The 121,896-nt window shown below is 47.4% G+C and overlaps 1 protein-coding gene and 1 non-coding gene across 2 annotated transcripts; both read left to right on the top strand.

Moving 5' to 3' along the window:
• Positions 1-22,649: 22,649 nt before the first annotated feature.
• Positions 22,650-106,404, top strand: LOC144119142 (cytochrome P450 2B11-like). The gene is made up of 9 exons (XM_077651841.1): positions 22,650-22,719; positions 31,312-31,561; positions 34,935-35,059; positions 55,712-55,818; positions 92,357-92,661; positions 98,308-98,417; positions 99,297-99,555; positions 103,900-104,090; positions 106,071-106,404. Exons 2-9 carry the CDS (start codon positions 31,350-31,352, stop codon positions 106,259-106,261), a joined length of 1,500 nt encoding a protein of 499 aa, XP_077507967.1. The 5' UTR covers positions 22,650-22,719; positions 31,312-31,349; the 3' UTR covers positions 106,262-106,404.
• TRNAS-GCU (transfer RNA serine (anticodon GCU)) lies at positions 84,808-84,881 on the top strand. The gene has a single exon. It is a non-coding gene; the product is annotated as a tRNA-Ser (tRNA).
• Positions 106,405-121,896: the final 15,492 nt, after the last annotated feature.

Below are 121,896 nucleotides of genomic sequence, written 5' to 3'. Positions count from 1 at the left end.
ATTGGTCTGTTCTATAGCATTCGACGACAATTGAGTCTTCTTTTTGATGCCCACTATGGAAAGAAGCACACGAAGTGGGCGCAGTCTCCATAATGGAGAATACGGTCTAGAGGCTAGCGTTAATTGGGCTGGTAAAAAGTTGCGATGGGCATCAATCATTTTCGCAAACGTTATACTTGGACGGTTAGCAGGAAGACTGGCAAGCTGGTGTGCGGGAAACCAAGAGACGTGACGAATATGCACTCTCAAGGGTTTGATTGCTACTTAGGCAGTCACCGGATTCTCCTCAGCGATGAGTACTGTTGCAGCAGTAGACGCGCATTTTGGCAGTCCTATGTACGTCCGCAAAGCTTGAGCTTGAACTCTTTGCAGGCACCGTATGTTTCTTTTCCTCAATTTCCTCAATTTTTCTAGTGCAGGGATACGTTACCGAAGGAATCCCTTGAATAATGTGCTGTACAGCTGGAGCATCGACTACACCGATGCCCCCCTCGACTACCCTCCGAGAAAGGAGAGAACGTGAACGATAGATGGCAGTCTCCTTTTAATGCACGATTCATGTGGTCTCCATGTTAGATTACGATCGATGATTACTCCAAGGAAGTGATGGCTTCTTTCGTAGGGTATTGTTGAGCCATTTGTGCAGACAAGGTAATCGGACATGGTCTTGCGTGTAAAAGCCACAAGGGAACATTTTCAGTAGAAATGTCCAGGCATTGCAGGTGAAGGTAGGCCGTAAGAATTCTTGCCGCCCTTTTAAGCTTTGCTCGAACTTGTGGTCGCCCACTCTTGATGCCCAGATACAAATATCGTCTGCACAGACTGAGACTCTCGCCGTCTGTGGTAGTACATCGACAAGGCCCACAAGCGCAAGATTAAAGAGCGTTGGTCGTTGGTCTAAGTACTCCATTCCGTGGGACCCCACGGTAAGCGATGTGTAACGATGTTGGTCCATCCTCAGTCTGCAAGAATAGTGATCGGTTGGATAGATAACTGCGTATCCAGCAGAACATGCGACCACCAAGTTCTGCAGATTTATGTTGGAACAGAGTGAGGGCGGAAAATGCAGAAATACGTAGTTGAAAATGGGATGTCCTTGCTCTGCTACGTTTCCGTTATACTAGGTCAGCACTTGCATCTAGCATACGTGAGTACGCGGGCAGCTGTCGGCCCGTCCTAACCGTATATCGCCGTGAAACGAATATGATGTGAAATCAGCAAAGTGCAAAAACCGGCGAATTTCTACGAAGAATTTAGCACATGAAACTGAAAAACAAAAATATTGCTGGAAATGTTTCTAAAATATGTAGTTTCATGTATGAAGCTGCAGCTGGCATGCTGCGTTGTCACTTTGCTTGTGACGCGATGTGCGACGAGATTTATCTAGAATGATTGCAGCCATGCCTTCAGTCTGCTCGCAATTTTCGTAGTTAATTTTGGCGTCTTCTCTCAAAAGTTCTAGACCAGCTTCAGGTTCAACACGGATGACAGAGACAATGATCCGGTTTGTCGCAGACTGCAGAGAGCGCTCGTCGTTTTCGCTCCCGACGAGTAGAAATGGCCACCAGCTCACGATAATATCAAGGCTGTCACATGTTTAAAAATAGTTCTCGCATCTTGTAATGAAAGGAATAGAACGAGACAGTGCATGTTTATTCATTTTATGCAGCAGCCAAAAGTTCATTTAACGCCGTCATTTATGAGCTTAGTTAACATCGGAGCCACAATTGCTGTCAAGTTAAATCGGCTCAAGAGTTACGGTACCCCAGGAACCACCTTGAAGCTATATATAGTTACCCTGAAAGGAGAAGGATTTGACGAGAGCGTATGAATGCATTAAACGGAGGTGACTACCGCCGTGGTTGTCTTTGAAAGAGGAAGGAGAGTATGGAAAGAAGGAAGGAATGTAGCATGATACATCTGGGGGCGCTGCTGTGAAATGCGCCGGCCAAGGCGAAGGTCATTGGTGGCGCAGATTGCCTAGTGCGGCATACTGGAGAGGAGGGATAGCTGTAAAACATGTATGATGGGAAAATTAAAAAGAGCGCGGTGGAAGTCTTCACGTTTGAAGTCGATCTCATACTTCCTATCTGAGCATATCGTAAAACATAAATACCTTAACGTCTGCTGCTCAATCCAGCTTTAGACAGCGGTAGCCGTCCTGTCAGTTTTTAATAGTGCGGAAGCACTCATACGCTCACCAACATCGATCAAGATTCTTGTCATCTTTGGTGTTGTCGTTTTGGGTCTTGTGGCAACAGCGACGCTACATTAAGTTAAGAAATTAAATAAATTAACATCCACAACCACGAGTGCAACCCGCGGCGGTGCGCAGGCCGCCGCCGAACACGCCTCTTGCTAGACTCAAGCACACTCTCGCGCTGTGCATTGCACACCGTCTTCATTGTTCTTGAGCTATGTGGCACCAGTGACAGAGAGCTGTGCGCTGCCTGCGTTGGCATGGACAACATTGTGGAAGAAACAGAGTACTAGAACAACAGGTGTTGACGTGTTGTCTTGTGTCATATAGGGTTTAATGGCGCATAAGCAACTAAGGCTATCATGCGCTAAGCACAAGGTATAAGAAACTGTTTTTGAAGATTTTTACAAAGATAAAAAAATGTCGATGTAGAAACCTTAAAAAGTTATTTCCTTCTACCTAGTATTGAGAGCCAAACAATATTAATAAATGGCTAATATTAAAAAATTCAAAAGAGGCCTGGTAACCTCATCAGCCGTCCTTGCCTGTGCAAGGACTGGAGGCCCCCAACCAATCAAATACAAAACCTGAGCCCTTTTTTCCGGAATGATAAAGTGGCTGAGGTGCATCAGGCGAAGCACTGGGTCATGTTGTACATCTTTTTAAGGACAGCAGCTTCTGTGAAAAATATAGAAACGCAGGACATATCGACAATTGCACACAAACCTAAGAGCAGTGCTGGGTGCAAAGGGATGCATTGGTTATTGAATGAAGAAAAGCACTCTTTCCTTAGCTTTTCCAGTTGTGAGCATGAAAATAAAATGTCATGAACTGTAAATCATCTCCCCATGTACAAACTGGCTTGTCTTCTTTTTTTAGCAGAAAGTTGTGCATAATTTGTGTGTGACCTATCCGGGGACGGCAGACAATGACATCATTGAAACGTTTCTGGTGCACACATAACTTCCATTCACATAGGACTGGTTTTATTAACTGCAGTTTCTTATTTATTTCGTTGTTCCAAGCGGACTGCCAATTTTTCCTTGCATTAAAATGTAGAAATTTCATGCAATCTTTATAGGGCATATTTACATTTTTAATTTGCTTGCCACAAACTTGATTAGCGCACAAATCTGCTCTTTCGTTGCCTTTAATGCCGACATGACTAGGTACCCAGCAGAGTCTCATCTTTTGTCCTTGAGCTATGGCTCTTGTAATGTTGTGTATGGGGTCTCCAAGCAGCGGAGCTAATGCATTTCCAGATTGAAAGGCTGTAAGCACACTTAGCGAGTCTGAGTAAATAGTACTGTTGACGAGGTTCTCGTTTACTATTTTTTCTATGGCTACACAGATGGCGTAGCATTCGGCAGTGAAGATGGATGCACACTGTGGAAGTCTTACTATTTTATTCCTATTCCCTTTAACACTGCGCTTCCAACGTACGCTCTTGTTTTTGACCCATCTGTATAATATGCTGTGAAGGTACTGTATTTTTCCTCGAGTGTAAGGAATTCTTGCATTATAGCTTCACCTAGAATTAGTTTTTTTCGAAACTGTGTGAGAGTGAAATCACAGATTTTAGGGAAGTTATATCATGGCGGCAGTGGTCCTCACCTTCGAGCAATGCTTGGTAATATGTCCAGTACGCCGAGGCTGTGGCACATCTCTTCAAATCGCAAGAGCAGTGGCCTGGTAGCTTGCGGTTTATTGCTAAATGGTATTCTAGATGAGCACTTTGTAGCGATGGGATAACAAACATGATTTTTCAGTGAACGGATTTCTAAAATGTACGATCATGTGAACACGGCTCTTCTGTATGTAAGTGATGGTTCATTGGTTTCAACATAAAGGCTATTAATGGGTGACGTCCTGTATGCACCAGTGGAAACACGCAAGCCGAAATTATGTGCTGGATTCGGTCGCTTAAGGTACGATGGTCTCGCTGATCCATAAACTGTACAACCATGATCTAAGATAGAGCGTACTACACAGCGATAAATTTTAACAGACATGTCCTATCGGAGCCCCAGTGTTTTCGTGAGAGTACATTTAGTACATTCAAGGATTTAGAAGCTTTCTTTTTCATGGTGTTGATGTGTAGCAGGAATGTAAGTTTTTTATCAAAAGTTGTTCCCAAAATTTGTGCTCAACTTTTACTGGTGTTATGACTTCATTCCGGTAAACGGTGGGATCAGTGTGCAATTCTCTCTTCAGCGAGAACAGAACAGCAACTGACTTTTCCGTGGAAAACTTGAAACCATTTTTATCTGCCCATGTCGTTACTTTGTTTACTGTCAGTTGCATTTGTCTCTCGCATGTTGTTATGCTTGAATATGTGCAGGCTATTTGGAGATCGTCGACGTAGACTGAATACATGATGGAATCTGGGATTATTTCATCTATGAAATTCATTTTTTAGAATAAAGAGGGTCGTGCTTAATATACACCCCTGAGGTACTCCTTTTTCCTGAATGAATTTTTTTTTTTGAAAGCGTTGAGCCTAGGCGTACGTGGAAAGACCGGTTTGAAAGGAAGTCGTTGAGGCAGTTTAACATCCCACCGCGGATACCTAGATCGCCTAGGTCGCGGAGGATCCCAAACCTCCAAGTTGTATCATATGTTTTCTCCATATCGAAGAAGACTGCGAGACAGTCCTGTTTGTGTATAAACGCTTCTCTAATTGTGTCTTCGAGACGAACAAGATGGTCTGTTGTTGAACATGCTTTTATAAAACCGCATTGATGTACGCTGAGAAGTTCGCGGGATTCAAGGACAAATGTTTGTCTTATATTTAGGACACTTTCGGAAGATTTTGCGAGACGGCATGTAAGTGCTTTTGGTCCATTCTTTTAGGGGAAGTTGGTGGTTTCCCAGGTTTCAGAAATGGCACTAAGACGGCTCATTTCCATTACTGAGGTGTTTTTCCTTCTATGAATATTTTGTTAAAGAAAGTCGGGAGTGCCTCTACGGCAGGCTGGGAAAGATGGGCAAGCATTTCATAGTGCATCTGACCGGAGTAGTTTTTTTGTTCCCTACAGGTACCTGTATTGTTTCGGGGTGTCACTGGGTTTAATTTTTTTTTTTCAGGATGAGCACGATCCGACTTGCATCAAATAGGGCTACAGTTCAATTCGTCTGATGATTTTGTGCTTACGGTTCGCACAAATAATCTCTTCTTTTTCTCCTATTTTAATAGAGCGTTTCCGAGAACAGTGGCTGCCTTAAAAAACAAGAAATTCGAATATAGGACTGAATACAGTGAGAGGCCGTCATTTTATTTTTGAGGACTAGTGTTTTTTCAAAGGAACTTGAAATATAAGTTCAGACGCGGTTTTCAGCAAAAAAACTTACTTTTCCGATAGATTTTCATTAAAATTTTTAACCTATTTAGGAAAAACATTGTAACTATTCTCGCGAAATTTGAGTGCTATATATACAGAAAAAAAATCATTTATCACCAAGATTTTTATCGCGCGACTTTTGCGAAAATACATTAGAGTATATTCAGCAGAGGGCTGGCTCATCATTCCCTACGTTTCTACAGCGATGGTACAGGTCAAAACAGGCTTAGATTTTTTCCACAAATAAAAAGTTCGTGCTTTAGGCATGCCTAGAGTGAAAAGAATGGTTTATAGAAAATACTTGTGCTTAGAATAAGGGGAAAGCAAGACTGCATTATGCTGCAGTAACGTTCTTGGAGTGCAACAAAGCAAACGCTATCAAAATACACACAGCAGTTGCAAAGAAATAGCGTATGCAAAATCAGGACAAGTGACAAAAACAATAATATGAAAAAGCATTGAAAGATGACCGCCCCATTTACTCTCAGAAATCGTTCTGCTTCGCCAGAAATCTCGCATCCGATTATCGAGGACCGAACTGTAGCATTTCATGCCTACGTGAAAGATAAGCTGTTGCAAATTAGGAGACACCAAATCACGTGTTTTTTTAATTATTATTGCGAGAGTATTAGTTGGCTCATTGTGCGAAAACTCAGCCGTCATTAGAAACCTGTGGCCGAAACGCCGTACGCAAATGACGGCGGCAACCCTCCTGAAGCAACAGGCCGCCGGCACCCACGCCGCCGCCTACCTCAAAGTGCGATTGAGGTGTTCACTGACAGAGACAGCCAGTTATGCGCCCTTGCTTTCCTCTAAACGTAGGGAATCTATAACTTGCGCTGGTTTTGAGAAAAGGAAAGGCGCATAACTGCTTCAAATTGTAGGTGGACGCCACCGCTTACTCACAGCGCGATTGAATTTTTCATTGACACAGTCATACAGAGAAACTAGAACTATATTCTATTTCACTGTAACAATGAGGCAGTAACACTTGATCTCGAATTTACACATGATAAGAATTTCTTAGGTACCCATCCCCCCCCCCCTAAATTTAATTCTGCCTTCGCCACAGTGCTGCTTAGAAAAGGATGGAGTGAAAGAAGGAAGAAAGAGGTACCGTAGTGGAGGGCTCAAGAACAATTTTGACCACCCGGGGATCTTTAACGTCCGCTGACATTGCACAGCACACGGGCGCCTTTTGTGTTTCGCCTCCATCGAAACGCAGCCGCCACGTTCGTGGTCGTACCCGGATACACCGGCTCAGTAGACGAGTGCCTCAACCACTGAGCCACCGCGGCGGGTTTTCAATTTCCTCAGATGCCAGTGCCCGAATATTCCGATAACAAACTGCGCCAATCGCTAGTTCAACATTTACAACGCATTACACAATTAAGTGCAACCTCTATAGCTAATTTAAGGATGCTGTCCGAACATTTTTTTGTGTGTGTTTAGTGTGTCGGCAATGCAGCATTTAAAGTTAAGGACTATTTTTTTGCACTGAGACACCTGTGGCCCCAAAGTCGACTGAGTAGCCGACAGGTGAAACAATTTGGAACTTAGGAAATGCAGCCTCCTTGGACAGCGGCAAGAGCCCTTCGAAAAACGAGCATTGCTGCGAGCATGGAGCGAACATTGTCTCGGGGGAAGTGGCCAAACATTTAATTGTCATATGACCGAGAGGGTAGGGGTAGGGTTTACAGATGAGGTTTAGACAGACGCGTGGGCCCTCTCCACGGGGCTAGGTTGCTGGCTTGAAGTCCGTGCTTCTTGTCGATTTCCAGAGCCCAACCCTCTACTCAGCGTTGTACCTCCGGGTCAGGGGTGAGCCGCGCAATCTCCACTGAATTTTGTCTGGCATTTGGAGGATCAAATGGGGTTGGTCCTCTGGGCACTCGAATAGGATGTGACTGAGGCTTCCTTTAGATTGCAGAGATTGTAACGGGAATTGCATTACGCCAGAATGTATATATATATATATATATATATATATATATATATATATATATATATATATATATATATATATATATATATATATATATATATATATATATATATATATATAGATTTAAGAGAAGTGGGCACTTCTACAAAGACACTTTTATTTATCAACGTTTCGACCGCGGTGCGGTCTTCTTCAGTCCTGAAGAAGACCGCACCGCGGTCGAAACGTTGATAAATAAAAGTGTCTTTGTAGAAGTGCCCACTTCTCTTAAATCTTTATCCTGCGGAGCCAACGCAACCTACGTTCGTAATATATATATATATATATATATATATATATATATATATATATATATATATATATATATATATATATACATATCAGACAAGGCAAATGAAGTGAGGGGCTCGTTTGACAAACATATTAAGGAAGCCAACAGTCACCGGAACCAAGGTGCATAGGGGAATGTTTCTACTTTTTTTTAATATCTAGTGCCAATCAATTAGTTTTTAAAGAAAATTACTTATCAAGCAGCAGAAAAAACAACCATGCCGCCGGTGGGATCCGAACCAACGACCTCCGAATATCGCGTCCGGTGCTCTTACCAACTGAGCTACGGCGACAGCTGTCCAATCTGCTGCTTTCGTGGGTATTTATGTTTTGCGTGTAAGCGAACCTTATATATATATATATATATATATATATATATATATATATATATATATATATATATATATATATATATATATATATATATATATATATATATATATATATATATATAAGGACTTTGGAATGGACCCGTATGAAATGTCCACCAGACAACCTGCTTTCCTTTGGTGTGGGATTTGTGCGGGGGTGAGTATTTCAGCCGATCATTTCGATAGTGGATGGTGATTTCATAGCAGGTTACCAGACACTCCCTCCTGAACCAGGAACCAGGAGCACCGGTCTCTGTGTGTCCGGTTGACGAAGTCTCGACCACATTCATGAGATGTTCCCTGGGTACGAGTATGTGCTGCCACCCATATGACCTGAAACCGCTATGTGGATAACTTGGTTCTTGGCAGGATGGAGACGCGTGTGGCATGAAGCCTTCTTTTAGCAAAGTTCCTGATTGGCCCCTTCGAATCACTTAGGATGTATCCTGCCCACGTGCCGGCTATCCTAGAGTGCATCCTCTCAGCTGCCGGCTTCTCACGGTCTCTCCCTGAGTACGATGTCCTTTTTCTAACACAACGTTGATCCATTTCGTTCGATAGCGCTAGCGATCATGCGCCACGCACGCTGTCACTTCGAATGAGGTCAAGAGGAAGAGACGTTGGTCGTGTGTTGAGAGTGCAGTACAGAGGAAAGCCCGCCACGCTTCGCTCGTACTATCAGGACCGCAAGAGTACGTCCTATACGGCGCCGACTGGACATTATTGAAATAATATCTGCCGATTTTTGTCAGGCGGCCCTTCCATGTACCAGCACTACCACCATTTTTGGGCCATCTTCCTTCCCTACTCGTACGGAAAAAAACGGCCTGTTCTATGATCATGAATTGCTCAGGTTCCCTCATGCGGCTTCAAGAGGGCCAAGAAAGTTTTGAGAACAGGCTTTCCTGAAATTTTTATTCATGGCTAGAACTTACAACTGACATATCAACTTCAGTGGAAGTTCGAATGGATTTAAACTCCTGGTGATAAAAGAACAACTGCAACTTCGCTTGCGCCCGATAAATTTTTTCATGTGTAGAAAGGTATAGTATATCTGTATTCACCAACTTTAGAAATCAGTGCGACAAACACACTTCTTATTTTCCACAGGTTTGGGGATACTTAACGGCGACCTCTGGAAGGCAAACAGAAGTTTTTCATTAGACAGAGGAGCTCATTGCGGTAAGTCATGGAAATAAAATTGCATTCTATCTGGTTTTTGAGAGCAGGAGTAAGGTTGTATGTATTGGAAGAAAGCGTACAATATTACTAAGACGGTTCATAGATGGTGGCACAGTTGAACCTCGTTATAATGAAGTGAAAGAGGCCCGTCGATTACTTTATTATAGCCGTAACTTAGTTATAGCCCGTTTTGCCCGAGCTTTCAATAGGAACGGTCATTCCCTCGTTATAGCCATTATTTCGTTGCACACCGTTTCATTATAATGCGGTTCGAGTTTAGTACCACGTTTTCGCTGTGCACCGTTCAGGTCCTTTCTAAGCTCCACGTATCGCTGCCTCTACCGATTAAAGTTATTCAGATGGGCAGTACGCACAGTCCCCGTGGCTGCTTTCTCAGCCTGCCATGCCGTTATTCCACATGAAAAGTCTGCTTGACTGAGTTCGCAGGTTTTGGTGATCTGCATGCGGCCATGTTGAGCGACTTCTGTTTTCCGTGGTGGCAACGCGCTTAGTATCCCTCCTTGCTGTCGCTATATGACGCGGAATACCGGTCGCTGTGGTCACAGCAGTGCTCCTGGCGGCCAGCGTTTGAAATTGCAAAACTAGCGGGTGTTATATGACAACCACAGGATTCAGCCCGTACAGCGTCTTCAGCACTATTGCCGCCCACCATTTACGGGCACACGATAGAGGTAGGATGAAGGAGACTTGATTCAAAACATGTAGCGCAGTAGCCTATACCAAGCGTACACATACCATGGGAGAATAAGAGGATGGCCGCTGTGCCTGCAGCATTGGGTAATGAAGCTCCCTGTTTGTGCCGCCGCTGATTCAGAGCCCGCTCGGGGCTTTGGTAGGGTGGGAAATGTTGCGATTAAAGTTTTGTAACGGATACCAATAGGAGGGAGCATTTGGGATCGTTTCAGAAAGCTTCGACATAATTTCGGAGTATGTCGCTCAAGTTCGCCAGAAATTTGGAGGACGCTTAAGCTTCGCCTTAACCCATATATGCCATGAAGATCTGCTGCGCAGCACTAAAAAAAAAGCGAGAACAGAGACAAGTTCACAATTTGACACAGGCACTGATTCTGAACTGGTTTTTCTTAAATGAGGCACGTAGTTATATACTGCTTTCAGAAAAGGAGGTCCGGCATTGAAAGACAGTGCGAACCGGACCTTGCCAGCTGTTCTATGTTGAGCAGGCGCTCAGACCAGATAATTCTGGAGATTGTGGAGGCTGCTGAGATATCCACGCTACATGATAGTTGTGTTAGTGCGCCTTCCGTTGTCCTGACAAATGCAGAGTTGCCTTTTTTGACGAGGTGATATGCACCATGTACCGTCCTTTTGTCGTTTTTTAAGGCAGTATAACTAGATGTATGATTTAATAATAGTCAGCATATTTGCAACGCGTTGTTGACAGATGCAACAAGAAGGTATGTGAACAAAGAAGGTGCTATTTCTTGCCCCTTATTGCAGTTGGGTACTTGGAAACGTTTTGATCCATTCTATCAACACCTCCCATGTTGGCGTTGTGTTTTTCAATGAGAAACGGCTGCTGACATCAGTTTTCCATTTTTCTTTTCAGCAATTCTTGACCTAGTGAGTCGGCTCAACTCTGTGAGCATTTGAGATAGCAGCCACAACACTGTCGTCTTTCCAGTGGCAAACAATAATCCCATTTTCTACATCGACTGTGTAATCAAAGGTTCCTCAATCGTTTCTTCTGAGATCATCACATGTTGGAAGAGTACAATTCTCAGTTCTGGCTTCGTGGGCAGTCCATGTGCACATGGCACCAACTGCTGTAAACCCCAATGCGAATTTAAAACTCGTGAAACAATTGCAAAAACTAACATGAAAAGCACAGTCAATATTGGTCATGAGCCTACTGACCAGGCCCAGCACGACGGATTCTCCCAGACAAAGCTCGCTCTTGTTAGTAGCGTTTGTGCCCATCTTTCCTCTGGAGGGTTCAACATTCAGCAGGCAGCCCTGTGGCGTGCAAACAACAGGATATATAAGCGGGCGAGTTGGTGATACATAATGCAAAAAAACAGCGCGAACAAACGGGGACTAGACAGCGCTTGTTCCTGTGTATTCTTCGTCTAGTCCCCGTTTGTTCGCGCTGTTTTTTTTTTTGCAGCGTGCAAACACTCCACATTTCAAACCAAATCTGATTGTCTCTACCTTCAAAAAATGCTTACATAAATTTTCTTCAAAACATTCAGACATGCTCTAGCTGAAGCTAAAGCATTTAGAAAGGGGCGCGTATTGAAGAAATCGATCGTTCAAAAGCTTCAAATCGGCCTCAACCTGCCGAATTTGTCATCCTAAGGAAGGTTGTCATTATCCGTAGCATGAAAATTCGTGAATGTTGCCGCCAAGAGGTTACGCTTTATAGAACTCACAACTACGTCATTGTGCCTGCATTCAGAAATTTGCCAAACCATTCGAAATCTGGTCTTAACCTCACGCTGTTTCCAGTTATCGCTTCAATTCAGAGCTTTCTTTCTTGCTACACCCTCGTCCTCACTGTCCTCTCTACGGCTATCATCCACATCGACAATTTCAGCATGGACCACGCTTCGAGGCAAGCAAGCCATGTTCGTGTCAGTTTCATCATCACTTTCTAATATTGTGACTTGGCTGAAAATTTTTTCGGGAGTACCGTCGCTACTGGAGAGGGTACGACGGCACCCGCGGTGATGTTATCTAAGGGGTCATCCAACCTTCGGGGAAGCTGCGTTTTCGGATAAACATCCGGACTATAAATTCCGTACCTAAAAATTGAAGCAATGAACCACATCAAAGTGCGAGAAAATCATTTCAGCTTGAGGTATAAATATTCTAACGTGAAAATATACTAAGACATCAGCTTCTCGGCATTCACGTCGCAGCGTTGCTCCTTATTTTCTGAGTGTCCTACATTAAGAACGGCTGGGTTTGTACCGTAGTAACTTATCACTTTCCAGAACCTTTGCAGTGAAATTCCAGGAGACATATTTTCTACCTCTTACAAGTCAACGATGCAAGTATTTGTGATAATATGCGCAGAGGAACATAGGAACTTTTTCTTGCACTCCATGACTTCTTTCCTAAAGAGCAGACGATCATCAAAAACGCGCTGCTCACTCGTGGGAAAAAAGCCAGTGCTACAGAGTCTTGCACAGAGTGAAGCAACTACCTAATGTATCTACTGTAGGGGTGGTACTAATTATACATAAAAACAGAAATTTTGTTGGGACCGAAATGAGTGTCCTGCATATGCAGTACGACACCTGACATATATGTGTTCAGTGAAAACGCAATAGCGCCTTCTCCTGCTTTATGTTTTATTACAGCGCAAGCTTTACTAGGCTATGTCGACAAGGTCGTGTCCGCAGGACGCATCCGCAGGAGTTGTGAGGAACTTAGAAGAGGTAGCGCGAAACGAATGGTTTTGATCGAAAGAGGATAATGATAGGATGCTGCACAAAAAAACATTATGTCGATAGAGTGATTAGTTGATTAAATAGAGCCAAAAAATGTCCAAAAAGTGGGCGGAGCCAGGCAACGTGTGGTGCCAAATTTCAAAAACCGAAAGTGTGGGCGGAGCCAAAGCGTGGAGCCAAAATTGATTATGAATCGTGGCGCCAAGTTTGAAAACTAAAAATGAGCAATTGATGGAACTTGACTGAGTAAGACAATTAATTGTGGTAAGTTGTAAATTTTATGAACTTACATCAGTGCTCAATCGAGTAAATATTAGAAGGGACAAGTGAAGCAAAGAAAGGCAACGATAGGAAAAAAGGGGCAAATAGAAACGAGGAGGCGTCAATGCTTTCGCATTTTTCTAATACGGGTTACAGCAGTGACCTCAAACGTTTTTTTTTCTTACTCATTTTACTCATGCACAAACACACCATACGTTTCAGCACAATACTGTCGGTTTCTCTTCCGTGCTTATTTTGCTGCATATTCATGTCATGGCCATCGCAATCGCGGCGGGCTGACAGCTGTCTGCTCTCTCAAGGATGCTAGATGCCGGTGCTGGCCTACTTTAACGACCACATAGTAGAACAAGGGTGTCCTATTTTCAGCAACTTACCCGGTGGCAGCGTCAAGATATAAGTCCACCCAAGCGTAAACTACATCAAAGTGACGGCTCCATTTTGCAGCCCTCTCTCTCTTCTAATTTTCACTTGAGTTGCAACAGCACAAATACAGCATAACCACCGAAGTTCTGCACAAATACAGCTTAACCGCCGTTCCTCGAACTCAGATAGGCGTTTCTGAATTAATTTAGAAATTCACACTGTTACCGCTGTGCATATTCACACAAAAGTATGAGAAGACGACTAAATACACCTTTGTTGGACACTTTCTATCCGTCTCCATCATTTTTTTGCTGGCATTTCTTGGAGACGCCGTCCTCCGTCATACGGCGATGGACTTGGATCCTCCTGGGCATCCGACCACACTGGCGGCTTCCTCCTCGAGTTCTTCGAGGAAGCGTTGCAGCCTTCCGACTGACCAGCACAGTAGTGAAGGCGAATTTGAGACGTACCTCAGCCGCACGACCAAAAGAAGACTATTAAAAGCCAGCTCGTCATCGAGCCAGTCCACGGTGAAGAAAAATGGCCAATCTCCGAAGCACCCAATTGTCATTCTGCCTGCACGTCGATCTGAAGACATGAGGCGGCTTGACAGCCAAGCTGTCTCTGTGCAACTTGAGGCATTTGTGCCTAAAAAAAACTAAAGACGTTCGCTTCAACTCGCGCAAAAACACCGTTACTGTTGACGTCCATCATGCGTCTGCGCTTGAATCACTTCGGGTCATTACTGAACTCGGAGGCATGTCAGTCCATACTGTGATCACGCTTGGCGAAGAAGCTTTTTCTGGCGTCATCTGCGACACCGACAAGGCTATCACGAAAGAAAACCTGCCATACTATTGAAGCTGGTAAATGAAGGCACCGTGATTCTCCGAGTTTCAAGTCTTGGCTAATCTAGCTGTGTGAAGATCGTCTCCAGAGGCGACAGCCTTCCGTCACATGTGAATGCAGGCCATCTTCATCGCGCTGTATGGTCATTTCTACCTAAGCCCCTACAATGCAAGAAATGTATTTAACTGTGCCACGTTAGCGGTGTCTGCAGCGATGCGAGTGCGTGCTCCCCGTTGCGCCGAACCTCATGACGCTAAGACATGCGCCGCACAAGTTCTAAGGTGTTCAAACTGCAACGGTTCCCATGACGCCTCATCTAGAGATTGCCCACACTGAAAGCAGATCGTGGTGTCCTAAGGCAAAAGGTCCGAGTCAACTCGACGCACGACGAAGTCGCTGCGATTATTGGAAGGGCACGTGCCCTCTAGAAAGGCTGCTGCTAATGACAGCCATGCCGATGCGCTGCTGGCGCCTCCTTCTCAACCTCCTGTTCCACCTCGTCCCTGCGTGATCCGTCCACGTTTTGCAGAGAAGTGCGGCCAGATGTCACAAGGTTCAGATTCTTGGCCAGCGGTTTCGCCATTATGTCGTCCTGAGGCACCTCAGCACAAGCTATCATTGAGCACATCGGCCTCTGCGGACGGGCTCCCAGAACAAGACCGCCAAACAAGACCGCCAGATATTTTAGGACTAAATTTCCGGAACCTGAAGGCGTTGTTTTATTAATTTGCATGTCCCTAATACACACCACACATTTCATAAACAAAACACCTTGTACAGATATTTAGCCACTGTTTCATTATGACTGCATGTCTTTATTTCCCGACCGTTCCATGAGCTTGTCGCCATACCTTTCATAAAAATGTCAAGTTATAATTTTGTTTGTCTCTGTATATTTCTGTATATTTTTTTCTGTACATTTGTTTCTGGATTGTGTTGCTTCGTCTTATCAAAAGGTCATTTTTTATCCAGTGTGAAGATAGCCCGACCCCTGTGCAATATACCTGTCGTGGCGTGCTCAATCCCAGGGCGGTGTCATCGGCCCTACTTTGTTCAATCTGGCACTCATCGGCCTACCGGAGGACCTCCCTAAACCGTACAGATATCTATGTACTCAGATGACATCTGCTTTTGGGCCTCCTCTGTAACGCGTCTCCAGGTGCATACATGACTTCAGCGGGCAGCAACGGTAATTTCTTCCCATCTCCACAAGCAAGGTCTCATCGTTTCTTAGGGATTCTGATAGACCGCAATCTATCTTGGGGCTCGTCAGTCCAGTCAATGCTAGGGGTGTACAGAGATCTATTTTTGGGATCCTTGAAGTACAGTAACCCATACTTTTAACCCCTGCACGACTACTTTGCCTGCCCTCCAGACAGTCCAGGGTCGGACCGCTCATACATGCCTGGGTCTCCCTCGGAGCGCATTAACAGTGGGAAGCACTACACTCGCCAAAGACCACCCGACTTTGACGTATATTGCCCTAGACTCATTGCGAGTGCACATACGTCATATTCGCTTCGTTTTAATACCTTAAAAACTCCAATCGGGGTTTTACATGAGAAGTGGGTTACACCTAATGGGTGAGATTACAATTTTTGAATGTGAATAGGAACACTCATAGGAAACGTCGATGGGCAGGTGAGGGCGGCAGTGGCGTGGGGAAGGTCGTTCCAGGTGATAGCTGTTCGGAGAAAAAATGAGCCTGCAAACGTAACGATTCTAGTGAGTGGTAGAGCAACATAAAATTGATGTATAGTGCGATGGGATATACGTGAAGGTGGTGCTAGGAATAGGGGATGATTAATCGAACTGTGAAATATCTTAAGGAACAGGCAAAGGCTAGCTATATGACGACGAGGGCTTAGGTTAAAACGTTCGGACTGAAGCTTTAATGCTGTTACGCTGGAAGATTAATCTTAGTGAATAAGGCTTACAGTGCCATTTTTCAAAGCTTCAAGGGCGTAGCTATAGATTAAATTTGATGCGGATACCAGATAGGAGACGCGTATTCAAGCCTAGACCGGATGAACCACGTATGGGCGAGTAGTTTCTCTACTCGGTGGATGCTATGAAACGATCGGGCGCCTACTCTGTGACTATCTTCTTTTTGGGCGAGAGTGTGCTTTCCTGGCTTCTACAGTCCGCCTCTTGGACTCTCGTTCTCTTAGAGGAACAATGATTCTGTGGCCTTGGTATATACCTTCATCCCAAAGGAAAGCAGTAAAGGAGCTCTTGAAGTTATTAAAGGACTCGGGGTTGAGTTCTCCACTATAAACTTTAAGCTTTAAGTGTGTGCCCACTGTCGCCTTTTCATAGTGGTCGATGGACATGTTAGAAACACATTTTGTTGCCGTTTTTTGTTTTCTTTTTATTATCTTTCTTCCCCTCCCCACGTATAGGGTAGACTACTGGGCATCGCCTAGTTAACCTCCTTGCCTTTCCGACCTTCCGTTTCTCTCTCGCGCGCCAACAGAGGTAACACGCAGAAGTATTTTTTTTTTCTCATATCACCACAACAAAAACTATACTATTGCTGCAGTAAATATTGCGCGTTAGACGAGCGTACCTATCAACCTTGATTCATATACAGCTTATTGTGGAAAATCTATTTCGTAGCGCCTTCACCGTTTCTGTTTTGCCTGCTGTAAAAGGGCGGGATGATCTGGCGGAAGTTTATTTCCCATTTTCTATGATTTTCTGCGGCAGACTTTTTGATATGGCAGGACTTCAACACCTAAAATTAGATGGAAAGGAAAACGTTCCACACTAGTTAATAAAGCCAGAAAGGGAGCCATAAGTTCCGCCTGAAGCTTATGACGCGATAGCGTTAGTAGGTCAATGCCCATATATGCACAATTGGTCAGTCTCTGTTTTACGTTCATAGATCCTTGGGAGTCCTCACACCAATCCTGTCGCAGTGGCGCAGCGGTAAAGCGGTGCGCCAATGCCCTGCGATGGCAGGTGCGGCCACCGGAGGGGTTTGTGAGAACCAGATTGCTCTCCGCGGGCAACGATCTCGCGGCCATTCATTTAGTTAACACCTCCCACTGCGGCCAGTTTGCTCACAGTACGGGTGCAGAATGCGACGACGTCTCTAAGGTCAGGTGACGTAAATGGACCACCTTGGTTGCTTCTCTAGGGGTTTTTCGTGGATTTTTCGCTCAGGCAACCGGCAACGATGGTGTTTTTTTGCACCAGAGAACCTTTAACGATGTTGTGGTACCATCAATAAAAGCCCACATTTTCTAATGTCAAACCGCCACAATGGCAGTTGCCATGGTAGTGTATGAAAGAAAGCAATCAAGTTTCCATGGGGTGAATTGCAGGCGCTGCACACAATTGTACGAGAAAAGAAAAGCAGATAATCACGGAAAAGGTAGTTCAACACGGTTGGGCGCACACAGGCTGAGTAACCGTGTTGAACGTCTTCCCTGGCTTCTGTTTTCTTTTCTTCTAGAGCGATGCAAAGTCTGTGTGTTACTCTAGTTTTAAACGCCTAACTAGCCCGAACACAAAATATACTTCATGTTTCCTTGCCGTCCGCAAGGAAAATGGTTAGTTCTCATTCCCGGTAGTCTTTTCTACCTCAATAACAACTGCACAACTCTCGAGTGTATTCCAAAGGGGTACAAATTGGCAGCTCACAAACAACTAAAAAATTTTCATCCTGACAGAATGAGAAAACGATCCAGGAAGGGTGGAAGCAACGTTCTATTAATATTCGTTTAACGAAATATTCTAAAGACAGGTTACCCTTTAAGAACGATCATTTGAGTGCTAACAATTTGGCAAGCTGATGTTCGCTCTTTCCTGAACGGCCATCTGAATAGCATGACCTGCGATTGCCACCCACGAAATGCCACCATTAGCGTTTCTATTCATTCGACAGCCCCGATTCCGAAATTCTTACGAATTTGTCAGCATCCTTCACCACAAAATTCTTTTAATTTGCATTAGATCAACTGTTTTTTCACTTAGCAGAGAGCACAATCCATAGACCAGGCCAGCATCATCCATAGAGTTAGATTAGGCACCGCTTTAAAGAGGCTGTGTACCTGTATGTGAGTAGACCTACGGACTATTGACACTGCTCCTGTCCTGTAAAGGTCGCGTAATAGCTGAATTTCTAACTTTTGCCGCTTTCGGGCAGCGGTTCGATAACAATTCACTCTTGGAGAACCCTCCACGACGAGAAGCACACGCAAAAATACTGATGCGGACTCTAGTAGACGGCGGCTATGGTAACCATGTCTCTTGCACGGACGCCTCCGCATATCTCCAACCCTTGTGGCGGTCTTAAAACCGGCTGCAGACATCCTCGTTTCAACCTTCCTCCGCACCCAGCGGCAACGGTACTCAGGGAATTGGCGACAGATAGGGTAAGAGAACTGGGAAACCATGACCGTGTCCGACTCACAATCAGCCTGCCGGGATTTCCGGCCTGGTTCTCTATACCCCTGTACGGTAGGCTCACCAGCGCCGAACTCACGCACAAATTCTACTAATGCACATCGTATGGAATCCTGGTCATGTTTCCTTCCACAGAAAACGAGAAAATTAATTCTTTATTGTGCTTCGCCAGGATCCCGTCGGAACATAAGGCAAACTCAGATGAGAGGACACGTTCCTGCAAAAGCCATCCCGAAATCCTTTCCTACGCTCACGTGTTAAGTTTGCATCGCGATTACCGCAACACCCCATCGTCCGTGCATAAAGGCCTGTCGAGGCAGGAAGCTACAGAATGGCAGAGGCTACCAACAGGCTCTTACACAAAGTTTTACCCTTGGCTCATATTTCGTGCCACCCAGTTTCCGGCTATTTGTCTTACCTGCAGGGAACATTGTGCATGCGCACCCACTCTTTTCTCACCCCACACGCGGTGCCTTGGAGGATCGTGTGGCAAGCACGGCTCTTTGAAAACAGAGCTTACCTCGAGTCCCCCGACTGACTTCACCCGAGACTTCGAAGACAACACTCTTCTACATTTTTCAGTGAAGCGGCCTTCTACATTCGGCGCTTGGGCGCAAATTTTGAAAGTCCTGCAGGCAACACAGTCTTGTTTTCTCGCGTTTCTTTTTCTTTTGAGACAAGCGGGGGAGATTCTGCCTAGGTTTGGTACATTCGCATCTGTCATCTACCCCGAACGTCACAGATCATGACCTGCTTTCTCCTCATTTTCCCTTCCCTTGTGCACAGTATATAGCATACCATATGATTACCCCTCAGGCATGCGTGTCCGACCTCACAGAGCCAACCTCTCTACTCACTCTACGTGTGCAGTGCCAACTAGCAGGGGCAGTATTATGCCCCCCGAACTTTGTATAAGCTGCCCACTGGGGACAACCGAGAGGCGCATCCGCTAATTGTCTTCATCGTCATCATCAGCCTGACTACACCCACTGCAGGGCAAAGACCTCTCACATGTCTCTCCAAGTCACTCTTTACTGTGCCAGCTGCGGCCACCTTATCCCAGCAAACTTCTTAATCTTATCCGCCCAACTAATTTTCTGCCGCCCCCTGCTACGCTTGCCCTCTCTTGAAAACCGCTCCGTTACGCTTAAGGACCAGCGGTTATCTTGCCTACGCATTACATGCCCGGCCCAATTGTATTTCTTCCTATTGATTTCGACTAGGATATCATTAGCCCGCGTTTTCTTTGTGACTCACTTTTTCCTCCTCTTGTCTCTCAACATTATACCTATAATTTTCTCTTGCATAGTTCGATGCGTTCTCGTTAAGTTAGGTTAAACTGTTTTGTTATCCTCCATGTTTCTTCCCAACAGGGAGAAGCACCTGCTGTATACATTTCTGTTGGCGGATATCGTTAAAATCCATTCATGATCAGAAGGAACCTGTCAAATGCACTCCCCAAGCCCCCCCCACCACCACCATTCTTATTCAAGTTACTTCGCTTTCTTGATTCGGATTTGCGCTGAATACCTGCCCTAAGTAGACGTATTTCCTTACCATATCCAGCACCTCGCTATACCAATCATAAACTAAGGTTTCTTTCCGAGACTATTGAACATTACTTTAGTTTTCTGCATAATATTTTTAGACCCATCGTTCTGTTCTGTCTGTCTAGCTCACTGATCATTCTTTGCAGTTCATCTCCTTAGTGACTTAGAAAGGCAATGTCATCAACGAATCGCATATTACTAGGGCATTTTCCAATATCTCTTATCCCCAATGTTCAGAAACTAACCCTCTGAATATCTCATGTAAACAAGAGTTAATTAGCATTAGCCAGATTGGCTCTCCCTGCCTGCAAAAGGTACTTATTTGTGTTTTATTTCTGACTTTGTGCAGGGTTATATTAGCTATGCAGCAGTTACAAAATATCCCTGTAATTTTACATAAGCCTCTTCTGCAAAGTGATTCCAAAACGCCGACATAATTATTGAGGATTCAACCAAGTCAAATGCTTTTCAGTAATCTAAGAATGCCATATATAGGGATTCGTTATAACCTGCAGATTTTTCTGTCACCGGATTCATAGTGTGGTTATTGTTCATTGAAGGGTATTCCTTACGAAAGCATGCCTGATCATTTCTTCCTACCGCCTACTTCTACTGCGCACTCCGTAATGATAGCTGTCAGATTATCGTTCATTGTATGAACATCAAGATCGTCTTCCTCACCTAAATTCGAATATCTGTTCTGCAGCGATATTCCTCTATTATTCCTTTATTCCTCTATTCAGTATTCCTCTATTTTTTCTCTTACCGCTAGCTCGTTAATAGACTTCCGCTTCACTAGTTTCTCCCGATACCTCTTGAAGTCTAGGCTAATTCGTGACTTAACCCTCCTGTGGTCGCTACAATGCACCTTTCCAGCGAGCTCCACACCCTGCACGATGCCAGGACGGGAGCGCAATATCAAGTCTATTTCATTTTTAGACTCACCATTGGGAATCATCAAAGTCCATTTCCAGTGCTCTCGTTTGCGGAAGAATGCATTCATGTTCCGCAAACGTTTTCTCGCTGCAAACTCTACTAATAACTCCTCCCTGTTATTTCTAGAGTCAACGCCATAGTCGACAACTGCCTGATCTCGAACCTTCTTCTTTCTTATTTTGGCATTGAAGTTACCCATTGGTGCCATGTAAAGAGTTTTTATTTTGCTCATTGACGATTCCACGTCTCCATAGAACCTTTCGACGATCTTGTCATCAAGGCTCGATGTAGGTGCGCAATCCTGTACCGCATTCAATTTGATCCTCTTATTAAGCCTACTTACAATAATTTTGCACTCTCGGAGATACTATATGAATCTCTGCATGTCTCTAACTATACCCTGATTGATAAGGAATGCCACATCTAGTTCACGCATGTCCGCTAATCTAAGATAGCACTGCACTTGCCAGTCTTTTAGCACTATATATGCCTCATCTGTCCTAACCTCACTAAGCTCTATGCCACCCCTTTTAATACCTGCTAGTTCTTCTAACAGCACTGCTAGACTAGCCTCACATAAGGATCTGCCGTTAAATGTATCCAGGTTCTGTTTCCATTGGCGGCCTGTCCGGAACCAGAGATTCTTAGCACCATCCGCTGCTTCATGGGTCTATCCGCCACCTTGGTCAGTTGCTCCGCTGCCGACGTGGACTCAGGGCCAAGGGTTAATTTGGCTAGTGATGTAGGAGTACTACTCCAGCGTAGCCAAATCCTGTTCTGGTGAGGAAGTGTGTTGTCATTTCTGGTCACTGAGATCTGGCTTCTCCCCGGGCCTGGTTATGCACTTCAATCGACACGTGGATAATTTTTGCTTTATTTCGATGGAGAATAGTGCGGCAAATATAGTTCCAGGTTTCTTCCAATGAGTCAATGTTAAGAGCAAAGGCCGAGTTTAATATTGACTACGCGCAGAATGCCACATTCTAGATCAAATTTATGCACGCTGTAAATTTATAATGCGCCTCTGTGTCTTCTTTCATCTGCGGTCGTCTTAGCGCTTTTTCAATAGAGCTCCCGGTGGTGGTTTCTTTATATTTCTACAGCCAACGCTTGCAGAAAGATTCATCGACATTGATCTGCGCACCCAAATACCTTTAAGTGCTTTCCTCACGCCCACCACCTGCCATCTTATATCGGCTTTTGTTATGCGAAGATCGTCACGCAAGCCTGTACGGAATATTCAGCTGCAGTACAGAGCACCACTCAAAAAGTGCTTTGGAAATAGCACTTTGCTGCAAGTGTAGCACAGCTGTCAGCGGAGTTTCAAGGTTTGCGGTGTATACTCGCTGGCTTCGCACAGCGCCAGGGAGAGCGAACAGCAAGTGGAAAAAATAGGTATTATCGAGGGCAAGTTTCCGGTTTGTTAACTCTGAAATGAAGCTAAAAAGCGCCACACAATTGAGGTGGGGTGATATCGACTGAGAGCTGCAACGTATTCATGCCCAAGCTCAGTCCTGCATCTGGTGAGTAATATTTCCCTGAAATTTTGATACTGAGACATTATTGTGCGATAATTACACTGTATTCATCTTACCCAATAGGCCACTTATATATTTCTCATATATTATGCAAGAAAACGCTCTGAACATGTCTTGTCCTGACGGGGTTTTCTTTTTCATGTTCACCGTATTAGATTAGTATGCTAACGTAAACCATTTTGCATCATTAACTAATATATTGCGCCGCTTCTCACCTGTCTTCATTAAGAGCAGAAACGAACTGCGTACTATTAAGGACATGCAAAGAATAGCGCCATCTTTCTATGTGGAAGTACCAGCAAACAGACATCATTTTGAAGGCTATTGTTCTGACCGAACGAATGCAAGCTCTACTATTATAAACGAAAGAACTCGCTGTTAGAGAAAGCACTCATAGGAATAAAGGCAGTAAAAAGTCACTGCGCCTGCTCACTCATCATACTACATAGTTAATCAATATGGTGCCGCGTTTGTCCCAGGAGTAAATGTTAGCTACGGAGGAGGAGTTTTATATTGAATATATGCAGTGAACAATGCCAGACTTTAAAGCATGAGTCTGAACTGCCACCGCTCACAGTCTTTAATACGAGTTTCATTAGCACTGAATGAATCGAAACTATTGCTCCAATAAACGCAACTGCTTGCAATCACCTAACACATTGTTGGGGAAAAAAGTTGGCGGTGGTATATCTCTTGTTAAACCTGGAGTGACGTGATAGCTACAGCTGGCCGAGTGAAACTTGCTCAGTTGAATTGCAAAGTCATTCTTTCGACGCTCCGTTTCGCTGGGCGGACCTTCTTCGTCTTCGTCCCACTTGACACGGCGCATGCGCACAGCTGAGGCAGCTCGGTTCCGCCAGCGCGCTGCGCAGCTGGCAGCAGTAGCTGCTCCGCACCACGTGGTTGGTCACGTGACCAACCACGTGTCGAATCACGTGAACAGCCACGGCGGCGTGCCGCGGGCAGCTGCTCCACACCGCGTGACCAACCACGTGATAGCGTGGCCGCGCTTCTACAGGGTGGCGCGAAGCCTCAGGGTGGCGGCGCCGCCACGCTGAAGGCTTGAAATGCTACCGCAATGTCGCTATAGCTACAAAACAGAGAAAAGTTTATCACCAGACGTGATCACGGGATCACTGTACTCTAGGTAAAAGCCTACATTTACAGATGTTTTCGAACTCCTATTGCTCGTTACTAACCTTTTAGAATTCATTACATTGAAGTTTCCACAGTTTATCGGCATTCTTTACAAGAAAGAAGGCGGTTAGGGCAAAAAGTTCGCTAGAAGCAGCTTGACCAGGCCCTAGCTCAAAACGTTGGCTGTCGGCAGCGAGCATCAATTACACAAGTGTATATCACATACCGCACAAGAAAGTAAACAAGCAAATAATAAAAGCTATAACATAAAACATATTCAAAATTAAAAAGCCGGGACCAAACGTCTCGTAACAGAACGCTGTTACATACATAAAAAGAACCACCACATGTTTTTGCAACGTTGCTTTAAATTTAGCACTGAACAACGTACACAAACGAAACATATTAGCAAGTTATAAAAACCAAGTTATAAAACAATAACGAGAGGTTTCCAAAGAAACTGGGTTAGGGAAGCCTCACAAAACGGAGAGTATGTTCAATGCAGCATCCAGTGGCAATTCATCACGCATAAGGCCTTTCTGCTCTAATTTGTTTAATAACTATGGTAATGTGTACTTCAGAGACGGGAGCCCGTAGTTGGTACGTGCGTTAGGCATATGGCATGTAAGCGCGTATTATAAGAGTATTTTTTTTTACTAATTCGCTGATCTGAAATAAATATGTAGGAATGTCGGAGTTAGGAACGTCATAAATTCCGCTGTAAAAAGGATTATTATTAAAGATAAATGCAAACACAATAAGTGTTCGTACTCATATTTTAAAATTTGAAATAGAAATTCAGGGCAATGAACCGAGGAGCATATACTCTTCCTGCAACCGCAGCCTAATTGTTCAGATTGAAATCAATAAGGAACGGGTTGGACCCACTTTTTACGGCGCTATACATCTTCTATACATTTACACAAAGTTTGGGCACGCATTTGCCTTCCTATTTGCGACTTAGCCTGCGTGGTCATCGTAATCAATGCGTGATGTACGTAATCCTTGTGTTTCTGCGTGTAACAAGAAATAAAGCGGGCACTATAACACAGTGGCATTCACTGGTTACACTTTTTCATTTGTTGTGTCATTCGAATCGCAGCTCCTTCCCTTCGATGGTCGTTTTCTTAAGCACCACCTGGAATTCATTTTTATATTTTGAAGCAAAATATTTTCTACTTTACACTCAATTATTTCATTTACTTACTTATTTACCTAAATATGAATTCTTAATGCTTCAGCATGATCATGTTCTCCCTGAAAAAATAATCCAAGCAAGAACTGTAACTGCTCATGGCTGCGCCTAAGGTATTTCAAAACTGTGTTCGGTAACTGAACCTGATGCTTGGTTAAAAAATCTTGCTAGACGCCTACACAAACAAGGAGGCAGCAGCCCCGACGTAGTGGAGGCAAAGGCTATTAGTGTGAAAGCACTATTGCGATGGATAAACCCCGAGGAATGTTTTGTTTTTGTTTATTGTATGCTTGCGGTGTTTGTGGATTTGTTCCCAGTTTAATCAATGAGGATAAATGATTCGTGAGCGGGATTTCAACCTGCGGCGGCGCGAAGAAGTCAGCATCACTGGCCAGTTCGCGAAAGCACTAGGCTTTAGCCGCATTTTTTCTTCGTTGTCGGTGGCGGCAACTGCGGACACACCTCAAGTGTCGATTGGTATGAGATCAAAATTTATGCGCTTTCATTTTCACGACATCATCCATCTCTTCAACGACCATCACAGAAAGCGGGGTTCTTGAGGATGTCAGGCAGATTACTTACATTCTCAACAAAATAAGTGCACACAGGGCGGACACCGGGGTCACAATTTCCGACTGCCATTAGAGACCGCAGATCGCATGCCAACCAAGAGGAAACATCAACTCATATGAAATCAGCTCCTTGTTAACCGCAAGAAACCTATTGCCTTTGGGTGGGAGCGGGAGGTCTTTTTTAAATGTACGTTGTAGGACGTTCCAAAAGAGTACAGCGTCTCAGAAATCGAGAAATACATGTTCGGCACTTACTGGTTTTCTGCATAGAGACAATCAGTTCCCCATCGTAGAAACACGTATCTCTCATAGCCAAGTGTTGACGGGCAACATATTAGCATGCAGGTTTAAGACAAAGGCTTTAACTCCCTCTAAGACCATGATTTTCTATACCCGTTTCTGAACATATTTACATATACATTGGTCTCCGTTGCACAGGGACGTAAACATCGATTCTGGAAAAATGACGTCTACTGTTTCTGAATTGAACTGTTTGCGGTTGACATTGGGGATGTGCTTCATTAAAAATCGCGCAGTCAGAAACCTAAAACACTAACGACTTCTCTCAAGTACCCGCTAGCAGAGTATTTTAAACACTCTTTAGAAGAAACAATTATCTTTGAAAGACCACAAGAATGCCTCAGCTGCATGAATGTTGCAAGAAATGGGTCGCGTTGGTCTCTGAGAAACCAAAATCTGGACGTTAGTTGTTTCGCAATGGCGTTAGGTAGCGCCACGCCTCCACCGCGTAAACGCGAGAAAATGTTGTCACGGCTTTTTCTGATTTCGGCCGATTTCCAAACAAACTATGTCCATTTTTTCCAGACGAACATCGCAAAATCTCGCTGAATTTTCCATACATTCGCTAGCTTGCAGAACGTAACCTGCAGGATGTACCAAAATTTGGCAAATAAGAGCACATTGCAAATGACCGCCCACGCAAAGATCGACAAATATACACCTCCTCACTATTCGCGTGCTCATGCAGTTCCCTAGTTCTCCCGTTCCAGTACAGGGCGTTATTCTGATCATGAGGCAAGGGAATCCTAATGTAAGTGCAAGCAGTACGTGAAAAAGACATTTTTGAACAGAGGCGCCGCTCCAGTCACCATGCCATAACCCAACACAATTTATCTAAATTAATGCGACAACCAACCACACCCCTAAACCTTTCGGCCTGTCTAGTAGCAATATTAACACTGTCCTCATCGACACAAAAACAACCAAGTCATCAGCGCAGCCTGAAATTTTGGTTACGCAAGGCTCTAGCTTAACACCTGCTACGTTATTACTCGCGATTATTTCGCACAAAACGGCCCCAAGTGTAACGCAAACAAAAGCGGAGAGAGGGGGAATCCCTGCCTCACTGACGGGCAGACTGGGGTGTTTTCAGTTAAGCCGTTGTTAATAATTAACCTCGAGGTACAACCGTTATAAGATAGAGACGACCTTCCAAAATAACATCTCCGACGCCTATGTGTTCAAGAACCAAGGAAAGGACATCATGGGAAACGTTATCGAATGTTTTTTTTTCAGATAGATCTGCACCATGGGCACTCAAACAATCAGCACCGCAACATTCCAGAATACTTCGCGCAACTTCGATATTCGTAACGATGCTCCTGCCCTTTGATTCCGCAAGTTTGATGGGGACCTACGATGTCGTAAATCACGGAATGCTGTCATCTCCTCATCACTTTCATAAAAGTCTTTCAATCAGTGTTTGGAAATGTCGGCCTATAGCCCAATGAGATTTAAATTTCGTGGGGCTGACATTGCACGGAATGAGCACTGTGCGCGCCCGGCCATAGGAAGGAGGCAGAGAACCAACCCAGAAAGATTGCGCGATCAAACTCTCCAAAATTGTTGCTATATCCGTTTAAAACCTTAATAATACTCTGCAGTAATTCCGTCGGCGCCAAGTGATTTGCCCCTTTTGAGATCGCCTATTACTTCCTCTTCCTCAGACGCACACAATTCCTCACACAATTGCTCTTTTTCAGTGGAGTCTTATTTTGGCAACAACTTCAAAAACCGATCGCCACCTTCACCATATCCTCCACTGCCACTTCGGAGGAGGCTAAAGAGGCCGCCATTGCCATAGCCATCACGCGCATGGAGGCCTGGTATATACTCTCAGACTCTAAAACTGCCGTACTAAATTTTGCTCACGGGGGAGTTCACGTCCCTGCATTTCGCATGCTGAGATCCCTCGCCGCACACCCGCCCCGCCACATGGGGCTCATTTTGGTGCCTGCCCGCTCCGAGAATCCTGGAAACGAGGCTGCCAACGCTTTAGCTCGAAGTTCTCTCAATCGGGTTCCAGTGGCCTCCGATCTGGGGTTCTCTCGAGAGCGCATGCATTCATTCAGTGAACTGACGCAGGCCTGCAAAGCCGAGCGTCGGCTCTACCCCCAACCCCATCCCTCCCTCCACAATTATCGCCAGACACTTTGGAGGTGGCTCCAAACACGCTCCTTACCCTGCCCTTTTATGCGCTCGCACTACCAAAGTCCCAACAAACCCCTCCTGTACCCTTTGCCACCACTCCAAAGCCACTCTCGACCATATCCTTTTCCTCTGCCCGGCGGATCCTCCCCCGCGGGGCCTGGAGCACCTTACCACTTGGGAGGCTTGGGAGAACTTAATGCGCTCCGAGGACGCGGCCAAGCAAGCCATCGCCGCAGGCCAGACTGCCAGCGTCATGGACATGAACGTTTCAGTGCAGTTGAGCCGTGCGAGGGCCCAAGAACTTGCGTGTCCTCAGCTCCCCTGTGTCAGTTAGAGTTTTCCCCACCACCTCCTCAAAACTATTTTCCTTTGGCTTCTTAATCTCAAAAATCCGCTTGTAATAACCTGTAAAGGCCTTCTTAATCAGTGCCGGTCGCTTTGGATTTGACCGTTATGTTCTGTTTGCGTTATTTCAATACGTAGTGCGATCCGCTTTTCAGTACCTGGTGTACGCTTCTTGGGCATCCCGTCCATTACTATATTCTTTGCATGCAAAGCAAGGCTGCTTTATACCGCTTGAAATCAATGGCTTCTAGCTTGCTTTTCATCAGTCTTATGTCTTCTTCATAGACACCGGGAGCTTTCGTTTCCTCATGGTGCAGTTTATTAAGCATTTTCTGAGATTATTTTTTCTGTTGTCATTCAGTGAAAGGAATCTCGCTTTATCTCGCAGTTGATGTTATTTTTACGAATTACTTCAACAATTCCCATTGCTCGCAAACGGGCTTGCACTATTCAATAGCTGACTTTCACTAAATATTCATAGCTTTGACGACAAACTGCTTGTCACCCAGTAACGCCGCGTTCAGTTTCACAACTCCCATTTGAACATTTACGTTCTGTTCTGCTCCTTGCCCAGGTCTTTAACCACCAGGCAATGATCACTAAACAGTTCACCCAGGCTATCGCCGCAGCCGAACCCGCATTGTGTAAACTACAACACACTCTCGCGCTGTGCGTAGAACATCGTCTGCATCATGATCTAATACTGCTACCAAACTAATATTCGCGCTTTCAGCTTTGTAGTGGTAGTGACAGAGAGATGTGCGCTGCATACGTTGACGTGGGCAAGGTTGTGGCAGAACCACGGCACTCGAGCCATAAGCGTTGGCAGTAACAACACGGCTGCAAGAACGCGGCACTGGAGCTTAGGCCGGAAGCGTACATTGAGTGAATTGGCACTGACACTCAAAAATTTGAAGACGCACTCAACTGGCTCCTGGGCCAGTGGAAACCTCAGTCAAGTTTTCAGGTAGGTCAGATATTTAGCGGAATCCCCCTAGGAGGAGTAGGATTCCCGTAAACAATTCCCACTTCGAGCGATTGATTAATTTGCTCTCGCCCTATCATAACCTTACCGTCTCAGTTAGGTCAGTTGGCAGAGCGACTGCTCCGGTGAAGTGGTGGTCAGGTGTTCAAGCCCCGGACCAGGACAAATTTTTCTTTAACTACGAAGTTTCTCAGAAAGCTGTTTAGCTTTCTTTTGTAGCCGCATGGCTGCGCTCGGGTGGATGTGAGTGGGTAATTACTGCCTTATTACAGGTTTTCAGGTACCTGGCGGCGGTGTCAAGCTGCAAAAAAACTGCGCTTTCGCACAGCATTTCGGGCCTAGCGACGCAAAACCGCCAGCCATTTTTATTCCTCAGTCTGGGTCACACTCAACCCAGAGATTAAGAAGCACACCAAGAAGGCTCATAACGCACATTCCCAAGCATACCATGCAGAATTCCGAACACGTATCTACAACATCCCCTAGAAGCTCCGAACAAAAAATGAGTCATTAACGCCACATAAGAAATAACCAATCATGACAACCATAGCTTGAATTTCCGAGTCGTAGGTGCCTCTTCAGGGTAAAATATCCTGCTAAAAACTATCGAAGCTTCCAAACAAATAATTTTAATTAAGAGGTAAGGACGTACTCTTAGCGTGGCAAGATGTGAACCGCTGCCAGCCTCTCGCCCACTGTACCAGCTAGCCAAATCTGGCCAGACTATATCGCAAACCGGGGTGCGTGTAGGACATGAATACGTGTAAGTCTTCCACAGCCGACGCAGAACCCGCTACAGATTGTGGGAACAGAAACAGCAAAATCTTTTTTATCGCCACCGTCATGCCTACAACTGTAGCTCAGTTACCTTACAACATTACTTCAAAAATGCATGAACTGCCGGCACAGCTTTGCACTCCAATTGATATAATGGTATGCCCGAAAACACAACCCCCCGTCTCCACTAGAGTATACTCAGGAAATATAAGAAAGCGGCCGAAAATAAAAAAAAATTACAGGGCCGTACACTGGTAATTTCCTTTGCTTTCATAAGCCGCCACGGTATGCCGTTCGCTACTGAGCCTAAGGTCGCTTTGCCGAATCCTGTGCGTGGAGGCCGGATATCGATGCACGCGAAATGCAAAAATGCCCGTGTGCTCTGCGATGCCAATGCGCTTTAAATTAGGCCAGATGGTCAGACTGAATCCGGAGCGCGGAGAGTAATTGCCTTTTCGAAATTCTAGAAAGTGATATGTATATTACTTTTAGTGGATCATATGTCTCTCAGTAATTAAGGAGCCTAATTATAGTAGTTGTAAAGTTGCATGCTCAATATAAGTTAACCAGCGTGCTAGTTAACGCGCCTGTGCTGTTTTCTGATGTACTTCACCCCTGACAATCTATGCCAAAAAAAATCGCCCTTCTTACTAAAAAGCCTACTTTTAAAAATTGCGAGAAGTCATTCTTTCTTTGTTTGCTTCTGCTAGATGTTTTTTATGGTTCCTAATGCCTTCATATTTTTACATTGTACAGATTTCACTCATGCTTGAACTTTTTCGTCCCCCCCTATGTAATGCCCTAATGGGCCCTTAGGGTACTCAAATAAATAAATAAATAAATAAATAAATAAATAAATAAATAAATAAATAAATAGGTGAAACACCCTGTATAGCAGAGGTGGAGAACTAAGACCATACAAACATTTCAATATTCGGCTCTAATGGAGCCAATTACTTAGAATGGGCATGAAAACAGTAGATTTTCTTTCTAGTCTGAAGCACAGATGGATGACGAATGGAGGAGACACCTTATTTGAATGTGAAAAGTCTCCAAGACTGCTGTTAGAGAGCATAAAAAGTCCCAAATTTTTTTGCTCTTTCATTTTTCTCCAGTCGTTCTTTAGAAAGAAGCCGCTAAAGCGTGCCCGACGATGTGGGCTCTCCTGTCCTGCCTGTGCGCCACAGCCACTGTAGTCTGGCTGGTGTTACGCTACTGGCTGCGGCATCCGTGCCCTCCCCCTGGAACGAGACTTGCACCAATGCCACCGGCCCAGTCTATCCGGGGTCATGTGGAGCTTTACCGAAAAGACTTTCACCGCAAGAAAGCTATAGAGTGGAGCGAACTCTACGGTCCCGTATTCAGGTGAGTTGCCTGAGCGTACGCAACACGATGCGCTATATTTTTTTATTTTTTTCAGCAAAGCATCCACGTGCTTTCCGTTGCTGAAGTTTGAGATAGTTGTCTTTTTTTAGAAAACAACGATCGTTTCCCGCATCGAGAAAATCGCCGCTTTTCATGACGCCCGGTATTCCAAGCGGTGCAGTCCTTGCATTAGTATAAAATATCCGGTTGCATAGTTTCGCATCGCGGAAGAAACATTGTGCATGGTTAAGCCGTCCGAGGCCGTGCACGTGTTTCATGCTTGCGAGAACTCAGAGTGCGTTGTGGCGCATTGACACAAACTCGGAAATTTGATCCTTCCGAAATAATTTTGGTTATATGATTAGGAGGTGGTGCCATTTGGCGTAAATGAGCTGTGTTTAGAAGGTTATGCATTTTGAATTATCTCATGTGTTAGTCAATACCAAACACACTTTCCAGAATGAAGGCTTAGCTGTGGACAGACTGAGAGAAAGAAAATCTATTCAAGAATGAAGGTCTGGGTGATGCCCTTCAATAGGCAGGCAGCTATGCATAGCGGCAAAAAAAATTAGACACCGGAATCGCAAAGCGGAGCAGTCAATTCTTCGTTCCGAAAAACTTTCGGACGCATAACCCAAGCAATGATAAAACTACCATGACCTACAAACCTTTGCTGAATCTTAAGTGGTTTTCAACGTTCTGGTGAAGGGAGGGCTGAATGCAAGTTTTAACCGCAAAACCAATAGGAACATGAGCGCTTCGCTAATCAATCTTATAGAAGAAGTAGGCTTGAAAAGTTATAAAAGTGCTAAAAATATAATAAGTGATAAGTGGTAAACAACAGGCCGAGGGTCATCTAACTGCGTTTTCTTTTAAATAGTAGCGGGTCAGACACGTCTTTCTGCCCTCTAACATGCAAGAATAAGTTCGCCTTCGCGCTTTATTTTCACGGAAGCTCATTGCAATAAACTCTGTGTAATCGACTCTTGTCTAATGGTACTTGTATTCTTATGTTATAGGCTCACTTCCTAGTGAGTTTCATTTACTTAGTAATTTTGTCTATTAGTTTAGCATATCGCTTGACTCCAAACTCATTGGGATATGAATTACTGCGAAACATGCAAACACTTCCATGTCCCATCTTTTACGCCAAACCGCTACCCTCCTGCATTTTGCAGGAGAAATTTATCATGCTAACTTGGTTAAGAGTTCACTGATGATTGTCAAAACGCGATGACTCCAATTCCTCAATCCCGCCCAGCCGCAAACGGGCAATTATCCAAATGTTTCGTGCCTTGATTTACAAATTTCTAGCAGTTCACAACTCGCGCCGCGTATTGCCACCGTTTTTTTCCCCGGTCACATACGACCAGACCAGTGTTGCACTGGGTTTCCTGCATAAATCACAGAGGAATAAAGCTGTACAAGGCAAAATAGGGCCTTCGACTCTTGGACATCGGGAGGTGGTGGTCGAGGCTAAGGTGGGACGGGGATGAAATAGAATTTGTTGAACTGCGCAAGGGAACAGTTAAACAATAGGCATGAGGCCATTGATGGGTAGTGGTGCCAGTGGCTGCTTCGCATTGACCTTTCTCGCGGGCGCTCTCCATCCCGGCCCTCCTAGCAAGAGCCTCGTCCGAGTCTGCAGCCGGGAAGTGGAAGTTTCTTCCTCTGCGCTTTGTCTCCGGCTTCGCTCTTGCTGCTGAGAGGTCATCGTCGCCCGCCGTTCCTTGGACTGGCTACGCCGCCGATCGGCTTCTCGCTCGGCGGCGACAAATATTGGGTTTTGCCGGTGGCGGGCCCCGCCAGCACGAGCGCGGCGAGCGAATTTTTCATTTTGCATTGTCTTTGAGCTCGGCAAAGTCCTGGAGGTATGGGCGCGCTTTCTCTATCATTTATTTTTTTTTTCTTTTCTTGGAAGAATTTAATAAAGTGGCAATAAAAAGTCATCCTAGTCGAAATCAAGGGGAAGAAGTGGTCTTGGGCAGGGCATGTGATGCGAAGGCACGATACCCGATTTTCCTCGAGGGCAACAAACTGGATTCCAAGGCAAGGGAAGTGGAGCGGGGGCGGCAGAAAGTTAGGTGTGCGGATGAGATTAAGAAGGGTTGCCGCAGCTGCCACAGGACAGGGTTAATTGGAGAGATTTTTGAGAGGCCTTTGTCCAGCAGTGGACGCGGTCATGCTGGTGCTGATGATGATGATTTTGTTTCTCCGCCAAACAGCATCAAGAATCTTGGCTGAGCTCCTTCTTATCAGGCACTTCGTTGATGAGCTGCAGTTGATGAGCTGATTGCCGCCCTTCGATTCATCGCCTCATTCTTCTCTCCTGGCACCTTTTATCTGTGACTTTCGACTGGCTTTTACGCACGCCATGGCTCGGGGTGGGCTCCGGATTACCGCTCACGGCGTTAATCGTAGCTTCTCTATAAAGGCTCAATAACCGCTTTTGTACTTAACACGCCGTCTAAAGAAGCTCTTTGAACAGACGGAACGGGGGTGTCGAGTTGGCATATACACTCCTCACTGGCACTCGATGCCTCGCCACAGCTCCCGCTTGGTCCTATGAGAGAAGCTGCATCCCAGCCGTTTTGCGTGTCACGTGACAGTCAACTCACCATGGTGACTCTCTGGACACACATTCTTTGTAAGCCTGTTCTTGTACGGCCGCAGACTGGGGAAAGCTTCTTGGTTAGCATTACCAGTTCTTTGTTGCGAAGCCCAAACCGACGACCCCGCACGCCTTGCGCCTCTCGTGACGGTCTAGTCGCTGTCTGAGCAAATTTCCGGTGAGCAGTCTGTGGCACAAAGCAACGACCGCTCGACCTGCTACCGCTACGTGGCCTGCGAGTGTTTTTCATGCAGTCGTATCGTTGGGGGCACACGTGGTCACCATGCGGTTGGGCCAAACAGCACGCCCACGGCGACATGATCCAACAGGTGCTGATTCTCTTACTTGAAACGGGTGATTCGGCCTTTTTAACTTCCCATTAATGATATCCTAACTCTCTTCTTCCTAAACTCAAAACAATGTTTGCTTGCAATATGCAGTTGTATTACGACCGCGTCGGTCTATTAGCGTTCTGAAATTGCCCATCTAGAGTGCTTTGCGTGTTAACATGCATTGCAAAGTTCAGTAGGGTTTATTTTTGTTAATCTGTTATTTTCTTTTGACCTGCTAACTTACAGACTTTTCTTTTGGCAGCGAAGTCATAGGTCGCAAGTGGTGCATGTGTCGTCCCGATTGCCTGCGTATAGCGGACATCACTGAATACAGGCAGTTAAAAGCCGTGCTTCGGCCAGCGCTGGCGCTTCAGCAACAAGCTTCTTTTGCGCCTAGAGCCTCTTATTCTACAACTCCATGTTCTTGCAGATTGAGAGTGGACTCCACCGACATACTTGTCCTTAACGACGTGGAGAGGATAAGAAAATTCGGCAGCAGAAGTGAAATTCTTCATCGGCCAGATTCCGCGCTCAGATGCAGCTATTTTTATGAGGGTGAGTACAATATCTATTCACACAACTAGGACGCCCTGAAGACCCACTAAATGTCATTACTTGCAATCCACATGCAACTTTTATTATTTCAGACTAGCTGCTAAGGGGGCTGCAATGCTAAGCACTCAATAATCAATGAGCCCCCGATATTTCAAATTTAAAGGGTGAATGTATGCCGGCGCTATTAAGCTAAGTTTTCTAGTTATTTCCGGCGGGACAGTTTTAAATGCAAGAATGGGTGTGGGTAATGACATAAGAATGCTCATGTCACTAGGAAAGCTATAACTGTAAAAAAACTCTATTTCCTCGTTTTCGGTTTTGGGGGTGCAAAAATGCATCTGTTATTTAATGTTATTCATGACTTCATGCTACTAAAACAGAAAATTTGTTATATTCCTTTTTTGTTTTCGACGCAGCACTGCACTTAGTTTTTTTCCAGTAAGAAAACGATCATAATTGCGTGAAATAACGCCAGACCTGAATTCCTCACGTCATGTTGTCCTACAGTTCGCACAAATATTATTTTCTTTTGCAATCTATCACAATAGCAGGTTTCCCTAAGAGATGCTTTACTTGAAAAAGGAGACATTGGATTACCGTGAATAATCCGAGAGTCCGCCATTTTATTCTAAGGACGAATACTTTTCTTTAACTTTTCTTTGTCATTGCTCCGGCCATGCCCTCACTCATACATCAGGACCCAGATTCTTCCAAACAGCAACCCCTCTATGATTCACTTCAACGCGCGAAGCCTAAAACAGAATTGTTAAGGTATCGTTGATCTCATCGATTGATTTAACCCTTCATTTCCATCCTTTTGTATATCTAAAACATGGCTTTCAGAATCAGACGGCATCTTAATCGGCTTTGCTTCCTATTAATTAGAATAATGTCCCCCTTTCTCGAGTACTCATGGTGGCTCCGCTATCGCCTTTCCTTGAACATTAACAATTAAGAATCAAGGAGCATAGAAATTGACCAGCGTCTGGCCGTTCATAATCATCAACATTGTGCAGGAGACTCAATTTATCGCTCTCCATCCTCATCAGTTTCCGATTTTCTGCGGAGCCTGCAAGTTATCCTTAATAAGCTTTCATTTGAAAATATATCTGTCCTCCGGGTTGGCGACATGAACTTCAACTTCCTAGGTATTAGCAATAACATAAGCATTTCATACAGCGATTGTCTTACTGGTTTTGGTTTTGAATCACTAATCCACACTTCGACTAGATGCCCTACTGAAGAAGCATGTTCCCTTCTAGATCATGCGTTGTCTAACATTTCGCCTTCCCCTGTCTACGGTGCAATTAATACGGACATTTCTGATTACTTCGTCACATTTGTGTCGTTTAGCGCTCCGTTAGCAACATCTCAATCAATCATTCAATCAATCTATATCACCTCTATAGTTGATAAATAAAAATCTGTTTGCGCGATCAGTAGCACTGACTGGGCTATAATCACTTCACCACAGCATCCAGACACCACACTTAAACATTTTTGTACGCTTTTTTAGTCGGCTGCATCTACACGAACATCACAACTGAAATATGGGAAGCACTACGAATCTCCGTTTAATTAGTGGTTGACAAATTGTTTTCTAACAAGCATGCGCAACAAGGAAAATCTCAATAAAATCTAACCGCCCGCCCCTTATTGCTGCCTAAGCATAGCGCTACAAAAACACTTCAACAGTTTAAATCCTTTACTAAAAAAGGCGAAGAAAACATACAATGAACGGGAAATTTCTAAACAAGCAAATAATCACAATAGTCACGATGGCAACTTCAGAGTAATTTTCCTAACACCTAATCGGCACCTTATTCTCTAAATAAATTGATTTGAATGGCATGACCCGTGTTTTACCAACTGATATCGCGAATACCTGCAGCGGCTTTTTCTTTCTAGCTGATAAAAATCAACACCTCTTGTCGTATTTGTTGTTGTTAGCCTATCAAAGGATGACCCTTACCGACACTGGGGGATCGGTCAGGAATCGGGTGTCTATTCACCTGTACTCAGTTAATAATAAAGAAAAGCACGCGGGAACGCAACTCCGGTGGACTCACCTCTTGTCGGTGTACAGTATGCCAAGTGCAGATCAATTTGTTTTCTTTATCCCGTCACACCTCACGAGAATTTAACAATCGCGAATCTTAACTATACTGGCGCCGGGCTCGATAATATTTCCATTAACTGCCTAAACTGATGCCTTATTTTGCAGCCGATATAACTTGCAATATTGCTAATGTGATCTTTCGAACAAGCGCGTTCCCTAAATATTTAGAAGAAGCAAAAGTTATTGCGATATTTAAAAAAGGGCAAAGCTATGCTCCTTCCAACTACTGGCCAATCTCAACTGTGTATTCCTTCAGTTAAAGTTATTGAGCAACTAATGGTCTATCGCCTTTATAGCTAGTTAAGTAAATTTTATTTACTCAATCCTCAGTTCGGTGAGCGCACTGGCAGTTGTACCTGTCTGGCACTGATTAGTTTAACCAGTTACATTGAACAGTCCTTTGATGCTGGTAAACATGTTGGTTCCGTAGATTTAGATTCCAGCAAAGCATTTGACATCATTATTGAATCATTCAATCTTATTTTACAAACTGGAATAGTACGGCATATATCTGGTGATAAACTTGCGCGACCGAAACCAATGTGTGTACGTATCAGGTGCTTTTTCTTAGGCTAAAACCATTAACCAAGGAGTGCCACAGGGGACTGTCCTTGGACACGCATTTCTTCTTTCATTCATTCATTCATTCATTCATTCATTTTGCATTTATTTCAGTCATGTACAATGGCTGAGGAGAAAGGAAAAAAAAGCCGCGCACGCGGCTTGACAAAGCTCCCATCTCCCACAGGGTGTTTCACCCAAGACTTGGAACATTTTTTGAAATTAGGATTTTTGACTTAGAAGAGCACTTTTCTCGGCATTGTCAGTGGTGCTGTGCATCAGAATACAACTAAGATGGGGTACCAGTCTGGCTAACTGATATTGAATGATCAATTGTTTATCTATTATTTGTCATAAGCGTGTATCCCACTGTAAGCAATGTGCATATCAGTTTTAGAATTTCGAAAATGTGGTTGCCGTTACCGCTGCGGCCCGACAAATTTTGGCTATTTCGACGAGTTAGGTACTCTGGAGAGGTTGCTTTGCCTGCAAGCTCTAAAGCGCTTGTATTTTAGAGAGATTTGGCCATAATTTCCTGAGCCACACCGCCGAGGGTAAGTGGTTTTTCACATTCTAAAAACTGATATCGATATCACTTACTGTGGACTACACGCCTCTGAATATCTTAAGGATCATAACAGTAATAGTTAAAAAGTTAACTAGTCAATATTAGTAACCGGCCAGTTAGGACACCGTGCCATATATTCTGATGTACTACATCGCTGACAGTGCTAAGCAGAAAATAGCGCTCTTAAAACTCGAATGCCTATTTTTGATAAATGTGTAAATTCTTAGGGGAAACACCCTATATTAATGACATATGAGTTCACCTTAATCGAACACAGTGTTTTATACCCTGATGACAGCACCATATCTATTTATGACATATATTGACATCCTCACTTCTACATCGAATAATGGCAAAAAAATTGTGCCTAAGTGGTGTCAGGATAATTAACCCGATTAAAACCGAGTTTATGTTGTTCTGAAGTAGTCACCAATCGCTTTGTTGCGTCCCTAATTTAAGGTGAAAGCCTTTCTTGGCTTATGACTGGCGTGGATGGAAGGTGTAGGAAGAGGGTGTCGGCAAGTGTCCGCACAAGTTGTCAATCGTTTGTTGTATGGTAATGGAAGTAAAATGTAAAGTTGATACACAAGATATATGTAATAATAGTAGTGATCGTTAATATTTAGTTGAAATAGAGATAGTGATAACGATAGCTAGTGATAGTGACAGTGCTAGAGATACTAGTAGTGATGGTAGTAATAGTGAGCGATAATGATAGCTGCTGATAGTGGTAGTGCTATAGATATATAGTGATAGTGATGGTAGTGATAGTGATAGTGATGGCTACTGATAGTGATAGTGCTAGAGATTTATCGTGGAAGTGATGTTAGCGATAGTGATAGTTGGTGATGGCGATGATAATGATAGTGATGCTGATAGCGGTTGTGATGACAGTGATGTTGACGACAGCGGTAGTAATAGTCGGTGATAGTGATGATGATGATGATAGTAGAGATGTTAGTGGTAATGATAGTAATGACGTTGATAGGGATAGCAAAAAAGGTCGTGGGTTCGAGTTGCGTGAAGGTCGTGGGTTCTAGTCACTCATAAGCAGATGTGTAATTCTGTAATTCTTATTTTAAGGCTACTACGAATTAATTCCTTCTATGTGCACTAGTTTCATCGACCCTAAACTTCTCTACACTGTCCTCCCTCATTAAAGCTCGTCCATATATTCCTCAAGACATTGCTATTACTGTATTTTGCCGTTGTTCATAGTCACAACTATTATGGTATTATTCCTTGGGGCAATACATACCCAACTCAAACTTAATCTGTGCGAAATATTCGAACCCAAACCATCCGCATTTCCCCCAATGCATATTGTTTCAAAAATAGTAGTTCATTACTTCAAGACAGTCGAACATTACCAGTTCAATACCTCCTTCAGGATGCCTTATGCTTTATTCCTTTAAAATTAGTTAATTGCCTTTATTATATGTTCACTGACCCCCCTGAAATTTAATAAAAGTGACTGCTGTCGGTTTCCTAGCCAGAACAATTTTCTACTCTCGCATGTTCACTATAATAACGCTGAAATGACATCATCATTTGAAGCCATTTCATTTTGGAATTCCTTGTCATCCTCTTTAAAAATCAGAACCGCATTCGACACCCCTGCATCGTTATAAACGCGCGCTAAAGGATGTTTGATCGAGATATAATGGTGATTCATATTTTTATTTCTTAATGCATGTTTTTATATATTTTTAGTTTGTATTATACTGCTACTTCATAATTATGTTGCTTCCTTTTGTAATTACTCGTTGTATGCGCCCTGTTGTGACTTTATATTCCCTGCACATGTTTAACCAAGGGTCGCCATGCAGTCTGTTACTTTGAGGCCCTCGTCCGCTTAAAGTCACTCCGGTATCAATTTTTCTGTAAAAAATAATGTTTTACTTGATTTCAAAGGTGCTTCATATTTAAGGGGCACAGCAGCTTGAGCACGAATGTTTTGATTTCTTTATCAAATTGCACCACAATTTTAAAATACTCAAAAAATAGCGTTATATCTTTCTTTTCTTTGGTGAAAGGCTGATTCATCAATCGCTGCGTTCTTACTGGTATTGTAGAGGCCTAGACAAGGTTAGATCTTTTTTCCGGCAGAAAAAAAAAATCTGTCGATTTCTTTCCGATACAGCTGCCGTAAACGTCTCTAGACTGAGAAGAAAATTTTAAACAAATAAAAATAAACCAAAAATCTAAAATCCAAATATTCCTGATGTGCAGTATGGTTCCAGGAGGACGAGGAGGAAGAGGAAAGTCTAGTCAAATCCGCAGATGGCATATGCAGGGCTATCAGTCATACCTATTGAGAAAGGATAATGACACACCAAGTCAAAGGCGACACAGATAAGTTGCTTCTTGTCGTGGTAGGCCGGATGGAAGCCGGAGCTTCAGGTCTGGGTCCAGGGATTTTAAACGCGAATTCTAAAATTGGCCTGAATTCCACGCGGCAAGCGCGATGTCCCGCGCCAGTGGTCTAAGCTTACCCGCTGCGTCGGGTCTCGAAATGGGAATGGACACACAGTCGCCCTCATGGTGAGCAGTTCGCGTGGCCTCGTCTGCGGGGTTGTTGCCTGCTATGCCGTTGTGTCCTGGCAGTCATTGGTAAATAATATCGTGCCCTTTATTGGTGGCGGTGTGGTGGACCTCTCGAATTGCCACGGCCAGCTTTTCATGGGACCCATGACGAAGAGATGTTTGTAAGGATTGGAGGGCTGCCTTTGAATCAGAGAAAACAGACACTGCCGGGGTGTTTCTTCACTGGTAAGCTCACTGGCGACACGAATAGCAGTGAGCTCTGCACCAGTCGATGAAGTCCGGTGTGACGCTTTCACTTTCTTAGCTATGTTCCTTACGGGGATGACCACGGAGGCCGAGGAACTGGAAGCGGTCACTGAGCCATCGGTGTATACGTGCCGTCGGTATCCTTGCTTCTGATGCCAATATTCAGGATTGGTCTGTATTAATGCTGTTGGCGATAAATCAGCCATAAATCAGCCTTCTTTTTGATGCGTGGTATGGAAAGAAGCACACTAGGTTGGTGCAGACTCCATAATCGAGAAGATGGTCTAGAGGGTGGTGTAAGTTGGGCTGATAAAAAGTTGTAATGGACACCAATAAGTTTCGCAAACGATGTGCGCCGCCGGTTTGCAGAAACACTGCCAAGATTGTGTGTAGGAGTCCGAGAGAGGTGACTATTATGCGCTGTCGATGCTTTGATTGTTACCTAGGCAGTCACTGGATTATACTGGGTGATGAGTACTGTTGCGACTGTAGACGCGCATTTTGGCAGTCCTAGGCATGTCCGGAGAGCTTGAGCCTGAACACCTTGTAGACACTGTATGTTCGTTTGCCTGAAGTTTCCTAGTGCACGGGAACGGTACCGAAGGAATCCCATGAATAATGCTGTGTACAGCTGAAGCAACGAACTGCACTGAATCTCCCCACGACTTCCCTCAGAGAAAGTAGAGAACGTGAACAATCGATGTCAGTCGACTTTTCATGTACGAGATTTGTGGCGTCCATGTTAGATTACGATCGATCATTACTACAATACTACAACTAGGCGATATCTTCTTTCGTAGGGTAATCTTGAGCTATTTATACATGCAGGTACTCAGACATGCCCCTGCGTGTAAAGGCAAAAAGAGAGCATTTTTCAATACAAATCTCCAGGCCTTGTAGGCGGAGGTTGGCCGTAAGAATGCTTGCCTCCTTTTGAAACCTTGCTCGAAGTTGTGGTCGCGTAACTCCGGATGCCAAGATACAAATGTCGACCGCATAGACTGAGAGTTGCGCCAATTGTGGTGTGGTATTACGCCGATAAGGCCGACAAGCGCAAGATTTGAAAGTGTTGGGTTAAGTACTCCACCCTAAGGAACCCCACGTGAAGTGAAGTGTGAAGACGTTCGTCCCTCCTCAGCCTGCATAAATGGTGATCTGTTGGATAAATATTTGCATACCCAGCTGAACATGCGACCACCAAGTTTTGCAGATTCCAGAGAGCCCAAAATAGCCTGATGAGCGACGTTATCGTACGTCCCGTTAGCATCCAGAAACAACGCCGCGGTGATGCGCTTCAGATGCCTCTGATGCTGAACTGAAGACACTAGGTCAATCGCGCTGTCAATAGACGAATGTCCACGCCGAAACACGGAAATCAATCCCGGGCATATTTGGTTGCGCTCCAGGTAACACTCAATTCGCTTAAGTACCATCCTTTCCTTGAAATTTCCCACGCAACCAGCCAATGCAAGTAGACAGTACGATGCGAGGTCAAGCGGTGAATTTCCGGGTCTAAGGACTGGATCCAGACGACTTGATTTACAGGCGTCCGTAGCTGTACCCGCACACCATGATGAGTTGAAGAGGTCTGATTGAGCACATCGAGCCTCCTGACCAGGGTTTGCAAGTGGAGAGTATATTACTCCATCGGACACCAGCGACGAAGACCGTGTGAAACCAGCCATGGCGGCATCTAGTTCTTCCGAGAGAAAAAAGGTCCATTTGCGAATCTCTAGATCTAGGCACTTCATCGCATTCCAACACACGCCAAATGCGGTGGTGAGGCTTTCGAGGATCCTAAAATTCACCAAATGCTTTCCAACGGTTAGCCTGCAAGATTTGAATTCTGCGCTGGATTTTCTTCTGCGTGCGCCGTGCATCCCTTAAGTCGAGCAGTGACTTGGCGCCTCTGTATCGACTCTGCTCTTCGTAGAAGAGATCTGAGGCACTGCAGCTTCACATTGAAGTGTTTGAAGAATGTCATTAGTGTGAAGAAGCATCTTGCGTTTTCCATACCCTTCTTGATGCGTTCTTCAATACCTGTTGTAATGTCTTCTTTGCGGGCGTCTTCCATAAGGGTTTAAACATAGAGCAGTCTATGCGTTGCAAACGTTTGGCAAATCTGCATCCAGAGAGACCAGGGACGATAATATATGTGGGATGTGATCACTTCCATCCATTTCTACATCGGCAAACCATCGGATGCGTCTCGCAAGCCCCCGAGACACAAACGCCAAGACTAGACAGCAGCTGTAAGACAGCCCGCGAATGGACGTTGGAGAACCATAAATAAGGTATTGTAGGTCGCGGTCAGAGACGAAACAGACAAGACTTCGTCTCCTCGAATTCATCCGAATGCGTACCCACATGTCGTGATGGCGCATAAAAGTCTCCAGTGACGATCCAAGGCCCAGGTGTTACAGCTATCAAGTCGGTCAGTCTGTCGGCGACAAACCATGTTGTTGGAGGTAAGTACGTGCCCAAAAGCGTAAACGTCATGGTGCTCCTTTTCACCGTGAGACAGACGTGCTGGTTATGGTTTTGGGGGGAACAGTATGGCGCACGTAAGCAAGCTCGCTTCGAATGTAGACGACGACCTCACTATTTCCCCTGTGCGTTCAGGATGCAAACACTTCATAGCCAAAAATTAGGATGGAATTTTGTAGATTGGGCTCACAAACCACAACGATTGGGAATCTGTATATAAAGGTTTGGTTTAAATGCTTTAACGTGACAGAGCGACTCAGGCTAAGAGAGACGCTGTATTGAAGGCCTCCGCAAATTTCGACCACCGGGGGTTATTTAACGTGCAGTCCCATCGCACAGTACACGGGCCTCTTGAATTTCACCTCCATCGAAATTCGACCGCCGCGGCCGGGATCGAACCCGCGTCTTTCGGGTCAGCCGCCGAGCACCACCATGTATCCGCGAATGTGCGAAATGCGGGAATTGAGTCGACGGGAATTCCACTGGAAAATGGATGCTTCTATGACTTGGTATTGGAATGGTAATGCTAGGAGAGCCATTGTGTCTGCTACTGTAACGCTGCAAGGACTGAATTTAGCGCGTCCAGTACCTGCAAGCCATTCCGTGCTGGTGACGAGTGGAGGCTAGACAGCATCAGAAGCACGGCGTTCATAAGAAACCTGAAGATGGCGATCACCTGCACCACCTCACCTAGGGCTGGATCTCTGCCTTGGGCTTGCTCAGCTGTAGGCCTAGGACAGTGGGGTCATGACGTCTGCTCAGTTGATGGGCTCGTGCGCGGCTGCGGCAGTGGTGGCCATGTCACCTCTGAAGCACTCGTTCCGGCTTCACCAATCACCGGGCTCGTGCGTGGCTATGGCAGTGCTGGGCATGTCACCTCTGAAGCACTCATTGGCTTGACCAGTCACCGGGCTTACATTACTCGGTGGAGGTTCGAAGGTGCAGTGGATTCGAGGGCGGAGAGGCTGACAAGCTCGCCCGGTAGCGAGGAGCGGGACAGGGCATAAGCCTCTGAGCCTTGCGGCCCGACGTATATACGACACGTATGTTATACTCTTGGAGACGGAGAGCCCATCGAGCCAGGCGACCGGAGGGATCTTTGAGCGAAGAAAGCCAACATAGGGCATAGTGGTCGGCGACCACGTCAGACGTACGGCCATAGAGATAGGGTCGAAACTTTCCAGGGGCGAGACAATGGCCAAGCACTCTTTTTCCGTCACGGAGTAGTTGGATTCAGCTTTTGTGAGGGTGCGGCTGGCGTAAGCAACCACATATTCCTCGAATCCAGACTTGCGTTGTACGGGCACAGCCCCGAGGCAATGCCACTGGCGTCCGTGTATACTTCGGTTGGGGCTTTCCGGTAGAAGTGACGCAAGATAGAAGACTGCGCAAGGTATTCTAGGCGTCGTCGCAGGCAGGCGACCAACTCGAGAAATCCACTTTGCTGCCGAGAAGCTAAGTTAAAGGGGCAACAATGACCGCTAAGTAGCGAATAAAAAGCCGAAAATAGGAACAGAGGCCTAGGAAGCTGCGCAGTTCCTTAATGCAAGTAGGTTTTGACAACGCGGTCACAGCACGTAGTTTGGTGGTGTAGGGGCGGACGCCTTCTTTTGACGTAACGTGGCCTAAAATTGTCAGTTCACGAGCAGCAAATCGACTTTTTTTATGTTCAACTGAAGGCCGGCGTCTGTAAGGCAGGCCAAGACGTGCTTCAGCTAGGACAGATGAGTCGCAAAGTCGGGCGAAAAGATCACGATGTCGTCGAGATAGCAGAGGCACGAGTTCCATTCCAGGCCGCGCAGAACGGCGTCCATCATGTGTTCGAAAGTAACCGGAGCATTACAGTGGACAAAACGCATGAAGGTAAATTCATACAGGCCATCAGGGGTCACAAATGTGCTTTTAGGGCCATCGCCGGCTGCCATGGGGACCTGCCAGTACCCAAAGCGTAAATCGGGAGAATAGAAGAGTTCCGCTCTTTGAAGGCAGTCCAGAGCATCATCAATGGAGGAAGTAGGGTAAACATCCTTTTGCGTGATCTTATTCAGGCGCCGGTAATCAACGCAGAAACGAATAGAGCCACCTTCTTCGTGAGTACTCTGGGTGAGGCCCAAGGACCGTGTGAGGCCTGAATCACGCCGCTGTGAAGCATGGTGTAAACTGATTCTTGTATAACTTGGCGGTCACTGGCGGAGACGCGATATAGGCGCTGGCGGAGAGGGGCGTGGTCACCGGTGTCGATGTGGTGGGCTACAGTCGAAGTGCGGGTCAAAGCGGATCAAAGAGCCTCGCGACTGCTATTGCAAAAGAAGAAAGTCATCGACATAGAAGTCATCTCTCTTGTTCTTGTTCATTTGCGGCCGGAAGACTCTTTACACCTCCTGGCAACCTCGAGTTTAGGTTCTTTAATTGCTGTTCTGCAAGCCTTAATTTTACCCTTGAACTACCTTAACTTGAGTCATTGCAGTTTTTAGATATTCGTTTGTTTTTCAATGATTCTGGGCATGTATGCTGGGCGTATGCGCCGCGTACTGAGAAAGAAGTCTGTGCTTCCTTTTTGACTCAGCCGATTCAAAGCTAGTAAAAAGAGGGATAGCTATGTCATGCCTAAGTGCAGCAGTCTTGAAACCGTGTCATCACAAGACAAACGAAAGATTGAGCACCCAAGTCATGCATCTAGAAAATTCCGGATGCCCTTTTGCGTGATTGGCGCCGTGGCGGAAACGGTGATAAAAAAAAAGATAAAGAGACCCTCGCAAAGACGCACAGAAGAGGAAAAGAAAAGCTTCATTGTCATGCCATACGTGCATCGTGTGTCCCATAATCTCAAGAGAATTGCAGCAAAATGTGAAGTCGATGTCGCTTTTAAGGCGCCGTCCAGACTATAGAAGCTTTGTCGCATGGTGACCGGCGAGAGCCAAAAGAATTCTGGGGGCAGTAAGAATCGTGCAGAGAGTTTTGTTCCGTGCAACGAAGGTGTTGTTTATAGTATCCCCCTGAGCTGCGGTCAAGTCTACACCGGTAAGACGGGCTGTCTAAACGACCGATTAAGTGAGCATAACAATTCACAAGGTAACTGTTACGGCTCAAAAGGACTGCAAATGCCCCCCTCTGCTCACAAACGCTTCGATATTTGGTCGGCACGAAAGAAGGCTCGAACGTGAGCTGTTTGAAGCGGCAAAGATTGCTCACAGTGACAGATGCATTACCACGCACTCAGTACTTGTGGCCCAGAAAGAGCGGCGTTTTCTGATATGTTAAGAATCAGTTATCTGTTTATTGTCTCCACCCTTGCTACTACTCTTGCCCTTTAAGTTTATTTTCACCGTTCTTACGAATGAGTTTTTGCGCATGCGTGACGGCTCCCGTGAGGTACTGCGTACTTCAATAAACCTGTCGAAAGTTGGCGCTTGTCCCGTCCACTTCTCCGCTCTGTCCTTGTGTATTCGCGCTACCAACACTCCATCATGACCTACCAACAGTCCCAAATTGCTACTATTTTGAACTTTTCGCTGTTGGCGCAGTTCTCGCCTCAGGAACTGAGGCATCTAGCTTTCCTCTTGCGAAAGATTGGGGAGCCGACGCATGGGAGAGTAGGAGCGGCGACGAGGTGAAGGTGAGCGCCGGGTGGTGAAGGTAGTGCGATCAGCTGAAAGAGCGCGACTCTGTGGAGGGTCAGCTGGTGGTGAGTATTCGCTGGGGGGGAGGTCAGTAACCGGCAACTTGGGCGATTGGCACACGACGACGGCAAAGCCGGGCCTTATGACCAGGCAATCCGCAAGTGTAACAAATATACCGACTGTCACTAGTACGTCACGGATTCTCAGATTGTCAAAGCGGTCGGAAAACCGTCAGAGCGTGAGGCAGTTGAGGCAGAGACGCTTGAGGTGGAGCGTAGGTTGGGCGCTAGTTAGGCGGCCGCGGCCCTGCGACGGCAGCATCGTAGGTCAGGGAAGCAGCGACAGGTCCGGGTGGCTGTGCTGGTGCGAGCAAGGGACCAGCGGAAGGGCCTCAGCCACTTGTTCGCTGATGGCAGTGCCAAGGTTGGGCGCCAGGAACGAAGGTTGCACGGAGTGGGGTGGCAGAAGCGATAGTTGATGTGAAACTTCCTCACGCATGAAATCTTTGATGTGTGCCAATAGTTGTGAATGGTCGGCCGCAGCCGACAGGCCGGCAAGTGACTCTACAGGAGCTGCGTGCTGGCGAGTGATTAGCCTCTGCTTGCGCAGCTAGCCGTTGCTCTGGCTGAGACTGACGACTTCGGACAGGTGCGGAGATCTCGCGACCGCAGCATCTGAAAGACGTCATCCTCGATGCCTTTCAGAATATGCTGGATCTTGTCAGCCTCGGACATCTGGGCGTTGACGCGCGAGCACAGGTTTATCACATCTTCAATGTAGCTTGTTAACGTCTCACACGACCGCTGAGAGCGCTCGCCTATGCAGTGTTCGGCGCGCAGCTTACGCACACCAGAACGTCCAAGCACTTCGGTGAGGTTCGCCTTGAAAGCAGTCCACCTGGAGAAGTCTGCTTCGTGGTTGCGAAATCGCAGGTTGACAACACCGATCCAATAAAAGATGACGGTGTTCAGCTTGGTAGTATCGTCCCAATTGTTATATGTGCTCCCCCACTCGTATGATGTGAGCCAGTCTTCAGCGTCATGATCGTCAGTACCGCGGACAGGGCGAGGTCCCGCTGCCCGAGGGTACGGTACGGGGATCGACAGCCCGCACCTACACCAATGGTACCGGCGGCTTAGGTCAGCGCTCAGATGGTGGCGAAACCATGGCGGCGTCAGAGTCTGTGGTCTGTCCAGGTCAGCAGGCTCTGGCTCTTAGCGATGGCAGTGCGGCTAGGATATTGCCCTTCTTTTTCTTCACAGCTTCAACACCACCCGTTCTTTCTTAAGGCTGGAACAAACTTTTGAAGAAACGTCATGAGGGTCACGGCAGATCGCGCACTTCAAGACAATAGCGCGGCAGATGTCAGCGCTATGTGGCACAGAGCAGCGCGGGCACGCTATGTTGTTGTAGCGACTCGCGCGGCTTGCAGTGGCGAAATGCCAAAAAGACGAAGTGTCCCCAGCACGCGCTGGATAGAATGCTCGTGACCTTGGCCAGTGCCGGACGCTGCCGCCTCCGCTCCGTTGCTGTCTTCTCTCCGGTAGCCCTTCAATAAATATGGCCCCGGTCACCTTCCTGGGCGACCTCCCCATTGTGGTGACCCGTCGACCCGCAGATTCTTCCTCACCTGCGTTCCTGGATGGCGGGCTGGCAGGACCCAGCCTTCTACCCGTCGCTGCCGGCGTTCCGGCCTCAAGGCGTCGGCGGGTGTTTCGTTCAGTTCGAGGCTGCGCTGTACCTGAACGGCATCACCATTCAGGCGTTCAAACACGCAGTCCTCTGCGATATCCTCCGGCCCAACCTGCTACGGCGACTCGCCTACCCTGTCTTGAGCTGCCCGCCATATGATCAGATCCGCGCGGCCGCCTTGGCGGACTTTTGCGTTTGCTGCGTCTCGCTGCGGCTCTACGACGCTGCAGAACCGCTTTGGCCGCCGCAAGCAGCTTGCTCAACACCAGCTTTGCCGCACGTCCTGCTCCCACAACTGCCTTCTCAGCTTCTTTGAATGCGCCTCTTTGCGCTTCTTGATTTCTGCCTGCGACTACGTCTGCACAGTCCCCACCACACCGCCCTTCACTGACGTCGCCACTGCTTCCTGACGACACGGCACGCTCTGCAGCAACATGCGTGTCGCTGCTTTCGGCATCCCCGTCAGCCCAGTTGCAGCAGCCAGCATGTCAAGAGGCCTCTGCAGCAACGTCAATGCCGCGACCAGCTGATGCTAAAGAGCTCTCGGCAAAACACAAGCCTGCTCGCCACACGCCCAGCCCGTCAAAAGGTCCACAATGCAGTGGAGATTACACGAAGCTGGATGAGATGGTCAAACCGTTGACAGCAGTACCATGTACAGTGATTGTCAACCGCGCTACATTGCCTGAAATGGACCCTGAACCGGTGTCAGCGCCCGTCCTCCAGCCAAACCGGGCCTCTTATGTGGGTTCTTGCTCCTCAGCGGTGTTCGAATCTTCAAAGACGCCTGACACTACTGGCTCGGACGCCCACAAACGCAACTTCGACGGCCGCCCACCGCACACAACCTCTCGTCCACAGGTGATTCCGGTTACACCCACGCGATAGCTGCATCAACCGCCGTCTAGCAAGATGCCTAGGCTGTCTAGGCCCTTGGAGGGGCCCCCCATTGCTGTCACGGTATCGGGGCCGCTTCCGATTGCCCGTACCTCACCGGCGTCTTCCTTTATGCACGGCTCGGCGCCAGTGGTAATAGCGCCACTCCTGCGGCCGTCCGTCACGCTCAAGCCAGTCACTCCAATACTGGCTGTGAACGTGTCTCAGCAGCAAACTGTAGTCTACCACAGCCATTTCTCTGTCTATAATCTCTCTGCGCCTACCATAGCCGCCCCTGTTAATGCAGGGCAGCTCAGCCCGGCATCAGTTGCGCTAAACTCGCGGTCCGCAACCCACCTAGCACTATGTGCTGCGCCCCCCCTCATGCGCCGCTTATCAGCTGCTGCACCTGAACTGCCGGCACTGGGTCCACTTCGCAGGCTTCACCTGCCACTCAGCGTCCCTCGACGGTCCCCGAACCCTCGACCGCAGCGCTACAGCCAGAGTCGCTCGCCTGAGCCTCGCCTACCTCGGACGGCATCCACGACTCTTGACACTTACCGACTGATCTTCTGGGCGGGGGGGGGCTTTTAGCGATGCACGCGGCTTGCAGTGGCGAAATTCCAAAAAGGACGAGGAATCCCCAGCGCGTGCTGGATAGAACGCTCGGGACCTTGGCTAGGGCCGGACGCTGACGCCACCGCTCCGCTGCTGTCTCCTCCCCGGCAGCCCTCCAATAAATGTGGTCGCGGTCGCGTTCCTGGGCGACCTCCACAATGTTATTACAAACTCCGCTGACATGCCCAGTTTTCATGCACTTTCGAAACTGAAGTGGTTTCGGTACCAATGGGCAAACTGTATGTCGAAGTTTTCCAACCTTCACAAGCGATGGGATACAGGCGCTCTTAAAAGTGAGCTTGACGCACCTTGGCTCACCGAGGCGCTGAACCTTGGTTATTTCAATGGTGTTCGTCGCTGGGTTTATGAGTATCAGCAAGTCGGAGTCAGAGATGGTCGCGTCGACGTCGCAAATGATGCCAGCGGTTGTGCCATTGTTTTCAAGAACAAGAGAGCAGACCGGGATGTCTCCGATCTTCTTGATAGTGGCTAGACTCGCCAAGGCGCTCAGCTTCGTTACATCGATGCAATGAGCTTCCTTCGGATATTGATCCTGACGTCCATGATCACTCCCTGGGACGCGAGCCTCGAGGAACACTGACGTAGCTTGCCTGTTCACCAGGTTGAAATTGTCGGCGGGCGTTCCAGGCGCAAACAAGGCCGTATGTGCCGATGCACCACTCGTCGTTATGACGGTTTATGCAGTTGATGAGGACGAGTCTTCAGTCTTACACATTCTCCTCTTGGCTTTCTTGCCCATCACCAGGATGAACCCGCCGTCCGCCGAGGAGACTTTACGTGTAGCTGTGCACAGCATGGTGGCCTGGCTACTTGCCTCATTCGATTAGAAGAAGGGCTTCCTCGGGGCGGCTCCCGTCGACCCACCGGGTTCCAGAGGAGGCTTGACGTCCTCCACGGGCATCTCCGCCACGGAAAGGGACCGTTTCCTTTGTGATTATGCGAAAAAACTTCAGAGGAAGAGAGATAGCGTCGTGGTCTGAACGAATTCGTCTTCCTCCCTCGTATTGTATTAGGAGTTCAACAAAACCAAGATAGTCAGAATAAACGGAATAGTCGAATATAAGTCAACTACACAAAGTGAGCAACAAGAGTGAAAAACAATGTTGAGAAAAAGCTTTCAGAGTTGCCTGCTATATTTACTTCAGAAAGCACCATGGTTGTAGTCCTTGCCTCCATTTTTAATGCCGTGTTTCTTGGCTACCTCTTTCTGCGCAAAGTGTGGGTTTTAGCTAAGCTGGTTGTAGTCGGCTTTTGCATGCTATAACCAGTGCTTGCTACAAAAATTCGTCTGCACATCGAGGGAGTAAAAGGAGCAAGTCATATTCTGCTCTGGCACTGCCAGCAGACGTGTATCGCCATTTTTGGCCGTTGGCGGCTGTCGCATCCGACTGCGGTAACAGTAGGCTCTTTCTACTCCATTTTAAAGGATCGTCGGTTCATGTTCGCAAAGTAGACGCCACTTCGCAGGCTCCCTCGAGGAACGAGCCGGTTAATGGGGGCAACCGCGGAGAGAAAAAGAGAGAGAGAGATTTTATTCTCAAGAAGATGGTGCTCTTCTTGGGTTACTTCAGCCGCTCCAGGTGGCCAGCAGTTAAAGTCTGTCGGTGACCTCCTGCGCTCTTGCCGTGGCCCGGGATGGAACGTCCGGCTGCGGGCTGGCGAGAACAGCTTCCCATTTTCACGCGCTGGAGATGTGATTAGATCAGCCTGAGGCGGGTCCTCCGTGCAGTCCCAGAATATGTGGTCAAAGGTGGCAGGCTCGCCGCACAGCTGACAATACGGAATTACCAAATCGGGAAAGATACTGGAATACGTCCACCGGTTATCTGCGACCGCGTTTGCAGCCGTCTCCACGTGGTAGCTTGTTCACGGCTGGGCGAAATGTGCGGAGGAGGCAGGCTCGCTCTGAGCTCCGTGTAATAGTTTGTTACGGCCTGATATGTAATTAGCGCCTCGCCCCTGGGGACATCCGGGTCTGAGATCCCCTCACCGGTTCGGCTGTCAAAACCTCGAGCATACTGTGAAAACAATTCTTACGCGTTTCAGTCACATGGCAATACCTTGAAACTTTACGTCTCTCGGTCATTGCATCTGGACAGGGAGTCGACCTAGAATGTCAGATCTGAAGGCGAGAAGGCAAGCTTTCCTCCGACGAGTCCAAGGCAGCGCTGATCGGTCTAGTCGTCCCAAAGATACCAAGTATAACAAATTGGAACTTTTATTTTCTTTTTTCACATGCGGCACAATGTTTGGTAGAACAATTTTTTGTTTGTAATTCCCGGCAGCTTTCCGTAAATAGACTTGCATTAAATATACACTTCCCCTTTTGAAAAACGGAATAATTGGAAATTTTTCGTGACTTCAAAGCCGGATCCCGCCTCCATTCAAGTCAATTTTTCTTTGAACAACTGTTTTAAAAACTACGAATTTTTTGTGGTCAGTATCACCATTTAGATGGATTTGATATTAACAGGGCGGAAAGTGCATAGAAATAATTCAATAGCTCTATAATACCTACACTGAAGTTTTTATTTTGCCAGGCATAGACTTCGCGCTATAATATTTTTAAATATTGTAAAACTGCAAAAATCTCATTAAACTTAGAACATGTTAATATAATAGTACATAATGAATGACACAAAGTATTACTCACTGTGAAGCAGAGCTCTTGTGTATTATAGAGACTAAAACAACTATATTAGATGGCGGTATCTCCTCCCATATCAATAACGGTCAGACGCCATGATCGCGCTGTAAAAAGTGTGTGTGAGAGAGAGCAGCCTCTGGACACTCTCGTGCTAGTTCCTCAGTTGTTTAGGTCTCTCGGTTTGTACTCCACATAATAAAATTGACCTTTGTAGACAGAATTTTTAATGGTTTTGGAATAGTCTCTAGCTATGATCTAAAAGCCTTCTTTTTTTTCGCCAGAAGTCTCCAACTCTTCTCCTCCTCTTTCCTCGAAGGACCTTTAAAAGTGATAGTTTACCTGCTTCCTGAAGATTTGCCAAACGTGACATTTTATACCACGGTGCAGGACAAACGCCCTTGACATACTTGTAAGGACGCAATAGGACGACTGATGAAAGAAAAAGGCAACGCAGCACGTAGTCTTATTGCGCTGTTGTAAATATGTTGAAGTCGCCACCAACCTGCAGCACATTCTCTTCTTGAGATGACAAACGTATTTACTCATGCGTTCTCGTCAAGCTGTGATGGAGTGTATTGCCATTTATGCCGATTCTCCCTTTCAAGTTTAAATAGTCTTAAACTGAGCTTGCCTACTAGCACGAAGACATTAAATATTTGCGGTACATTCTAACTTATTCTACATTTTGCACGCTAATCTCCTTCTGTGCGTTTTTTTGTAAACACTAGATGAGAACTTGCCGCTGAACGGATTTAGATAGCAAGCCCATACTACGACGCTTTCGGAGCTTCGGCCAACGCTCTGCTCGACTAGATACCAGTGCCCGAAAATTACAAAAAGCCGCCTGTGTTGCTAGTTCAACGTTTACACATTATGACACAACCAAGCACAACTCCTAAAGCCATTTTAAAAGCCTGTACACACAATTTTCTTGTCTAATATGTCGGCGATCCAGAATTCGTGGTTACTCATTTCTAGATTGGAGACACCTGATGCGACGGTGTATATTGCATGCAGTCCGATCGGATAGCCAACAGGCAAAACGGTTTGGGACCGACAAAACTGCTAGGCTCCCTTGGACAGCGTAGGCGGTTTTGCGACGGCGTAAGGCACTAAGGGCGGGAATCGTCAGGAGAACTGTGCAAATTTGGGACTGCAGCGTCCATGCACGGTGGAGATAATTTTGTGGTATTGTACTGCACCCCTAGCGGGTCGGCAGCTCGCGGTGTCCTTTGCGTGGAACTGTGGGGTTCTCAGAAACCCTCCACAAGCGTCAGGAACCCTCCGCAAACAGGGTATTCTAGCGGCCATAGGTGGTGGAGGCAATTTTGTGGTCTCGGACTGCACCCCTAGCGTGTCGGCTGCTCGCGGTGTCCTTTGCGTGGAACTTTGTTGTCCTCAGGAACCCTCCACAAGCGTCAGGAGCCCTCCGCAAACAGGGTATTGCAGCGGCCATGGACCCGCCGCGGTGGCTCAGTGGTTAGGGCGCTCGACTACTGATCCGGAGTTCCCGGGTTCGAACCCGACCGCGGCGGCTGCGTTTTTATGGAGGAAAAACGCTAAGGCGCCCGTGTACTGTGCGATGTCAGTGCACGTTAAAGATCCCCAGGTGGTCGAAATTATTCCGGAGCCCTCCACTACGGCACCCCTTTCTTCCTTCCTTCTTTCACTTCCTCCCTTATCCATTCCCTTACGGCGCGGTTCAGGTGTCCAACGATATATGAGACAGATACTGCGCCATTTCCTTTCCCCAAAAACCAATTATTATTATTATTAGCGGCCATGGCTGGTGGAGGTAAATTTGTGGTTTCGGACTGCACCCCTAGCGTGCCGGCTGCTCGCAGTGTCCTTTGCTTGGGACTGTGTGGTCGTTAAGAACACTCCGCAAGTGTCAGGGACCCTCTGCAAACTGGCACTTGTAGCGGCCATGGAGAATGGAGGTAATTTTTGTGGTCTCAGAATGCATGCCTGGCGTGTCGGTTGCTGGCGACGTCCTTTAGGTCAGAATCTGTCTGGTCCTTTTTTCACACTGCCCAGGCACTCCTAAACATTAAGGTATTCCACTAGATGGCGCAAGCGCTCTTGCGGCGCCGCATTAACGGCCCGAATACATGCCACTATCGCTTTAAAAGAGGCCTAAAGTAAGAAAAAAACGCTGTTCGAGTGCCTATAGAAGGGTACAGAAGGTAGCTCGCCGCGTTTCGCTCGTACGAGAACAACAGAAGAAATTTCTATGCGACTGCAACGTGTACCTGAAATAAGGAGCGATAATTTTTATCGAGTGGTCCTTCCATCTTGCAAGCACTACTACCTTTTCGCGACGTCTGTCTTCTTTACAGGTACGGGAAAAAACGGCCCATCATACGATGGTGCATCGATCACATACCACCACATGGCTTGAAGGAAGTTAAAACATTTTTCAGGACAGACTTTCTGCAAATCTTAATTGATGGCTTCAACCTACCACTCATGTATACCCCCAGTACAAGCTCTTAGAAAGTTAAAGTACTACATGCAAAATACTAGTGCTAAAACAAAACTGCAACTTTGCTGGAACCTGATAAGTTGTTTCATGGGCAGAACGGCATCATATCTCTATTCAACAACTTTCGAAGCCAGTGTGGTTAACACTGTTCTTATTTTTCCACAGGTTTTGCCACACTTAACGGCGATATCTGGAAAGCGAATAGAAACTTTTGCATCAGTACGCTTCGTGACATCATGTTTCCAGACACTTCAACAGAGGAACTCATTGCGGTAAGGTACCGAAGTAAACTCCGTTCTTCTCGTCTTTGAGAGGAGGAATACGCTTGTTTAATACCTGTTTACAGGAGGTATTCAGGTGCCTGGACTTGGAAGAGCTGGCAATAAGAGTTAACGGAAAATATCTTAGTAATCTGCCTTTCGCTAGTTGCATTGCACTGCTAAGGAACTAAGGAGATGAACTTCAAAGCATGATCAATTAGTTAGACAAGAAGAGCAGATCGGTGGGTCTAAATATAATATGCAGAAAACTTAACTAATGTTCAACACTCTCGGAAGAAAACCGCATTTTAGGATTGGTAGCGAGGTGCTGGAAGTTGTAAGAGAATACGTCTACTTAGGGCAGATAGTAAACGCAGATCCGAATAACGAAAGCGAAATAACTTGAAAAATGGGATGGAGCGCATTTGGCCAGTTCTCTTGGATCATTAATGGAAGTTTACCAATATCCCTCAACAGAAAACTATATAAGAGCTACATCTTACCGGTACTCAACTATAGGCCACAAACGTGGAGGATATCGAAAAAGGTTAAACTTAGGTTAGGGACAACACAGCCAGCTATGGAAAGGAAATTTATATGTGTAACGTTAAAGAGACAGGAAGAGGGCAGAGTCGTCCAAGAAAAAAAATTGATATAATGATATCCTAATCGAAATCATGAGGAAGAAATGAACTTGGGCAGGGCATGTAACGCGAAGGCAAGATAGCGGATGGTCCTCTATAGAGTAACGGACAGGATTTCAAGAGAAGAGAGGCGTAGCACACGGCGGCAGAAAGGGAGGTGGGCGGATGAGATCAAGAAGTTGGCGGGGATAGGGCTGCCGCAGCTGGGACAGGACAAGGTTAATTGGAGCAATTAGGGAGCGGCTTTTGCTCTGCTGTGGGCGCAGTCGGGCTGATAATGATGGTAATGATGTGCACGTGTATGCTTTGAAGAAAATGTGTACAATATTACTGGGACGGCCCACAGATGGTGGAATCAACTCACCTTCAATTGCTACCGACCAGCTCCTTTGAGCTTAATATGTGCCACCTCCTTTATGAACTGATGTTCTTCGAGCACGGCAGCACGCATGGCCACCCTGGCCACTTTCTGAGTTTAGCATGCCGTTATTCTACATGGAAAGATCGCTCCACTAAATTCGCAGCTTTTAGTGGTTTACATGCAGCCGAGTTGACCGACTTCTGTTTACCTTGGTGGGAGAGCCCTTAACTTACCTCACCGCTCTCGCTATTTAACACCCGATATACCGCTCGCTATGGACACGGCGGCAGTGCTCCAGGCGGCGAGGATTTGAAAGCGGAAAAACCAACGGATAAAGTATGACGCCGACGATGATTTAGCCCCGAGAAAGGTCTTAGCACTACTTCTGCTCTTCATTTGCGAACGCAAAACCGAGGACATAAAAAGGAGACGTAATTCAGAACAAGGAGGTAGCACAGGAACAGCAATACAAAGTGAACACGCAGCGCAACAGGATTCCTGCATGGTCGAGGGGTCTGAGAGGTTCGGAAAGAAACTACTCTGTTTGCACCGGCCCTTTATCAGAGCCCCATCAGTCTATCGTGCAGTATCGAATGGTGCGGTAACATTTTTGTGGTTTATGGCATTGACAGGTAATGTTGGTGTTGGGGAATCTTTCGAAATGCTTCTGCTTGAATCCCGAAGATCTTCACGTGAGTTTGCGAAATATGGAAGCGAAAAATTCGGGGTACTCTTAAGCTCAGCGCTGAGGGTATGACGCGATAGCGTTGATGGGTCGCTTCAGCAGACTGCAGTCCTCTTTTCATATCACTCTGCAGAGACGGACACTTGTTTAGGTTATATCGTTTACGTTTATTCGTATCCACGTTTTTTTTTTCAATATTTCCTTTCATTATGTACACAAGAAACTCAAAATGTCCCTGTAACCAAGTCGAACTAGCATTTCTCAGAGGTCGAGACCTAAGGGGCAGCGGTTCGAGTTTCGGATCCATCATTTGTCTTTTCACCGTAATTGCTTTTCTTTCTTCTGGCGCACTATATTATTACGAGGCTAGTTCAGCAGCAGAAACGGTACGCCGTACACAGAAGACACACCACGAAACGGGTCACACAAGCACTTCTTCACCTTAGTAAGCACACAAGCACTAGCGGCGGCGTCTTCGTCTTCGTCGACTACTCAGCGACACAACAACGTCGTCTTCGCTTGGCGACTGCGTACCGTAACACTACCCCCCCTCCTCCGCCCCGAGGGAGAAGGCACAGACCAGGGGAGGTCTAGGGGGGTGGGTGAGTGTGGTAGGGTTTAAGACGGGCGACATGCACAAGCTGTGTGGAGGGGGCCACGGAAGGAGAGTGGGGGTGCAGCGGCGTGAGTTCGTAGGTCACATCGCTCAGTTGCCTCAAGACGCGGTAAGGACCGACGTAACGAGGCAGGGGCTTCTCACACAGTCCCACACGGCGTGCAGGGAGCCAGAGGAGTACCAGGGAGCCGGGAGGGTAATGGACGTCACGATGATGAAGGTCGTAACGACGTTTTTGAGCGGCCTGAGAAGCGTGGAGACGATCCCTAGCGATTTGGCGGGCGGCGTCAGCACGGGCAATGGCGTGACGAGCATAACTGCTAGTAGAGGGTCAGAAGGCAGTAAGCTCTCAAAGGGTAGCAACGGGTCGCGGCCAAAAAGCAGGTAGAAGGGGGAGTACCCGGTGGGATCATGGCGTGAGAAATTGTAGGCGAACGTCACGAAGGGTAAACTGACGTCCCAGTCACGATGGTCGTCTGAGACATGCAGAAACAGCATGTCCGTCAGGGTGCGGTTAAGGCGCTCAGTAAGGCTGTTAGTTTAGGGATGGTAGGCCCTGGTGAACTTGTGACGGGTGGAGCAGGAGCGGAGAAGGTCGTGGACCACTTTAGAAACAAAGCAGGGGCCTCGGTCTGTAAGCAGCTGACGTGGAGCGCCATGAAACAAGACGACGTCATGGAGGAGAAATTCGGTGACATCGGAGGCACAGCTGGCCGGGATAGAGTGCGTGATAGCGTACCGGGTAGTGTAATCGGTCGCAACGGCAATCCACTTGTTCCCGGATGTTGATGTGGGAAAAGGCCCGAGCAGATCGAGACCCACACGGAAAAATGGCTCAGTCAGAATGTCGATGGGCTGAACAGGGCCACTAGGCGGGAGCGGGGGCGCTTTCCGGCGCTGACACTGATCGCAGGCAGCAACGTAACCGCGGACAGAGCGGTAAAGGCCAGGCCAGAAGAACCGCCGGCGCACGCTGTCGTACGTGTGGGACACGCCGAGGTGCCCTGCAGAAGGTGCGTCATGAAGCTGGGCAAGGACCGTGGGGCGGGGATGCGTCGGGACGACGAGCTAGAGGTCGGCGCCATCAGGGTGCATATTTCGACGGTAGAGAACATCGTGCTGCAGCACGAACAGGCTAAGGTCAGGATCGGAAGTGCCGCTTCAGAGGCGGTCGATTATAGGGCGCAGAGATGGATCACGGCGCTGCTCGTCGTCTATGTGTAGAAAGTCTGAAATGGACAAAACACAATCGTCGATATCATGGTTGTGGGACTCAGGAGGATCGACAGGATAGCGGGACAAACAGTCAGCGTGTTTGTGAAACTAAGAAGACTTGTAAACAACAGTAAATGTGTATTCCTGAAAGCGCAAGGCCCAGCGACCCAGTCAGCCTGTGGTGTCTTTAAGAGAGGAGAGCCAACACAAGCCATGGTGGTGCGTAAGGACGCAGAAGGGCCATCCAAACAAATAAGGACGGAATTTTGTTAGCGCCCAAACAAGTGCAAGGCACTCCCGCTCAGTGATGGAATAGTTACGTTCATAGGGAGATAGCAGGCGGCTGGCGTAAGCAATGACACGATAGTGGTCGTGCTGGCGCTGCGCAAGGATGGCCCCAATACCATGGCCACTGACGTCGGTGCGAATTTTCGTAGGCGCAGAAGGGTGGAAATGGGACAGCACAGCTGGAGCAGTGAGGGCCGCAACAAGCGCGGTGAAGGCGCTAGCTTGGTCAAGGCCCCAGGAGAAAGGCACATATTTCTTCAGGAGGGAAGTAAGGGGACGGGCCGTGTCGACGAAGTTCGGGATAAAATGGCGGAAATACGAGCAGAGCCCGAGGAACCTGCGCACATCGCTCGAGGAACGGGGGGTGGGGAACTCGCGGACGGAACAAACTTTGTCAGGGTCGGGCTTGACACTAGAAGCATCGACCAAGTGGCCGAGGACCTTGTTTTGGGGCTGGCTGAAGCTGCACTTCTTGGAGTTGAGTTGGAGGCCGGCGCGGCGGAAGACGGAAATGATAGTAGAAAGACGGTGTAGGTGGCTTTCTAAAGTGGAAGAGAAATCGACAACGTCATCCAGGTAGCACAAGCACGTCGTCCATTTGAATCCACGCAGGAGCGAGTCCATCATACGCTCAAAGGTTGCAGGAGCGTTGTAGACGCAAAAAGGCATGACCTTGAACTGGTACAGGTCATCGGGGGTGACAAAGGCTGTCTTCTCACGATCCCGTTCGTCAACAGCAATTTGCCAGTAGCCGGAGCGGAGATCAATAGAAGAAAAATAGCTGGCGCCGTGTAGGCAGTCCAGGGCGTCATCAATTCTCGCAAGAGGATAGACGTCTTTCTTTGTTATTTGATTAAGATGGCGAAAGTCGACACAGAAGCGCCAACTGCCATCATTTTTTTAAACCAAAACAGCAGGGGATGCCCACGGACTCCTGGAAGGCTCGATTATGTTCGCCAGCATCTTCTCCACCTACGTCTGAATGACATGGCTCTCAGGAAGGTAGACACGATAGGGCCTTCTGTGTATGGGGCTGGCATCGCCCGTATTTATGTGATGAGTCACGACGGTAGTTTGGCCGAGAGAACGGTTCCCAAAATCGAAGACGTCACTGTAGATTGGTGAGCGCGCTGCGTGGTCAGGTGGCAAATGCGCCACGATCGTTGCAGAAATAAGGTCCGGACGTGAAGCTGCCGAGCGGGGATCAGGGAGACCAGTCTGAGGCTCAGCTGCGAGGGCAGAAACTGTGCATTTGGCCAAAGCAAAATAGCTCAGCGAGTGCGATTCCGCAGGCTAAAACTTGAGCAGAGAGGCTGAAGTTGAGAATCGGAAGGTAGGTGCGGTTACCGATGACGGTCAGGACGGTGTTTGGAAGGATGACATTTCGCTGAAGGACAACGTCCTTGATTGGGCAAGTGACGTAGGCACCATCAGGAACGGGGGGAACCGGGGACATTGAAACATATACTGCAGAATCGCGCGGCAGGCGAGTAAATTCAGCGGCACGTAAGCGGGACGGCTTGGAATCGGCGCTTTCAGAGCAGAGCGGCAGGTCCCAACGAAGAAGGCCAGTGGAGCAATCAGTTAGCGCTGCGTGGGTTGTTAAAAAGTCGATGCCGAGGATCACATTGTGGGGGCAGTGGTCGAGCACAGTGAACAGGACGGCTGTAGTACGCCCGGCAATGCAAACACGCGCAGTGCACATTCCAACGACGGCAGCAGCACCGCCGTCGGCGACACGAACTGCTGAGGAAACGGCGGATGTCACAACCTTCTTCAAACGACGACGAAAGGAAGAGCTCAAGACTGAAATTTGAACGCCAGTGTCAATCAGAGCCTTACCTGGCGCACCGTCCACGCAGATGTCGAGAAGGTTGCGGCGAGGAGCGGGGGTCAGGAGAGGATTTTCGGGCCGGGTCGTCAATGCAGCGTCACCTCCGGGAGCTGCATTGGTTAGTTTTCCGAATGAGAGCGAGGTAAGGGCGGAGTGGACGGGTGTTGAAGTTGCGGCGAACGGCAGCGACGGATCTTGAGGTGAAGGCGAGCGGATTTACCTGCGTGGGGTCGGAGTGTCGTTGGCGTGTGAAAACTCGAGACGGGGAGACATCTGGCGCGGTCCGTAGTCAGCATGATGATCGTAATCAGAACGAGGTCCGTAGTCCATACGACGATCATAATTAGAGTTAGAGTGAGGTGGGGAAAACCAACGGCTGCGGCAGTGGCGGGAAATGTGGCCGACACGCGAGCAGGTGAAGCAGATAGGCCGGTCGTCTGAGGTTCTCCAGTCCGCAGGATTCCGGTAGCGATAACGCGGTGGGATGGCCGGAGTCGGTGAAGCAGCGGCAATCAATGGAGCGCTGGTTGGGGTACAGGGCGACGCAGAGGGTAGGCCGGAATTGAGACCCACGTTCGCGAACTCCGGGCGAACGACGGCCTGGATCAGAGCAATCGTAGCGTCAGGCGACTGAGGGGTGAATGCGATGAGAGTCATAGCCTCCAGTTCCCTCCGCTCAATTCTGGTTAAGTTGGCAGGATGGGAGGGCTGTTGCAGTGTTGGCAGGTTATCGCAGGAGGATGTCGCCGCCGCGTTCGGAAGGCGGTCGAAACGGGGAGCAATGCGGCGGTGTTTGGCTTGCTCAAACTGCCGGCATACCTGAAGGACAGAGTCGACCGTTGCGCAGTCTTTGCAGAGTAGCAAGTTAAAAGCGTCGTCGGCGATCCCCTTGAGGATGCGGCCCACCTTGTCGGTCTCTGACATGGCGCTGTCTACCTTACGGCAAAGAGCGAGGACGTCCTGGATGTAAGAGATGTAAGTCTCGGTCGATGACTGAGCTCGAGAAGCGAGGTCTTTTTTAGCGGCGAGCTTGCGTCCAATTGGCTTGCCATATAAGTCGCGGAGCTTCTGCTTGCAGGTGTCCCAAGAGGTAAGTTCTTCCTCATGCGCCTCAAACCAGACGCGCGCCGTGGCCGCCAAGTAGAAGATGACGTATGCAAGCATGAACGTCGCGTCCCATCGGTTGTGCTTCCTCACACGCTCATACATGGCTAGCCAGTCTTCAACATCGACGTCATCGGTGCCACAAAAGGTGCCCGCGTCGTGAGGCTGTGCCACGACAACGGTTGGCGCTAGGGTTGACGCTGTGGCCGGAGGTGGGTTGGACGGCATAGCGATAGATTCAACGTAACGACCGCTCCCGAGGTCCAGGGCGTTGTGTAGTACCCAGCCCAACATCCACCAAATATTAAGAGGCTAGTTCAGCAGCAGAAACGGTACGCCGTACACAGAAGACACACCACGAAACGGGTCACACAAGCACTTCTTCTTCTTCTTCTTAGTAGTACACAAGCACTAGCGGCAGCGTCTTCGTCTTCGTCGACTACTCAGCGACACAACAACGTCGTCTTCGCTTGGCGACTGCGTACCGTAACAATATAATGGATGTGGAGTGACATCGTGACCGTATGCACTAATGAGAAATTCTGTCGTGACGTTATCACTGTGACACTTTGTGGTCGTTGTGGGGTGTTTGAATTACCCGCATCAGATCCTGTATTTCTGGCATCACTACACTGCAGACTAATCCCGAATTCCTGAACACTCCAACGTTAACTACGACATGAGGTTCTCCGCTACGTGTGACCATTAACGCTGTCGCGTTAAGATGAATTCATTTTTAAAATTTAGTAACGCTTGACATAAAACAACCGACAATAAGCACGCGTTCCTGGGCACGCATCTAGCCGGGCCTTTTGGCGTTGCAGCGAATGAATAAACCCGTAATGTGACGTCATGTTCTCTTATTTTTTTTTCAAGATGCGAAAACTCTTAGTCAACGTGAGACATCCTTAATATCACGAGGTGGTGGCCACGCACACGCTGTGAATAGACGAGGACATCGATTTAGCACTGAAACGAACGCCTTAATGGGCTGACTACGCCTACAGACTTGAAAAACTCAGTCGCGGCGACAGCGAAGAGAGTGTTCGGCGGTAGTCGAAGAACATAACTGTCCCGGTTCTCGATACTGTTCAATGTAACGATAATACAGTACTTTCTAGAAGACGCACGAAAAGCAACTACGACCATCTCGAACACCACTAACGCTGTTGTGTTTCGTTGCGCTAATTGAAGAATGTCTGTTCGCCTCTCGCATCACAAAGAAATAAAGCCTCGTGCGGCGGCATTGAGCATGAGCACACATACATAAAGTTACAAACATTCGAGGCGATATTTTGTGTTTTTAATTTCGATCTATTAAATTTTCAGTACATTACCGCCGGCTTATCTTCCTTGCTTATTTTACCCATATTCGTGTCAAGGCTATTGCGGTAATGGCGGGCCGGCAGCTGCCCCTGCACTCAAGGAAGCTAGAGGCCAATGCCGACCAATTTTAACGACAACACAGCAGAGCAATGCCGTCCAACTTCCAGCTGCACACTAAGGGGGGGGGGGGTGAAATCAGACGAGTGAATCGCCTTCCACGCATGAACGTGAGCTCAATGTTGAATCCATTTTCCGCCCTCCCTCAATTGCAGCCTTATTACTCGAACTTTAACAGAACCAACACAGCTTATCTGAAGTTTGCAGCGCCTTCCGTGGAACTCGAATAGGGGGTTTCATAAAAAATTCCGCAGTTCACAGGTTAGAGCTGCTCCCTGTCTGCACAGAAGTAGCACGTGGAAGTACTTTTTTTTCAATATTGCAAGAACCAAAACTACACAGCTGCTTCTGTAAATGCTGTACGTAGCACGAACATGCTTGCGATCCTCATTTCATAAACCGCTTATTCGAGAAAAGCTGTTTTCTGTCCCCTTCACCAATTCACCTTAGTGTGGATGAAAACTGCAGGGAACTCTGGCGCCAAATAGATTAGGAAGAGGTATGATTTTGTGAAGCCATCTTTTGAATATAGCGGGACTTCAATGACCTTAAATTTCATGTGAAATGAAACGTTCAACGATAATTATTACTAGCAGTGAAGGGCAATATTGAACCTGCCAACTACCTCCTGACGTCTGAGACGTAGTAGAGGAGCGAAACGCCACCTTCCACGAGCGGAGGAATGGGCAACCGAAGCTTGCTGCAAGGGGAAGATCCCGGGGGGTGGGTAGCGGATGAACACGCCATCTGCCAGCGCTGGCAGGTGTTGGTTTGAAGAGGTGCGCTCATATTACGCATTACCGACTATCGTAATCGTCTGCCAGTTTTTCCCATTTTTGGCTTCAAGAGGCAGCCAGTTTGAGTAACTTTCGCAGCTTTGCATTCGCAGTAGCTTCTCGCACAACAGATCATGTTAGAGTCACAGGATACCAACAAGGCGATGGTGCTCACGGCTTCCTCACTCATTTGGCGAAATACGTAAATTTTAACATGACATCGTTAAAGGGCTTGTGTCGCAGAAATTCCGGCATCGCTGTCGTTGACCGTGAGCGAGAAATCGACGAAAAAATTCCAAGGGCGATTACGGTACTCCATACTGCGAAGGAAGAGCGCAGCTCGGTAGGTGTTTTCATTTTGCGATATATTGAGGTAAAAAAAAATGAGAAATACGCATATGTATCTGCAGTTGTAAAGCACTCTTTATTTTCAGCACACAATCTTTCTTCAAGTAACACTCCTCTCCCAGTCTTTGATTGTCATGACGGGAACTTTGCGCTAGGAAAATTGGATGCAGCTATGTTCGTCCTGCCGAGATCGATACAAGTGTTTCGCGATGTACTCACAGCAGTGGGATTAGTGACGAAGAAGAGGAACGAGATATTCTCGTGCGTAAGCGGTACCAAGTTCTTCCTTGGTTCTATATCTACATTTATTCCCCCCCCCCCCCCCCCCACTACTAACATTGCCTTGAATCGATGGGCGGTTAATGCGAGGCACCGGCACAGCACGAAATCTTCGGTGAGCGCGTTGTAGGCGAGAATTGGGCAGCCACAACCAGCGGCGATGTATCGCTGCTGCTCTGGCTGTGCGCACCTCTGGATTCTGGTGTTGGCGGCGCTGAGCCTTTGTTCGGGCAGCTCGTTCAGGAGCAGCGTAAGAAGAAGCATTTCCACCGTTTGCGTCGCTAAGTCTTCCGAAAGAAATGGCTGAGGCTGTTTTAAAGCAACAGCGTTGAAGGACACGTTAGGCGAAAAAATCCGATGTCGCCGCTGCCGGTGTTGTAAGGGAAAAATCACCAGCATTACTCTGGCAGGTGGTGGCCAGAGAGCAATCTAGGTGACCTGACCTTGCGGCGTAGTCATAACCTTCCCACCCGACTGGGCGAAAACTGCCCACCTTGGCAGGTGGCAGTTAAATAATGATTGGTCGCCCGGGAAGAGCAACATTGGGAGCAAAAGGCCCACCACTGGGAGTACCTGCCATCGCAGGGCAGTGGCGCATCGCTTAACCGCTGCACCAGTCCGCCAGGAGGGGTATGAGCATTTCCAGAGATCTATAATTGTAAAGGAGAGAATGACCTTCTGCATATATAACAAAAGGTCAATTAACCCATTGTGCTATCACGTCGTACCCTAAGACGAAGCTTAAGTGTCTCCTCCAATTTTTGTATTGTAGACTGCACACTGTCTAGAGAACTCCGTTTAAGATTATTTATTACAGGTATCTAAATGTCTTCACGAATGCCGCTTGAGTCTAAACATATATAAATCGAATTGCTTATTTTTTAGGCAAATAAGTAAACATGACCGCAACTCTGTCAACATTACAATTGAAGGACGCCCGCCGTGGAAGCTTTCCGAAGAAAAAATTTTGGTTGTTTCGTTCAGCCATGACCTGTCATGGAACACTGAATCTTCTTATATTAAGTTTGTCTCGCACAACAGGCTACATTTATAAAGTACATCTAATACCCAAACGTGTGAAACTGGCACTGTACCATTGACTAGTTTACTCCAGAATATGCCATAATAATTTTATTTGGGGTACAGGCTCTAATTACTACAAACATAACGTATTGCAAAAGAAAATTTTACGCATACTGGAAGAATAATCTAAAGGAAACAAGTAGCCTCTTATAACGCCACCATTTTTTGTCAAATATTTGTTGAATGCTGAGCGAGTGTACTTCTTTAAATTGCTGTAATGGATTCGTAGATACAGGCTATATATTTATCCAGTAAATAGTTAACATTCATAGAGCATTCGAAACACACCACGAAAAATACCGCAAGTTATAACTAACTACGAAAGGCAAGCTTTTTCTTTTCAAATAAGGAGTGTTTTTAACATAAAAGATATGCAAACAGACTTTATTGAATGTGCAAGAAATTTACGAAATTCTGTACGAAGTTTCCTTCTAACAACAGTATTAAATTTTCATAACTGTAATTATTCCAAAAAGTGTTACCCATGTTCTCTTGTGCGTTGCTCTAGCCATATTTTACAAACTATGATCTGACCTGCAGTCTTGGATTCGCGATGAATATCATGGCTGCGCCTTAGGGTTTAGAAACGGCTGGTTAAAAATTCATGTATAATGCATGCATTTGTTTGATGTTGTTGAGAATATGTTCCGCATGTACCATATTTTTTTTGCACATATTATCACACTGCGTAGAAAGTGAAAATGTGTGTACAGACATCTGATTGTGCCAGTAGCTAGTGTCTTTTTGTATTAATTCCCATTGCCTGCATTTTATAAGGACTGCTTGACCGAAATTTGTTATGCAATTTGTGTTTTATGTATATTGTGCAAGGGGGCCGCAACCCTTCTAAGATGCTCTGGGTCCAAGGAAGGAAGGAAGGCAGCAAGGAAGGAAGGAGGGTGGGAGGGAGGGAAGGAAGGAAGGAGGGTGGGAGGAAGGGAGGGAGGGAGGGAGGGAGGGAAGGAAGGAAGGAAGTCACATATAATACGCAGTCTAAATTAAAGTTATAGAAGAAAGAGGTTTCAAGAAAACGAAGAGGTTGGCGATAAGGACGACGTGGGTTAACCGAAGACTAAAGAAGATGAAGAAGAAGCATTCGGTGAGGTGGAGAGAGACGATTGGTGGAGCAGAGAAGAAGAGGAGGAGGACGACAAGGATTACGTGGACTAACGCCAAGGCTATAAAAGCGCGAGGGAGAGCGAGGCACGGGGGGCAAGAACAGAGAAGCGGAGGCTACAGCGGGTCAGGGACGCTTCGGCTGGAAGAGAGCGACGCCGGCTACAGCTCCGGTGAGCTCGCGTTCTACGGCTTCGCATCGTGGACTTCCTGCCGTTCCTGAGCCCGTTCCCGGGAGTTAACTGAGGACGCTACCACCCGCTACGGTCAGGGCTGTCTCCAGCGCTGTTACCACCCATCCGGGTGGTGCCCCCAACGCGAGCAACACCGGCATCACCTCCACGGGCGCTTAGACCGGTAGCTTGTACGACGCAGCCAGCGACGCCGCCAGCGACGCCAGCCGCAACACGTCGAACGCCATCTCGACGCCGGCTACTGGACCCATACATTGCCTCAGCGGCACCGAACCAACCGTGAGCACGAACGCCAACCGCTAACAGTAGAACGCTAGTAGCAGACGCTGGTAGCAGTGTTCCCGGGTCGTGTGTATTTATAGTCTTTGTGTTTTGTGTTAAGTTGTTAGTTTTGTGTGCTAGTGTGTGTGTCACGCAGGGCGTATTAAATGTGCGTCTGTGTGGGTACAGCTGTCGCCTAGTCCATTCTTTCAGTCCGAGTGTTTTCCGGGGAGATCCGTGACAAAGGAAGGAAGGAAGGGAGGCAGGGAGGGAGGGAGGGAGGTAGGGAGGGAGGGAGGGAGGAAGGAAGGAAGGAAAGAAGGAAGGAAGGAAGGAAGGAAGGAAGGAAGGAAGGGAGGGAGTGAGGGAGGGAGGGAGGAAGGAAAGAAGGAAGGAAGGATGGATGCATGGATGGACGGACGGACGGAAGGAAGCAAGGAAGGAAGGAAGGAAGGAAGGAAGGAAGGAAGGAAGGAAGGAAGGAAGGAAGGAAGGAAGGAAGGAAGGAAGGAAGTTGCGGCAACTGCGGCAAGTCCACCTAGGACACGGCAGTAGGCCTCGCCTTGTCGCTTCGTAGGACCCCCCAGTTCGCCGCTACGAACCTCTTCTCTCCTCTTCAAACCGGCTCCCTACTCCTGACCGGTCCTTCTGGAGTGTGCTTCCTCATGGTTCTGCTTTTCCGTGACATTTGACGCCATTGCCTTCAGCGCTATGCCAGGAGGCTCGCAAAATACCGCGCGGAAAACACAAGTGGCCGGCTAGACATCCAGTGTGATTCCTGCCGCAGGTGGGTGTCTATGGACAAGACCCCGATCGACCACTTGCCTTCTGCTGCAGCTAGTTTAGCCTTTGTCTACAGCCACTGCAGCAACCTTGCAGCGGTGAAGAAGGTCTGGCCTCCATCAAAGAGCCATGTGGCCATCCTTGTGATCACAAGGCGAAGTATGACTGGCGAGCCACGTTGAACTCAATGGCAGCCCGCCTCGACATTGAGGTAACGATGGGTCGGACGGAGAGGCAGTTTCTTGAATCGCAGATCCGTGAGGAATGCACTGCAACGAGGGCTCTACAAGAGGGGCTGGAGGCGTTGCGATTTATCACCGACAGTTGGCTCACAACATTTGGCGGAGACACTGCTGGAGTCAGTGTTAGTGCAGTCGGAGTACCTCTGGCAAAATAGGCCCTGACCTCGCTACAACCTATCCGCATGTGGTCACAGGTGGGGACGTGATCAACACAGCTGCCACCAGGGACTCGACCAACAAGACATGATCCACTAACAGAGGTCATCGTCAGATTACAAAGCATACCTCGGTTCGACAAGGCAGTCTAGAGCAAGACTGATCCTATGGCACCGCTTGGCGATAGGGGGTGGCACTGATGATAGTCGGCGCCACCCCGCAGAGAACCTCCGCCCCCCCCCCCTCCCCCGGAGTTAACATGGTGAGTGCTCAAACAAATCAGGTTAATGGGCGCTCACAGTCTCAAGGCTGTGCGCCCGAGACAAAGGATGACCGGAAAAACCACAGCGCCCACCACAGAAAAAACGCAGTGCCCTCGCCGAGGGGAAACAAAGATATCAGAACTGAAGGAGACGGTCCACACCTATTAGAAGGAACTTAGCCAGCAAAGGCCCCCAAAGATTATATGGCGGAGAGGATATTGCATACGATATTCTGGTCGGTGGTGATAGAAATTCAGTGTACATAGCGACAGTCCTCTGCCGCCAATGAGGAAGGCACCGGAAGAGAGCGGAAACGGTGCGCTACAGCAGCCACACTTGCCGATGCGCAGCGCCTGATAAAGCGATAAATGGATGGAGGAGTGAAGGATCACCACCTAATCGTACTCCATGGGGGCCTCAAAGACGTTCTCCAGTGTCAAGAGCCAGAAAGACAGCCCAGTTCTATTAAGGAGCTCCTAAGCTTGTATGCCATGGACATTGTGATATGCTCGGTACACAAGTAAGCGAACGGGGAAATGAGTCCCAGGCTAGAGCAGTGATGCTCAGCGCACATGTTGAAACCCTGTTTCTGGACATCTCACAACTGGTAGTAAACGCAAAGTTCGCGCAGGAGCCCACCCATTATTTGGCAGAGACTAGCAAACATATCAGAGCCATTATTAGCCACCTTGCCCAGCCATTTTTAGGCGCCCCACGGAAAGCTTAGGCCAGCTGCAAGAGGAATCCGAGGCCCTCGGAGAATATGCCCGAAATTAAAAATTGACCCCAGTGCCCAAACAAAGTCACAAAACATCCCCAACCCTTTCGCAACTATCTCGATGGAACGCAGCCAGACACCAATGGCGAAGAAAATGCGTCGGCTACCTATAGAAGAATTTGAGGAAACAGAGGAGCCACGAGTGCTATTCACGCACCTTCGGGAGTCTGCTACATGTGCCCCAAACCCAGAGCATGACAAGCCCGCCCCGGCTACCGCGGCAAAATACTGCCGCCATGTTCCCAGCCAGCGAGAGCGCGGCTCCTTCCACATAGCCGACGCACCTACGTTTTCCACAGCCTGCAACGCTCCCTAGGAGGCTGCCCAGCCTAAGTTAAGCCCCAGACCTACCCCGCATGGTTGGAGATCTGTAAACCAGTGCCTAGCCCTCTTGCGGTCGCTGATGAGGGACGAAGTGACCCGAGTGCCGACGGGCCGTGGCCCCACAAACATTGCAATCTGCGTCGTCTTCACCACGGAGCGTGCACACTCACTCAGAACGTGGGTTTCCTCAAAGTGATTGGTGCGTGTAGACTCGGTAAATGGGATGATACGGGGAGCTAGACACTGAAAAGATGGATATGTGCGCTGTCACTGAGACGCACCTCCGCGACAAAAAAAAGCCACCGATCCACCCGCAGTGGCACTCGACATCTCCCAACCGCGTACTGGACATCCTCAAAGGCGGCAAAATAGGCGCCACGTGAAGGTTAGATACCTCGTGGACTATGCTTGAGTGAGCGTACAGCGAACACTAATGGGAGACGGGTGACATTGTGGGTATTCCTGCCATGCTGAGCCTTGTGTACCTGCCTTGCGGTCGACAGCGGGCAGAACACAGACAACGACACCATCTTACTCTGCATGAGAGGTGACGTACGTCGCTGGAGGGGACAGCAAAGGGGTGATCCTCTGTGGGAACTTTAATCGTCAAATGCAGCCCTCAGATGGCTTTCTCGACTCTAACGGAGACATATTCTGCTAAGGCGCCGGAACTGTAGCTAAAGTCGAAGAACCTTCGTCCTGACTGAGAAGGGGAATTCTTGTGGTGCGCTAGGAGCAGACGTAGCTTCATAGATTATGTGTTTGCTTCTTGCAAACTGGCAAAACATACGGAATGTGTGAACATTGACGAAGAAGGGCAGTTTAGCGCCAGCAGCCGCCAATAGTGTCTCTTGGTTGTATCGGAAATAATGCACGTGCCATCCCTGGCGCTGCCATTCATCGTGCTTGTCTAGATTAGATACGCACCTTGTTTGCCACAGCCCCATCGGCTATAAAAACACTGTACGTTCAGCAATATAACGGCTTTTGTTCGCTGACCGCCTCGACTGATACAAGGTGTCAGAAGTAGGCCGAGCTCACGTACGGGGTCTGCCGTCTGAGGATAAGCCTGCAGCGACCGAGACACGATGGAGCAGCTGCTGAAGCTTCCTGAACCATTACTGCTGTCTAGGAATATCGTCAAGATCTCGGAGTTGTTCAGAGCAGAAATTTGAGCTTTTTCAGAGAGGAAACAGATATCAGAGAAGAAACAGATGGTACCCACGTCAGAGATATCGCAGAGCACCTCAATTAGCGCATTGCGCCGCTGAACTACACCCTGCCGACCGTTTCATTGCAAACCGCAAAGAACGATAGCATTATTGTCTACTACTACTAATGGCTCATTTCTAGATTGGCTGGTGCTTGCAGGGATAGACACTCACGCCCCCATGACTGGGCGAGCTACCTCCGAGCCTATTGAAACTTCTCGGCAAAGGGGCCCTTGACACCCTGGCAGGCACCTTCACTGTCATTCTGAATGGAGATAGTTCCCCATTAGGTAGTGAGGGCAGGTGCGTCATGTATGGAAGAAAAGTAGAGATGCTTCCACACTACGAGACTGCAAGCCTATCCCTGTGACCAGTGTGATTTACCGGTATTCACACTATTAGTCAAGGCCTGGATGAATGCAGGGATGGAGCGCTCAGGTGCATTGACGGAACCCTTGTACAATTTCCTCGGAAAGCGACGTCTCGAGGGCAATATCTTAAAAACCAACCCTGACGATAGAGCATGCTCAGAAGTCACGGCAACTGGTTGAGTGTTTTCTCGACGTCTTGAAATCGTAGTACAGCGTCCCACACAAGCCGATGCTGCACCGCATGTTTGTCCTGCATGTGCCAGCAATCTGGCTTACGCGTCAGCTACTACTGTACGAAAAAAAAATAGAGTGGTCGCACATCTAGGTGATGCCAGTGCCGAAGCACCGGGACCTCCAGCAAAACTGTCCACTCTCTCCGCTACTGTACATGTTTCCGGGCTAGAGCGAGAGGTGCTCAGTGCACGACTTGGCTTACGTTTCGTATTTTTTTTCTAGTGGCTGCCTTACACTTGAATGCTGCCGGGTCTGGTTTGTGCTGTAGATGTAGTGCTGTTGGTGTAGAACGTATACGAACCTCAGTGGCTCGTCACTCTGAGCGGAACCCATCTTGCCGGTCTTAATCTCGCCTTCAACCCCAAGAAATCTGGGGTACGGCCGTTCTCTGGCACGGTGTAAGTGACTGCGGTGCTCCTGCCAGACAGCAAAACTATTCTACGATCTACCGCTCTCTTCGTGCCGTCCTCTCTAGGTCGCTAGATCTCATCCGAGAGCACGAGGAGCCCCTCAAGCAAGCTTGCCGAAGAGTCAGTGCAGTGCTGCGCCGCTGGTCAATGTGAGAATCTAGCATGTACCTCCTCGTTTGCGAACTATGGAAAGCCGTGCAGGTTTCTGCACTGACATTTGCCAGTGTAGTGCTGTGCGTCTCGGCCGGTGCCCGAGTGTGACCCACGCGAGGTGGGCCGCGTAGCACCGGGCTGTTCTGAGCGCGTGTCTATTGAAGCGATCCAGAAAGACAGGCTGGTCGTCTTTACATGTCCCAGAGGCAAGCTGGCCTTCGAGGGTCAGCTTTGCTATACAAATTATAAAAAGTGGGCGCGTCGTATATTTCGGTACATTGACTTGAGGCGTAACGTGACCTCAGAATTCCCAGTGGCGATCTACCATGCTGCAGAAAACAAACGCTTGAGCTGCACCGCACCCACAACGGCGTGAGAGAAGTTCCATCATAACGACACAGGCAACGCTGTTTTCTTTGACGCTGTTCTCTTTGAGTTAAATGAAAATAAAGGAAATTAAGCTGAGCATGGTGGCAACTGCCATTCCCCCCCTTCCCCGATTCAATAGGGACGCTCCTACCTTCCATTCCATTCCACTTGCGTTTCTCCGCAGATGTGACGAATCGCTTCCCGAAGGCCCGCAAGCTCTAGACCTGCGCTACAAATTTTGGGATGCTCTCTACACCACACCGCCTACCGGGCTCTGGCTCTTTGTATCACTAGATTCCTGCTATCTGTTCAGGAAAAAGCCACCGTATAGTGTTCCAGTGGATCCCTGAACACTGCGAGTTCGATGGAAATGAGACCGCCGACGCTGAAGCAAGGACCACCTTCAGCAGTGGCCTGCGCACAGCTGTGCCTTTCTCTAGAGCGGACACCCCTTGTCTCCTTACGGGATCTATGAGGAGTGCGACGGCTAGATACTGAGCGCTGATAGACACACGACACATCCGTCTTAAATGGCTAGATCCGGCGATGGCCTTCACTGTTCCTCGCGGAATACCACGGAATATAGCATGCATAACACACAAGTTACGTTTAAACGTCACCTTAAAAAGCCGCCATAACAACTGGGAGGACGGCATGAAGCCCAACAACGTCATATTTTGTCTGAGCGACGTCGCAAACCCCTCGTTCCGGAAGCCGGAGGCGAATATTCGAACCTGGAATAGATTCAAGACGACATTTGCAAACGTTTTCGGCCGTTCCGCAGTACAGAAACTTCGCACTGAGCAATGCTTGCGCATTCTGCCTCAGCATGCGGGTGAAAGCTTCGCCGCCTACATCTAATATGTGGTCGATCTCATCAAATGTGTCGACCCGTCCATGCCTGAGGCCTACAAGTTCAAGCATATTGTCACGTAGTGTTGACGGCAGACGAAGGAGCGATGAAGACGGAAAAAAGTTCTTCCAAAAGAAAACTTTATCGGGCTGACTTGCGCCCAAAATGGACTGAATCACTTGGCGGCGGCGAAGCTACAAGCGTGCTCGGCGCTCGTCGAACCGAATGCCCGCCGCTGTCGGCCGTGCTCAATTTAAAGCTGATAGCGAAATTTGTATATCAAGCGTGCAAAGTTGAACATTCTGGAACAATGTGGAATCAGCTCTGCCTGGATGCGATCAATCGAGATAAATCTGGTCGCGTCTTGCGTCGCAAAAAAAGCGATAAAGCGGCGTGACGGCAGATTTGAAGAATGAGCAAACACTGTAAAGATTCGCGACATTACTCTCCTATCAAAGCAGCATCGACCCGATAGATTAAAAAATAATGTGACTAGCAACAAATAAAACGGATCGTGCGAAAATAAAAACATAGTGTGGAAATGCAGCGTCCTTAAGCGCGCATAATAGGGCTTCAGACGGACGACATGGGCAAGTTCTGGTCGCACGCGGCGTCGCTGGGATGCAGACACTGCGTCAGGGATGGCTTCATAATTCAGTTCACTTAGCCGACTGAGAACCTTGTACGGGCCGAAATAGCGATGCAAAAGCTTTTTGCATAATCCACGGCGGCGAATGGGCGTCCGAACCTAGACTTGGTCTCCTGGCTTGTATTGGGAAGTTGCGCTGAAGTTTGCGGTGCCGATTGCAGCGCCATACCACACTGCCTAGCGAGAAGAGCAAGCAGTTTTGGGTAGTACTCTTAGTACTTTTCCGCGCCACCTTCAGGCGCTTATTTGCGTGAGCCTCCGTGCTCTGTCGAAGGCGCACGTGCCGTGCGTCAGCTATCTGGGCTACACCAAGAGAAGCTAGGCAATGAATGCTGTCAGCCAAACGTGGGCATCTAATCGCGCAGAATGTGTCCTCGCGTTTGCATCGGCCCAAGCGGCTGACAAAAGCAGTTTTGAGTCACCGGAAGGAACAATTGCAGTGCCACTTTGGCAGCACAGGTTTCCTATTTCGCGTTGCGTCTTCGTAGGTTTTAGGAGTCTGGCGTAGGTCCGCTGCTGGTCTTTGATTCGTAATCAGGCAAGTCTTCGAGTTTCTTCTGCGCGTAGCAGGTAGGCGGCGACGTCGACGTTCTCTTCTTCGGTAACTTTGGGCAGCATGGCCTCGAGCGTGGTCGTGGCCTCCGTGCCATGGAGGAGCCTAAAAGGCGTCATCTGGGAGGTCTCCTGCACTGCGGTGTTGTAGGCGAAGACGAAGTAAGGCAGGATCACGTCCCAGGTCTTGTGTTCAGCATCGACATACCTGGCGAGCATATCGGTGATGGTTTTGTTCAGGTGCTCGGTCAGTCCGTTGGTCTGCGGATGGTATGCACTTGTCCTCCGGTGGCTGGATTGCCTGTAACGCAGGATGGCTAGCGTTTGTTCCGCCATGAATGCTGTTCCTCTGTCCATGTCGCAGAAGATTGCACTCCACGAAAAGTTTGGCGACTTCTGCTGACGTTTCGTTCGGTAGGGCTTTTGCCTCGGCGTAGCTGGTCAGGTAGTCGGTCACTAGGATGATCACTTTATTTCCAGACGTTGGCTTTGGGAAATGGCTAAGCAAGTCGATGCCGATCTGCTGAAAGGGCCTTGAGGGGGTACAATGGGGTTCAGAAATTCTGCTGGTCAGGTAGGAGGGGTCTTTCGTAGCTGACAATCTCGGCAGGTTTTCACATGAAATGCGACATCTGCAGACAGTCAGGGCCAGTAATACTTGTCTTGAATGCGACGGAGGGTACGAGTAAACCCGAGGTGTCCAGCTGTCGGCGCGTCGTGTGAAGCCTGAAGAACTTTGCGGAGACAAGCAGGTACAACAAGGAGGCAGGTTGTTTTGTTCGCTGCGAAGTTCATCATGAGTACATCATTCTGTACACAGAAGTAAGACAGTCCTCGTTTTAATATGGCAGGGGAGAAGAAACTTTGCCTTCCATGTACTCGATGAGGCGTTTTAGGTCGGGGTCCGAGCGTTGCTGCTGTGCAAAAGAGCTGGGGCTGAGAACTCCCAGGAAGGCGTCCTCATCGTCGTCCGGCGGAGGTTCATCTATAGGGGCTCGTGAGAGGCAATCGGCGTCCGAGTGATTGCGTCCGGACTTGTAAACGACGGCGACGTCATACTCCTGGAGGCTCAGACTCCATCGAGCGAGGCGGCCAGAAAGGTCCTTCATATTGGCAAGCCACACCGCGCGTGGTGATCACTCACCACCTTGAACGGTCGTTCGTACAGGTAGGGGCGGAATTTCGACGTAGCCCACATGATGGCAAGGCACTCCTTCTCAGTTGTCGAATAGTTAGTCTCGGCCTTGGAAAGGGAACGGCTACCGTATGAGATGACTTCATACAGCCCTTCACTTTTTTGAACGAGGACGGCGCCTATAGGCCGTCGCTGCTTGCGTCGGTACGAACTTCAGTATCGGCGGTTTCATCAAAATGCGCGAGAGTCGGTGGAGACTGTAAACGACGCTGAAGTTCTTTGAAGGCTTCTGCTTGCGGCGCTTCCCATTTCAATCGCACGTCTGTCTTCGTCAGTTGGGCCACGGTCTCAGCGATGGGTGAAACGTTTTTCACAAATCGTCGGTAATAAGGGCACAGTCGGAGGAATCAGCGCACTGCTTTCTTATCGGTCGGCGGTGGAAACTGTTCAATAGCAGCTCTTTTCTGCGGATCTGTGCGCACTCCCTCCTTGCTAACGGTGTGGCCTAGAAACAGCAGCTCTTCATCGGCAAAGTGGCACTTCTTTGCTTTCAAGGTGAGGCCACACAACTTGATGGCGTCTAGTACTGTCCGAAGTCTTTTGAGGTGCTCCTAAAAGTTCGAGGCGAAGAAAACGACGTCACCTAAATATACCAGACAATTTTTCCACTTAAGGCGTGCCCGCACTGTATCCATTACTCGCTGAAATATCGATGGTGCGGAACAGCGACAAAGTGGCCTCACCTTTAACTCAAAGAGCCCGTTCGGAGTGATGAATTCCGTCTTCTCGCGATCTCTTTCACCGACCTCAATTCGCCAGTAGCCGCTCTTGAGGTCCAACGATGAGAAATACTTGGGTTGCAGAGCCGGTCCAGTGTGTCGTCGATGCGGGGGAGGGGGATAGACGTCCTTTGTTATGTTATTGAAGAAGTGGTAATCAACGCAGAATCGAAGTGCGCCGTCTTTCTTTCTCACTAGAACAACCGGTGCAGCCTATGGGCTGTTTGATGGCTGGATGACGTCGTTGCGACGCATTTCTTCCACTTGGTCTCAGATGGCTTGTCGTTCTCGCGGCGACACACGGTAGAGGGTTTGAGGGAGAGGTCGGGCGTGCAGGTCGGTTATAATGCGATGCTTGGCAATTGGCGATCGTCGGGCCTTCGGCGATGACGAAAAACAGTCGCTGTAACTTCGAAGCAGATTGCGGATCTAGTCTTGTCTGTTCCGGTGCAGGGCTGGGTTGATGTCGAATGTGGGCGAGTTCTCTTGATCAGGCGAATCTTCTGCGGATGGGTAGAAGAGGGCGAAGGAGTCTCGTACGTCGAATATTTCGTCGGAGAAAGCAATGGTCGTTCCTCTGTTAACGTGCCGGTATTCTTCGCTGAAGTTAGTCAGCAGTACTTCGGCCTGGCCATTGCGGAAATGGGCAATGCCTCTTGCGGTACTGATTTTTCCATCTAGAAGCAACTGCATGTTCCCCTCGATGATGGCTTCAGCGTTAATCACTTTCGTGGCGCCTACGGTCACGATAACGCTTGAACGGGGTCGGACACTGAGTTCTTCCAAGACACTGAGGACAACGTGACTTTCAAGAGTTCTTATTCAAGGGATGGCCTCATCCATTGAAAGCGTGATCAGCTTTGATCGCAGATCGATGATCACCTTATGCTCACTAAGGAAATCCATGCCCAAGATCACTTCGCGGGAACATTGCCGTAGCACAACGAAGGACGCATGAGAGGTATGTGCTTTGACAGTCACTCGCGCTGTTAACATCCCTGGTTAACATCCCTGTCTTTCCCTCCTCCTCTTTATTTATCTGTCTATCTATCGCGCTGTGCATCCTCCTGATGGCGTAATGAGGTGTACCCCTGCGGTGCGAATTTGTGGGCCGGCCCAAACGGTTGTGACTTTGCTCAGCTGCGCAGCGAAAGTTACATTCACCACTGAGTAATCGGCTCCTGTGTCGACTAGAACGGTAACTTTCCAGCCATCAATAGTCTCTTCTAAGTCGGATGTCCTGGCTCTTGCATTGCAATTCCCCCTTGGCGTTGGGTCACGGCTTCATCGCGTATGCGAATCGCGGGTGGGGCGTGTCGCCGAAGCTTTTCTATATGGCGGCGTCGTTTTGAGGGCAGTTCGCGTCGTGGTCGGGGTTGTCATTTTGTGCGGCGTCGGTGCAGCGAGAGTACGTTCTTCATGCGGCGTCGCGGGTGCAGCTTCTTCATGGGGCGTGGTCGGTGGAGGATCTTCGGTGTTTCGCTCGTGAGCAACCTCACCTTCAGAGGTTGCTGCCTTTAGTTTCCTCTACGTGGGCTGGGAGACCTTTCTTGTGCCGCGGCTGCGTAGCTGCGGTGTGGCGACGCAAAGCGCGAGGCTGACGGCGATGATGAGCGCGAAAGGCGTTCGGCGTGTACTCCTCACGGCGTAGGTACTCGTCAATTCCCTGCGGACGCTGGTCGAAGCGTGGTCTTGGGGCGTCAACGGCAAATCTTCGAAGACCGATACGTCGGTACGGGCAGTGACGAAGAATGGCCGCTCTCGTCGCAATTGAAGCGCAACGGCCGGTTGTCGGAAGTCCTCCAGGCGTCGCATTTCCTGGGGCTTGAGCGTCGCTCATAGGCTGGGTGGGCGGGAGAAGAGAGGCAGCGTTCGGGAACAAGTTCTTCATGTCGGAGAGGACTTAGGGGCTATCGTTGGGGCTGAGGAGTGCGTACTGCAGAGGCGTAGGTCATGTCCCGGGGTTCTGTTGCCGTTGGGGTGCCAAGTGTCTGTTTCACTTCTTCCCGTGCGAAATCCATGAGGGTCGCTGCTTGCGGCTCTGGTGAGGATGACTGTAATCGACGTAGCTCCTAGCGGACGATTCCGCGGATCACTTCCTGCAAGTTGTCGCTGGTGGTGGTCGTCGTGTCCGGATGGATTGCACAGACCGAGGAAGAACGGTTGTACTGACGGGGCCGGGCGTCGATGGTCTTCTCGATCGTGCAGGTTTCTTGCATGAATTCGACTGTTTTTGGCGGCTGGCGGACGAAGCTGCCAAAGAGTTGCTCCCTTACACCGCGCATCAAAAACTGTACTTTCTTTTCCTCGGTAATTTCGAGGTCGGCGTGGCGAAAGAGGCGTTAATTTCTTCCACGTAACCGCGGACGGGCTCATTCTGAAGCTGGATCCTGGACTCGAGGAATCGTTCAGCTCTTATTTTCCTCACGACACTGATGAATACCTTCAAGAGTTTCTTCTTGAATACCTCCCATGTCATTAGCGAAGACTCGTTATTTTCATACCACGTGCGTGCTGAGCCCTCCACTGCGAAAAAGACATGCCGGAGTTTCGCCGCATCATCCCAATTGTTGAATAATGCCACGCGCTCATATTCGTCCAACCATTCTTCAGGGTCTTCACCTAGGGGCCCATTGAAAGTTGGCGGCACCCACAGCTGCTGCAGTATGATTGTGGCCGACATCTTTGGCGACGTAGTGGTGCTCGTATTGGCGTCCTTTCGCTGTCTGGTGAGGTCCGACAGGGTCCCGAACTCAGGGTACTCTCCCTGGAGGTTTCGGTTGGCACGGTGAACTGCTGGCTCGTCCTCCTGTGCTAAGCGCAGGCGGCTGGCGTCCCGATTTGAAGGGGGCGTCCGGAACATAGAAGGCTACCCAGCACCTCCTCCAGATGTCACGTAGTAGTGACGGCAGTCGAAGGAGCGATGAAGGCAGGCAAAAGTTTTTCCAAAAGAAAACCTTATTGGGCGGGCTTGCACCCACAATGAACTGAATCACTCGGCGGCGGCGAAGCAACAAGCGCGCTCGGCGGTCGTTGAACCGAATGCCCGCCGCTGTCGGCCGTGCTCAATTTAAAGCTGATAGGGATCTTTCTAGCTAAATCCTGCAAAGTTACTAGAACATTCTGGAGCAACGTAGAATCACCTCTGCCTGGATACGATCAATCGAGATAAATCTGGTCGCGTCTTGCGTTGCAAACAAAGCTATAATGCGGCGTGGCGGCACATTTGAAGGATGAACAAACACTGCAAAGATTGGCGACAATATTATTCCGACGACAATTTGAGGATGGAATTCACGACGACGCTTTCAACATGCTGGTGGCGAAAAGTGCCACAACCGTTGCCTCCGTGCACAACCTCTGCCAGGGCTATGACGAGTTGCGCAAGCAATGCCTTGGCACTCGTCGCTCCGCCGCGCCTGGCGAGTCCATGTCAGGCCTGGCCGTAACAGTGACCTATTTGGTCACATCACAGACTTCGCTCCGATTTCGCTGCTCTCGTGCACACACTCTTCGCCCCAGGCCTTGACTCCTGAGTTGCGGCACACGATCACGCAGGAGGTAGCCGATGCACTTCGGTTCGTCGGCAGCAGGTTCGCGTAGCTTCTCAAGTCAACCTTCTCACGATGCAACCCGCTCCCGTTGCTGCACCTTTCGGCTACGGTTCAACCGTTGCGATGCCAACTGCACCTATGCCTGGAGCTCTCACATACACCGAAGTCGTCGAACGCCCATCGCAGCCGCAGGCCTTGGCACACGTTCCCGCACCAGCGCCTCCGCTTGTTGCTCCCCGATACCGCCCCGCGCCGGCTTCCCACAGCCCTTAGCACACGGCTGATAACCGACCGATTTGCTGCGCTTGCGCTCAATCGGGCCATGTCGCGCGCCTCTGTCGCAGTACTCTGCCTTCACCTGTGCCACCTCTTCCGGACTACTCCCAGTCGTACCGCAGCTTTCACCTGCCTTGAGGACCACTACCTCAAGCGCACTCGTCTGTCCTTGCTTTGAGCCGCCATCCATTCGCTTCGCACCGCTCACCTTCCCCTCGCCGTCTCTCCTTGTTACTCATTCGGCGTCACAGCGTCCCTGCGGAACCGGAAAACTGAGCCGCAATTTCTGGGGCACGAACTGCGCACACTGCGACTAGCTCAAGTCCTCACCTTTCCACACCGAACTTTTTAGATGCGTTATTGACGGCGTTTTGAGCACTTGCGCTTGTGGACACAGATGCTGCCGTTTCTGTTATAGCCAAAAACTTCATACGTTCGCTGCGTAAAGGGACCACCACACCTTCGGCACTATATCTTTGCACCGCTAGCGCCGAGACCGTCCATCCTTCCGCTGCTTGCAGAGCCCGTGTCATAAACGCGGTCGTTTTATATGGCGTGTAATTCTTAGTACTTAGCTCTTGCTTCCATGACCTCATCTTGGCTGCGATTTTCTATCCCGCAATTATGCTCTCATAGACTGTGGCCGTGCCCATGTCCCGTTCTCCGTGCTCCCTGATTGGCCCGCCGACGACCCGCCGTCTCGCTCGGAGTCACGGATCTCCCCGGAGAACACTCGGACGGAAGGAATGCACTAGGCGACAAATGTACCCACACAAACGCACATTTATTACAGCCTACGTGACACATACATTAGCACACAAAACTAATAAATTAACACAAAACAGAGACTGTAAATACACACGACCCGGGAACACTGCTACCAGCGTCTGCTACTAGCGTTCTGCTGTTAGCGGTCGGCGTTCGTGCTTACGGTTGGTTCGGTGCCGCTGCGGCAATGTATGGGTCCGGCGTCCAGATGGCGTTCGACGTGTTGCGGCTGGCGTCGCTGGCGGCGTCGCTGGCTGCGTCGTACAAGCTCCCGGTCTAAGCGCCCGTGGAGGTGATGCCGGTGTTGCTCGCGTTGGGGGCACCACCCGGATGGGTGGTAACAGCGCTGGAGACAGTCCTGGCCGTAGCAGGTGGTAGCGTCCTCAGTTAACTCCCCGGAACGGGCTCAGGAACGGCAGGAAGTCCACGATGCGAAGCCGTAGAACGTGAGCTCACCGGAGCTGTAGCCGGCGTCGCTCTCTTCCAGCCGAAGCATCCCTCACCCACCGGTGCCTCCACTTCTCTGTTCTTCCCCCCGTGCTCCGTTCTTTCTTGCCCTTTTATAGCCTTGGCATTAGTCCACGTAAGCCTTGTCGTCGTCCTCTTCTTTTTCTTCTAACCGCTTTCCTTCATACTTTTATTTCATACTCCCTATTATATTTGACATGGGCCCCCTCTCTCAAGAGTTTTTCCATGAAAAACTGCTCACGTCATCCTCATCTTCAAGCCATCCAGCCAACCGACTATCTTCTGTGGCGATTCTGGACACAGCACACCACACACCGCAGATGTCCAGCACACTCCAAAAGCACGCCAATAACGCAGCACACCAAACTTCATTTTCGGAACATTAACACACCACTGCCGTTGACAGTACGGCGTACTTACTGTCAGATCTTGATGTCCACAACACACTCCCTTGCATAATCACATAACAGCAACAACAGCAACACCAACAACAAGATAAATCCCAGATATACATTAGCACAGCAACAAGAACAAAATAAATTCCAGAAATACCTAGAGCTGTTTAGTTGGCTCTATCTGTATACAGGTCTAATTTGTAACATATGACCTCCGTTTTGCCTGGCCAGTCCGAAAGTACCTCCCCCTTGATTTAGAGTAGAGCTGTGATCGTCTGTCTTTATTCAAATTGGGCTAGTTTAATACCTCATCCCACCCTGCATTTTTCTTCCCACTGCACGTCGGCACCTCAGCAATTTCATCTGTCTCCTCGGCTACTACCGAGCATGCTGCCTTGGGGGCGCACTGTACGGGACTCTTTCTTCGAACTTTTTCAACATGTTTGCATGAAAACCTTCTTGGTGTTATTTATCAATAACTCATAATCCATGTCATTTTTCTTCTGCGTCACAAGGTAAGGGCCCTTCCGCTTCATCAGTAACTTATTATGATCCGTAGGTAGCAGGATAAGAACACTGTCACCCGGATTCAGATTTCTATGAGTGGCTTTCTTGTCATAGTATCCCTTATAGCGTTCGCGCGCCCTTTCCAGGTCCTCATGTGCCAGCCTGCATGTTTCCTCTAACTTGTCCCGCAACTCAAGAACGTATGTTTATCTTGTCTTGAGATCTTATGCAATCTCCTTATTAGCCCACAGCTCCTTGTGTATTGTAAGTGGACCTCTAACGGTTCTCTCATACAACATCTCGAAGGGCGAGAAACCACGACTCGTTTGAGGTACTTCGCGGTAAGCGAACAAAAGAGCTCGGAGATATCTATCCCAACCAGTAGGTCTCTCCTGGCACAATTTCTTGATCATATTTTTGAGGGCGCCGTTGATCCGCTCTACAAGCCCATTACACATGTGATGGTAAGGCGTTGTCAATAACTGCCTTACTGGCAAAAGGCGGTTAACCTACTTCATTAGTTCCAATGTGAAGTTCGAGCCCCGGTCACTCAAAACTTCCCTCGGGAACCGATAACGCCAGAACATCTTCACAAGACGCTCCGCCACTTAGATACTGTAGATAGACTTCAATGGAATAGCGTCAGGATAACGAATGGCCACGTCAACCAGAGTAAGGACATATCTATTGCCTTTGGCGGAAACTGGAGAGATAGGCCCCATAATGTCAATACCCACTCTTTGAAACGGTAGGTCAATGTTTGGCATCTTGCTCAAAGGTACGGGACCAACTCTTCTCTTCGGAACTGTGCGCTGGCACCCGCCACATGAGCAAATAAAGCGTTTAACGTCACTCTGGACACCTGGCCAGAAGAACTCCTCGTTGATCCTAGACTCCGTTTTTTTGAACACCCTAGTGTCCGGCCATAATGGAGTCATTTCCTATGCGTAGCACTGTCTCTCGCATATCTCTCGGTAACACCAGCTGTTGGACCCGCCTTCCTGAGCTAAATATGCATGCCCTGTGCAGAAGACCAGTTACCAATTGATATTCGAATGACGTACGACTCTTCTTTCTTTTCACTTTTTCCCCGACGCTTTCGAAGCAGGCTTTCAAGCTCGGGTCTTCTCTTTACCTCATTGCAATTTCGCCCGGTGTTACGCTGAGACACATCGTAACAGGAGTAGAGAGCGAACGCTGTGTTGCTCGGGCTGTCGCTGGAGCTCTTGTCTCCATTGCCGACGAGGAACTGACTGCAGTCAGTTCCTCCCGTCTGAGCTGTCGCGGGCCTTTCCTCCTTCGGTTGTTCTTCAACGTCGAGCATCCTCCACTCGTGATCAGGGTCTTAGACACTTCTTGCAGCCGTAATGTTTCCCAAGATGAGATCGTAGATGGGTTGGTCCACGCATTTTGCCACTACCTGTCCAGTATAATATGGAGTGGACACAAGAATCCTCGCTTCAGGAAGGTACCTTACTGTGCTATCTACAAGAGTGACGGCCGACTCTTCCCCTATAAGATAGCCGCCGCGGTGGCCGAGTGGTTATGGCGCTCGGCTGCTGGCCCGAAAGACGCGGGTTCGATCCCCGCCGCGGCGGTCGAATTTCGATGGAGGCAAAATTCTAGAGGCCCGTGTACTGTGCGATGTCAGTGCACGTTAAAGAACCCCAGGTGGTCGAAGTTTCCGGAGCCCTTCACTACGGCGTCTCTCATAGCCTGAGTCGCTTTGAGACGTTAAACCCCCATGAACCAAACCTATAAGATCCTCGTCCTTCACCATGCTTCTCCGAACCAAACCTGTGTTGCCTCCGCTGTCTCTAAAAACCAATATACGACGGTCCCCTATTTGCCCAACCACCACCCGCATTGCCGCTTTCGACTTGGGTGTTCCACTCACCGCCTCATTTCCCAGCGGCGTTTGCTCTCCTTTTAGCTGTGGAACTTCAGGGTGTGTGAAAAGTTCTGCCCGAGATCGCAGAAAGAAAACCAGCGCAAAAGACTTGAACACAGAACAGGAACACTGGCCTGGGAGTCGACAACGCATGCAGCTCGGTCCTGCGTTCTGTATCGGCACTCATCCAGAGTATGACCCATCCTCTTACAACCTTGACACACAACCTGTGTCTTTTGGACAAAGCTACTAGTCCGACTGTCACCTGCACGGTGCCTCACCTTTCCGCAGAGAAAACACCTTACTGCCGCCTTAGATGCACCCCCATATGATCTTGGTTTTGTCGCATCTGTCTCTGGGACTTTTTGTGGTTCCTCCCTTGCCTTACTCCTATTTCTCAGCCCTTGAGCCTCGAGAAATTGGTATGCAGTGTCGGCAAAATCTTTTAGTGAACACAACTTTCTTTCTTTCATGAATAGGGCTAGCTTTCAGCTGCAACACGCTAAACAATTCTCTGTGACCAGCTTGTCACGCACCCCTTCAAACCTCTTTTCTGTGTTTGGCATATCAAGCCACCTATCAAAGTAGTTGGACAAGGAAAACTGCTTAGCGGTTACAGAATCCTCCGGTTTCGCGGTGCGAAATCTCTCACGAAAACCCTCTGCCGTAAGCCTGAATCTTTGGAGGAGCGCCTTTTTTACTTTCTCGTAGTCCATTGAATCAGCAGCAGGCATCCTTCCAAACACATTCAGCGCCTCTCCGACTAAACACATGCTCAATGCCGTGGTCCATTCACTGCGCTCCCAACCTTGCCCTAAAGCTATCCGCTCGAATTGTTGCAGATATGCGTCCAGCCCATCTCTTTTGTCATCTACAGGAGCCATCAGCTTCCTCGGACAAACTCTGGCCGGTCTAGGAGATTCTCTACCCGCTAAGGAACGCTGATCATTGTCCGCCATATCGTCATATCCTCCCGCGAGATGCGCCTGTTTCCACAAAATAAACTCCTTCTCCCGTTCTATCCTTCTTTTCTCCTGTTCTTCTGCCTCCTGAGCTCTTCTAGCTTCTCACTCTTCTGACTCGCGAACTCTTTCTCTTCTCGCTCTTATGCCTCACGAGATCTTTTCACCTCCCGTTCTTCTGCCTCGCTAGCGTCTGCGCGTGCTTGCGCCCTTTCCTCTCTCTGCCTATCTGCCTCCTCTCTCTGCCTCTTTGCCTCCTCTTTCTGCCTCCTTCCCTCCTCGTCATAGAGACGCATCGCCTCTTCCTTCCTTAACCCTAGATTGAGCTCCAGTTCTAACGTTGTTTGCCAAATAGATTCTTTCTGCCGTCGAGAGATCGGAAAGATCCAAGACAAAGCAAAAAAGAAACAAGGAAATGAATCCTGGAAGGCTCGCCCCTTAACTTTGTTGCGGATCTCTCCGGAGAACACTCGGACCGAAAGAATGGACTAGGCGACAGGCGTACAAGCACAGACGCACATTTAATACACCCTACGTGACACACACACACTAGCACACAAAACTAACTAGCAAACTAACACAAAACACATATAATACACGAGACCCGGGAACACTGCCACCTGCGCCTACTACTAGCGTTCTATTGTTAGTGGTCGGCGTTCGTGCTCACGGTTGGTTCGGTGCGGCTGTGGCGTTGTATGGGTTCAGTAGCCGGCGTCGAGATGGCGTTCGACGTGCTGCGGCTAGCGTTGCTGGCGGCGTCGCTGACTGCGTCGTACAAGCTGCCGGTCCAAGCGCCTAAGGAGGTGATGCCTCCGTTGTTGGCGTTGGGGGCACCACCCGGTTGGATGGCAACAGTGCTGGAGACATCCCTGGCCGTAGCTGGTGGTAGCGTCCTCAGTTAACTCCCCGGAACGGGCTCAGGAACGGCAGGAAGTCCACGATGCGAAGCCGTAGAACGCGAGCTCACCGGAGCAGTAGCCGGCGTCGCTCTCTTCCAGCGAAGCGTCCCTGACCCGCCAGAGCCTCCGCTTCTCTCTTCTCCCCCCCCCCCCCCCCGCGCCGCGCCTCGCTCTCCCTCGCCCTATTATATTCTTGGCGTTAGTCCACGTAAGCCTTGTCGTCGTGCTCTACTTCTCCTCTCCACCAATCATTTCTCTCCACCTCACCGAATGCTTCTTTTTCTTCTTCTTTAGCCTTCGGTTAATCCACGTCATCCATATCGCCATCGTCTTCGTCTTCTTCAAACGTCTTTGCTTCATACTTTTATTCCAGAGTTCCTATTATATGTGACACTCGGGTACCGAACTTGTTGTCGCCGCGGACACCGATGTTCCCCCCGCCAGTGCCGTGCTCGTTCCCGTGTCCGCCACCTCTTGTTCCGGCGTGGCTGTATACCCTTCGCGCCTTCGCCCGTTCTCGCCTCTCGCCGACAATACTGCATACAATAGTGCTTCTCCAGCCACAGCCGGTTTTTCTCCATTCTTTCTTTTATATGGTTTTTCTCGAACTCATTGCTTGGCATTTATATGTGTTTGTTTATGGAGGAATGCGCTTAAGGGAAGCAATGTTTATTGTACTATTTGTAAAAGAGATAAAAATTGCTGTTTTTGATTCCGCGTGTCTTGTACAGAATCCAGCTGTTTGGTGCACGTTGATTGGCAGGCTCACAGGTTGGTGCGATCATTACACCAAGCATAACTTATTGATTTTTAGGCTGCGAGGATTTTGTAAGGCCTCTTCGGGACCGTCTGTGAGCTTTCACTCCTTAGTATGCTGCGCTACTTGAAACCTGCTTTCTTGCAGTTGTCTGCGACTGCGAGCAACTTCATTTGGAAAGGCCGGTGAATCTATTGCATCTTTTTTTGGCAATTGCTCATGGCACTTTAAAGGTAAAATGTTAGGTGACCTGCTGCGGCCATTTTGTTATTCTTGCGAATATTGGGCTCATAATAAAGCAACCAGCTTGTCCCACCTCGACGTAAGGATAATACAGGAACTAGGTTGTCCACGTTGCTAACGTACTTTGTTGTATTCGACAATGAATTCCGAGCTTACAGTTCCAAAGTGATATTTGCAGCATCGCTCCACCTCTGAACAGCACCGGCCTCATCTGTCCCCACGCTGGATGTAGCCATGCTGTAAATTCCACTATTTGCAAGCTTAAAACAAAAAAAAAGTCTCCGTTTCCTGAAATCCTCTCTTGAGCGCTTTCTCCTACTCCTTCTAAAGAACACATTTTTCATCTTTATTGAACAAACATGCAAGCAATTTGCCCCCGTTGTGCCATTTCTAACCGTTCTCCTCGTTTCATTATCAGAAAAGTCACCGATGGAGGCATCTATATTGGCGATCTACACGACGAATCCTTCATAGCTCATATTCCTAAAGTTTCTTGGTTAAGGCGCGTGATCTTGAAGACCTAGAATTAATAAGGCAAGGCGAGCTAGTGACGGGGGAGCTTCGGGTTGGCAGCGTACGCTTCGACAAGGGGACTTGTTGCCTTCAGCGATACGAAGATAACCGCTCTTGTCGACACGTTGTCAAGCACCCTCACAGGCTGTGCCCTTCTTTGCTGACGTTGCTGTTTTATCAACGAACCCATCCACCTACCCTCTCTCTACCATGGGATATAAAGGGGGCATCTATTACAGTGCTTGCTCCAAAAATTACACATCAGGACCTCGAAACGACAATCGAAGATTTTGGGTTCACATTTGTTGACGAGCATTTTTCTTTTTGACAATGAAATATGAACAGTCGTTTGTACGTTGCCTTATCTACAGATTTCGCTTGAAAATTGCATCATGAACGACCAGATGGAAAGATAGCTTGAAAAATAAAACCCTCTTTTTCTTCATGCCAATAAACGTGCGTATGCCAATCTTTAATTTCTTTCCATAAGCGCTTAGCTCTATCTACGAGAGACAGTGCCACAGGCTTGACACAGGGGCTGTAAATATTAATGACGCGCAGTTCAAAGGCGGAAGTGTGGCGGAAGGCCGAAGTATACGAGGATATAAGTAAGTTAAGTTGGTGTCCACATACGTCGACGCCGTAGCATAGGGACATAAGAGACGCAAGGCGCGAACAATCTTACAACGCCAGAGAAAATAATTTTCACTCTCTCGGTACTGTATAACCAAACGCTAAAATTCAGACATGGCAGGACCCGGCGAAGAACAGAACGCCTGCTCTTTCCTTGTTTTTTTCCTACCCGCTGCATGCGGATGACAGTATGTGGCCGCACCGGACAATAGTTGCCTTGGTGGAAAAATCTGATGGACTGTCTAGCGTTATTACGCAAAAGCGAATTAGTTGTGCTCGCATTTCGGTTTTCACTCCAGTCTCGGTTCTAGGCTCGGTTTAAGAGGTCAGTGCGGTAGCGGTGTGTTCTAGAGCCATTGCGCACAGATGCAAGTTGATTAAGATGACGACATCCAAAGCACACCTCGAGAGACGAAGTTAATACGCCGGATGTTCGGCTTCGGCGATGACATAGAGGTTTAACGCAGTGGCAAGCGATCTGATCTCTTCGCGCAGGCACGAGCTCGAAGCTCACTCCGGCCATACAGTGCTTTGTCTTAAACTGTTTTTTGTGGTTGGCCATCTATAGTCGGATGAACAAGCATTGTTAAAATCTGAGATGGGGGTTTTAGTTCCACCACGCTAAAAAGCTTTTTTTCCCTTTTTTTTCATAGCGCTGTGGTCACCGAGCCGTTTCTCATCTACGAACAGGGCGCCTTATCTTGTATAATGCAGACACGTGAAAGCCGGCTTTTCCTATAAATTACACGGCAAATCGTTTCAGAATATTCTTCCATCTTCAGGTGCTGCAACCTTTACCCTGGCTAAGAATAACCAAAACACGACCATCACGTAGGCTTCATTGTCACGCTCATTACTGCTTATAATTTTTATAAATGTAGTGTTACAAGTTACCAGAATCAGAGTGAACACGTATACCGCGTGAGTATCGACGTGTATTTCTTGCGCATCATTACGAGCAACAAAATGGCAACAGAATGTTGGGTATTCGTTTTTCTTTAATGTCGCACCTGTTATTTTCCTTATCATTGCTCGGCGTACTACGATCAATTCGAATTCAAGCGTTTTGGTTTATGCTCCAATGTTGAGTGCCGGTAGCGTGCAAATTTCCCATTATTATCTCTTGATCCGTGCTAGTAACTAGGGTTCTTGACTTAAGGGCACCTGTCAGTTGGTGCCACTCCTGCGTATAGTATATTTACTTTTTAACACTTTCTAACTCACCTAAACCCATCGTAAACTGCGGTTCCCTTCAAAGCAGGTCCAAACTAAAGGGTTTTTTTTCGCACCTTCAGTTCTGTTTTGCCTTTGAGGCCCCCAATCGTGCTTTGCATTTCTTCCACTAAATTACTTAGCACAGTGCTATTAAACAGGCATACTCGGCCGACATGTGTATTCAAGTGCAACTGACATTGGGATGTATTACTGTTAGAGTTAAGGGCGGTAACGCGATGGCGAACGCAGCTGTGCCTCGTATCGCCCTCTCCCTGTAGCCAGTAAAAACTGCCTGCTATAAGTTCTGTCAAAGGGTTGCATGTCTTGCCTATTTTCTAATGAAGACATAATGCACTTCCATTCTTTGGAAGAATATGAGTGTCATAACCTATTTACCATATACGTAAATATATATAAGCAGAACGAAAGTCTGTAGGCAGCCGCTTTCACATACCAGATAAGGCAAATGAGTTATGCGCGTAGCTCATAATAAAAATAAAGGTTTATCGACGCAAAGTACACTAAAAGAGAGGATTTTACGGACAGATGATTCGCTTGGAAATATATTGCGCTGGCTCCTTAGCCATTAAGCTAGGCGTCGTTCCTGCGGATGAAGAACGCTTGTATCACGCGTTCTCCTCTGCATTCACTAGCCTAAATTGCTTGACTGCGTAAAGCTTCTTTCACGTTATCCAACATTACTTCAAAAACTGTCCACGTCTTTACATTTTAGGCGACGTTAGAATGGTGTCAAATAAATAGTTGTACAAAGTTTTCGCGAGAAAATGACGTCATTTTTTTCTATATCAATAAAAGGCATGTACCACTTCTTGCACAGCGTCAAATGCCTTTAGAATGTGGAGCGGGTGGTGAGCTAGATAGAGGATGGGACTGTAAATGGCGCAGTCCTCTCAGGGAAGTGTTACTTTGAGGTAAGTTAGCAGCTACAACATAGATGACAGTAACCAATACAGGCATAGGTGACAGATAAAGTTGTGGCCGTGCGGAACACCAGATAGAGAGCTGGTAAGAGGTAAGCGAACGCAATCTATGAAGTTAAGTTACTTTTCTGCCTCTAGGAAGTACGGTAGCGAGGGGAACAGGTATTGCTTAATTCTAATGAAAAGCAGTTACAGAAGAAGGAGATAACGTGAAACAAAATGAAAATGGTTTTAAAATTAAAAAAAAATAATAATAGTCCAATATATTGACAATACTTAGTGTCTTCGCGGATAACAGCGTCTATCCGTCTATACCCCTACAGTCCTATAGAAATCCGTTTATAATCATATAGAAATAACAGATTTAATGATAGCCATTACAGTGGCAAGAAGATTTGACAGAACAGCGTTGTGTGGGCTTCTCTTCTTACGTCTCGTCTACGTTCTGCGCTGTTAACTACAGTGAAAAAATTTGGCTACATTTTTAGATGGTCTGCAGCCAGAAATATAGAGTGGCGGCTAGTATGGCTTGTGCTGTAAAAAACATTTAATGTAGGCCTAATCCAAATCCCCTTCCAATTGTCAGTTATAACGTCATGGCCTAAACATTGCGTAAACATCGGGTCCAGCAGTTGCCTAGAAATGAAATGTCATATTCAAGTAGTTGGCTCTAAATTTCATCCTAACTGACATATGATATGGAACAGTTGGCTGTAATTTTATCCTAATTGACACATGTTGACGGTCTCAAAGAAACGATCAAGTTATAAAGTCCATCAGCATTTATCTATATTTCGAAGAGATGGCACTCACAAGCCGCCAGCTTCACCTCAAGCTTGCCTCATACTGTTATTGCAAAACCAATTTTGAAACTCATGTTTACCTCAGTAGGTCAAAAAAATATGGTCCTGGGTATACCAATGGTAACAACTCACGGGAAAGCAGCGCAATATTCTCGCGCTCTTTGTCTAAGGTGGTATCCACACGGAATTAGTCTGTTGCTCTCTCTCCGCCAGGTCCAATTTCGCAAGTTGGAACAGCTGATAAGAGAAACTAAGGGTCAACCGGTTTCCACGTATCTGCCAATCCTGGCTTTCGCGGCCAACAACACAGCGTCCCTCTTGTTCGGCTCGGAGCTTGCCGACGATGCCGATTTTGTGCGCTGGATGATTGGCGTGCTCACCAAGATTGGCGCAATTTTGTTCGAAGGGCCGCCGTGCGTGTTCGTGGCGCGCCCGATACAACGCTTCCTGGAGCGCCTGCCTTTCACTCGAACTGGGAGAATGCGCAGGGCTGGACAGGAGTTTGACGACGTTATGAAGTGAGTATAAAACTTTGAAGTTTCAATGGGTAGATTGTGTTTTGTTTGCAACAGCTCTAGGGAATACATTCAAATCTGCCTCTGACGACTTGCACGAAACCTAATGTCTGAAACGGAAGCCCGACATGGAGTGTGTGCAGCTCAAGCATCAGCCACTAAGCCTATATACCAGATGCAGCCTATATATTGAAACTGATCGTCTCCAGCTCCATTGTTCGCGACAGGTGTATCAACAGGGCAATAGCTACACACCACAACATTTATTTGCTGAGGGCGTGAACTTTGAGGGGATAGATTGCTCACCCTGAGCTGTATCCTTTTAATTTTTCTCACCATAATCTGAGTCTCGTTCATAGCATATTCTCAAAATATAGCAGCAGTGTCACGAAAAAAATCTTCCAAGCTGCTGTGTTCTTGGGGCAGTGCCTCTACTATAGCAAACTCCCCTTTAAGCGGTGCAGTCGATTAAAAATGTAAACTTCTAGTTGGTAATTTTATCCTCAGGAACACAGAAAAGTGTGTGAGAATTATTTTCGGGGATGGGCGTAGTCGAGTATGGGCGTAGTCGAGTATGTCGAAAAGTAATTTTTTTATTACCAGTAACGGATGAACATGCACATTGTCAACGACCATTTTGTTCAACAGCCCTGCATTTCTTGTTCACATGTTCTCAGTGATATTTAAAAACACGAAATGACATCTTTTTCACTCATGTTGTATCTGCGAATTTTTTTTCACATTGCATTTCAGGAAATAACAAAAAAATTGAGCAACCTTTCGGTATTGGTCCATCACAACGGATCTTTCTATATCGCAATGAACATTGGCCTACCAGCTGTCAAGATTAGCGGCGCTTTTCCTTATGCACCTTGGCGGTCATACCAGCTTTGGATCGGGCAGCTACAACGAACTGGCACCTTCTGTTGCCTTGTGTGTAGCCACCAAAGCTAAAGTTTTGCTTGATATTCCACATGGCCAAATACCTATTGATAAACTTTAGTTACTCAAGTTTTGAGAAGTGTTCCTCTTTAGCGTTCTCAACAACCTGCCAGGGCAGAGTTAAAGCACATCACTGCATGAGGTTCGTCACAACTGAATCAGTTCTATGCGTTTATGGCATTGCTTAACGCGCAGCATAATCATTAGAAGGACGACATTGCTTAAACCTTTATACAGCTGTTATCCTGGGCTTCCGCAAGCATAAGACCGAACTGCTTCATAGCATCGGGGTTTTCCTTGCCTTTAAATATGAATTTCCCAGTACACAAAACAAAGCGTTCGGTTTTCAGCCTGATACATTGCTGCAGCTGATTAAGCTGGTTCTGATTCGTAAAGCAACGGTTCACAGTGAAGTGGCAAATGAGGTACTCGATACGTTCTACAGTAGGACGTTAGCCCAATACCCCAAATGGGAAAGATCTCGAGTTATTTTGAGCATGTGTCATGGTCAAACGATAAGCTAATTTTTTAGAGCTTTCTGTTGAGGGTAAACTGAAGGTTGAGACGCGGAATTCTGGCACTGCCAAAAATTACGAAGGGCAGAAGTCAACCACTTCATCCAATGAACGTATACCACTTGGCGAGAATGTTGTTGACACCACGTTACAGCGTTCAACTAAAAAAACAGTCAGGATCTGATTCTATAAATATAACCATGATCCCTGCTTTGTAAAGCCTGCGGAGTGTATGAGCTATCCCACCTAATGGAGCCAATGTCTTAAAACGTCAGAACATCCTGAACGAGTAAAACCATTCTGTGCATTTGGGTGCCGCTGTTTGGTGGTTATTTAGTCTTTAGTAGTGTTTTCATTCTGGCTACTTATTTAGTAGCGCCAAAATAGACAACCTTTCAACCGTCGGCTTCAAGCAAAAAGCGTCTTTAGGAAAGTTTAAACTCGCATCAAAAACAAGAACCTGAAGATTTCCGGCAACTTGCGCCTTAGGTACGGCTTTATTGAGAAGGCTCCGAAATACGAAGAGCAACCGCCATGTGTAGCGTAACTGTCGTTGTTCCGGATCCCTACAGCAGCATGTGGTTGTTTTTTTATTCTGCTTTCTAGTCAATTATCTTTAAATAATTACCTTTTTAGTCTCCTATTTAATAACAACACAAATTAAAAAAGTAACCGATGCCGCTTGGCCTCGTTGTCTGTTGTCTTCCGTCAGTTACGCATGTCATAACGAGCCCCTCTTTTCTCTTCCTTTGCCTGCTCAGTAGCTATTGGGGTCTCGGTTCTGGCAGTCTTGAAGCCATAGGTAACATAACAGGGTTCAGTCAAAGATTCCGCCCTCACCGTCTGATCACGTTTCACGTGGCACTCGCGATATTGCAGGACGTACTACGTGCGCCACCACTGACGAGGGTGGCGCTGTTGAACAATCTCAAGGTTTCGGTTGCACTACACATAAATACCCCCGAAAGTAGATGATTGGACAGCCATCGCCGTAGCTGAACTGGTAGAGAACCGGACGCGAAATTAGGCGGTTGTGGATTGGGATCCCACCGGAGGCATGTGGTTGTTTCTTTTTCTCTGCTTTCTAACGAATAATCTTTTAATGAGTACTATATTGTTCTTCCTTTGTGAACACCAGAAATTTAAAAAATCCTCTTTGCTCCTTGGTTTCGTTCTCTCTTGGTTTTTTCATGTTTTCAGAAGAAGGCATTTATAACCCGTAAACTCTCTCAGTCTGCGAAGTCTATTAAAATCCCCCCTCCTTTCCTAGCACCAACGCTGGGTTCCCACTGCGCGGCCGCCTGTCCGCTTCTTCCTTACCTGGGGACGAAAGTCGCCCATCAGGAACGTGTTCTGCGTTTTTACTCTGCGCATTGACGACTCGTTGCCTTCAGAGAACGTTTTTACTGTCTCGTCCTCAAGGCTAGATGTACCCTTAATACGCTTTATTTTGATAACCGCCACCCTCTCATTAATGCTATGGAAATCTTTTATGTTGCCAGCTACGTATACCCTTATTTGTCTGCAATTCGACATTTAGTTCTCAACTGTCCAATAAACCAAGATAGAGTAGTATGTGCCTGCCCTTCAGCAGTCTCTATGCTTCATCTGCCCTTCTATCGCACTAAGCACTATAACATCTAATTTCACGCTCACTGCTTCTAACAGCACTGCTTGGCTAGTCAATTTAAAAAAACAGCGTTGCCAGCTTAAGTTTCGAATGACGACCTGTTCTAAGCCAGAGATCCTTAGCCCAGTACGCTGCGTAACACGTCTGACCGCGCTTTGGTCAGTCGTTCCACGGCCACTTGGGGCTGAGGTGCGGTTCAGGGCAAGATTGTAGACATGAACGACTTCCATGATGTTCGAGATTCTCGTACGTGCTTTCCAGGCCTTCTCGCGGAAGTCCGTGGAAAGCTTCAAACTGAGCGCGGCCCAGTGTGGCGTGATTCATTTCGTTAGACGAACGTTGAGCACGCTAGTTGCCATTCCAGCCTCCGAGTTGTTAAGTTTTTCGTTCGAGCAATTCAGTCTAGTCAAGAGGTCGTTTCACTGCGTCGTCAGTCTGCTCGTCTGTTGTACGCTACGCTGACAGCTCCTCGGGGCAACACTGACAATGCTTCTGAAGCCAAGAGTTCACACGCTCACAAGTTCGTAACCAAAAATTACTATCTGTAAACAAAACAAGCGGGAAAGCGCCAATCCACAACGGAAAGTACTGTTTCACTCAAGAAGGACGCTTCGCTTATTCTAAAGCTTTGTTTAGTTCTTCACGCTGTTTTCGTGGCCGCTACTAGCGTAAGATTATTATATAGCCACGTAAGTAAAGAAACATATTATAATTAATATCCAGATAGGTTTTGAAGAATATGAAAAGAAAGGAGAGAAACAAGTACAGAAACGAAATAAATATGGCGTTGTTAGATTATCTGGACTTTGTGGAGAATCCCTGCGAGTGATTTTCTACAGCAGTTGCACATTGCATTTCGCATCGTTAAAGATTAAACCATTTATTGTGCATTTCTAAACTAAAGCTCTCTGAATTCAGCAGATATTTCTGTCAAATCATTGCTTCCTGTGAAAATTTAATTTTTTCTCAAAACATCCAAAAAGGTCGGTATTCCAAAACGTTTAACACATGTAACAAAACTACAAACCAGAACTCAACACAAAAGATTTTAAAAAAAAACTGTTGCAGCAAACAATGCCACAGCGGTGAACCAAATGATCCGTCTTCTGCTTTCGATTTGCGAGTAGTTGCCTTAATTATAGAACGGACCGTGTTTGTGGGGAACAAAACCGGAGCCCACACTAAATTTTATTCTCATTTACGTAAGCTTCTTTACGACAAAGTGACAAAATTCACTTCCATGATTATGCTTTTCTGAAATCTTCAAAACATTTGTGATTCTCAATATCACAGAGAAAAATTGACAGCGGCTTAACACGGCTAGGCCAGGATACACGTAGCGAAAGCTAAGGCATGACTTGTTTAGCCTTGATTAATCTTGATTGCATGTCCAGGTTAGTCTGGTTGTCTGGCTAGTTGTTGTCACGTGATTCGTCACATGGTGGGATGCGACCGCTGTGGAATGCAAGCACGGTGGGTATGCGAGCACGGTGGGAATGCGAGCACGGCAAAGCTGCGAGTTCGTGACCAATGTAGCTTTCGCTGCAAAAGCGCTTGATAGAGCACAGCTCCTTTAAACGGGTTCGAAAAACTTTACGTATATATCCTCATGAGGCTCTTGTGCTACCTCTAGTCGACTACATATAATGCTTTCATCTGCTGCAGCGCCACCAAAGGCATTTAACACAATTGGCGAAAAAATCCACTGACGATTACGGTACTTTTTAATGCGGAATTTGAGCGCATGCAGCTTGATTCTGTCATATATTGGGGCAAGAAACTTGGACGACTCTTCTGGTTAAGAGTACAGTGCGAAATATTGCCGCTTGGTCGCACAAGGCACAAGGGGTGCGATACAACCAGCGCCGGTTGCGAAGTACCCTGCTACGTTTGTTGCTCCCTGCATACTATGTGCTCCGGCAATACTGCTCTCGCACTAAAGGGGCGCTCACTTAGCGGGAAAACGCGCAACGCCGGGCGTTTCCCGCGTGCCGCTTCCCGCCCAAGCCGGTTTTTCTCCCGCGGACAGCCTGCTCTCCCGTCCCGCGGAGCGATGGGTTCGGTACCTATTTTTCCCGTGCCGGTGACAGAACAGCCAATGGGCGCCGACCGTGAACCGTGACATCGTCCCAGTTCAGTGACCCCGTCGCGCGCGTCCCCTGCGCGCGTCCGGCCGGCCGGCCCCGGCCGGCCGGGGCACTCGGCGGCTGCTTTGAAAGGGCGACGGGAGGGGAGCTAGCAGGGTGCGCTTTCCAGTCTTCTCTAGTGTCACGTGACTATCCCCTTCTCTTTCTGCTCGTTCGGGTCCTCCCTCAGCGCCTCCTCTCTCCACATTCCAAGACAACCGCAGCGAGAAAACGCGCGTAGTGTGAGCGTCATTCCGAGGAGCTGCGAGGCAGCGTCGACGTTGACGCTGTGCCGGCGCGGGAAGCTTCCCGCTAGTGTGAGCGCGCCCTAATACTTTTCTGTTGCTAAATCAAGCTGTTGTAAACGACGTCTGGACTCCTTCGCCAGCATAACAAAGAAAAGCAGGCCAAGTTTAACGATACCTTCTTCCCCAAGGCAGAAGATTGACATTTTCAAGCAAAAAAAGGAGGAAGACAAACAGTTCATTCCAAATTACATCAACATGATCGAGAATGAAAAACAGGATGAAGTGCCCCGGTTTCAGTGTGAGTTTAAAGTTCTTTCTTTCTCCCTCTGGCCTCAGTTTCTCTGCAAATGAGTTTCTTCTAATGGTTATGATTATATCATATATATATATATATATATTAGCAGACAAGGCAAATGAAATGAGGGCCTCGTTTGAGACACATAGCCAAGGGGCACAGAGGAATGTCTATTTTTTAATTTGTAGTGTCAATCATATAAACACGCATATATATATATATATATATATATATATATATATATATATATATATATATATATATATATATATATATATATACCAAAAATGATTTCTGGCAGCTGATTTTGTCAATATAATATAAAATCACCAAAAATTGAAGAAACATAACAGGATTTAATTCACGACGTTTCGGCTGGAGGACCAGCCTTTATGTATATATATATATATATATATATATATATATATATATATATATATATATATATATATATATATATATATATATATATATATATATATATATAAACAAGGTGCACAGGGGAACGTCCTTCATGTGTGTGTGTGTGTGTGTGTGTGTGTGTGTGTGTGTGTGTGCGTGTGCATATGTGTGTGTGTGTGTGTGTGTGAACGAAGCCAACAGTCACAGTCGGCTTCCTTCATATGTTTGTCAAACAAACCCATCATTTCATTTGCCATATATATATATATATATATATATATATATATATATATATATATATATATATATATATATATATATACTGAGACGACAAATCCTGGGAATGAAATGGTTTCCTTAATTACTTACTGCGCGAGTGACTTTTCGCCCTCTATTTTCGTTTATTAGAGGAAGAGGGTGAGGGCCACAGACTTACGCTTCAAGTCCTTAACGTACGGTTAACTAATGGTCGTTCTGCAGACCGCCTTCTTGTGGGCACAGTGAGGGACATCATCATGGCCGGCACGTTCAGTACAGCCGCAAGGTTGCAGTGGCACTTCCTGAACTTCGCTGCTCATCCGGACACAATACAAGCTCGGATTCAGACGGAAATCGACGCCGTAGTCGGTCCAGACAGGGCACCCGCATGGGCGGACCGAACGCGAATGCCATTCACTCTGGCCTGCGTCTGGGAAATGGACCGGTGGAAGACAGCCGCACCTCTTGGAGTCGTGAGAGAGTAAGCTTCTATGGTCGTGAAAAGATAAACCGGTCCCATACGGTGTCGCTGCTTGCCTTCGTTCTTGAAGAACGATATTTGGCTAGAAAGATGGTCCGCTTAGACAATAGACCTCAGTGGTTTTCTGGCTTTCAGGAACCGCGGAATCATAATGGCTAGCTATAGCCATATCATAAGAGGCATGGGAAGTGAACCGTTGATGTAGAATGCGTACATTGAGAGAATAAGTTCCGTGGAGCATTGCCTAGAATTTCACCTCGAACTGATTTTTACAAAATACCTCATTGCTATTTGCGCATCTTGAAATGCGGTTTCATGTTGCGCATCACGTCTTTGTTCACAGGTGTTGAATGAGCTAGTCTTACATCATTCAGAACGGCGCCTTTACAGAATACGCACTACATACAAAATGTAGCACAATTAATGTGTTCTCACAATAGCGTCCGATGGGCCTCAGCAATGAAATAAATGCTGTGCGCTACTTATGAACAGGCCTCACTTTATTAGCTGGTCGGCTTATTTACAGCAATACAAATCTCGATCGACTCAAATAAAAGCCATTCAATTCAATTCAATTCTTTATTTTCCCTTCTTGAGAGAAGGAGACAGGACTAAATGCCGCGACAGCGGCTTATCTTGGGTCCTGCCCCATGAAAAATTGGCACACATACCGATACGGCTCTCGTACATATGTATAACAGGTAAATAAAAATAAAACAAAAAAGCACAAGTTTTGCATGTTAAATTAGTCACTAAGCATACATCAAGAAATGAAACATAATATATTCGAATACAGCTGTTAGCGAAACGAACCCTCTAACTAAAATGACTGAAACAATAGGCATCTCACGTAAGTAAACTTGATAAAAATAACTTAATCTTTGAATTAGAGTTACAAAAGGGGTCAAATGACTGTTGTTCTAACCGATTTGACAACGACGGGAGGGTATATGATATTGATTCCGTGCAGTAGTTCGCGCGGGGCGTTGGCACATTTGCTCAGCGATTCTTATTAGAGCTAAAAGACAGCTCGTGATGCTAGTAGTAGCTTTCAATTTTTTATCAGTACAGCAATACGTACAAGTCATTAAGAAGAACTGCCAACCGATACGTATTTTACCGTCTCGCTATATCAAGTAGGTGGGCTCTAACTTGTATCCTTACATTATCAACATAGTTTAGAGATAAAAGTAAATGTTTACATTTACGCCAAGACGTTTACTTTTTTTAGAAATCAGAGATATATTGAGTTTAATCTATTGAGATCATAACAGCTTGGTTATTCATGATATGGTTGCATTAATGAGCACAAAAGGAGCCAAATTAATTTGGCGCAATGCTGTAGAGGTTTTCTAGGACATAGTGGCTCTGTAATAAAGCACCAGAGCATGAAAGTCTTCAGCTGTTATAAAAAAATCAGTACAACTATCATAATTGATCGGTGAGCGCAAGGTAAACGACATAAAGATGTATCATATGCAAATCATCATGCGAGCTTTAAAAGACGGCGGAATCTCCAACGCAGTAAGCACGATATTATCTAAAGGCAAAAAATAAATTTCATGGTTAGACACATGGAAGACAACGTCATTACCAACTTTTATAAGACAGGGAAGTCGCAGAGGAATTGCTGACATTTAGTAGGCAGGCCGATGTACTGGTGCCTTGGAAGTTGTTGTTTCTAAGGTAATGAAATGGATTTAGTGAAAGCTTTGCAAGCGATGAACAAGGGAGATACAGCAGATTAGGAAGTATAGAAAAAGCAGGATCATGCAGGGACGTTTAAGTTATTGTGCTGGAAAATCATACTACCTTTAAGCGCATTCTCTTATGACCTGAGACTTACCGCAAGCTTGGAAAAATGTGAAACATTCCATCGATATACCACACAGAACACGTTATGGAATTGAAACGTTATCGAATATTTATCAGTGGTTACCATGGTGCGCGTTCCTTAAGTAGTATGTGCTGAGATATTCGCCAGTAGAATCAACAAAGCACATACGGAGTGCGAACAGCAAAGGGAGAACACATATTTTTAAACGGTGCCCAACTGCATACTGCAAAAAATCTTGCACAATGTAGCCGGCCGCTATCTGTGGTCTTTATAGATGTCTAAATTTATTTTACTCAGTAGAACTACGATCACCGCGTAGGCATCGAGTATGCAGGGCGTGGAAGAGGCTTCTCGGAAGAGCTGTTGTCGGGCTAGTTGGCGATTGTCCACAGAAGCCATGTTATAATGCGCTAAAATCACAACACAAAAGATAATAACACATGGCACAGGACGAGCGCAAACTATCAGCTGGCTAATTAAGGGGCCGAGCCCCTAAGTATAGAAAATACCCGCGCATGTGCGCAAGGTACATTCACGACAAGCCCTGATACACGTGTGCACTGATCATACCCTAAAAGACGGATCTCAAAAATGCCAACTCGTTATTGTCAGTGGGCTTGGACAATAATTTAAAGTAAATAATTGATCGTCTTATGGTCTTATGGAACTTTACGTCCAACACCGTCTCGGACCGTTAGAGACTTGCTTGTGGCGGAATTCGGATAATTTCGACCACCTAGAGTTCTTTAAGGTGGGCTGACATCGCACTGTACACAAGACTCTAGCATTACACCTAAATGCTAATCCGACCATCCCAGCCGGGTTCAATCGTAGTCTTTTGGGCAGCAGCCCAGCAGCATAACCGGTAAGCCACAGCGACAGCATGGGAAGCACTGGATCGTTTGGAAAGCGGGTGCAATCTCTCTGGTGCTGTTTAGTGCATATTTTCAAGAGGTATAAGGAGAGTTGGATTGAGTAAAATTGCCTTGTAAGAGATAGCTCTTCCTTTCTCGCGGGAATACAAGCAAAATAAAGTGGTATGCTTAAAAAATTTCTTCTGCCGCAAATTTAGTTTTTGCTTAATTGCTAGAGGCGATTAGTGTAGGCAAAAGAGCACTTTTTAATGACCTCTCGAAAAATAAAAAGGACATGTATTGCTTACGATAAAAAAATTTTTATTGGAAGCATTCAGGACTCGCAAGAAAACTCACGAAAATAATAATTGTACTCAGTCACCAAATGGGACAGTGCTAAATTTGAAATATGAATTTTATACGTTAACCTCCTACAAAACATTATGCATGATTACGGAATGCGCTGAATTTTAGCATGAATACGGCACGCTGAATGTCAGTGTATAATAAATGTCAACCGGTGAACAAATTTATTCCGCAATCCTCCACTACGGCGCCTTTCTTTTTTCTTTGTTGCATTATTTTTCATTTCTTAATTTACAGCATAGTTCAGAAGCCCACCGAGCAGGTGCCCAGTTACTGAGCATTTTCAGTCCACCAATATTTTTTTGTCATCGCTTCTCTTGCTTAAAAGTTCGAACGACATCAGACCCCTACTGTATGCTGCGGGAACCGCAGCCATCGTCAGGCTTTGGCCTATTCACACCTGGTTATTCATCAGCCAACTGTGAGACTTGTGAGCTAAAGTTATTCAAAAGGGGTGCAGATTTCGGGACTCATAAAAGGATGCAGTAATGTAATTTTTATCATGTGAAAGATGGGACCCTCAAGCCGCGCATGTCGCTATGACCATGTGCCATCTGTGTTGCAACCTGAGCAAAACGATTTATGTCCGTGACTAGAACGCACACTAGACGTCATTTGTACTAGCATGTGTGCCCGTCATTATTTTCGCTGATTCTTGACTCTACACGGGCGGTCGAAAGAAGTGGAACTCTAGCGCCCTTTTCCTAATACCTAAGTACAAGCGGGAAAAAAGTGAATGCGAATAGTGGCTCGCATAAGCGCCCCGCTGTTCACATGCCTTTTTATCCTGACAGTACATGTTTACTTGCATTTTAAAGGTTGCATGTCAGTTAAAGGTATATTTAGCTGGAACGCGCACAAATTTTGCTGCCCTCTCAAACTTTGAAAAAGCATCGTTCAACTGGTTCCGCTTTAAACACTAAGGTATAGAACAGGTTTTTGGAGGTGAGCAGGCCTGCTTCTCAAGACATCGCTAAGGTTTTTTATTTTGTTTTTCCTACCTCAGTCTCGTCAGCTACCTGTGTTATGAATGCCCTTTGTAGCTCTTTTTTATCACGACAAATGGTAGAAAAGCTCGCGAGAAGACTAACTGAAATCTGTAGAGCGTCTTCTTTCATATAAGCTTTTGTTGAAAGGTCCCTGCATCGAAACTCTACGTGATTGTCCATCCACGTCTTTCGAGATCCAATTTGCGCGGAAAAACTTTCCGCATTATGCTATTTTTTTTTCTATTTGCAGGAACAGATGTTCATACTTTGTCGTCTTTCCCATCTTTGTTCTCAACAGAGCCAGCAAGGACTTAATTGTAGACAGTCTCTTCATTCCGAAGGGAACTAAGATCTTTTTCAACTTCTGGGCCGTGCACAATGACCCTACGTATTGGAAAGATCCGCATCGGTTCGACCCGACTAGATATTTCAACGATGGTGAATCTATGGCGTCAAACAAACCGCAGCACTTGATTGGTTTCTCATCAGGTAAGTTCACTTCATACTGTTAATTTTAATTTTAACTGCAATCTCTCAAGCCTGCTTCAGAGCAGTACTTAGCCAACAACTGAACGTTCCATACGATCCAGAAAGAAATTTTTACCTACATTTGCAGTTTTTTAGTAGTTTTTAACACAGGATCTGTTACGGTGGAAACCTTTCCATGCTGTAAATATCAGATGGAAATGTAAATATCACCGTATGACCCCATTACTTCAAGATGATAGAGTTTCTACATATTCACAATTTAAGGCGCAGCAGTGCAATATGGAGAACATATGTGCCAGATATACGCTTGCTGTTTCTTCTTCCTGGTTTTGTCATTTCGCATGAATACATTTTCAACTAAATTCGGACCGTACAATAATAAGTTTTACAGCATGACCGGCACTTTCCTGAAATTTCTTTCAAAACCACTCCTTTCTGCGCGTTAATCTGTTTACTTTCCCGCTTACAAGTGCGCTTCATTATTTATACCAAAGGTACAACCAAGGTGCGCTCGTCTCTTCATCATCTTAGTTTGTAATTTTTGCTGTCCCCTACCGCTTTAATGTATTGCATCGCGGCAGTGGGCAAGAAATACAAAATTGAAATAACACAAAATTAAATCCCGCAAAAGGCTGATTCCTAAAAAATAATGGGCAAATTCATAATTCACTGAAAAGACAAACGACCGTATAGGTGCTCTAAACGAATACATGTCCTGGTATGAAATTTCCGAATTCAAATTTTTTTTTTTCGCAAAGCGTGCATGATGTAATTGATCATTCATCGAATTCGACTTTTTTTTTAATGCTTTCTGTAGATCAGTGCTATAAGTGTTTCCTTTTATTCTGTCACGAGTGTGCGTGCCGCATGTACCACGTGACATTCTCTTCCCCGCCCGTACTGCGGTGCCGCCCGGGCCGCTCCTCATCACGTAACTGCTCCAGGGCGGGCGCATCATCGAATGCCACATGGTACATGCGGGACGGGGTTACAGTATATAGTGGGCGCCGCTTTGCGCTCCCCGCAGACGCGAGGCTTTCGAATGGCGCGAGAAATGCCCTAAAGTTATTGGGCCCCTGACGCGAGGGTGATCGCGTTTTCGAACTTCGAAAAACTGCGACTACTATTTCCCGCCTACAAATCTTGAATTGTAATGAAGCGCCTATCAAAATGGTTACAAAATTTAATTTAGAATTTACTTAATCTTTTTGCAACCAAACGTCATTCGCCTGATTTCTGACGTCCGCCAACAGTGGCACTATTACGCCACAAAACCGTTCTCTTTCTCTTAAAAAAAATTATTTTCAAAAATTACTTTTTGGCTTCCAGGGAACACTTGGTATTTGTATTTATGGCAAAAAACTCTGATAGTTCATCGTAATATCTACAGAAATGCGCTCGTCATGGGTGGAAGTACCTTGATATCTTTGTTTCCTGGTATAGGAAATTCTGTAACCAAGACGGGGACCGAAAACTCCTGTCAGTGCCTCTTGTCCTTAGGGTCACACATCCCTTACTGTAATCCAAAGCGGCCTGCTTCCCATAAAATTTCACTAGTAAGCAACCGTGGGTAAATCTGATTATTGCCTCATTCTGTATTAATGTGCTTTGCGTGCTCAAAGAGCCCGCAGTTTCTGGAATCTAGAGTAACATTTTATCAGCCGCCAGTATCCGTAGCATCGACTATCAGCTTTCGAAAGCACATGACGGCCGCCCCTGTCAGCTTTTACTACATGGTAACCGTTAGGCTACAGGACAAGCTAACACACGACAAAGCTGTAGTTATTTTGCTCTTACATTCAGACAACACTCACATACTCTTATCGTCGCTTATTAAATACTTACCTCAGCGTTTATTCGAAAAGTAGGATTGTTCTAATTGCTCTCATCACGTACAAAATTTTATTCCAACTGTTTTGCCAGCCCTCCGAAAGTACCAGCCTTGGAATACCTGGAACTGATATTCCTTCTGCTTTACAGGCCGACGATCGTGTCCGGGAGAGGCGTTTGCCACGGTGGAGATGTTCCTGCTCATCACTTTTGTGCTCCAGAAGTACCGGGTGCTTCTGGATCAGCCTCTACGATATGACTTAGACGATCCAGAGCTAACTTTGGCCAAGTTAGCCTATCTGAAGCTTCAGTTCTTGCCTCGCACATCGGATGAAGCCTAGTACTTTTTCCGTTTCCTTTTCTTACTGTTTTCTAAAATCCATGTATATCCGTATATAAAGCGCCACAGACCTCAGCTGTCACATTCCCATTCTGCATGAATAAAAAGAACTGGCATTGTACTATTAATTTACCTGTGCTTTTCATAAAGTACACTTAAGCAACCCATTATCGTTCTGTTATTCTGATTAGGTGAAAGACGTACCTCTAAAGGTAGGGCTCTTCATAGCGTAGCGCGTCATCAAAGACGACGATACGCCGCAGTGGATACAAGGTAGTGTGGTGAAACACCAGCAGAAGTAAATGAAGAGTAGGTAATGTGTGCCTAGCATCTGTGTTCTTGCACGATAAATTAATTTCACCTTCCCTAATGTGTGGCTAGCATCTGCGTGCTTACACGAGAAATTAACTTTACATTCCCTAATGTTTGACAGTAATCAACGCCCTCCTATGGCTAATGCGGCTACATAGACTGCTTCTGGCACTTTTTCCAGCCTTGTCGTCGTCGCCTGCCCTTACATCCGATTATTGCTCCTGCTGGCTCTCCTATAATAACCGGAAGGCACTTAAGGCAGCTTGCGTTCTGTGAAGGCGAAAGCATTCTGTGCCACAGTGAGCATTCGACATCGACGCAGGTTGCTCACAAAGAACTGAAACGAAGACGCACCTCCGGAGGCTGATTCCACAAACGCTGTATACACAAAGTCCGGGTGAAACACTCAGGCACTCAGTTCGAATGCCTGTCGCGAACTAGCCTCCAACCCTGATAAAGAAACGTATGCTATATGCAACGAGAAATTGTATGACACGACCCGCAACTGCGTACGGCAAAAGGATGCAACACAATTTTATTTCAAAATTGAAGAAGCAAATATTACAAGCTAGCCGAAAAATACTCCGAGTAAAATTTCTTTTTTCCTCCCCAACAAAGCAGATTGGCAGTGCACCCATAACCTTATTTACGACCGTTTTTGTGTCAAAAGCAAAGAGACGCGCAGTCAAAGTGATTCACTAAGACCATTAGCCGCCTGGGGCGACGTACTTAAATGTTCCTTCCTTCGCAACATAGCTGACTAGAGTGATTTACCTATGGTAGTATGAACCATTTGTATCCCCTGTTGCATCGGCTTGCGCATTTGGAATTTTTACTACTTATATGCAGTCTACGGGTCAAAATGAAAGCACAAGAACAAGAAACAAACATAGCTGGACTTTATTCGCCCGAAAGATGACTGTAAACTTATGGGGAAAAAAAGACTACCCGATTACTCCCGGTGAAACTGGTCAAAGAAATTTGCCTGCTATTTTTCAATATTACATATTTTAAGCACGCATTTCTTGCAATGCAAAATTTTTCATGGGCTGTTTGTTGGAATCTTGCAACAGGGAGCATTGTTTTCGGCCACTTTCATCCGGAATACCCGTCGCTCTGTTGAACACCATAGCTGCGAAAATTTCCCTGCCTCTTCTTCATCTTCGGTGGAGTTATCTGCCTTCATGAGACCAAGGGCGACTTGTAGTTAGAGCTCCGCAAGCTGGCTTTCCCAACCCTTTGTCAACGAACGACGCCTCATCTCCGATACAGCGGTAAACGCACAGTCCTAGCGGCAACGCACTTGAAGGGGCCAACGTTCACTCCCGTACAAAAAAACTTTCGCAGCACATACTTCAAGAAAAATTGGATATGAGGAAGTGCAGCTATTGTTCTTGATAGAAAAAAGAAAAGTTTTAGGAACGAATGGAAGATTAGGAAAGCCTTCATTAAAAAAATGGCCAGGCTTAGCTTGGTTAAGCCAAGAATGCGTTGCATATCTCGATGGAGTTCCGTGCTGCTCCGTTGACTCGATAGGCTATTGACTCGATCGCCATTGAAACTGCCCGTGTAGCAGCCCTCGATCGCCTTTGAGTCGATAGACTATCGGTTCGAGGGCCCTCGAAATGCCCGTGTGACAGGGGTATAAGACTGTCCCGGCGAAGGAGCGCAGCTCTTTTATACATATGCCGTGACGTCAATCATAGCGCAGCGCCCCTAGCGGGAGGAGCGGGAGTCAGGTGGTGGCTGCGGCCGCGCGCGACCGCGCCAGTTGGGGCCCAGTTTTTCCTCCGTGACGTCACGCGCCGGTGCAGCGCTCCTAGCGGGAGGAGCGGGAGTCAGGTGGTGGCTGCGGCCGCGCGCGACCGCGAGAGTTGGGGCCCAGCTTTTCTTCCGTGACGTCACGCGTCGGCGCAGCGCCCTGGCGGGAGGAGCGGGGAATCAGGTGGTGGCTGCGGCCGCGCGCGACCGCGCGAGTTGGGGCCCAGCTTTTCCTCCGGCTGTCGTGACGTCACGTCACGTGGTATGGTGGCTGCCCGGCCGCGCCCAAGGGCTGAACTGATTGATTGCAATATGCAACGCATAAAAACGCAGACGCGTACGTCGTGCGATTGTTTAAGTATAACGCCATGCTTTATGCTCGGCTGCTGCGGACGCTGCAACAGATGTTCCCATCTACTGAGGCCTTTATGAAACGTCTATATGGTGCGAACGTTTTATTCTGGTTTGGGATCATCGCATCCGATACAAGTACATGATTTGAAAACTTGCATTACTTTTTGGCCACATGAGAAACAGAAGACTGGGGCCATCAAACTTGTCTGCACTGAGTTTGATCCCTTTCAGCTCTTTTTGTATTACATTGGACCCCTCTCCTACTGTTGTTTAGAAGGAATGGTAAAAGGTGTAAGGGGTTCAACGTCCCACAACGACACACGGGCTATTAGAGATGCTGTAGTGGAAATCTGCGGGTAAGTTTCGACCAGATGGAGTTTTTTTACAGCGCACTGACAACTCTCGGCACAAGGGCACCTTTTGCGTTTCGCCTCTATCGAAACGCGGCCTTCTCGTTGGTGATTCAGTCCGATGTCCTCAGGCTCAGCAGTCGAGTGCCCTAACGACAGTGTCACTGCGGAAGGTTTAATTTATATAAATAAATAAATAAATAAATAATAAATAAAATAACGACGAATAGCTTCAACCAGCGCTGTATATGAGGGTGCGTAGACAGGGCTACGGGGAACATGTCTTTGAGGTCCGAATAAGGATGGTCGTCAAACTTCCACATTATCTTGAAACATCGGGGTTTCACCGCACATACGGCATACGTGCTCCTTTGGCGATTTCGAGGAAAAAGAACTACAGGTACCTAAAGTTAGCAGTCGCACTTCGTTCCACTTATCTGTCGCACGCACCTGACATTCCTGTACAACAGTAATGTCGAAGAGCCGCCTCTCTCGTCGAGCTCAATCCGTCCTCACGGTGCAGCTATAGAAATATCTTTATCTTGCAAGCACAACGAGGAAATTATCAGCGACGACCTTCAGCCATCCTGACAGCGACATGGCAGCATAGTGAAAGGAAATCATCTCAACGCCCAGGGAGAGCTCCAAGGGTACCCCCGACGCTATTTCCAGAGCCTACCGCAAGAGGGCTTTTAGTGGCGCCGCTACAAGCGGGATTTCTGGCATTTATTCTTGCCACGGCTTTGCATGTGCACAGGAAGAGCAGGGGTAGTACTGCGCTTGGACATTTTGTTGATGCTACGCGCTGTGCAGCAAGCATAGCAACAGTCTGCAGTGGCCTCGAGATTCTACAGGAAATAGTTGCAAAAAGGTGCACTCGTGACAATCAGTACATTTCTGCTCTCTGTACAACGCCGCTCGTGGCGAGCTACTAAAGTATATTTTGAGTAACTCGCGCGTTTTCCAGAACTAGGACACAGTTGTCCGACTTTCTAGGTTTTCTGTCACCCGCTATACACAGGGCCAGTTAGAACAGCAGACCATATCCTCGGGGTTTATTTAGGACACGCTTCAGCGCTGTTATCTTTAGAAAGGGGCCAGCCAACTCAGCACATATGAAACGGGCCTGGAAGTTAATGCGAGCTGCACGGCGTCCGGGAGTAATCTTCAGCCTCAGCATTGTCAGTGAGTCGATTTTTTTCTAAAAGTTGACATTGCATGGACCACTCTTCAATGCATTACAAGTTTTTTTTTCTAAATAAAAAAATCAATCTCGTTAGGATGCCAAAACAGGCTAAAGCTTCTTATCCGCATAAACCTTGGTCCTATCCAATTTGTTATATGATATGGTTCATACGAACTTAGAGCAACTCTGCACCACCAGGTACTGAAAATGTGTGTAAATAATTTGGTCAATATCAGTATGTAAACTTTTCACTTGGCTCTCTGCGATGCAAAACAGGATTTTACCATGTTTTCTTCCAGAATCTTTATTCCTAGAAGAGGTAATTAAGGCACTGTTTATGAAAAAAAAATGCCTAAAAGTTACTATGCTTTGAGTTGTTCAAAAAGAAGGTTAGAACATTCATTTTGAGCAATAAGAGGCACCGCTGTGCTTAACTTGCACAACCGAATGTGAATACAAGGCTTCTGTCACAAGCGCTGACGAAACAGCCGTCTTTTACAATGGTCAAAGTCAGAACTAATCTAGCTGGAGCGTATGGGTTCTAAAATTTTTATCTCTCACTGTAGCATCCAGAATTGATGTGGAGTGGGCAAATCGTGGCGCACGCAGAACATAAATTAACAGGACATCAGCTAGCACTGTCGTTTCTTGTCTGCGTTCACAAATTCGGTAGTAACACTGAATTCAGAAAGCCTGCAAAAACAATCCCGACTAAGCACTTTAATTTCAGTGTTCAAGAGGCGCCTGCCTGCTCCCCGTGTGACGCGGCTAATCATCCCTTCGTTATCGCCGTCTTCTAGATACAGATCTCCCGCCGATATCTTCATATCCTACGCAGTCGATCGTAAATCAGTGCAACTTAATGAACAAATGAGGCCGCGCTCCAAACAGTCCAGGCTATGAGATTTAAGCTCACAAAGAAGGGTCTGATCGGTGGGCTCCGCTCATTTTGATGCGCACATGAGCAGGAGCCGGCCAATTTCTTTTATTTAAAATATAATTTCCGCGCAGATTCTAGGTACTATGTCACACTTTCGTCATCACAGTATTTCCAGCGGATAGATGCACTGATTTGTTTGCCAGTAGAGTATAATTTCAATCAGTTTTGGTTTCTGGATCTGGCTGATTTCGAAAAAAAAACTCCTTATTTTTTCCATATCAAGCTTACCGGAGCAATCTATTTGAAAATTGGTCGTCTATGACTAAAGAAACCACATTGAAAGCCGTTATACCTGTTGCATGTAAGTTCAGTAATAATTTTAATTTCACCCATCAAAGCACGTACATCTTTTAAAGAATCAGCATCTTTCATCCTTAACAAGCTATGAAGAAACCGCCCGCACGCACATAAAACACGCCTGAGAAAAATTTCTGGACGGTTACGAATGTGTAACGCCACTTTCTGAGCGTTAGATAATTTGCGACCGCTATTAATTTTTATAGACTTCTAGTTTAAACTATTCGGCCGCTCACCGATGCTGAAACGAACGTACACGCATCCCCCTGCGCATCTGCCCCTTCCGCGCCAGCTCGCCGGCTATCTTTGGGCGCGTTTATACACCGATGTTCTCGGCGCGAGGGCGGGCGTCACTCACGGTCAGCCCTGTTGGGCGGTTTTGATTGGCCCGACAGAAATGCCGTTCCCTCGATGCGCGGCGCCAGCGGCGCGCTGCCGGACGCTCTCTTTGGAGCATGCGCAGAATTAATGGCCACCCTCGAGCCACCTTGAACAGCTCTCTGCGAAGTGGCCTCGGCGCCTTTAAGTGCGAAAGCACTGTTAGCCTCCTATCCCGCAGAATGCAAAGGTGGACGTGAAGTCTCTCAGAAACCTGCAGAAATAAAATAAATATGGCCGCCCGCGACTGTGTTTCAAGCCCGCGGTGGTGCGAACAAATCAACTTCACAAGGAACTGCACGACAGCACTATGCTTCGCCGCAACCGATAACGCCTCCTGTTAAACTCTATACAAACTGGCGCTATGCCATGCACGTCGTTGCCTTCATCAACTTCCATCCGTGCGCGAACAGCACTATTAGCGTTTTAGCCCGCAAAATCCGCTAGATAGACATGAAGCATCTGAGTTAGTCACGAAAGGAAAAGGAAATGCGCATAAATGGCTCTGTACGTCAGTAGACACTCAAACGCGCTTTGAGAAACGTGTCTGTGGTGACAGAGATACGTGAGGTGCATGCGTTGGCACTGACAACGCTGCAGGCTCGGTTGTTTCTGGGGAAAGTGGAGGCGCTTTACTGGCTCCCTGGGTTAGGTGGACACGTCAATCGGTACGTGGCGGTGGAGTTTACCTGCAAAAAACTATGCCTTCGCAAAATATTTTAAATATTTCATGCCTAGCAATACTAACCCCCCCCCCCCCCCCCCGCCCGCCACTTTTTTCTTGCCTGAGTCTCTTGCAAAGCGTCAGGCATTCTCCAGCTTGAAACGGTAGCAAAGAACAGAACAAAATTGGCACTGTATACCGCACTCATTAAAACAACTGCACTAGGGCTCGTTCTTTCAAGGAAGAGTATTTCGACGAGTACGTCACATGTGCAACATTATTGGACAAAAATTTTGATTAAAATATTGTAAGAGGAGGAGGAAAGGCAGGGAGTTTAACCGGAAGAATAACTGGTTTGCAACCCTGCCAGGGGGGGGGGGGGGGGGGGGGGGTTGAGAAGATAAAAAGATGATTTAGAAAAGAGAGTAGCAGGAAATTGAAGTTAATATGCAAATTCTCAGCATATTGTGTAGGCCAGAATTTTTTAAGAACCAGAGCAGTACCTTAGAGGCCTTCACCGCCGACGATCGCCGCGGCCAGTGGCCGAGAATCTTCATTTCCGTCAGTGGCCGTGGACATAGAAGCTCCAGTGCACGGTAGAGAGACTGCCTTTCTGCACTGTAGGTAGGGCATACACAAAGAATGTGTGTTATATTCTCGTCACAACCGCAGATGGCACATACAGGGCTATCAGCCATACCGATTAAGAAAGAGTAATGGATGGTGAAAGCTACACCAAGCCACAGGCGACACCAGAAAGTTACTTCACGTCGTGGTAGGCAGGATTGAAGCCAGAGCTTCAGATCTGGGTCCAAGGTTTTTATACGCTAAATCGAAAATTGGCCTGAATTCCACGCGGCAAGCGTGATGTTCCGCGCCAGTGGTCTAAGCCTACCCGCTGCGTCGGCTCTCGAGATGAGGATGAACGCACAATTGCCCCCATGGTGAGCAGTTCGCGCGGTGGTTTCCTGCGATGCCGCTGTGTCCTGGCAGCCATTTGAAAACAATATTGTAAGAAACTCTTACGGAAAGGTTGCAGGTAATTGTTCATTATTCTGATGAGTAACAAAATCTTTCTTTTAACGTGTCTCCATCGATCTTATCAAGCAATTAGGTCTGCCAAAAAATTCAATGGGGGACCGCTTTTGACGATAGCTAAAACGTCAACAACAACAAAAATAAAAGGCTGGAGTCGAGTTGTGTGCGGATATATTGATTGTTACTGAAATCTCGCATTATATCAAATTATTGTGTTCATAAACCGTTTCCTGCTCAAAAATGCTTTTGTCCAAAATAGTTGGGTATGAACACTTCGATTGTCGTGCTGTACTGCCGTATCGGCGTTTCATACATCATTAGTGGCGTTGGCAGTGTATGATAGCGCGATTGTGTCCCTTGTGTTCGTCTCTCTTGTATGCTGATCACGTCAGGCGGTGCCTGAGACCGAAAAATGCGGTCAAAATGCATCTAAGACTGGGAAATGTACAGTAAAAAGGATCCCTTCTTTCTACCCTTGCCTCCAAATTCTACGAGAATATCAGTATGTTGCTCTCGGCACCTATTCATGGATGCGCTTAGCGTGCGGATGGGCTCTGGTGGAATCAGTGTTCTTTTGAGTAGGTTCATGATGGTTACTGGAATATTCGGAATGGCCTCCAGGACGATAGGGCATTGAGTAATCACTTGGCTAAGGGTCTGGTAGCCTTCTTGTAGGTTATCAATCTTTGGATGGCTTCAGGGTGATCTATCGGAGTTTCATTGAATTTGCCCTCTACTGGCTTCAGCCGGGGCAGCATTTGTTTGAGGAGTACTGCGTTATAGCTGTCCTCTGTCGGGTATTGCGGAGGTGTCTGTTAAGGTTTGGGCTGAGGTAACGAGGAAGGATGTAAGGGGGCGGGGGGGGGGATAAGGTCGTTGAATAAGATGCCACCGTGTAGGTGGTTGATATTTTGGTTTGGCGTCCGGGCAGCTGCCGGTTCCTCAGCTGCTCCCTTCGCTGCGAGAAGGAGCGTGATCGTAACCGATAAAGTAATCGGGACGGAAACCGTGACTAGACGGGATGGTGCTTTGAGGGCTGGCTCCTGGAGCTACGGCTGGCTGGCCCTGAAGTCGATGCTTGTATTTGGGTACCATTAGAGGTAGGTCGATTTAGTTGCCGCGGTAGTCGGTATCTAATTGAAGGGAATTTGTCCAGTGCAAGATGTTCACCTTAGCACAGAGTGAATTTGATCACGCTCACATGATTTTTGGGATCTTTAGCGTGCTCCATGAATGGCACATCCTAATGTCTGGCATACGTCTCTTCGATGTATGTCCGACTTTGAAGCATAACCTACACACTTGCTTGATGGGACGCAATAGTACATATCGACAATTCCTTGCGCAGTAGTAGATGTCGCATATGAGTCTTTTAAGAGCGTTAGCTCTTACTCATCACGCTCCGAGATTTTGTGGTGTCTGCTACAATTCTTTATCACAGCGCTATCTGTGGCGGCAACTACTCATTCCCTTTAGAGATTTCGTGAGGAATTGTCTACCACCCTGAGATCAAAGCGGCATCTGTGGCCGGAACTAGAAAAAAGGCGCATCTCGCATTGAGACTTCTAGCGTCATCTAAAATGGCATTAGTAGAAACAATCACCTGCCGCCTGCCAATGATGACGTCATGGTCGAATATGGTGGACAGCGGTGGAACTAGGTGAGTATGACATCAGGGGACGAAATGGCAGCATAGTTTCGGTTTCTCAAATCCAAGATGGCGGCCATTACAATGGGTGGTGCCCTCTCAAACCTTTCTCTCCCATCATTAACCAAAATTATCCTTAAAGGGGTAGGAAAACTGTCTCGTTACGGGACCGGTATGCTTGTACACATTCGTTCCGCTATATATACTCCGACAACGACGGGCACCCATCCGGGACAGTTGTATACCGAATTTGGCAGGCAACTAAAACCCTTTGGGTTTTGGAATAGAAATATGACCATATGAAATAATGGCTAAGCATAGTGTATATGCAATTACTAATTGAAGCGTTACCATATCGCACCGCAAGCCAAATTCAAGGCCCACCTTGACCCCACAAACGAAGCAAATTCCGTTTGGGACGTACCTTGAGGGAGTGCAACTCGACAATGGATAGACGTGCTTTGTAATTTCTCTGATAGATGGCGCTAGGCGGCGATCTCTCCGCTAGGCGGCGTGCGTGAACGCGTAGCCGAGCATGGTGGCAATCCACCTCGCTTTAAAGGATATTACATTCCGTTTCTCGAGACGAGCGGTGCGTTCTTCTTCGCTTTCTTCATCTAGTAAACCAAACCGCTAACGCTCGTTACTTCAACGTCTTCAAGACGGTGGCGGCCTTTTGTTTCTTTGAACGTGATCAGGACGGTTTGCGCTTTGCCCAACAACCGGGCGTGTAGGAGTTTGTTATCGGGAGCATGGTGCGCCGACAGGAGTTCCGTCGTTGTATTGTCAGCGTCTATTTCACGTACCACTATCCTTCACATAGTTTTCCGAGGTTAGCACGTACCATTACGGGGTGTAATCCTTGGCTCCAAGCCTGACGGTGGGTGTCTGACGCACCTTATGGACAAGTTCTATGTCAAGGGTGCTGAGGATGGCTATGTTCTGCCAATGAGTCATGGTCGCTCTCACGTAAGTGTTGAGAATATTTGTAGGGATGCCACAGGTATAACTCACGAGGCGTCTGATATCAGCTGGTTTCCACATGGCGAGGTTTAGGCCATCATGAGATCGGATCACGGTATTGTAATCCCCGCGAGGGAGTGGCGGAGTCTTCCTGCGCGTGAGCTTGTACGGAGGTCTTTTTTTCGGATGAGGAGTATCCCCGCGTTTATTTAGTGTTGCCCACCACCCCGGGCTCTTGAGTACTTCGGTTGTAGTGTGCCACAAACCCTTCGTCCTCGGCTTTGGGAATAAAAGCTTGTTGGGCATCTGCGCCAATCTCCGCGAAGGCGCAGCGCGTGCGGGCGGGGGGGGGGGGGGGGGGGGGGGGAGCGTCTTCGAAGGGATTAGTGGCCATGTGTGAGTATTGAAGGGGCGAGCAAGCCGTACTCCGCAGTTGCGCGGTTAGCGCAGCGGGCCTTGGTCTGGAGGCTGAGGTGGGGGAGCCCGGGCGCCGTCCAGCGTTTTCTCTCGGCTACAAATGTTTCTCGATGCCATCAGAAGCACAGCTCATGTAGGGTTCTCTCAGCCATGTGGAGATTTACAGACTAGTTATCCACCGCAAAAAATCTCTAGAGTGGAGCTGACTCTACAGCTTATTGTTCAGTTATTTTATCGCGACATTGTTAAATGCCCCGTCGTCCAAAGAATTCGGTGTCGACGTTGCGAGCGAAAAATCACGAGCATGGCTCTGACAGCCGGTGCCAAAGAGCAACCTAGGAGCCAGGTGGGCCACCTAGCTCAAATGATTTTGCGGCGTCGTCACAACCTGTTCGACGAATAGTGAGCAACGTTCCCACTGTGGCAGGTGGCTGTTACGTTAATAACTGATCACTTGGGAAGAGCAACCTGGGTCGCACAAGGCCAACTGATGGGATAACCTCCATCGCAGGGGCAGTGGAGCATCATTTAACAGCTTTACCAATACGCTAGGAGGGGTATGAGAACTACCAAGTAACTATGAATGTAAAGTAGAAAATTGCCTTTTATATATATGGGCATTAACGCAATACGCTATCGTGCCCTTAAGGCGGAGCTTAAGCGACCCATCTAATTTTTTTTATGATTCCGAGGACTTGCCTTGTGGTATAAAGTGAGGCTTTCGATGACCTAAACCAGGTCATGGTGGATGTCCGCTTCCAGAAAACTTATTAAGCTCCGGCTCTTGGCGCTATCCGTTTAGCCACAATGACATGCTTTCCTTCCTTTAACAGGCAGTTCAATATCCTGCAATGACTTATTATTGAGCCCTGCGTTCTTGAAGCATTCACAAAAGGTGGCGAAGGTTCATCTCAGCGGCTAGCATAGAACATTTAGGACATGTGCCCTGCACGGCATCATCTTGAGAGCCCCATCGGGACGTCACCAACGGGGTGAGGAATAACTCCTCCAATTTCGTTAAGCCATGAGGAATACGGCAAGAGCACGGAGCAAACTGGGAACATGGACTTCTAATTGAGGATGACATGTTGGGATGAGCGGAGCGCAGATGAAAATATAGGAGAGTGATTGAAGCATTCGTGTCAAGGGCTTGATGCGTTAGGGCGCCTGCTTTTCTCTGCTCAACACTCTTAGTATATTGGTGTGTGCAATGGGTCTAGACGCGTTCATTATTTCTTTTACTCAGACATGCATATCCTAAGAGATACTTTATTTTATATAAGGTATCCTACAAGCTCTGCTGTTTTTAGCCAGCTGTCAACGGCGCAAGCTAACTGGGCAAATGGGAAGTGCGCTTCGGCAACACGACTGACACTTCAGCTGCGTGGTGCGAAGTAGAGCCTTCCTTGGCACTATTGGCCAGTGGGTGAACGTGACAGATCTGACAATGCTCATTCCAAAGACAGCCGACTCACGCCGATGGCATTACCGCGCAAGGCGTATGCTCTAGCACGTACGCCCTCTTCTGCGCCTGAACAAAATTCTTTTTTACTTAGGAGCTTTCGGTTGATGCATGCAAAGAAGCCGCTTTCCTTATACAGGGTCATTGATATAGCTATCACCGTAACAGAAGCCCAGGTTTTCATCCCGTGTCCTCGTGCTAGGCAGCTGAACGCCGCATAAGACTATGCCATCGCAGGTAGCAAACTGTGGCTTCACATATACAGTTCTAACACAAAGCCAAACATAAAAAAAATATACATTGGATTCAGAGAGAAACCTTCGCAGTTTCTATTGTCTTAATTTATCGGAACACGCGTGTTACCATAGCCGTAACAAGTTTTAATTGTGGTGAATGATTTGTTCTGGAGTATGACTGTTTAATCTGTGTGCGGCAGAGTGTACAGCATCTCGGCTAACACAGCTGCTCCATTGCAGGATACGGCAAGCAACCGGGAGTTTCCTTCTAATATCTAAAGCTGATCAGCGTTTCTTTTATTGCGACTCGACAAGAGAGAGGGGGTTTATTGACGGAAAGGCAGAGACGTTGCCCTGAAAAATGAATATCTGGCCTGCTATTCTGCACTGGGAAAGGAGAAGAGAGGAAAAAAGAGGGTCACGATGGGGCATGATGATGATGGGAGAAGACAGATGAAAAAAGACGAGGCACATTTTAAACATTACTTACGCGAGTTAATGTCCATGTCGCTCAAAAAGCGTGAGAACACCCGCGTTGTCTGCAGAGTTTTCGAACTCTCTGGCAAAGTAGGATCAAATCCTCCGAGACGGGCTTGTTGAAAAGAAAACTTCAAAGTAGATGCTAGCATGAGTCTTTCTCGTGTATGTGCTGCGCATGCCACTAAAACATGCTCTACAGTCTCTAGCATGCCACATGTGGAACAGTCCGGGGAGTCCGCTTGTCCAATTAAGTGCAAGTATTTGCGTGTGGAGGCGACATTTAAACGTAACCTGTGTATTACGCATGCAATAGGGCATGGTATTCCGCGAGGAGCAGACAAGGCCATCGCCGCATATAGCTGTTTAAGGCGACTGTGTCGAGTGTCTGGCAGGGCCCAGTATCTAGCCGTCGCCCTCCTCATAGATCCCGAAAAGAAAACAAGTGGTGTCCGTCTGCAAAACGGCACAGCTGTGCGCAGGCCACTACTGAAGGTGCTCCTTGCTTCATCGTCGGCAGTCTCATTTCTGTCGAGTCCGCAGTGTCCAGCGATTCTTCGGAACACTATAGGGTGGCCTTTTTCCTGAGCAGATGAAAGGATCCCAGTGATGTCGAGAGCTATAGCCTGGTAGGCGCTGTGACATAGAGAGCATCCCAAAATTTGTAGCACAGGCTTAGAGTCTGTGAAAATGCACCACTCTGCGGCAGTTCTCCGCAGACGTGGCGAATCGCTTCCCGAAGGGCCGCAGCTCTGCAGCGGTTGAAGTATAATTGTGTCCTAAAATGAATCTGCGGGTCGTCTGCTGAGCGGGGATTACCAAAGCCCCTGTAATGCTATGCCTTTGGTGACGGAGATTCATCACTGTATGCGTGCACATAGTTTTGATATTCTGATCAAATGTAGGCAAGAGCAAGTTGCTTCAGTCCGCTAACCAGCATCACAGATTTCTTTTAGTATGCCGGGGACATGCAGGCATACTGAAGGCTCAGCCATCACCCAGTGCAGTGCACGTGCAAAACTGCTGTCCAGTCGCTCATCGAAAATCTTCGTCAGCGGGTGGCAGCTGCGCAGTGTAAGTGCGCGTAAATATACACGAAATAGTTCGTGTGACATGTAGGTCGATATTTAGCACTCGACAAGATGTCCGCAATGCTGCCCGCTTTACTATAAACTGTTTTTTTTTATCCATGAAGTCCTTTGATCTAAAATAAGCAGCTACGGTTTACTGTCATGATTAAGACGCCGACAGTTGCAATCCCCCTCGCATCGCCTTCAATGCCTGACAACCGTGATCATTGTCGCCTACCGTTCAGCACCATAGCTCTGTTAGGATTTCATTTGTTCCTGTATGGGTCCATCTGTCCGGGACTAAATAGGTAGTTTATTTGTACTTCCTGGAAAAAAAAACTCTGTAGCGAAGACGCTATCTCCGAACAGCCGTCAGCGATTTCTCATGGCGGGTGGCAGTGGAGCCCTAAGTCTCATCCAAAGCTGGCTTCTTCTCCGAACCTTGTAGAAGCAAGCAGTCATGGGAAAAAGCGATGATCACTTTGGTCTCTATTCTTTTCAATAACGGTAATTAGTTCATTCCGCCGTTCGTAGTTAGGGCCACAGTGAAGTTCGGCTGAAGCTGTCACGATCCAGATTATTATTAGGACGTTCCTGCGCGTAACCAACTTAGCAGCGCAAGGGCACTACTGTGTAACCGACACGCTGCATAGCAGGCATAGCAACACATAGCTGTTGTCCTAGATTCTACACGTATATCTTGAATAAAGGGGCATCAACTAAGTGCTGTAGGCCCCACCCCATTAACGCGAATTGCTTTTCTCAATCCCGCCACGTGCGGCCTTATTTTTGGTTTTATATTGTGCACAGCGCCGCTAGAGCTTTCTACCCAAGATTCACCTGCATTGTACCGATTGCCTGAACTATATTTTTACTTTTTGGAAACAGGCGCAAGCTGCAAGTGGGACCCAGTTGTCGTCGAGTGTACAAGGTTTACGGTCTCTGCTAACCTGTTTTAAACAGAGCTAGCCAGACATAACAGAAAGCGGAAAAAAAAGGAGTGTTTTCTAGGACACGACTCTCTTTTTTACCCTTTGAATGATTTGAACAAACATTACAAAGCTAAGGTGGGCGACAGAAAAGAGAGAGAAACAACTTTGTTACCATAGAATGTCGGGATTTAGGGCAGACGGGCTTGGTGTGGCACGCAGTTGGGGGCGACTTCCGGAGCCCACGAAACGAGTGCCAGTTGGATGGTCTTGTCTGGCCTTCTGAGGAGTTGGTTAGATCCCTCCTCAGGAGCAGCTGGCAATGAGGTTCGTGGGGGCGGGTTTCCCGCGTGACTCCAGAGTATGTGCGCCTGGGTTAGCAATTTCTCCCTGGTTAAAGTTTCTCCCTAGTTACAATTTTGGCAGGCCGGGTTGTATTTCCCGTCTGTGATGAGTGATGATTAAAAACCGAATGATTAAAAACCGAGTGCGCTTCCAACCTGTGGAGGAAGGTCGCATGCGCTCGATTTAAGGCGGGGTGGGGAGGCGGGAATTGGCGTCTCGTCTTTCTGTGAAGGCTGGCGATTTCGCCAAAGGTCTGCGGAGCCTCAACAAGAGCCTCTGGATCAGTGGGGCCGGCCACCCGGTTGGTTAGGACTCGGGCTAGTCGGTCCACACTTCGTTTCCAGAGTCCCCCGCGTGGGCGGGAACCCAGATAGGTTGATCTTATGGCCTGGAGTGCAGCCGCGAAGGATGCGTGCAGCGGGTTGGCAGATAAAACCTACGAAGTAATTTTTATGGCTCTTTTAGAGTCGCTTAGCACTGTGCGCGACACGCTGTGGCACGCCCAGGCCCAAGTTGAAGCTTCGACCTCGTGAGTCAGTCACTTTTTGGTACGCTAGCACTGGATGCCTCGTCAGCGAAAAAGACGTCCTGTATGGAGGTGCAGCGTTCACATATCAGCTGCCACATGCCGCGATTGACAGGTTGAGTGCTTAGCAGTAGGTGGGCCAGTAGCAAAAAAAGTGTCATGTGTCCAGGTGATGCCGCCTCCTGCCAGCTGCAACCTTACAGGTTGGCAGCAGATGCCAAATTGCAAAGAGGGGAAATCTCTTGAACACTTCAAGAGGAGATGAGTGGCAGGCGACAGGCTG

Source organism: Amblyomma americanum, chromosome 2, assembly GCF_052857255.1.
Source record: "Amblyomma americanum isolate KBUSLIRL-KWMA chromosome 2, ASM5285725v1, whole genome shotgun sequence".
NCBI lineage: Eukaryota > Metazoa > Arthropoda > Arachnida > Ixodida > Ixodidae > Amblyomma > Amblyomma americanum.
This window is presented reverse-complemented; position numbering and strand designations above follow the sequence as displayed.

Excerpts from the sequence above, each read along its gene's own strand:
- LOC144119142 (XM_077651841.1), top strand. The coding sequence starts at position 31,350 with ATGTGGGCTCTCCTGTCCTGCCTGTGCGCCACAGCCACTGTAGTCTGG. Across the intron at positions 92,662-98,307 it reads GAGTTTGACGACGTTATGAA|GCAGAAGATTGACATTTTCA; the intron begins GTGAGTATAAAA and ends TTCTTCCCCAAG. Across the intron at positions 98,418-99,296 it reads TGAAGTGCCCCGGTTTCAGT|ACCGCCTTCTTGTGGGCACA; the intron begins GTGAGTTTAAAG and ends GTCGTTCTGCAG.